General features: G+C 31.7%; 2 protein-coding genes across 8 annotated transcripts; both read left to right on the top strand.

The window, feature by feature from the left end:
• Positions 1 to 15,973: 15,973 nt before the first annotated feature.
• On the top strand, positions 15,974 to 121,226 carry LOC127701469 (hemicentin-1-like). 7 transcript variants are annotated; one of them, XM_052205336.1, is made up of 58 exons: positions 15,974 to 16,103; positions 38,178 to 38,333; positions 38,844 to 39,131; positions 40,590 to 40,901; positions 41,544 to 41,834; positions 43,016 to 43,336; positions 44,190 to 44,492; positions 45,492 to 45,800; positions 46,314 to 46,643; positions 47,129 to 47,437; positions 49,787 to 50,092; positions 51,729 to 52,034; positions 53,270 to 53,578; positions 53,728 to 54,033; positions 54,607 to 54,915; positions 55,515 to 55,820; positions 56,938 to 57,246; positions 57,963 to 58,268; positions 59,385 to 59,693; positions 60,410 to 60,715; positions 61,805 to 62,113; positions 62,540 to 62,830; positions 67,776 to 68,093; positions 68,571 to 68,888; positions 69,391 to 69,699; positions 70,655 to 70,966; positions 73,288 to 73,596; positions 87,002 to 87,310; positions 87,797 to 88,102; positions 88,784 to 89,095; positions 90,489 to 90,803; positions 91,258 to 91,560; positions 91,874 to 92,182; positions 92,987 to 93,292; positions 94,863 to 95,162; positions 96,152 to 96,451; positions 97,150 to 97,446; positions 97,825 to 98,124; positions 98,576 to 98,884; positions 99,420 to 99,719; positions 100,186 to 100,494; positions 101,607 to 101,912; positions 102,534 to 102,830; positions 104,143 to 104,445; positions 104,912 to 105,217; positions 106,702 to 107,001; positions 108,552 to 108,854; positions 109,388 to 109,693; positions 110,678 to 110,977; positions 111,838 to 112,092; positions 112,381 to 112,683; positions 113,181 to 113,432; positions 114,063 to 114,326; positions 114,900 to 115,028; positions 115,425 to 115,542; positions 116,442 to 116,510; positions 117,729 to 117,785; positions 120,230 to 121,226. In XM_052205336.1, the coding sequence occupies exons 2-58, from the start codon at positions 38,246 to 38,248 to the stop codon at positions 120,501 to 120,503; spliced, it is 16,206 nt and encodes a 5,401-aa protein (XP_052061296.1). In that variant the 5' UTR covers positions 15,974 to 16,103; positions 38,178 to 38,245; the 3' UTR covers positions 120,504 to 121,226. The 7 variants fall into 7 exon arrangements, with proteins under 7 accessions (XP_052061296.1, XP_052061295.1, XP_052061297.1 ...); XM_052205335.1 differs by lacking the exon at positions 15,974 to 16,103 and adding an exon at positions 32,016 to 32,093; XM_052205337.1 differs by lacking the exons at positions 15,974 to 16,103; positions 117,729 to 117,785 and adding an exon at positions 32,016 to 32,093.
• Positions 74,665 to 83,823, top strand: LOC127701470 (hemicentin-1-like). The gene is made up of 11 exons (XM_052205342.1): positions 74,665 to 74,981; positions 76,736 to 77,041; positions 77,286 to 77,591; positions 78,048 to 78,353; positions 78,773 to 79,078; positions 79,381 to 79,686; positions 80,113 to 80,424; positions 80,893 to 81,201; positions 81,444 to 81,749; positions 82,153 to 82,455; positions 83,258 to 83,823. Exons 5-11 carry the CDS (start codon positions 78,886 to 78,888, stop codon positions 83,569 to 83,571), a joined length of 2,043 nt encoding a protein of 680 aa, XP_052061302.1. The 5' UTR covers positions 74,665 to 74,981; positions 76,736 to 77,041; positions 77,286 to 77,591; positions 78,048 to 78,353; positions 78,773 to 78,885; the 3' UTR covers positions 83,572 to 83,823.
• Positions 121,227 to 133,058: the final 11,832 nt, after the last annotated feature.

A 133,058-nucleotide genomic window follows, 5' to 3' on the forward strand; every position in this document is an offset into this window, starting at 1 on the left:
TTATATCATACAATACCCACCTGGACCATCAACGATTCATACCTAGGGGTTTTAAATAACTAGTAAATAATTTAAAAAAAAAGATTATTTCAGGCATGAGTCTAACTTGGTTGATATCCGGTTAAGGAAGCATCTGTTTTGTGAAATGGAATATCAGTTGAACATTAAAAACTATAAAAATACATGGCCATAGATTAACTAGATGGACTTTTTCCTATTAAATCATCCCATGATATTTCCAACTTAAATTATGTGGAAAAAAAGATTTTGTCAGTACACTGGATAAGATTGTTTTACCATTTTATTGAAAAGCGGCTCAGTCTTTCATCAGCTATGTTAAATTGAATAGGAATACATGTGCAATGTGGAGACGATTTTCTTTCATCCAGGCAACATACTACACTACCTATGATCCATTTCTACACAATGTTGTATGTGTGTAGGGCACTACGTATCTAAGATTTGAACGTGGACTTGATTCTTAATAGAAGTCAATAAAACGTAAAAAAAATTTTTGGAGAAGGCGGCTGTTCTCGCTAAAATGGTTGATTAATTACTAACTAAGTTGCATACCTACCCTAAGTTATATGATTGTAGGCAACTAGGTTTCAATCTGACGTGAAATATGGGTCGCCGTCATATGGCAACTGGCCATATCCTTCAAGAAACACCTGTACATCCAATTAAAAGGCTGCATGTTAATCTGTTTTGTAGAAATTGCTGCTGGTGCGCTCATGCACCCAGATGCAGTGAACACAAAATAATCTTCGTGGTTTCATGACTTATGATTTTATTAAGTAATAAAATATCAAAATAAAGTTGTACTTGGTTATGTAACCTCTGATATAAAATCAAACGATGATTATCCTTGAGTAACATTCTTCATTACATAAAATCGGAATAAATGTAAATTCTCAAACTCATCATCCAGGTGACATACCGACGAAAGATAGTAAAAAAAAACATTATATGTGCGAATTTGCCTACCAAAGGTCATTCTAGATTGTATCGCAATAGAACATTTAATTATTTAGAAAAATGAATATATGCTTTCTCTGCACGAATAATTCTTGTTATTCATGTTTATTGTTGAACCTATAGTTATATGACCTACTTGCAGTGTTGATTTCCTAAAAGATTAATACATTTATAGCTTTACCATGTTTACCTAGTGCATATATAATGACTTTATTCCCCTTTATTCCGCCAGAAACAAACGCTGTGATATTTCTTCCAGCGAAGATATACTATTCCAGAATATTTCTTCCATTTGGAATCAATATTACAAAGGCACTTAAATTTGTTCTATTCCATAACAAGGTGTTCACAAAGTTTACGCGTTCGGCACTTTGAAACAAACCTAGTATTTAAATTTAGTAGAACGACAAGACATATATGTTTGGGAGTACACAGGCTTAAACAGCTCAGACCTAATGCCATTAGTTTTCATAGGACAACAACAATGACCAACAATGCTTTTGAAGGTCACTCATAGTAATGTCCTGCTTCTAATTTACCTCAACGAATATTTGGTCACTTTCATGGTTCAGTGAGTGGTCAAGGCTAACTTGTAAAAGAAACTTTTCATAAAAGTTAAATGCATTAATGGTTTTGACACCCACTTTAAAAATGTGTTCCTGATTTTGAACTTAATGCACTTAAATAAATGACCGTTTCTTTTTTTTTATCTATATTGGCCTGTTTCCCATATTTCCTGTACCCATTATACAACTCTAATGATACTATTTATAAGAAAAAAATAATATTACAAAAAAAGGCTATACAATGTATATCTAAATGATATCTATCAAGGTTAATCACTGTGCCATATTCCCTTTGAAATTCACAGACGAACCAATATCATCATATAGCCTACATTTGTACGATAAGCGTGAATTAGGTTAAGTTGATTTAGGTTCATATAATAAAGTTTCCTGCTTCAGTTGTCTTTATTAAATGAAGTATACAAGTGTTGAAGCCTTTGGTTTTTTTTTTTTTAGATAATACGATAAAGGGTTTTTGTTGTTACTTTAAAGTTTAATACTTTAAAAATTTACTGTATTTGGTTTCGATCACGACTGATTGATAAAAACTAAAAAGGCAAGGTTTCTAGTCAAGTTCCCATGTATTTGTTTCACTCACAGGGCAAAAATCTTAAAGTTATTAAATCCTACTGGGAATTTAAAATGTAAAGCGTTAAAGAGGCTTAAGCATACACTTAAAATAATGTTTCATAATTAGACACATTTCCATAAAATAAAAATGTTATTCATTGCAAATTTTACATGCTTTTTTCAAGGACGTCGCTTATCAAAATAAATCAATCTGTACCAGAAGAACAATACATTTTACTTCCAATCGAATTTTATAGTACACATGTTTGGGATAAATACTCAGAATTTGCGAAAAATCTCTTAATATTGTGCTTGAGCTATCTTCAGGCGTTTATTAGTTTGTTACTTGTTAGGAAATAAGCCATAATATTCTTGAAACCTTGTAATGCTCACATATGGCTGTGATACTATGAATTTAAGTAAAGACTGATAGATTTATCTGAAAATGAACAAATCGTGAAATAAATTCAGGTGAAATTGGCCCTACCTCTTTTCGAAATGCGCACGTCGTTCAACAAACTGTTTTCGGTATTTTAAAATTGTGTATACAGAGAATGTCACAAGCCCAGTGTTACAATTTCTATTACATTAACTCTTTGTTTGAGAACAAGACCAACTTGCTGACACTCTATCTAATTAATGCTCTAAAAACTATGTAAAATGACACATTTTTGTCCCAATACCTGCGATCTTTTTACCAAAACATATCGATAACAATCAACTATATGTCACGAACATAGTTACGACCATTCTTTGGTTAGTTTTTATAGTTTTAGTTAAACAGGTTAACTAAAATTATGAAATTATTTCCAATTTAAAAGTAAACTTTCGTTAATCTGTTTTCTAACTTTAAAAGAACATAACAGGGAACAGAAATAACCAAAATGTTGAACAGTTCAACAGACAACACCAACCATTGACTCTTCAGAGAGAATAAAAGACGTGCAAAAACAAATCAAATCAAATCAAATCAAATATTTTATTGGATAAAGCACATATAATACATATGACAATGCGTAATCCAAGTGTAAAACATACATAGCATGTACAACATGACAAATAATTTGAAAATAACACAATGCATAGCAAATGAAATTTAATGATATGCTATTACCACATGTCTATTTTTTTGTATAGTACTTCCATAACTCATGGTAGACCAACTGACAATAAGTGTTATTATGAACTTCAAAAGCTGCACTCAAATAATTACATATTTGTTTGGCAGTAACCAAATAATTTGGATTAAGTAAATATATTACTGATTTGATATCATCATCTTTTAAAATTAATCAAATTCTTGAAAATGCTAAGCCTCTCTTGAAGATTTTTATATAAGGGACACAATAAAAGGAAGTGCACTTCATCTTCTACTTTGTCTCCGCAAATTTGTCTCTGTTGCTAAAGTTATTGGTTTACTGTATCTCCCCGTTTCAATAGCAGCAAGTGAACATACACTAGTTTTATTCATTGTGAGATGTGATCTCGTATATTTTAAAACAAAAAAAAATTACGACGAACAACACATGGTCTAGAAAGTCTGACTTGGTACACATGCACAAAAGCACAAAATGCAATTGGATTAAAACAGTTTTACATGCACACAACCTCCCTCTTTGCTTATTCAGAACATATGTTGTAAAAGTGAAACAATAAAAACCAAAAACACTTGCATATTTCAGCTACATACAGGCTGACCTTTAACTCTGTAACTTGTAAGTTGATGATGCTATTTCTTGATAATTTCGCGAGCATTCACCTATCAAGTTTTTTTATAAGTTTTTGTGCAGATCATATAGCAGCAATGTTCTCAGTCAAGTTTCTAACAGTGTCAAATGCCCTTCTCACAACACAATCAATGTTCTGTAGATTTCTAAGACAAAATTGTGATCTCTACATATTTTTTTAACTTGCATTTCAATGGTCTTCACTGGGTATTTGTTATATATACTGACATAATCATCACACCCTGTTACTTTTTTTGTAATCGGAATAATTGTTTTTTGTTTTACTGAAGTACAGTTATTTAGTATTGTTTTACAATTTTCTTAAACACTATTGGTTGGTGGTATTTTATCTATAATACATACCACGCTGTAATTTGAATTTAAGAATAAGAAGCTATGGTATGATTGGAAATGAGACAACTCTCCACCAGAGACCAAATGACGAATTTCATAAAAATTTATAGAACCTAGGCTCATATGTATGATGTCAACGGATGTTTACAATCAAGGTTAAATCTATTCTTATTGTGTAATGATCACATCTTTAGTAAAAGGAGATTTATCTGTCACCAAAATATCAAATGCGTACATAAGCTACTATTGTTCTCCAAGATGGATAGATGTGTGTCGTTATTGGTTTGACAGCCATATGAGACATGTTAACGCGATGTAATGAAAGTATAATAGACTTTTAACGACAAAAATGTATATGCAACTTCAATATAATAAGATTTTTTGTGTTCTACTAACATGGATTAAATAGATTTTAAAAAGAATTTTAAAAGTGCTCTCATGCAGTTATTCGTGTCACATTGCATAGGATTTATGATTTATAACACTTGTAAGTCTGTCGTGTTTTCTTCTTTTATTTTTTTGTTCGGGTGCAGCTTTGTCTATACCTCTACAATATAAAATTTGCTATCGCCGTCTTATATCTTCTTTGCTTTAAAGTACTTGAAAACAGATGATGCATAATTCTGACGATAACAAAGATGTATTTTGTTTTCCATCAATTGAAAGAATAATAATTATCTGTATTTGTCAAATTACTGGCAATCATGGACCGAATAACCTGTTGGGTCAGTTTGTTTCTAGATTTAGAAAACTAATTTAAATATGAGTTCACTTCTCATCTTACTGTTGGTCCTTAATTCTTTTTATCAGCTCTTCAACGTGGTAATTACATTCCGGACTTTAAAATATTTTGACCCTGAGCATCACAAATGAGACATTAATTGTCGAAACATTCAACTTAATGTGTAAAAATGCATCACGATCTGTGAAAGCATATTGGAGTAACATGAAAACATGACAACTTGTTTTAATTTTATTACGATTGAACAATTGAACGGCTGATCTAATAAAAAAATAGCTAGTCTTCATGAAACCTTACATAACATGAACATTTTGGAGTCAAGATTCGGTTTTAGAGTGTACTTGAGTTATTGCTAGACATGCTCGAACAGACAGATAATGGTATACCAAAATACGTATAAAAATCAAATGATCTTGATTCCACATGGATTGTTATCAAAGTCGCATATAATAAAAAAAAAAACTGACTTTTCTGCGTTTTTCTGGGTTTACTAGGTTATTCGGTTCCAAAAACGACCAGAGCCAAGGACGAATTTTTTGGTGGAATATTATCGAAATTAGTTGGCTGTGGTCTTTTTGCGCCAGTTTCTAGTTTAAAGATGTATCATAGCGCCAAATATTATGTTTTCTAATTTAAAGATGTATCATAGCGCCAAATATTATGTTTTCTAATTTAAAGATGTATCATAGCGCCAAATATTATTTCCCAAAAAATTTAAAGGTATCATGCAATTGGGCCAGTGACAATAAAGAATTCACTTGGGCTAATTTACCTGTACACATATTTATTGTACAAACAAATACTTAATTAATGGTTGATCCTTAAAAATAATACTTTATGGAATAAGTGGGACTATTGTTGCTTAGCAATGAAAGAAAAGCAGGAGATATTCAACTGCATAGGAAATAAATTTATAAATTATTGCACTAACTAAAAGAGAGGCGAAGGATACCAAAGGGACATTCAAACTCACAAGTCGAAAAAATAAACTGACAAAACCATGGCTAAAAAGAAAAACAGACAAACAACAGTACACAAAACACAACATATAAAACTAAAGAATGAGCAACACAAACCCCACCAAAAACCGGGGGCGATTTCAGGTGCTCCGGTAGGGTAGTCAGATCCTGCTCCACATGTGGCACCTGTTGTGTTGCTCATGTTAGTACAAACCCGATGATGAGTCTAGTTTAAGTATAATGTGTACATGTGCACGGACTATACGCTGAACAAAAATGATGAACAAAATTCATTGGAAGAAAAACAAAAGTAGTTGAGAATAGTCAGTGCTGGAACAAACATAGATATAACTGTAAAGAAAGTAAAATAGAATAGAGGGAATTCGCGAAGCCAGGTGTTCTACTTCCAAGCAAGGAACCAAATTTTAATTAAATGTAAATGGTTCCACGCGAAAACGTTGTGCAGTATCGGGCAACACAATGCGTTCTCGTTTGGCTTTAACACGTATAGTTGTAACCATAGATGGTCATAAGTTGTGCCAGCCTTTCATATGGAAGAGTGGAGAAATAAGATGGCGTTGCACTACAATAGACTGCAGTGCTACCTTTCATGCAGATGATAAGGGCATCACAGTTTCAAGTGGGTTTCTATCACATATGCACGAGACAATCCAACAAAAATCAGAGCACAAAACATAATCTAAGCCGAATGAATTGTTCCGTACTTTTGAAATGCACCAGTGTAAACTGCTCGTTACAATCCCGGATAAAGGAGAAGAGAAGTCATTATTTTTTAAATAAAATGAATGGGCAGAATCGTAAACTTTAGTTTTGGCACAAATGACAGAGTATTTTGAAAACTAGTGGCTTTTGGCGCAAACAGATTTCTTCCATTTGGTAAGAGGTATGGTGCTGAAATGGTTCTCAACCTCGTAACATGTTTATGTGCCTATCCCATGTCCGGAACCTCGTCAGAGGTTGTCTAATGTCATATCTTGACCTTTTTTTTAGTTGTCATTTTTTATTTTGGAGAATTTGGTGTTGATGACGGATCTTTTGATAGTTTCTGTACAATTCATTTTCATTTTGTTTAGACTCTTGGCGATTCAGAGCTTAATGGAATAAAGTGTGGAAACCATTCTATACGTTATTATATGGTGGAAACCATTCCATACGTATTTATTTGTTAGCACTTTATAATGATCTTAATGGAATAAAGTGTGGAAACCATTCTATACGTATTTATTAGTTAAACACTTTATAATGATCTTAATGGAATAAAGTGTGGAAACCATTCTATACGTATTTATTTGGTGGAAACCATTCTATACGTATTTATTTGGTGGAAACATTTGGTGGAAACCATTCTATACGTATTTATTTGGTGGAAACCATTCTATACGTATTTATTTGTTAAAGACTTTATAATGATCTCTATATAGATGTCTTTTTATTATTTGTATCATTGATTATCAGCCGTCTCGTTGACATACAACACACATCTTCTTTTATTCATATTCAGTTATTTAGAAATTCATGTAAACAAAGAATAACATAAGAAAGAAAAACAAGAAGCTCCTATAGGCCTGAATCGCTAACCTGTCAAATTTGTTTTCTTGTATAACTGATATTTTTTTTGCTGTTTACAGTTTCTACTTTTCAATATTAGTTTCTGTAATATCTCATAACTCGAAAATTGATCAAAAATTTTCATTTATGAGTAACATTTCATACAAAGAGTCATTCAATGTTTTCCACCATATTGGCATTTTTGATCGATGAAGCGTTTGTATTTCTGATCATTTTTGCTGTTTACAGTTTCTACCTATACATGTATATAGTTTTCGAGATAATGGGCAAACACTTAAAATTGATCAAAAATCATAAGGACAACAATCCCTATAAGGAGTCATCGATGGTTTTGAGCATGTTTGTATTTTTGTAAATCTTTTATAGCTGATTTGTTTTTATTTAAACTATCTACATATCTATATTTTTCTAGATAATAGGTAAAACACGAAAATTAGTCAACAATTATTTTTGTCCCTCAGGCTGTCAGATTTTCTCTGTCTACTATGGTTTTCAAGATACATGTATAATACAATTAATACATTTTACCCTTATGTTCTATTGTTAGCCATGTCGGCCATGTTTGTTGACTAACTGGAATTGAAAAAAAACCAACTACATTTTTTTAGATAGCTAAGGATCCTTCTTCATAAGTTAGTTAAAATTGGTTCAGAATAACCATCATCGAATTGCAGTTCCTGCGAGAAATCATTCAGGTTTTCTGATATCATGTCTTTCTATATCAAGATTAGGCATGGCATTGCATTTTGTTTTGTTTTGTTTGTACTTCACTGTGCGTGCTTAATATGCATGTATATACATGTATTACTGTAGAAAGAAAGTTCAGATTGACTCAGCTGATAACTACACATGTATATGTACAAGAGTTTATAAAAGTGTGTAAGCATCAGGAATATCCTATAGAAATAAACCGTGGTGGTTTCACCTCTCTGCTAAGGTTTAAAGATTTATTGTTTCACAAGGTCGAGGTTACCGTCATTATATGCGACCTTTACGGAAGGAATATCAGTAAGTAAGCTATTTCCGTCCATAAATAACAGTCTCATTTATAAAATTTGAAATGTGATATTTTCCTTTCGTCCAGGAGAGATCAAAATGACTGAAGTCAGTTGAACAAACAAACCCAGGTGGTTTTTTTTAGTATAGGTTAATTTAAAATGGAGGCATTCCATAAAGTAATATATTGCAAGTTAAAGACAAAATTTTAAAATTCCGCAAAATAGCTATTTTTTCCGATGAACTGCACAGTATTAAAGACGCACATATGACCGTTTTTCATAACCTGAAAAGCTGAAGTAATTTGAGATTTATTTCTTTCCGATTTAAAGTCATTTCCGCTTCAGTGCTATTTCAAATATATAATCCTCAGAAGCCGAAATCGCAACCAGGTGTGACGGTCTTTATTTAGATCCTATTTTGACCCTGAGAAAGGATCAGTTATCTGATACCTTATTGTACTGAAATTCAATGCCATTGTAAAGTTGTAAAACTAATGACATTTAAAAGTTCATATTGCTACTTAACCACTGTCATATTTTAAATTCAATTATTTTTATCCTTATCTGCAGACATAAAATAATTTCACTAAAGATCATGCTTTTAAATGTCGAGAAAATGAATTACAATCTGTATGTATTAATTTATTAAGTAAGAATCAACAGTATTGTACAGATGGTAAAAACTCTTAAATCTATTTTTGATATACAAAACAAGATATATTAAATATTGGTGGAATCGTGTACTCCAGACGGTTCGACACCAGATGTGTTGCTATAGGGTGTGTCGCTTTCTATGCATGCAGCCCTAAATAAGTTGTTGGGTAAACCAGTGGCGGATCCAGAAATTTTCATAAGTGGGAGCCCACTGACTGCCTAAGAGGGGGCCCGCTCCAGTCATGCTTCAGTGATTCCCTATATAATCAACCAAATTTTTGCCACAAAAGGGGGGGCCCGGGCCCCCTGAAAAACCCTCAAAATCCGCCTCTGTAAACGTTAATCGGACATAAGCACATTTGTCAATATATTAACGGTACCAATGTTACTGCATGCACCAAATTGTAAAGATAACAAAAACAGACATATAAAGTTTACTACACGAAGAACAACAATAAGGTCTAAACCATGTGTAATACTACATGCATTTTAAAAATAAACTCGAATCTAAACAAGTTGGAAATGAATGTAATAGAATGGACCACATTTATGACTCCAATTTCTAAAAAGACGTAACGTATTTGCACCTAGGATTATCATCTCGATTCTAAAACCAAACAGGAGGCAGAAAACACAAAAAGGGATGATAAAAAATTATAAGTCGAAAAGACAAACTCAACCAAAAACCAACGGTGATTTCAGGTGCACAGGAATGGCTAGAAGATCCTGCTTACATGTGGCATCCTTCGTGTTCCAAATAGCAAGTGCACATTGGATGAAATTTATCATTCGTTTATCTCACAATCGAGGAAAAGAGGACGGGATTTTGATTTCCTTGATTGAGGGTTGCAGCTAACAAGGACGCTAAGTAGCGAATTTTACGAACTCCATCATAACCACGTGTTTGTTCCAATTGTCGTAACCACAATCAGTCCTCTTTTCCTGGAATTTGACATCACTGAATTAGACTTATCACCGAGTTTGTACTTACATGAGCAACACGACGGGTGCCACATGGGGAGAAGAACCTGCTTACACTTCCGTAGCATCTGAGATCACCTCCAATTTTGGTGGGGTTCACGTTGCTCAGTCTTTAGTTTTCTTTGTTATGTTTTGTACACTGTTGTTTGTCTGTTGTTGTTTTTTCTCTGATTTAACAATAGTGTTTTCAGATTGTCATCGACTTATGAGTTTAAACATACTTTCGGTGTCTTCCGCCTCTCTTTTACGTTTGTGTATCAAAGTCAAACATGCAGAATGCGCTATGGGTTTCTGATTAACCTTCATCAGTAACACTATTATTTCAAAAGATAAAAGCCAAAGATTTATATTTAAATATAAGGGGAGCAGAATGACCAGTAAGTTGTTTAAAATTTGATAAGTTGTTTCAATTGTTGTGACCACAATCCCGTCCTCTTTTCCCCGAATATGACCTACCGAATTAGACTTATGAGCAACACGACGGGTGCCACATGAGGAGGAGGATCTGCTTGCCCTTCCGGAGCACCTGTGATCACCTTGGTTTTTGTTAGGATTCGTGTTGCTCAGTCTTTAGTTTTCTATGTTGTGTTTTGAATACTGTTGTTTGTCTTTTCGTCTTTTTCGGTTTTTATACACCCGTTTACGGGACGTATTATGGTATAACGTTGTCCGTCCGTCCGTCCGTCCGTTCGTCCGTCCGTCCGTTCGTCCGTCCGTCCGTTCGTCCGTCCGTCCGTTTGTCCGTTCGTCGTCAACATGTCGGACAATAACTCAAAAACACTTTAATCAATTTGCATGAAACTTTGGTGAATTGTTGATATCTATTGACATGAGCCTCCTTTCAATTTTTATAAATTTTAGATTTTACATTTCCGAGTAATGGGGTTTTATTCATTAAAAAAGGGGTATTTTCCAGTTTTCGGACAATAACTCAAAAATGCTTTCAGCAGTTTTCATGAAACATTGGTGAATTGTTTATATCTATTGACGTAAGCTTTGTTTCGATGTTTATAAATTTTAGATTTTACGTTTCCAAGTTATGGGATTTTATTCATAAAAAATGGGTAATTTTCCAGTTTTCGGACAACATCTTTAAGGTACTTTGAGCAGTGTTTATGAAACTTTGGTGACTGGGTTGTATCTATTAAGATAAACTCCCTTCTGTTTCCATAAATTTCTGATATGACATTGAGAAGTTATTGAACTTTATTTTTTGAAAACGCGACGGGCGTATCATGCGCTCATGGCGCAGCTGTTTATTTTTTTTCATGGTGTTGTCAGTTTATTTTCGACTTATGAATTTAAATGTCCCTTTTGGTATCTTTCGCATCTCTTGTTTGGAGTATCAACATGTATATTAGCTCATGCTATAGTTCTAGCCGCAAGTCAAGTGTTCGTTTTACAATTGCGAATTATCAGTAGTGAATGTTATTTTATTACATGCTTGGATATATATTCTATTTCAAGAAGAGTAAAATCACATATAACGTACACAATTAATGGCAAATCAATTTTTACTTTAATATGAAATTAGCATCCATTTAACTGTCCCCTTTTTATATTTCAACAGAATTGTTAATATTTTAGGAATAACTCTTCCTTTACTACCAACAATTAATTTTGTATAACGTTTTGATCTGAAAAAGTGTTTTTTTTTTGTCCATTTTCATCCATTATCTTCCAGCCATCTTTCATCTTAATTACAGAAATTGAAAAATTAGTGCATATTTTTTAAGTTATCTTTGAAATATTTCTGTTCTAGCTATATCCGGCGCCACTTTTAATAGATAGTAAAATTTTAAATGACTAAATATGCCGGAAATGAACTCATTCACTTGTAAAATTGATCCAACTCCAGACCGAGCAGATATTATTTCGATAATGCAGAATCATATCAGTTATGTAAATTGTCTAACTCAGCAAGTCGTTAATCTATATTCGATGATACATGTAACATACAGTTGAAATCCCAAAAGATGGCTTGGTATTAGAAAGGTTCAACTAAATCTCTCCTGTTCAACAGCAAGATCCGTGATAAAGAGGATTATTCAGTGTAAGAGGGATTTATAAATACACTGCCTCAGTCGAACAGAATATGAGGTTAAATATGATGTCCCGTGTTGGAAGCGTGCTATTTTTGCAGAAAACCCTTCTCTTCCCTTTCAACAACTCTTTCTTTGGTATGTAATTGTTTTTTTACATCAAAGATTTCCTCCAATAACAATAACAAAACATTACACAGAAAACTAAAAATTGAACACAAAGAAACCCACAAAATACAAAACTGTAGTTAAAAAAACCTAGGTGCTCCGGAAGGGTATGCATTTTCTGACAATGCAAACAAGGGAAGACAACGTCATGGTCAGGTTTTGAGAGGAAAGATAATCAAGAGAAAAGAAAACTGAAGATTGAGCAACACGAACAAAACCTAAAACCGAGATTAAAATCAGATGTTCTGGAGAGGTAAAGAGTGCCTGTAGCTCATTACACGTGAAAATCCGGTATCGAGTTGCATTCGGTCAATTATAAGGAAAGGACGGGATAGTGGTAACGACAAATTAAACCATATCCATGTTCACGAACCAATTCATGATTTTGTCATCACCTCCGAAGAGAAGAATTCAGTTTCATCATTAAAATGACATTTGGTTCTATTAGAAATCTAAATTTTGCTCCACCCATACTGGTCGATTCATTTTACCGGACCGTCTTATTAGCCTAGTAATCTAATTCATTCTAGTCCTGATATGCTTGAAATGTTTTCAATTGAACATTAAAGAAGCCGAAATGAATTAATCAGTTTCATTGCTATAGCTGAAAAAATGACCATTTGACATTTTTTAAGCATGACCTGTTAAGTATCGGTTTTATTTCTTTTCCTTCGCGCTATTTATTTTAAATTGACTGCGGTAGGTTGAACAAACAAGTTTTTTCTTGTCTTCTGTAATTTTTTTCTTCTTAAATGCTGACACGTCAACAAAAACACTGCATTTTATGATAATCAAAGCTTTTATGACAACTGGTATTTAACAAATATGTTTAAAGAACTGGTGAAGTAAATGCAATTTGAACATATCTGTATGTCATTTTTGCTTATATTTCCACTTCAGTTGTTATAATAGAGGGACTTGGCGTCGCTGAAATCTCATCTAGGTGTGTCACGCTCATTTGCTACCATTTCAAGCCTGAGAAATTCAAAATGTGTATGACATCGTTGAATTAAATGTCATTAGTTCCACCACACTATTCTACTCCTATGATCTTTACTTGTTATTTCCAGTTCGATTCATATATTCTAGTGTTTTGGCAATTAAGTTCTAAAATTACTTTCTTTAACTAAAATATAAGGGAATATATCAATTTTGTATACCAGTAGATCTATAAGTTAAAGGAAAAAAGAAAAGGCTTGAATAATATATAAACTTCTGCAATTTTGGCTTGAGTCAAGATTTCTAGTTGTAAATTAATTATCAGACTGCCCTTGTTGGTTGGATTCAAGATAAAGAACCACAAGAAAAACAGCCTCCTGTGTTGTTCTTTCATAACTAGTACATGTATTGATATTTGTTCCTTTTCAATGGCATTGTTGGTTCTTCATTATCTGATGTTTGATCGTGACGATAACATACATTATTGAATTGTTGCACTGTAGTTTTTTTTGTGTCTTTACTCATTGTTGATAGACAGTAAGACGGTGCTCTGACCATACCAGTAGATGTTTATTGTGTCTTCATTTTTTACGGATAGTTAGTCCTCCGGCAATCCTACTACATCGGATTTTTATATTCATATAGTACCCTTTATTTGACTTCTGGTAAACACTGTATCTATAAGTGAAAGGGTATGCCGGTTACATCACTTTTCTGGTGGGGAGGGGATGAAAATGAATTACAGCTGATTACGAAAAAGAAAACATTTACCGGTGTGTGTTTGTGATTTTATTCAAATTAATAATGTTGGATAATGTCGCTCTATTTCATTAACAGTGATTGTAGAAGCAGCATCATGTACACTATCGGACAAATTTCAAATAAAACATCTTGTAGCAACGATTTTGCCAATCTGGTGGTGTTCGATATCTGTATTTTGGCATTGCACAAGGTCGTGCTTTTCTCCGACTGTTAATGACGTCTCTACACTAAATCCATTGGATGTTGAGTGTGTACTGATTGATTTTTTAGTCTTAGATCCATGATCTTTTCATTAGTTGTTATTGGATTTGAACTAGCTGTAAGTAACTGCGAGTACTCTCAGATCTGTATCTAGTGTCTTTTTTGTTGTAGGGATGTATAAATACCCTGCCACGCCCGGTCTGTGTTTTTGTTAGGTGTTTTTCTGCTTTGTATCGATTTGACGAATAAAGCTTTTTCAACTGATTTTTATAAATTGTTCTTATGGTGTACTGTTACACCACTGTCCCAGGTTATGGGAGGGTTCGGCGCCAACAAACTAGTCTAACCCCGACTGAATATCATATTTGTTTTTCGTTCATAGTTTTGTACATAAATCAGGCCATTAGTTTTCTCGTTTGAATTGTTTTACATTTGTCATTTCTGGGCTTTTTATAGCTGACTGTGCTATATGGGTTTTGCTCATTGTTGAAGGCCGTATAGTTGTAAACTTCTATGTCATTTGGTCTTTGGTAGAGAGTTGTCTCATTGGAAATCCTACCACATCTTCTTATATTCATAAGACAAATATTGGCAATATCATTCAACGTGAAGATTTATTAAAATCGTTTTTTTTAACGGTCAAACTAATTCATCAACTTTTAACACCAGTTTTTGATATCGCGATTTCTGTCTGCAGACTAGTGACCATACGTGTATTATTGAATTAAATATGTAAAATATTTTTTTCTTAAAATGTATCCTTTTTGAAATGTACAATATTTTGTCTAATTTATTTATTTTAAAATTTGAAACGGCCTGCATCAAGATAATTGAAAGGCGGCACGCTACTTTAAGCAATATATACCAATCTTACATAACAACAATGAATGTAATTCTTAGAAATTTGCTGTTTGTCCAGATGTTGTGCGGGTAAAAGAAATTTCAGTAAATATTTAGATATAAGGTAAAATGCATAACAATTCATGACTTGCATTGCTGTAAAAAGTGGTTTAAATTTATAATTCGAATATCTCGTACCATAGATTTAAACAAAACCGACAGTGAACATGTTGTACTTCATAGCTTTCATAAAAAAGGAAATGGACTCGCATATATGCATATCAAAGTTTGCAGAAAGTTTAGTCTGAAAGTTTGAAAAAGGGGCGCAGGTTTATCCCTGCCATTGTATTTGGCTCTTATATTTGATTTATCATTTATGGGCAAGATATATAACTGAATAGTTATTGTTAGGACGTTTGTATTGTCTTAAGAATACGCAGGGAAAAAGTCTACACTTATAAATAACAATTTCGGTCCATAATAACAGTCAGGCCTTATAAATAATATATAATTCTCTTAAGGATAAGAATTACCTTAAACTTTTACTGAACTTTAATGTATGTAATAGGATTAAAGCTATTGGTGTATCAAATTTCATGCTATTGTTTTGATATTGCTTAATAGTTAGTATACAATTTAACCATATTTAAAGCCTCTCTGGAGCTTAGTCACTGAAGCACCTGTTTATAACGAACAGATTATCAGATCAATCCATACCAATAGGTTAAATGTCTCTATTATATTATGTGTGTGTGCATTTATGATTTATAAAAGAATGTAATCAAATAAACCTGTTTTATTAGTGCAAATATTTCTGTTAGGATTCCATGCGATTAAGCGACGGCTCAATCGTCCCATGTTTTGGATCGTTTCCACGCCTAAACAATTAGTTCTTTATTTGTACTCTATTGAACACACCTATATCGATTCATGTTTTTGTTCATACAGCAATTTTCAAAAAGCAATCAAGTGTGCATTTTTTTCGTGGTAGTAGGAGTTAATAAATGCTCTCAGGGAAAACGTATATTAAAGGTAGGTTTGTAGTAGATACTAAATTATTCCTCCTAGCAACTATTCATAAAAGATTCGTTTTTTTAAACATAAAACATAAATTTAATTGTAATTATGCAACTGAAAGATTTTGCCTACGATATATCAATCATTCAGTTTGAACGGTTGCCTAGGCTATTTGAAGAATATCCATCGGAAAGATGAGATATTTCAATATAGGCACTTCATATAATAAGTTACTCGTCTCTTCTATATCAAACAAGAAAGTTGAAAACTTGCCTCACTTAATAAAACATCCTTCGGAAGTTGCAATATTAAAATATTGGAACGTATATAAGAGGTAATTCGTCTATTCAATATAAAGCAAGAAGGTTGAAGAAACATGCCTCATTTACTGTTAAAAAATAATGTGTGAAAAAAAAAACATTTTTACCTCATCATCCAAGACTTCTTATATAATTCAGTGTTGTAAACAAAACAAAAAGTTTTAAGTTAAAAATTCTATTGTCGACTGAAGAGTCATGCTATCAGTATCAAAGATCAATACATCATCAATTTCGCGGTTCAGTGAAGCTTTGATAAAAAAATCATATACAGTATAGGTTAAGAAACGTACCGTATTCCGGTAAAAAAACAAAAATTATGTAGAATTGTTCAGTCTAATGTATTGATCTGTATTAATATAACTTACTTTATAGATATACTTTATTGAATATCTTTCCCTAGATATTCAATAACTAATTTAAAGGGATACTTAATTGAAGCTGTAGATTGAGTAAATTGTTAACAGCAAAGGTGCAATAAAATTGATTAATTAAAAAAAAAAAAAAAAAAAAAAGAAACATGCCTCAACTTAATGAAATATCCTTCGGAAGATGGAATATTAAAATATTAGTGCTTATATAGGAGGTAATTATCATTTGGAAGTTGGAATATTAAAATATGGGTACTTATAAAGGGGTAACTTGTCTGTACTATATAAAGCAATCGGGTTGAATACTTGCCTTGATATATTTTTAAGAATATCTTTAGGATAGCATGAATATCCAAATACAGGCTCCCATAAGAGGCAACTTTTCTATACCAAATAAATTATTCAGTTTGAACAATTACCTTGACGTGTTATCGAGTGTCCTATAGATAGTTTCTACACAATGTCATGTAGACACTTATAAGAGAAAACGATAAGATTTTCCTGTAAACTTAAAATTGCGTTGGTATATTTAACTGTAACATGAGAGTTAAAAAGAGAATATGAACAGGTTAGAGCCATCATTGTAGTGAATATTTATTACAGTTAAAGTTACGTCTCTAGGTCATTTGTACCAATACCGCATGTCAAAGTTGACCTTAAAAAGTTTAATGGATTTGACTATTCTATTTATGTCCTATTTTGGTAATACAACTTCTAACGTTGTGCGCAGCGTAGTTACATATCAACTTCTAACATTGCAGCGTAGTTATACATCAACTTCTAACGTTGCAGCGTAGTTACACATCAACTTCTAACGTTGCAGCGTAGTTACACATCAACTTCTAACGTTGCAGCAAAGTTACACGGTTAGAGTGTTCCTGAAAATCAAGGAAAGCGCCTCGGACGAACGAAATTTATAAAGTGTCTATTTCATGTAATGGGTAACTAGGAATTACTTAGTTACTAACATGATTGTTGTTCACAATGTTTTCATTGAAGCTTCGAAATATACCATCGTAGATCATATAAATGTTGGTCAAAATGGTAATTGCATGTAAAAGCTAATTAGGCTATATATAATTGTTAAGGGTTTCTGTGAGGGTCTTCATTTCAGTATTTTAATTTTTTGGACATTTTTGTCTTTTTATTGTTCATTATATTTAATCACCCCATTCTTCTCTGTTCCTTATTTTTTGTCCATTTTTCTCCTACTTTATTCCCCACCTCCGTCCTCATTATCTATTACATCCAGATCCCCAATAAGCCCAATATATTGATTAAATCAATAGTACATGTAGAAATAAATTATTCCAAGTAAGGAATAATTGATTGTTTGTTTGTTGATTGTTTTACCCAATGGATGATATTGTATGGATCACCAATAAAATGACACCAATTGATATGCATGTAATTTTGGTTGGTTACAACAATATCCGAGACTCTTTGATTAATTGATTGTTGTTTGTTTCAAATCCGATACCCTTATAAGAAGACAAATTTAAAAGAGCAGTTTGGTTCAGACATGAAATATTTGACACGATGGGTACTCGATTTTTTAAATTATTTTTTGTGTAGTTTTGTGAACTGGTGTTAGCTTGATTAGCTTTTTACCATGGTATTTTCTGTTTGTCTTTAGTTTACTTTTTGGATTACCTATTTAGTATATTCTCCCCTTTTTACACTCAATACAACAATGTCCGAATGTTTTAAATGGTCCAATGCAAAAATGGCAGCAGTCCTTTTGTGCCAATTGCTATTTTCAAGATGTATCCTTTGCGCAAAATATCATTTTTCAAGGGTATCGATCGCGCCAATTTACCTGTACATACATTTATGTATTTACCGTTCATAATTATCCCTTATAAATTGTGGCTACTAAAAAAAAAGAAGATTTATGGAATAAATAGGACGGAATGCCAAAGATGTATAAAGCCTGCATCATTGAAGAGCTATATGATCAAAAGGGATCTAAAAATAGACAAATTAATCTAAGGTCAACTTTTCCTGATGGAGTTGGAACCAATTACCTTCTTAATAATTTCTAAATTTATCAACGGAAAATTTTATAAAAAGGTTTTAATAAATCATGTAAGTAGCACCAAATCAATCACCTTAACATCGCCGAGGTAAACTGATGGTCCCATACCCGGTTAAAAAGGAGAAGTGAAGTTATTAATTGTTTTTTATTCAAATAAATTGGCGTAATCGTATACTTTCTTTTTGTCGCAAACGATACTAATTTTTAGAATCAGTGGCGCAAACGTGCATTGGCGTATCTGATTTGAGGCGCAAAAGGACTCATTTTTGGCGCAAACGGATTTCTCCCGTTTAAACATAATCGCCACCCAACAAGTCCCAATATAGGATATGCATGCAACAACATTTCATTATTATATCTAATCAATAACGTACTCAAAGTGAACTTTTATGTACTTTTACTGTGTGATATATATCTTTGTGTCTATTGTTAAATTGTCCATGAAGACACAAAACTCTTTGATATATTATTGCTTGTAGACGTTTACTTAATCAATATCTATACGTATCCAATATTACCATTGTTTCAAGTGGTTACGATATACATGTATTTATAATTATAGCACTCATTCAAGTCTTGTGTTGATGGAAACCGTAAACATGATAAAAATCGAAATTAATCAAATAAGTTGATGCATATTTCATTAAATCGATTCTCATAGGCAATACCCGTGATCGAAAGGTAAAATATATACAAAATATACCTGAAAAATTATGATATGAAAATAAAACCACTATTTACTATAAAATGTGGAGAAAATACCAAGGGGGCAATCAAAAACCATAAGTTGAAGAAAAACAAACAACACTCCATGCGTTTAATTATACATGTATAAAAAGGAAACTGACGTTCAGTTGCCAGGTTATCTTGCTGCATACTCTTTTTTTAGTTTTGACGTTTAAAAATTTCACTACGTAGTTTCGAACTCGACGTTTGGGACCCTCGGCGCCTTACTTATGGTGGCTCATATATAAGAGATATACATAACGATACGATGGGATAGCTCATTGTTGAGGCTAAAAAGTAAGCTTCTGTTGTTTTTTCTCTTTACAATTTGATCTAGGACTATGATTCACACAGTTGTAGTAGGTTAAAAGGTGGTTTTTCTTCGGTGCAATTTCACAGAATTCTAAGAGTGTGAATATTGCAAATATAACCGCTTCCAACTTTGTCTTATGTAGTCGCGTCATACTTAAAAGAAAATTAAACTCATTTAAACTTTCGACTATCTCAATGTATAATAAAACACTGACAATATCCATCCATTGACTGGGGTAAAGAAATATGGTCACCTTGACTTCTATCCGGCTGTTTTAAAAAACCACGCTTATTTGGGTTCTGTGTAACTGTGCGGGATGTATAAATACGTAGCCACAATGTCAGTCGGAATGAGAAAGTTAAATCCGATATTTCTATTCTTATCCCGAATATGCATCTAATATTTACACTGACCCTTAAACAAACAATAATCAATCAGCTGTTCTCTTCCTGGATACGCACGTTAAACAGACAACAATAAATCAATAGTATAATTTTTTGGACCTCAATTGTACGTATTAAGAGTACAAAATTACATACTGTCGTGTTGTGCTATGTGATACCAATTTTGTTTAAAGTGTTCATACATTTCTATGTCAAGTATCCTCTGTATTATATTGCTTATTAATGCCTCATATTTTTTTTTTTAAATCATTTCTCATCCATTGTCCTTTCTTTTCTATTGGCAATACATATGTTTGAGGTTAAGGTACATGGTATTAGTATTTTCAGTTGGACGCAGAAAAATCCAACAACCATATGATAAGTGGAAGAAGGTAAACAACAAAAAATGTGAATAAAAGACAAACTGCAGTCAACTAAAAATTACAAAAAGATAAAAAAAAAAACTCGAACTCCGCTAAAAGCTAAAACTTGTACATAAAAGTTGAACACAAATGGGACACAATTAGTCAATGAAACTGTACATAAAGATAGGCATCACTTGCAATGTTGTTCTCTTTGAAATATTTAGGCATACAGATTGAAAGCATGAAATTCAGAAGCCAGCCATGTCTTTTTTGGTACATTTTCCTTACTAAAATAAATTATATAACAACTATTCACTCATACTTCAAAAAGTCAATAAATCTAAATTTATCGATCATTCATTAAAGTTAAAAAAAAATAACCAACAACCCCGCCCTGTCTTATATGACTAATGGACACTCACGTTGATAATGAACTGCTTCATTGTGTGTATGTATTTGTAGGCGTACTTTCATCTATATTTGCTACTGTACGGAGTCTTTATATTTTCCTTCAGGTGAAAATACCTACACTTATAATCCCATTTGTTAGGCTATTAAAATGTTAACATTGATGGCAGTTTACGATTACATTTCGTACTAACTGGAGGTTAACACATAAACGTCGTTTATAGAGTTTTACATGCATTGGTGTGTGCTGAGATGATATCATATGAGAGAAAGTTAAAGTGACTTCATTATTTTATTGATGAATGTCATTTAAGGAATCTTATGGTCATATTTCATATTTATCTTATACAACATGTCCGATTATCCCATGTAAATTAATTTCTACCATCTAAAAGACCCATTAGTTTTAGGTCTCTGGTCGTGTGTATATATTATAAATATATTTTAAAAAAATGGCCGAATTGATAGCAAATTGTAAATAAATCTTGTAAAAATTAAGGGGTATGAATTATATAGTTCATGCATCATTTCATAGTGTCAACGTTAATACCATGAATAAATTATAGCTGTGTTAATATTTACCAGCAATTTTGAGGGTAGTAACAGAACTTTAAAAAAAGTGTGATAAAGTTTTGAACTCAAAGATGAAATTTGGTGCCGTGAAAAGGCTTAAGATCTAATATCTTGAAACAAAATGTAATAAATAAAGTATAATTGTAATTAATGATGAAGTCGATGTAACACAAAAGCTCTTTGGAGCTAACCAGGGGCTACCCGGAAAACTGCCGCCCGGAATATGACCCATTCTGAGAAGCTCGTTTTGTGGAAAGAATGCATAAATACGAAACTACGTCCAATCTTAAATTCAATGCCCCATGTTTGTAGAGCACCACACTTCCTGCATGATAAAAAATTCTGACAATCTCATTTGCATTTCATGTTTCCCTTAAGCTTTTCTGACTCAAGTGTATCACTTTCTGTTTAATATGACTTTAAATCTCGCTGTCCAGGTCTCAATTCATCAGGATTTAAGTACTTAAGGTCGACCTTCTATCCTATTATTATAAAAATAAATATAAATAAAGATTAACAAATATACAGAGGGTTTATACAGTCAATCACTTGTCTCCATTGGATTTATATTATGCTTGTGTAATTTAAAAAGTAAACACCTATATTAAATGTTTCGGTCAAGCGTTTTAAACTTGACACGGTTGGACAAACAAATACGGTATAAAATCGTATATGATAGAGATACAAGCTTTGCATGTAATTGTAATTAAAAGTAGATTTAAGATATATGTCAATGAGACAGCAACCTAACGACAGATAAAAACAAAAAGATATCTACAAGTCATCATACTGTCTTCAAAGTCTAGACAAGAAGTGATAAAGACAAAGACTAATAAATAAAAACAAGGAGATGTGGTATGATTGCCAATGAGACAGCTATCCACCCTATTTCAAATGAGTGGTGACACCATTTTTTATTTTGGTTTGATCCATGTTCCATGGTTAATATGTATATTTATCTTACCACCTATACATTTCTAGGAATATGATTGGTTAAAAGCAACCGCGTGGAGACCGTGTATATTTCATATTGGGTTAGTAGGCGTGGTTTATTTCAATTCACGGTGAGTAGTGGTGTTACGTCCCTTTGCGAAAACAACACGGTGTTGAGGAAAAATCTGAAAGGTTACAACAGACGAAGAAATTGATGATCAACGATTGAAATCAATTCATAAAACATAAAAAGCTAACAAGTTGTTATTGTTGGCATTTGTTTTTGTATTCATTGTATGCACTCTATATATGTATTCATTGTATGCACTCTACATATGTATTCATTGTTTGCACCCTACATATGTATTCATTGTATGCACTCTACATATGTATTTATTGTATGCACTCTACATACGTATTCATTTCGGGTCTTGGTGGCTAAATGATCGTAAGTAATGTATTTTTTTTTATAGACATGTTTTAAATAAAGGAGGGAATCTGTTCAAATAAGAATTTATACTTTAATTTGGCGAAGCTTGACAAAAATAAGTTATATTTAAACGAAAACCAGCCCTTTTCTTTTATTCATAATCAATGTTCACAATGTTCTGAAATTGCAGAGTTAGGGACCAATAACTCTTAATTCAGTGTCATTATGATTGTGTTATACCCAACTGAACGATGCCATTTTACTTTTCTGTCTAGTGACTAGGAAATAGGTGTGTGTATTACATTGCTAAAAGTAAATTCATCATTCGGTTCAACGATGTTTGATCATACATATATATTTTTAAAACACTTGTCAAACCGGTTTTTTTACGTATTTAATATTCAAATCGTAGTAGAGTCACGTTAAAGTCAACGTCTATGATATAAGATTACTATATAATCTCAGCTATGATACATCATTGTAATTGACTAATAGACTTTTTCTAAAGGAGTTATGAAACTGCAAATATTTATTAGAATGTTAAAAAAAAAAATCCAAATAATAAAAGCATGCAAAATTGAAGGCGAGATATTTATGTCACGTGGTAATTATTTTTTTAAATGTGAATGAGACTAACTAATTACTACAATTTTACGATTGTAAGTTAATAATCTTCTTGTTTATTATGTATCGCAGTCTGTTGTGTTATACTCATGGTCAGGCTATAGGATTGTTGTTTATTATGTATCGCAGTCTGTTGTGTTATACTCATGGTCAGGCTATGGGATTGTTGTTTGTTATGTATCGCAGTCTGTTGTGTTATACTCATGGTCCGGCTATGGGATTGTTGTTTACTATGTATCGCAGTCTGTTGTGTTATACTCATGGTCCGGCTATGGGATTGTTGTTTACTATGTATCGCAGTCTGTTGTGTTATACTCATGGTCAGGCTATGGGATTGTTGTTTATTATGTATCGCTGTCTGTTGTGTTATACTCATGGTCAGGCTATGGGATTGTTGTTTATTATGTATCGCTGTCTGTTGTGTTATACTCATGGTCAGGCTATGGGATTGTTGTTTATTATGTATCGCAGTCTGTTATGTTATACTCATGGTCAGGCTATGGGATTGTTGTTTATTATGTATCGCAGTCTGTTGTGTTATACTCATGGTCAGGCTATGGGATTGTTGTTTATTATGTATAGCAGTCTGTTGTGTTATACTCATGGTCAGACTATGGAATTATTGACAAACTTACCCTCGTGATTTAATTGGGGAATTTAGTAATGGAGGTGGACAGCCAATATAGAAGATAGCCTGTTACAGTCAGAATGATAATTAGAATATAGACGACTGGTGAATGATTCGAATAAAAACAGTTTAAACCAGGGTTATTAAAATAGAACAAAAACAAGAACATATTTTATTACCAATTAAGGGCCCACAAGGGGCATATAGAGAATACATGTATAAGGGATAAGAACATTGATTAGCATATATGTATAACGTGCAGTAACCATCATGGCATCGAATTCAGCTTCCTCTTTCCAACTAGATATCATTCACCCAGTACCGTACATTGTATCCCTGTTTATTTTAAATTTGGAGGAACACACATTATATAATTTGAAAGTAGTTTAAGTCAAACTTTTATATGCACAAAAAACACTGGCCGTGACATTTTCCCTAGATATTAATTTCACTTGCAAAATCGTGCAATTTTATTATTCGACAATATGTATGTTCTAATCCTATTTTGTCTTTAGTAATTTGAGATTCCTGTTGATATAGTTTATATAATTTGCAATACTTTGGTTGTAACAATGCCTATTTACTATAAATTGTCTATTCGATATTTCCACGTTTACGAAGGTCTCGGGTCAAAAATCTTATTTCATTACAAAACCTTGTTGGTAGCCACATTTTCAAGTTCAATGACCAAAGTTTCAATGTTGAAGATACGCGCAGTCTATTATTATTCTTCCCTTTAAATACTCGAAGCTTTAATCTATTCATTAATTTGTCGTGTTTCCGTCTATTAAATCATTTTTGAAAACCCTTACACACAAAAGTGGCGCTTCTGAGTAAATAAATGTCCAACAACACTGACAAATATAATATCATTACACACATGGAAATAGCATTTAGTAAATGTTTAACTACACATGTTTTGGTTATTCCGACTTATGCCGAATGGACTATTCTAAAATGTGAAAACTCTTCGGAATTTTTTGATAGTCTACAATCCATTTATTGTCAGTTTGCTTCTGTTGACAGTTATGCTATCTAGAAAGATGATCTTTTCACTTTTGATGAATCTAGGTGTAACTATTTCAGTTGCAGTCTTTTCAATTCCCTATTTGGTAAAACAACTAAAATACGCAAATTTGACATGCAAAGTAATAAGCAATTGTCATCGATTGTTTGCTTAATAATATTTTTAAAAATATGTTCGTAAACAATCCAGATTTTTCTAAATATCAAAGAAATTTATCCACCTGAACTCATTCTTACCAAAACAAAAACTAATTGCTGGGGATGTCCTTTTTTAGACTTTGATATTAGAATTTCACATGGTAATATCCATACTAAATTTATGATAAGCAGATGACAACTTTTCCTTTCCTATTGTTAATTTTCCTTTCATTACTGTTGGTGTCACTTTGGGTGTATATTTCTCAGCTGGTTCATATTGCACCTGCTTGCAGCGAAATCTCGGATTTTAATGTACCGAATATGTTCATCTCTTAAAATCTTTTACAACAAGGATATAATATTATAAATCAATGGTCAAGACTTTTACTTAATTTTAACACAAATATAGAAATTTATCGCGCAAGTATGATTTCACTTGCAGGAATTTAAGAAAAAGTGGTATTTAGAATTAAAAGTTTTACGGTATTATTGTTTATACACCTAACAAAGGAATTGTCTTTCAAATCTGTCTCTCTTGCTAAATAGACTTAATTACAACGATTATTACTATATATAGTATACAGTTGTTCAATCAATGTCTCTCGTACTTTAGGGGATAACTATTTGTTCACCAATTTGTAGTTTGAAGCAATAATACATGTTTCTTTTGTGTTTTTATTTTGTTTTGGGCATTGTAAGATAGCATGGCTTTCTGTATTTTTTATGACGTTGTTGGAACTACAGCAACTGATATTAAGTGTGGAATGGTATTATTTTCATTAGCAGGCTGAGTACTATGAGCTTAATTTCAGTAACTGAGAGCATTATTTAACACGGTAAATTTGTTGTTTATTTCGTTTTTTTCTTGCTATCATACTGTTATCTAGAGTTAATTGTTTTTCCTGCATTCTTTATATTGACTTGTTCATGGACGTTTGTTTAATCTCCAATCGAGAATAAAAAAGAGGGTTGAATTATCAAAAAACTTGTTTAACCTCGCCTGTTCCATGCCTGGAACTTCGTCAGTCGTTTGTCACAATACTTTGTTTTAATTGAAGAATCGAGTTTTAATGGTAGATCTTTGATTGCTTCTGTTTAATTTATTTGCAATTTTTATAGACTCGGGACGATTTAGAGCATGGAAACCTATTGTTGAAGACTGCATGTATGTTGGTCTGTTGATACATTTTGGTTACTTTTGTGGTTGGGTTGCTGTTTAATTGACGTATTCCCCACATCTCCTTATATTCATATTTATATGTTTATTTTGCAATAACGAGAATTTTAAAGTAACATTTAAAATATTCAGCAACATTTTAAATTTATTAAAATCTTTAAATTTATGGCGTAATATGACTATCAATGTAAATTTCATTGCCCCGAAATTTGCTTTTAATATATTTTATTTGTGATCCCAGTAACTTTCAAAGTATAGGTTTCTCCTTGGTGTCACTAAATCTAATATACTATATACAAAGTAAAATGCCGTAGTCAATTTTAAGGTGTTTAGCAAAATATAAAAATATCAAAATGGAGTGCACCGTAAAAATTGATAAAAAGGATTGGGCATACAATTTCAAGGCAGTTATAAAACACTATTTCATTATTCCTTTCTATGTAACGAAATATATCGATTGGTATATATATATATCTTTCCTGTTGACTATGTTAACGTATAACATGCTACGAGCAGTACAAATGTCATTGATAACGAGTTGTAAATATCACTGATAAAAATTAAGAAGATATCCTGAAGGCAATTAAAAACCATTGCATGCCTGATCTCACTGCCTGCGAAAAGTGAAATCCAAAGTATTCAAACAAAAACAAACTGAATGAATTATAAACACAAAAACAGAAGAAATGTATAAGACTCCCTTCTAAACAAGCGTCTTGCAGGATGAAAATTGAATTTATTTGTATATGAAAGGCAATATATAGATATAGGTCGATATAATTTGGCTTGTGAATGTCTTTGCTATTCATTTTTGATTTAGAAAAAAAAAAACAGTGAAACTTGCAGTTTGAGTCAGCTAAAAACATGTTAAATTTGTTTTGTTATTGAAAAGGCCCAATAAAACGGGCGATTATCTGAAAATGTTGGCGAACTCTCATTGTATATTCATAATACTCTTACTTTTAAAAAAGATTTAAAGACTATAGCCCTTGCTGAAGAAATAAAAAACATAAGGAAATGAGATTTACTTCTTATCTTGAACCCCCTAAGTTTGACCGGGTTATATAGAAATAAAGTCATCACTGGACTTCGGACAGTCCGACAGTTAAACTTATACTTAAGAGGGGTGTTCGTTTAGCTGACCAGGATGTATAAATATTCAGCTATACGTCCGGTCGGAATGGAGGCTAAATCCAATAAACATGCCTCTCGCAGGTACAATGCATGAATGTCACGCTTTCTGTATGTTAAACAACTCTTTGTTAGGTTCTAAGGTGGCATGTTGCATGGCAAAATTTCTGTCTCTATCAAACATACTCTCATTTTTCAGTGGAAGTCCACATTTCCCACCCTTCATCCCGGTCTTGTCACTTTGTAGAATCTACCTATTGGATTAATTGTTTTAATTTGTTTTCATCCTGAAAATGCATGAAATATTTGCCCATAGAAGTTAAACAATATTTGTTTATAGATGTTCTAATTCGGCATCATGTTCTAAAACAAAAATGGTTATGCTTTTGTGTAAACAAGAAATACCAACACGACATCATGCATGACATTCATACACAAAAGATGCATTGTTACGTAAATTATTTGATTTAACGATTATATAACGATTATATGAATGACATGATACATGAACCTACAATTGAAATTTCAAAAAATTTACGGCAAATTTATAATGCAATATTAACATTTATTAGTGAAATTGTATGCATTTAACATGCAACTCGTTTAACCTTCTCTGTTTCTTTATCATTCATGAAATATTTTAACACAAACTTCCAAAGAAATACCCTAGGTTTAAATAGTAATATACATTTTTGATATACTTAACAATGCATGCAAAACTAGGTAACCATATCATTGTAGCGTGTTTTTCTTTTTTTTTTTTATTTGTCTCTCTGCAATTCTCAGAATCTTAATTACAGCTTGCACGAATCAATGTTGTAATTGAAAAGCAATCATAAAAGAGGGGCAAAAGATACCAAAGGGACATTCAAACTCATATTAAAGTCGAAAATAAACTGACAACGCCATGGCCAAAAAAGAAAAAAGACAAACAACATTACACAAAACAACAACACAGAAAACTAAAGACTGAGAAACACGAACCCCAACGAAAACCGGAGGTGATCTCAGGTGTTCCGGAAGGGTAAGCGTGTATTGCGTCTGATATTGAACAGTAGATTTTCAACTGAAGGATTTTTCAGAATCATGATTTCCTTAGCAGAGCACGATTCCGGTCACAGAAACTCTGTCAGTCAATCCTAGATAGATTAAATCATTTCGCGAAGGTTTTTATAAACTATATGCAGTTCATGTAGAAATTGAAAGTAGAATTATCCGTAAACATGTATGCATATTGTCTTGGGAAAAAGTCGGACGCCTAAAATGAAAGTATACCACTCCAAGTTATAGTGTGCATGTCTATAGCCAGGAACCTCTTTTGTGCTTTCTTTGTCTATATCGTAGTGTGTGGGATTTTGTTGGTTTTTTAGGGAGTTCTATGTAAACTTTGGTGTTATTCATTAGCCAATGTCATTATTCATTAACAGCTTGTTTAAACTCAAAACGATTGAAAACTTGATTTAAAAATAAGATGTGGTATGATTGCCAATGAGACAAATATCCACCTAAGTTCAAATGAAGTGGTATATAAGCAGTCATAGGCAACCGTACGGCCTTCAACAATGAAAAAATCCATACCGTATAGTCGGCTATAAAATTATGATATAAACACCATATGGTAAAGTATGGTATAAACACTTGTCTAGTGTTTTGTGCGTATTTCTACGTCAAAAGCATCTAAATTCCTTCTTACTTTCCAAGAAAGATGATATTCAGATTCGACAAGGTTAATGTTGTATAAGTTTGTCATATTGCTTTCATAGTATGCACATTGTAAAAGAGGGACGAAAGATACCAGAGGGACAGTCAAACTCATAGAAATCATACCACATCTTCTTTTTTATATTCTTCTAGTTGTATTGGACAATAAAAATGAAATGATGAAGATGATCGTGTGATATCAACTGTCTGATTTGATGTTGCATACGTTTTGAAATGGAGTATAATACATTTATAGACTGGCTTAGAATTTTCTCAGGCGAAATTAAGCATTGTGTTCATGTTATTAAGTGTATGACATTTGCATACCAACAGGCAGAATGAAGGTCGTTCGTAAAATATTGTTACAAATAATAAAATGCAGAACTCCAGTCACTCCTGTCACTCTTAACACTTCGAAAGAACTTTCTTATGTTGTACCGTAACACCACTGTCCCAGGTTAGGGGGAGGGATTGGATCCCGTTAACATGTTTAACCCCACCACATTCTATATGTATGTGCCTGTCTCAAGTCAGGAGCCTGTAATTCAGTGGTTGCCGTTTGTTGATGTGTTACATATTTGTTTTTCGTTCTTTATTTTGTACATAAATTAGGCCGTTAGTTTTCTCGTTTGAATTGTTTTACATTTGTCATTTCGTGGCCTTTTATAGCTGACTATGCGGTATGGGCTTTGCTAATTGTTGAAAGCCGTACGGTGACCTATAGTTGTTAATTTCTGTGTCATGTGGTCTCTTGTGAAGAGTTGTCTCATTTGCAATCATACCACATCTTCTTTTTTATATTCTCGTAGTTGTATTGGACAATAAAAATGAAATGATGAAGATGAAATGGTCTTAGATTCGTTAATACTCCGCACCTTATGAATTAACTCGTTGTTTTCATTGGGAATATGTATTATTGTTTCTATTGAGCAAAATATTAAAAAAAAACAAAAAACAACTACCACGCAAACTCTAAGTGTATTGAAAATAAACTGGTTTGCATGTTTATAGATTCGTTACGGTTGAAGAAATCCCAAACTACATTAAATTATTCAGATTTTTGTAGTATATTGACTTTCTTTAGTGGTAACACTGTCTAGTTTTCCTTCTATACGCGAATTGTTTAGATTCAATATACTTTTACTGTTACCTGTATTTACCTGACATCCTTACTTTTATAAGATATTCATGTTGATCCATCTTTATAACTAAACCATACATTTATAGTCCATGGTTATATCACTTTCCATTACGACTATCCACATGCAACTAATTCAAACCTTTTACTTACATGCACCTGAAAAGGGGGTCCGTTTTACTGTGAATGGTGTATAAATACTCATGCACTCTGCATGTTAAAAACCTTTTTTTTCAATTTTCCGCCCAACCCCTTATCCACGTAATTACCGCCAGCAGATTCTTATTCTAGTTGTTGATCTATTGGTAATTGCTTCACTCGAAAATGAGCGTGGAATATCCTCAATAGGATGATAAAGTCAGCAACAATCTGTGACATAACACAAATATTTGCTTTATATATACATGAATATTAAAATAAGGATATAATTGAAAATAAACACACTGTCATAAACCTTTCCCTCTTTTTAAATTAAATTTTAACATTTTTAAGAGTGCCTTCAGGACACACATCACTGATAAATCAATTTATTTTATCGTGTTCATCTATCCTGTTACAACAGTTAAAGATGTTTCCATGTTAGCCCAGGGAAAGATAACTTGTTATGGTTAACAATTAAAAATGATAAAAGAACTACTTGTAACTGTGGAATTTGTCAGATAACTTATATAGTTCGTTTTATTAAACACAGCTGTGTATGGCGTAACAAAGAAAATATTTCCTTATATTTTGAAATTCAATGGAAAACAAACATTAACAAACATCGTCGATTTCTTATACATAATACTGAAAACATAATATTATATACAATAAAAAAGAATTTTCTTCACCCAAATCTTTATTGAAAATAATTTTTACTTCGGTGATGTCTTTTTATATGTATTAATTCAACTTCATTGAATAAAACAAATAAAAAAATAAATAAACTTTAACAAGTAAAAAGTAAACTGCAATTTAACCAGAAGTTTTAGAAGATAAATATTTAAATAACTAATGATATCATCAAGAACTTTAATTTACAAACGTCTTGATGTCTTACAAAAATATTTTCTCTAAATAAACAAATAATTATAGTATTTCATTCCCCTTCAGTAGATAAGTACAGCTGATTTATGAAAAAAGCCAATTCATAATTATAATTGTTCATAACCACAAACTTCAAAAGCAGACAAATTAGATAATAACTTCAACTCAAATTGTGTATTTTTGTAGATGTTTTTCTTCACTACACACTGTAGAATCTAGCCTTACACATTATCAATTTGATCAAATACTTCTTTATAATTCAAAAGTCAATTGAACCGGTTTTGCAAATAAATCTATTCATAGAAGTAATTTTCAGTCGGGTATAGCGGCGGATGGTTCGATCCACTTTGAAAAAACGGGTAGAATCTAGATCAAAATCGATTTTTATGTTTAACTTATAGAAATCTTGTTCGTCAACTTCCACCCTTTCAGTTAATGTGGGAGGACCTTGTTAGGGTGGATAATTATATAATTTGCTTAAAAATAGTTCGAGTTCTATGAGGTGTGTCATTCAAAAACTGACAGTAGTAAGAGCAAGGATTAACTCATAAAGATCACGGTAAGACAAACGCACAAGGATAGCTGCTTTATCTCAAATTATAACTCATTTTCTTTTAATTTATATAATAAATTTCTTCGACAATCTTAAAATGTATATTCCCCAAATATATATATATATATATATAAAAAACGCCGGTATGAAAAATGATTATGTGGATGAATTTTTTCAGTAGCAACTTATGTATAGGGCAAAATTAAAGACAAATAAAGCTTTATTGATCTTATTGATTGGCACCACCAAGGTGTAAACTTGTAATAAATAAAATAGAAAGCCAGCAATTTTTTAATTAAAACTATATCTCATTTAAAATATTTTGGAAAACAAAAATATTCATACTAAAACAAAAACAAAGCAACTACCCGGAGGAAAGAACAGTGATCCAAGCTTTTGGTGATTATTAAATATATATATATATATATATAAATATGAAGGAAAAGAAACGTGTGGTTATTTAGTTTGATCCCTTGTCTCTGTGGAATATTGTTTTACCATCAATGTGTGCGAATCTTGTTGAATACTATCCGATTATGTATACCTTTTTTGTTTTAAGGGATTCAGCTGTTGTTTAATATTTGAAATTTCATGTAACTTTTGTCCAACATCTCTTCTGATTCTTATAAATTCCATTTTTCACAATTTTCGACTTTTTCCGGTAGAAGATGAATTGGGTGTTGGTGATATGCTTGGTTAATCACTCAGTGCGATCATCCTCTACTATCATGTGAGGTCATGGATTATGTATGTGCTTGTTAAATCTAATTTACATATTAACCATATAACTGTTATGGAAATATTGATCATGCTTAAAATGCTCAATGCAAACAAACCAAAACAGAAACGGTGCCACTTACTGTAAATGTTCATTATGGTAACACCTACATGGGAATGTTTATCTTACGTGGTTTGCTAATGAGAGGCACTTTGTTTGATTTGTTCATCAATTAAAAAATAGTTTCGTGGAGTTAAATAAAGTACAGATAACTAACAAACAATGCTTCTTAAAACACGTTTAAAGGAAAATAGAACTAGAAAAAAATTCAAATTAGATGCCTGTTCATTTTCTGGTGTATCTACTCACCGAAGCAAGAGAGTTAAACACTACATCATGATTCACTGCGTTTGTTTCTATTTATAAGTTGTGTGTTAAAAAAGAGGCAGAAAATTACAAGGGGACATTCAAAACTGATAAGTCGGAGAAAAAATGACAACGCCCATGGGAAAAAAACAAAAACGACAAAAAGACGAACTATAGTCCACAAAACACTAAATAAAGGAGCTCAACACTTTATTATTTTTTCTTCTCACAAATATACATAAAGAAGTCACAATACTCCAGCGGCCCTCAGTGATAGTCAAGTGGTATTATTAAGCACCACGAATCTTTACAAGTTGTGGGTGATTAATTAGGCCCTACTTCAAAGTCCAGTCAAGGGCAATAATTTCATACATTTTCAAGACAAAGTTGTAAATGAATCAACACATTGATTGAAAGGGTCCGCAACCCTCACACGTTATCTGTTTGAACAAAAAGTTCTTTTGAATTCCGTGAACTTGAGGTAATAAGATGGACTAAGAGCTGCCTCCTTGCTTTCGACCTAAATTATGCATGAAATATTTGCAACTGGAAGTTAAGGAAACAACAATCAATTAATCTAATTAATACTATGAAAGTCACAACATCAGGCGATAATATTATCCCAGAGAAATATGTAACATTAGCACTAGCACTAGGAAGTCACACTGATTATCATTTTTGTTCAATTTGACCAGATTTTACTGTAATCAAAAGGCCGATTTAACAATCATTCGGTGACCAGTTCAGTGACTGGCATCTGTCCTTGTATTTTGCCTAGTCGGAATTTGTGTATTATTTACTCGGGGTGGGGGCACTTTAAAGGGGCACTAGCTGTCAAATTCATGTTCACCGATTTGACTCAAATTCTCAAATTTGATTTATAACATACTAAAACGTATATTCAAATTACAATAAGTCTGAAATAAACAGTTAACACTGCATTTATTCGATAATATATATCAGAATTTCGTGTGTATTTTAGTCTAGACGCCATCTAATTTACTTTCGAGATGACCATCGGAGACTGCCGATTGTCATGTAACCCGATATAAACATGAACATAAATATAAATAACTAGCGACCTCGTGCAATTGGAATTTTCAAGGTATGTTTGATTCATGTTATAGGTTAAATAAAAAGTTAATTATCGTTTTTTCCTGTATAAGAATGATTTTTTTGTTGATCGAATCAGTCAACGAAATGGTTCACCTTTGTTTCACTTTCAATGTTGACATTCTTTTCCTTTTACATGCGTAACCAATCTTTAGCTATTGGGTTTAATTGAAGGTCACATGAATACGGATTCAATGAGGTCGAATTATTCACTTGCAAGTGAATAATTCATCAGCAATGTTTCTTTGCTTATTTTGACAAAATTGAACCAAATTGGTTGCTAAAAACGAATTATTATTTCATCATTTCACTTATATTAATGATTGAACCAAACAAAATCATATTCTATTTTTTTTCATATCTCGTAGTTAGTGCCCCTTTAATACTGAATTGATAGGGGTGCCGCTGGGGTTCTTTTACCCCACCCTTTTCATACAATTTAGAAGTTTAAAATGTATACCTTTTTGTATATTGCGTACATAAAAATGTAACCTTTTCCCATATTGGTTGGGTTTCGTGTGGTGTGTCGGAAAAGTGGAATACCAAAGTGTCAAAAGAGGGGATTATGTTAAGTTGTTATAACTTGTATCCAATCCTATTGTTTATTTAGACAATAAAATATGTTTAAACTAAAAGAGGGGAAATTTGTGGATAAAAACACAGCCGGGAACATCAAGAAAGACGAAGAAGAATTAACAAATAATACACTAAAAAGTTTATTGACCTTATCATATATTTCTGATATTTTTTCCCACCTATTCACATATTTTCAAGATGGAAAATGAGACCTTTCCAGCGACACACCCTATCACCTTGTATATAAAAAGTACCCCCCCCCCTTTTCCCCTCTCGACCCCCGAGATTATATATTTTTGTTTATTTAAAAAAAAAATCCACACGAATTTAAGCCAGTGGAGTAACAACTAGCCCTAGAAATTTAACTCTATTGAAATTTTCACATTAATTCAACTTTGCTGAAAATATTCATATATTGGCACATTTCCTGGGAATACGATTCATGTTGACTTGAAAATCCGCATTTATCTATTTTACAAATCTCGGAGTCTGAAAACAAAATAGCACGAGGAAAATCGCGGACCGAAATCGACTGACCAATGACAAATTTTACGGTCACCATCACGAATTGGTTGACCGATACGATGTGTCTGTGGTTCAATTCACAAAGTCGTCTGATCTGACTGTAAATTTATCGCATGTATTCTAATTTAATAATAATATCTTTATTTAAAGAGAGTAACTCATTTGGATTAAACCAATTTTTAATAAGGCTCTCTACATATATTTATTAACTACATGAATAAAACATAATCAATCTACCAATACACAAATATTAACCGGCAACACACACACATATATATAAATAGTCGTAAAAAAATAATTTTCACATGTGCAGATATATATATTCATAAAATAAATAGTAAAATAAGTAAACAAGTTAACAGTTCCAGTTTAATCGAGCATGACTAACAGGTGACGCTTACCATGTCGACGAACCCGGTCTCGATCCGTTTACAGTTTATTCAATTTATTCAATTCCTTCATTTTTTTATCTAGCCTTTGTTCATAATTTTAAGGATCATTAAGATAGACGATAGAATGGGGTGCCTAGGCGAGTTTTGAACATCAGTATACAAAATTCCGCGGTATCTGTCACTCACGTAGGGACTCAGTGAATAACAATTCTTTCTAAGAAATATAGTTTCTTGGTAACAGCTGGGACTATTACTAATATATTTTATTATACTTTATGTCAAAATGCCAGATTTTGATTGGTTAATACGAGGGAGACAATTTACTCTATCCTATGGTAAATACTCTATTACCCTTCACGGCCTGAGACGCTTGATCAAGTGTGCGCTTTATTAAATACGGATGATTGTTATGTACAAGACGTCTTAGTTTATTACTTTTCTGAATTTGAAATTTAATAGACAGTAATAACAGAACATTCAGTATAATAAATTAAATAACACCGTCATATCTGAGAGTGTGATAGAGCAAATTGTTACCCCTCGAAAAGACATTGTCAACCTTGTCTTCGCCTCAGTTGAAAATGTTTTCTCGGGGTAACAATCTGCTCTTTTACCCTCTCAGCTATGTGTTATTTATATAATATCCCAGGTAACAGATGCAAGTTCCGGCGATATTCGTGTGTGTAATTTCGCGCCATTTTTATCGATATAAACATCTTCATATCTTTCCCCTGATCCTATAGTCGCCTAATAGTACTTCCAAAATCTGTGCTTTTCCCCGGTTTATTCAATTATTAGTTTATCAATACCAGAATGTGTAATAAGCGCACAAGAAAAATATGGTGAATTGAATATGGAAACAATATCTTCATGTATTAGTTCGGCCCATATTGAATGCCCACAAAGTTTTTGCCGTGTTTATCAAAAATTATGGTCAGATCATATGTTTTTGTAGTCATATGAATTCGTACTAGCCTATGCATGCTTTTTCAATGGAAAATGTGACGTCACAATGCATTCTTAATAGCACGAAAACACATGAGACGAGGATAATCCAAATCATTATGACATCTTGAAAGGCTATTTTAATAAAATTAAAATAGTCTGTCAAGACGTTGTAATTATTTGGACTAAGCTAACCCAAAATATACTCTTGAGCAATCAAACATGTGTAAGTTGAACTTTTTTGTATAGATAAATTAAAAACTTTCTAGGGTTTGAATGTGATATGTTCTTCATTGTTCTTTGCTACAAAAGGTGCTGACACATTCTTTCTGTTGGGGAATTACGTACACCAATCTTGAGTTGTTTTTTATGAATGAGTTACATAGGTTGACCTTCTGTGTAAACAATATCATCGAAAATTTGGTTCTTACTGTGACGTAATAACAAAAGCATTGAGACAATGGAAATTTACGGGAAAGTGCATGAATTGAAAAGTCCCCTTCAGTTAAGGCATAGACCATTCATATTTTGTAAGGGCATATTGGTTTTTTCCCTGGGACATATTTTATCTTTAATTTCTATCTAACTTTATTGATTTAATTTTATAGCAGATTTTACATAGTGGATAATACAAACTTTGCTTCTTCATAAGGACAGCCTTGGCCCCCTCTTAATTAATATCTGCTATACAATTAGATTGAGACTCGAAATTTCATGAACAAATGATAATTAAACCACTTAATTTGGGTAATAATCCTTTAACACCTTGCCTCCGTAGTTAAATACTTATGTACATGTACATGATGTAGATAAGGAATAATATTCAAGAGTTAAATTTATTTTCAGGAATACAGGCAAAATGTATTATGTTCCATTTTGAGGAAAATTTTCAGCCAAATTTAAACAGCACCCCATAATTTTGGGAGTAGTATACATGTAAATAGTCACCAAGTGATTGCATAATGGTATTTCTTTTCAAACTGATTGGTTTATACTCATCCAGTTGTAACAGTAGAGTGCTTTAAAAAAAAAATATAAAATGTATGATCCAGACAAAATCGAAACAAAATCTTGAACAGAAATATGAAAATCATAACAAAACTAAAGTATCTAGTTGACTAAAAAGATACAAAATGTAATTTTACCAACTCATAGATGTAGAAGTTAGGAACTATAGGTCACTGTACGGCCTTTAACAATGAGCAACATCTATAACAAATACCAAGCTATAAAAGGTCCCGAAATGACAAATTCAAACAAGAAAACTAATGACCTGATCTATATTTGTACATATCTTTCACGTACACTTTTAATATACATGTATGCTGAAATGGATCAGAGTGGAGTCAAATAAAAAAGTGTTTTTATGAAGTGTGTATAATATTATTATTATGTCATGTTCATAGCTATGATAATGTATTAATTAATTTTGCAATATATATTTTTTTCTTTTAGGAAAGACACCAAACATCAAGGTCCTTGTAAAAATAATATCTGCCTGAAGTGCCACCTTGACCTCAAGGATGGGTGGGTCAAAATCCACAGAACTACCATCAGGGATCTCCTACTTTTTCGTTCTAGTTTTTGTCATTGTACCTGTATTATCCCAGAGTAAGTAATTTGATACATATTATCCATGTCTTGTCCAAAATACTGTAATAAATGTGAAAAATTATAGTTTGTTCTCAAGAATTGCCATCATCATCATCTTTATTTATTTTTTTCCCCTTTAAAATAGTTGATAAAATAATAAACCCCAAAGCTATCTTTTTCATTACAGTAATAGAAATAATGGTTTACAACATTTGTAGAATATTATATTAATAGTGAAAGTCACTGCCTTATATGTCAAAAATCTATTTCAAGAAATTTGTAAAAATGAGAAACAAAAATGTTCCTGCCAGATGTTAAAAATTATTTAAAAGGTGTTTTTTTTTTTTATTAAAATGTCTGGAATAGAGCTTGTCAATTTTGGAAATATGAAATGTCAAGATGGAGACAATGGATACAAGCTCATTGGAGCTTCTAGTTGTTAAAAGAAGTTAAATAGAATACACATTTGTCAACTAATTTGTAATATATATATATATTCACTTTCACATTTTTTTCTTCTTTTATTAGTTCCTCCTGGATCACCAGTCATCGACGGACCTCAAAACATAGTTCTAAATAACCAGATTACATTAACATGTACTTCTCCTAGAGGAAGTCCAGCACCAACAGTGAAATGGTTCAAAGATGACACCGAAATAACAACTGGTATTTCTACAACAACTTCTGGTACAGCAGTGACAACATCTTTAACGTTTACAGCTACTTTAGCTGATCATTTAGAGGTGTACGAGTGCCAGGCAGAAAATGGTGTACTGCAAAACCCTCTTACTACAACTAAATATATTGAAGTTCACTGTAAGTAGAAAACACTATTAGATAAATATTATAACACTGTGTACAATTGAAACTATTCAACTTTGCTTTAAAAAGTTGTTTTAAAGATAATAAGGTTGACATATAAATGAAATTTGGATGGCTTTGTAAACTTATGTGTCACCGTTGATACAGGCAATTTTCTCAGAAATCTGGTTATTTATCATGTGAAAAAAAAATAATCTGCCTGAAACAGAAGCTCAGCCTCCTGATGCCCTTATAGTTGATATTAAAGTTTTTGGGTCAAAGATTGGTATTTGGGACTATTTTTCTTCAGACTATGAGGAATATATGTGTAGTATTTTAGGACAAAAAATTTTGAAATCAAAGGAAAACTGGTTATCTTTTCCTCTAGAGATATCAAACTCTTTGATATTGGCTGGTTTGTAGTTTAACAGTTTAAAGTAATTTAGGTTCATTGATTTGCATCATTTTAAGTTATATTTATTTTAACATATTCACATAAAAAAACAACACATACACAAGCATAATGACCACACAAAATTATTTATTTCAAATCTACCTCATAGCTGGCTGGAAAGATGTTAACCCAAATTTTATATTGGTGAAGAAGCATTAAATTAGATTAAACTACATCTATATAAAAAGAAGATGTGGTATGATTGTCAATGAGACAACTCTCTACCAGAGACCAAATGATGTAGAAGTTTGCTGTTTTGGAATTTTTCCTTACATATTCCATACAATATTCGTTTTGTAATTGAATAAAATAAAATATTGATGGGCAGTACAAAGGTAGGTTTCATATGGGGTTCAACCTTTACATTCAAACCAGATCCTTTCCATTTTAACCTTTTTATGATGAGAAATCATTAATTTTATGAATGATAGATAACTCATTTCAATACCATTTTTATTCAGAGATTTTGTAGAAGTTTTTGTTATGGGGAAAAATGCTACAGTATAAGTACTGTTCAGCAATAAGTCAATTAGAACCCACATTTTACATTCTGCTAAATTGTGACCTTCACATTTGTATGCATGATTTGAGCTGCGTCGGATAGAAATCGACCTTATGAAAGTGCACGTATACATATACATGTATAAGAATTTTATCTATTTTGGAACATTCAAATACGAAATAAAAGATTGTTTTGTAGGGTTTTTATATGAACTCAATTTTCAAACAGTTACAGACTTTGCATAGAGATTTTTTCAACTTGTAATAAGTTAACAGATGTATTGATATTCATTTGCATAAGGTCGATTTCTATCTGACGCAGCTCATTTGTTGAAATTGTGTTAATCAAACTTGTATGTATTCCATTGCCCAACAACCACAATAATAAATGCATACAATTTCATAATTTACAGAATTTATAAAAGGACAAGATAGGTTTTGAACAGCAATTTCATAAGGTAAATGCAGTGTTGCGGTTGTATGATAGTAATTCTTTATTTAATACTTTTGTTTAATAGTTTCACCAGATGCACCAACTTTGACTGGACCAACTACTTTGACACCAGGACAACAAGGCACATGGACATGTATTTCCGCCAATGGTTATCCAGCTGGTATAATGACCATGAGAAATCAAAATAAAAATACTCAGTTTACATCCGAGTTTACATCTACCAGCGTATTAGATCAAAAATCCTATGATGTTACTGGTACCCTTACCTGGAGCCCAGTGATAGTTAACAATGGCGATACCATTTGCTGTGATGTTGCACATACAACCACACTTGGCAATACTCCACAGACAGTCTGCAGACAAATTACAGTTGCTCGTGAGTATTTTGAAATTTTACAGCTCATTTATTTGAGATCATACGTGAGGGTCTGGATGGGGATTCCTTCATTTCAGTATTCTTTAAATTTTTAGATTATTTTTCTCTATTCTTTATATTTTAGCACCTCATTATTCTCTATTCTTTATTATTTTGGTCCATTATTCTCTATTCTTTATATTTTTTGTCCATTATTTTCTATTTTGTAAACCCCGATCCACACCCTCATACATGTACATAAAGCAATTAAAATGATTGTTTGTTAGGTAGTCCATAGATTTGATATTATCTTTCTTTTCTGCCTGTTAGTGTTTCCAGACTGAAAATTATAAGACCAATTAAATACTGTGGATTCATTATTATTCATTGGATACCAATTTTCTTTGGATTCCATGGGTATCTGCAAACCATGAATTTATAAGTTCAACAAAGTGCAAATTTTCTACTAATGAACTAATAAAAAATCATTGAACAAGTACTAATACTGTGACTGGAGTCTAGTTTGAACAGTTCTTTACGATATTTTTATCTCCTTTAATCATTTAATTCATATTTTAATTTGATTTAAATTTGTGAATAAGACAGGAAATAATTTGGTATGAAAGAGAAACATCATTACTGATTTATTGCTAATTATTGCAGAGCCTATTGCAATTAATGCTCCTGTGACCCAGTATAATCCAATTCTACAGTCAACGGTTACTCTGCAGTGTGATGTTACTCAAGGAACTGCATCTCAAATCATATGGATTAAAGATAATGTTCAACTCAATATAAACAGTAATTCACGACTTTCTGGTGGCACTGTTGCTACTGAATCTCTGACAATTTCCAATGTACAACAGTCTGATGGTGGAAACTATGTCTGTCGGGGTATTGATGCAGTTACAGGAGATCCTGTCAATACAAATACTATTAATGTTAGCCCTGTTGGTAAGTAAAAGTGTAGCATTTTGTTTGTTTAGTGCAGACTTTATGTAAGCTTATCAGGTGCGGATCCAGGATTTTCAAAAAGGGAGGCCCTTGGTAAGCCAATGTTTGGGGTTGCTCCCTAAATGCGCCTATAGAGGGAATTTAGAAAACACTGTAATCAGTAATAGCATTATCGTAATTTGCAAGATGTATATTTTAATAACTTAAACAAGTTCCGTACAATTACAGAATAAAAAAATTGTCATTAGATTTAACATGTGAACACCATGTTACAAAGTAAGTGATCAACTAATTGTAAGTAGCATACAGAATCTATGACCTTCTCAAACACCTTTTAGTAGTGAATAGTTATCTAATTAGATGGTGTACATGTGTTTGGATTCAAGTGAAGAAAAACTTTCTGATTCTATTCTATTCAGCAGATTGGATTGAAAATTTACATACCAGCAGACAAGCACTTGTTTTTTTTTGTTTATGTCACATGACAGTATTTTTTTCAGTTCAATCTATAGTGCAGTTTGAGTTTTTTACAATGGAGTTGTCACCTTAGGATTTTTCTAATTTGGTTTTAAATCATTGATACATTTATAAACACTGAAGCATCTTTGAAGTAAGTAAACAGCTTGAAAAACCAGAGAAAGACTGCATTGATGATGCTTTTGTGTTCTTTCATTAGTTTTGTGATTTTGGAGTCCATTGCATGAATGGAAAAATGGATGACAGCACACAGTTAACCTTGGCTTGTGCAAAATGTTTTTTTTTAAGCAACACCTTTTTAAAGACTCGACAGATTGGATTGATGTTATTCAATTAATCATTTTGGTTCCAATGAGAAATCCAAGATGGTCACCACAGTTGAACATATTGTTAAGGGTAACATCATGAACATAGAATGATCAATCTTTTCTTTAATTAAGGCACAGATGAGCAATACTGGTTCTATGATGTCCCGGTTATTTCCATCTGCAATATAAAATGATAACATATACAGAAAAAAGTTTTACACCTAAATAAAAAATTTTAAAAAGTGTCTTTAAGAAATCTGCCGTCTAAGATTACCATTGTGAAACACTATGAAATCACGTTTGACTGGTAAAATCTCATTTAAGCAAAATAAAAAACCAATGAATACATGTATAGTATCAACAATTTTTAACAATGTAAACTTAAAACTTTTTAAGGAACCCCACCTGCAACAAGTATTCCACAATCATCATACACTCAAATAACTGGACAACAAATTATTCTGGGGTGTGCAGTCAGCTCACCAAACAGTCCTCTACAGGAAGTTCAGTGGACATTTACCAATAATGGAGGTCAAGTGACAGACCCTATCCTTGTTTCAACCTCAAATGGAAAGTATTCAGGCTCAACAACAAATAGTCCATCTTTGACCATTAACAATGTGGCATCAACAGACCAAGGAACATACAGCTGCAAGGCCAGAAATCTAGTTGGGACCAGCACAAATAATCCAACAACAACTCTAACCGTTACAGGAAGTAGGTTTATTCTATATTATATAAGTGTTATTATTATAATAAAATGGGGATGTGGTATGATTATTTAAAATAACTACTGGTAACTGTACTGTCTTTGACAATAAATTAAATCCATGCTGTAAAATATAAGGTAAGCTTTAAAAAAAACCAGGATGACCCAAGAAAAAACTGTGAAAACCAATTGGAAAGCGCTTGATTCATCATGTTATTACTAAGCACAAAACAAAAGGTGTAAAGTACTGATGTAAGAGTATTCACAGTTACAGAAAGTTAGTTCAAAGCCCAGTTTCAATTGGTAAACAACAACAACAAAATCAGAGAAAAAAATCAATTAGTACACTCAAAGTGGATTTAGTGTAACAATGTCATGAAGAGACTGAGAAAAGCATGACCATGATTGGTTTGCAATAAGGATACAAAATGTCATTCTTAAAAAAATACTATAAATGAGCTTGCAGTACATAATATATTACAATTAGATGTGCACATGTAAGATAATTGTGTGGACAAGTTCTGATGCGATGGAATTGACTTTTGTTTTCTTATATTAGAAAAAACACAAAAGATTGAGATACAGATTTGACTGCTATTTTATGCATATTGATTGAATTATTTTCATCAGCTTATTTATAATTATATGTGTAATAAGTAATGATTTAATAAGTAATGATTAATAGATATTGTAGTTTTACACAAAGACTTTTTTCTCACAAACAAGTCTTTCTTGATGACCAATTAAAGTATAGGTAAATGGACTATGCAATTCTGTAGTTTAAAGTTTGGATCCATTTGGTGAAATCTGTGTAAATTGGATCAAGAAAGTTTTTTTATCTTTCACATTTTTTTATTCAAGGTCTGCCTGTAGTCCAGATTAATCCTTCTACCTACACAGCAACGTATGGAAGTCAACTGGTAATTAATTGTAATATCGTATCTGCTAGTCCTGCAGCTAATCAAGTCTACTGGCAGAGAAATTCCAATAATCAGATTCTACGAATTGACAATGGAGACCAGGGGTATCAAGGCAGTACAACATCCACACCTTCATTAACGATTAATTTTGCTACAACATCCGATGCAGGAGTATACACATGTTTTGCTACAAATGCCGTAGGAACTGGCAGCAGTAACCTTGGAACTGTAACAATTACTGGAGGTAAGTACTTGTATCTTAAAAGAATGTCTTAATAAGGATTTTCAGTTCCGATTCAAATTTAAAATTTTCCTCATCTAAGTTGAGTGGGACAGTTGTAGAACTCTTTGTGTCCTCATCTAAGTGGGACAGTTGTAGAACTCTTTGTGTCCTCATCTAAGTGGGACAGTTGTAGAACTCTTTGTGTTCACATCACAGTACTCATGCAAAAGCAGATAGGAGAGTCTGATGATGTGCTTTAATAAAAACATTACATGACTCATTGTTCATTAAAATCATGTTCAGGAGTGGGCTATATTGTAATCACCTTGTCAGTATGTTCGTTTGATATCCCATCAGTTTGTTCACATTTAGGAGTGGGCTATATTGTAATCACCTTGTCAGTATGGAATTTTTCAATATGTTGAATGAATTAAAATTTTTTATAATACTTTTCTCTTCCACTGGATGCTAAGCAACAAACAATCAATCAATTAATCACAATTTTCTCCAACTTCTGAACAGATTAACTCACAAGCTATTAAAAAGTAACATTATAAAACCCCTTAAGAATTGAAATTTAGAAAAGGAAGAAGATTCCCTGATTTCACACCCTGAATGACAATGTGACATTTTACATATTCAAATATGTATTAACTATTAAGAGTAAAATTCCAGCAAATTCAGCAAATAGATTCAGAAGTGACGGTACACTGTCCATGCAATTCATGATTTCATTTCATAATTGGCACATTTGTGATCTTCTTTTTACTGATGAATTTAGACAAAGAAGATTGTGACTAAACAAACTCGTGGTAAACCCTTTAACATGTAAAAAGAGTATTTCCAAACAGTGTTTTTATTCAATAATATTCAAGAAAAACTGTGAATGTCTGAACGTCACTTGTACTCAACCTGTATATATTTTTGATATGCATATTCTAATTATGGATAACTTTGAGCATTCTAAATTAATCTTAAGAATTGTAGTGTAAGCATTTATATTACTACTGATTTTTTTAGGACTTCTTTCTGTTTTTGTCACTCCACAAAATCAAAATGTTATCCAAGGAGGTCAACAAAAAATAACCTGCACTGTTAGTGGAACTCCCGCTGCACAGAACATTGCCTGGATGTTTACACCAGCTGGTAGCTCTCAGCAAACTCAACTAAGTACAACAAACAGTAATAAATACACAGTTGGTTCAACACAGGATCCTTTTTTGAATGTTCTTAACTTCCAACCAAGTGATGCTGGTACTTATGTATGTAAAGCATCAAATGCTGCAGGATCCTCATCTAGTAACCCTGGTTCAACTTTGACCTATATCAGTAAGTCTCTAATATCATTTATGTGTTCATACAAATTATCAATAAAGATTTGTTGTTTATGTTGAGCCTATGTTTATCCATTGAAATCTAAATAGCTGATGCAAATTATAAAATCCTCACTTCAAGGGAGGGGATTATAATGGTTTACCTCTGTCCCTCCCTCTGTGTGTCCATCCATCTGTCCTATACATTTTTGTCACATTTTTCACAGTATCTAAAGTCAGATCTTCATGAAGTTTGATAGCAATCTTCATGTAAGTATGTATTACTGTTTGATGTGTTTTCACATTTATTGATCATCAACTTCCTGATGTCCGGGTAAAGTGACATGTCTTCCTGCAGACTGATATCTTGTGAACTAGCACATTAAAAACCTGGCTCTGTGTGTTGGTCTAGTACAAAGCAGGGTTTATATTCATATCACATAACATGATCTCCTCCTGAATATGCATTTAATTTACCACTGGACGTTAAACAGCCATGCATCCATCTTATATCTTTGTTATATTTCAGCTGTACCTACAACAAATGTTGAACCAAGTCAGTTTACAGCAACAGTAGGCGATAATAGTTTCCAGGTTCAGTGTACGGTTACTGCAACACCTGGAGCAACATCTTGGTACTGGACATTCCAACCTGTAGGTGGCAGTCAACAAACCATAGCCCAAGGAACAAATGATCAACAGTATACTGTTGATAATTCTGGCACAAACCCTCACTTAACCATAAAGAATATTGCTTTGAATGAGGCTGGAATCTACACTTGCTATGCAACTAATGCTGCTGGTACAAGTGACAGTGCCAATAATCCTAATTCTAGACACACTCTATCAGTCACAGGAGGTTTGTTCTTAAGTACTGCTCATTAAGTTTGATATTATCAGGATATTCTAATGAAGCAGAAGTTTGCTTATATAAATTTTTATTGGAAGTTCATGTTTAAATGTGTCTTAGTTTAGACATTTTATAATATTGCTTAATTCATAAAGGATAGCAGTGCCCAATCACGAAACAGCTTATTTCATAATGATACACAATGTATATCTGGGTAAGATTAAAATTATCATTTCTTCATGATTTTTGTATGGCTTCCTTACTTCATCTAAATAATTTTTTATTTGAATGACAAATGTTTGATATAGGATAGTGGAATATAGTCAAAAAGTGTTTGAAACAATTTGTCTATCTTTTTTTTTTTATATACAATGTTACTTCTTTATTTATCTTTGCATTTATAGATTGAATAACATGTACAAGCAGCATGCAAACAACACTCTCTTTCTTTTTTCAATTGGGGGTTATTTTTAAATATATGATTATTTTGACAGCAATTTTGAATGTGGCTATTTCTCCTGCAACTGCTAATGTTATCAGAGGAAACACCCAAGTTATTGACTGCAATCCCCAAGGAAACCCATCTGCTACACTGATAACCTGGTATTTTACACCATCGGGAAGTAGCAGTCAACAGTTGCTAAATATAGCTAACAGTGGTGGGAAATACTCCGGTGGAACTCCAGGAAACCCAGATCTTACCATAACAGATTTCCAGACAAACAATGCTGGTTCTTATCGCTGTGCAGCAACAAATGCTGCTGGTACTGGAACTAGTAGTAATTCCGTATTGACATATGTTGGTAAGTATTTACATATGTTACATGCCGTCCCAGAAATAAAGGTTCATTCTTCATGTACATATTTTAATAATGCACATTTTCAGGAGTGAAGGTATGTAAATAAACTTTAATTGTTACGATTTTTCTTTCATCCAACATCAGGTTGATTATAATGTCTACCTAATTCGTTCAGGATGTTGATGAAAAACGCCATTGGTTCTTTATTGATGGGTATCCTAGAGAAGTTCATTTATTAAGAGCTTCATCTTGCAGGATGTAATTTGAAGACATATTGAATTCATGTGTTTTGGTTCAATACAAACTGAAGTAAAGGTTCATTGTAGTTGTAATATAAAATAGTGTGTGTGTGCATTTTCCACCTTGTTTCCAATGGAACAAATATTTTTGTTGATGATTCCAATGGAAAAAAGTTTATTTCAATGAACGACATTGTTCATTTTTTTAAAACGATATTTTTAACAATGTTGATATATTATTATATGTCAAAGATCTTTTTTATACCTAAGCCTGTAACTTTTATTGAGCTTATAGTTTTATAAGCATCATTTGCACTAAACTTTCAGATATGCGTTAACATTTTGAATTTCTATGCTTTCGTCAATTTGTCATTGTTCGCTAATGCATACATTTCTTGTTTTGAACTGTAATGTATGATAAATAATGAGGAATTGTAGATCAGACGTAAGTAAATACATTTCTCTTACAATTCTGTAAATGTTACTAATTGCATGTAATATCGTAGGAATATTCATTGTGGTAATAATTCTGTAAACAGAGAGAAAAATGCATGTGAAATAGATTAGCAGTTTTGTAGCTTGCTCAAAATATATCATTGGGTTAAAAAATGTGGACTATTTTATAAAATATATTAAAGAATTTATTGCCATATTTCGAAAAGTTTAAAGGTAATAGAGAGGGTGTAAGGTAATTTTTGTATGTTTTTAAATAGAGGGATTAGAAAAAGAAATTGAAAAAAAAAATATTTAAAAATTCTTTCGAGGTTCTCATATTTGTTAAAAAGTATATTAAATCAAGCAGAGGTTGAATCCATATGAATTGCTGGAAACAGAGAGGAAATAACATACCAATCAAACAAACTTGTTTAGATAATTAGTTGTTAGGAGACTGCTATTTCACAATTGTTGCACATTTTTGTTTTCTCCACAAAATGGTTTCTGTGTTCACATTTTGAAGTTTAAATAAACAAAATATTGTAATTTTCTTTAAAGATTTTCCAATTAAAGAGTTGAATAAAATGTAATATCGTATCAGATCTAATAAAATAATAGTAAAAAAGAAAATTGCCATCAGCATCTGTTTGTTTGTTAAACAACTGTTGTGACTTGAAAAAGGTTTGAAATAAAAGATTTTAAGTTTAGTGTGAGAATGGCGTAAAAGGATCATGCTCTTAATAATGGAAGAAATTTGAACATCATGTAAGTATAGTTAATATTTGTATATATATATTTATAATGATGCTTCTATAATTTTACATATTTTTTCGGCAAATAACACTCTGGACCAAACAGTATGCATATTCACATGAGCACATTTCTATGAATATCACTGAATCATCAAATTATGGATATTCATAATATAAATTTTGGTGAATAATGCTGCTGCATTTAAATAGTTTTTTGCATAAAATCTCTGGATTTTTTCCGTTAAGGAAATGAACGGCTAATACAAAAAGCTTTATAGACAATTGCGCTGGCTTTTCATGAAATTTCATAGACCAACCCTTTATGATATCATTGAACTATTGATCTACTATGGAATTCCCACACTACAGTTCATCAAATTTACTGGTTTAAGTTTACTGTTAAAATGGCTCATCTAGACATTTTCTATACTTATAGTTTTGAATATATACTATTTTATTTTGCTGTTCATAGTTCTTTGTCCGGATTGGAGTGTATTGAATCATGCCGTTTATCATATTGTTTCAGTTGATTAGTGCACATAAGTCTTATTTTCAATCAACTCCTACAAATAGAATTAAAGTAAATTACCTAAACTTTGACAAGTTCAGTCAATCATTTTATTTATTATCAAACATGTGTTGACTTATAATGTATATCACAAAATATTAAGTTTTGAGCATTAAAGTGTAAAAAGAATAAGCAAACATTGTCTTAGATACATCTATTTGTACTGAACATTAAACAATAGAAATACTGTGCAAGTCTTGTATTTCTTCTACTTGTTTCTAAAGCTTGTTCAAATAAACCTTTTAATTCCAAGACCATGCATGGTTATTCCTTATCTATCATAAGATTTAAAGACATCTAAAAGGAATCTTAATTATCACAAACTTGAAAGATATTAAATGTAAGACTTGGTTTTCAGAACCACTATCAATTTCGGTGACTCCTGCTGACGGCACTGCTATATATGGAGATGCCTCGTACACCATTCAGTGTACCATAATTGGAACTACACCTACATCATGGTCTTGGTCAAAAAGACCAACTGGTGGTGGTATAATATCCACAATATCTGCTGGAAGCAAATACACCATTGCTAATTCTGCCACTGCTCCACATTTAACTATCAACAGTATTGTGGAGGATGATGAACAAGATTATTACTGTCAAGCAGAAAATGCTGCTGGAACAGTAACAAGTACACGTGCAAGGCTGATTGTCAATGGAGGTCAGTTAAATTGTCAATGCATTTTGATTCATACTATAACATCTTTTCTCAGTTTTAAACCACAAAGGAGTAGGTTCAATAAGGCCCTAAAATGGCCCCTTTTTTTAGCTTAAATTTCAAATTAGGATTTATTGACCAATATCACAATGAATCATAGTTAATACAGTGACTAAATAGGAAATAAGCCTTTTGTTGAAAACTTACGTACCTATGCTTTATTCATGACGTCACAATTAGTACTCATTTTGATTTTGCTTGAAAAAATCAATGAAAATGGGTAAATTTCCATTGATTATTGGACAGGAAACATAGAGCGCATACGTCGATAAAAAAGATGTTTGTAAAGACATTTTACATGTCTAACTTGAATATTTAGTTTTGTCGAAGCTTGCACTCAATGTTTCCTGGTCCTAAATTTGTTTGAAATCAGGCCGATTTTGTCAAATTTCGCCAAAATCTCTTATCTTAACCTATTTGGGATGTAAAAATTAACGCTTTAGAATAAAACTTTTGACACAAATAGTTCTAATTAACTTTCTCACATGTCTTTAAGTCAACTTAAAACATTTTTTATCTTGTAACATTGAACTTTATAATCGGGGCCATATTTGGCCCTTACAGAACTTACTCCTTTATATATTAAATGAAAACATGATATGTGGAATCAATTTTTAATTCCTAAGTTTGAAATAACATATGTCTTTTGCTGAGGATTATTACATTGTTATAGTTTGATATGTAAAATTGTATTAAAATGATGTAAATTAAACATGAAAAGTACACCGTATAAAAAGGATTATTTACTTATTCTGTTGTATGACAGATTATAATCAAATTTTATCATACAATTGTATGGATGCTATTTCTGCAGAACTCATCTTAAATAAATTCACCATTCAAAACTTAAATTTTAACATAATTTTATTTGTATTTCTTTTAAGCTTGGTCTACTTAAATTGTATGCTTAATTCTCACAAAAGGAGTTTACCTAGCTACTTTTAATGATACACTTATCTCCATTTTAAGGCAAAATAAACAAAAAATTTCAATTTACATATTTATTCTGTATAAACATCTCATACAAAAAAAATTCAGAGAAATAATGTTCTCATCTGTAGCACCTAAACAGTTTGACCTCATAGGTACCCTTTTAACGGGAATAAAATATATATACTTTGTGTATACTTCACAATGGTATAAATTTGACCAAAATATTCGCATTTGAAAAATTGGTCCGTTTTGTTCGAAAATAAAGGAAACATGTCTCAATAAATCTGGGATTCAAACTAACAGCTTCGCTAAGGCTACTGACTGGCAAACAGTGACTTTTACACCTGAAAATGTATGACATCCAATAAAAAATCGCAGTGACAAACAATTTGCATAAGAATTTTCTGTCTGTGAGACATTCACCTTATTGCAGTGCATTAACTTGTGATAAAACTTCCAAATTATATACTTCCAATCATATGTGAGAGTAAGTGGTATAAACCCAGTTGTTTCTATGAAGGAAACCAGACTCTATGAAGGAATTCATAATGTGCAACACAAGCTCTTTATTAGTGTTAATACTTTTTATAGTTTAACAATAATTTCCAGATAAGTATTTTTATGGACATTTTCATTATTTTTTCAGGTCTTTTAACTGTTGCTATTTCACCAGCTAATGCTGATGTCCTTCAAGGACAGTCTCAGTCAATCACATGTACTGTAACTGGAACACCAGCTGCCAACTCCATTACATGGTTTTTCACACCAAGTGGATCTAGTCAGCAACAAGCATTAAGCTTAGGCAATACTGCCAAATATTCTGGTGGTAATACCCAGAATCCTTCATTAACAGTACAGAACTTCCAATCATCTGATGGTGGTACCTATGTATGTTCAGCTACAAATGCTGTTGGAGCAAGTACCAGTACAAATTCTGTTCTTAGATTCATCCGTAAGTAAATAAAACACAAATATTTTGTTGAATCTTTTCACCCTAGGATTGAACCATCTTCCAAATTCTATTTCACGATTAAAGAATGAAAGCTATACATTTCCGCTATACCTTGAACAAGTAACCATCTTTAAATGGGGATTGTCTCCTGGCCTACTTTACAATGATGCATGTGTTGCATAAATATTGAACAATTGCTTTTACTTCAGAAAAAAGCATATCTGAATTATGAAAAATGTTTTGTCATTCTAAATAGACACTTAAAAATAGATTACTTGATTTTATTTTATTTGAGTGCAAACAGCACAGTTTTGGAAAGAAAATTGCTTTCATGAAATCAAAACTGTTGTTGGACTGACTTTATAGTTATATTATCAAGACCTCATCACTACTTTGAAGTAGAGTACAAAAAATATAGTGCATGGAGTTGAACATTCTTATTCTATCTATGTACTTAAGGTGGTACCTAACACTACAGGGAGATAACTCTGTAAAAATAAGCTAAACGTTTTAATTACGTTGTATTGTTAAGGAAATATTAAGCTTCTCAATGATCAAAATTAGTGTTTGTCAAACTGCTAAATAACCACTGAAATTTTTCTGATAAAGTGGTTGGTTCAAATTTTTTGAAATTTTTATATTTTTGTCAAAGGGTCAAAGTAAACATTTTGTCAAAAATTTATGAAAATTAAACGAGCCAAATTAATATTAGTCAAGGTGTTGGGTACCACCTTAAGATATAAGATATATGATTAAATATACAAAATACAAAATGATATGCATGATTATAATAATATTTGTCATGACAATTACATAAGTTGTGCATTGTGTATGAATCATCTTTTCTAAAATTAACAATAATATCACTATGAAAAGCAATACTTAAAATTGGATTTAACTTCCTTTGTCCATAACTGTAGTTGAACCAACAGCAATTATGGACACAGGAAGAAATTCATTTCAAAATATTGAGTTGTGACAATAGCTTTCTCACAATATTGTAATTTTATTTCAAAATAGATTTTCAATGCTTAGATTTGCTTTTTATAAAATGTCTTAAAAACAGTTTTGTCAGGAAGGTCACATTGTTTTAAAATAAATGCAAAATTAGGACTTCATGGTTAACTGTACATGGAATTGTGTTTATTCGAACAGGATATTGGAAAATCTTATTGATTTGAAGCTGGAATAAGTTTGCATTTTCTGATATTTCATGTAAATGTTTTATCTTACAGAGCAACTAACAATATCCGTGACTCCCTCAGATGGAACTGCTATTTATGGAGATTCCTCTTACACCATACAGTGTACTATAACAGGAACTCCTCAGGCTACATCATGGACTTGGTCAATGAGACCAACAGGTGGTGGATCATTAACAACACTATCAGCTGGAAGCAAATACACCATTGTTAATTCTGCCACTGCTCCACATTTAACTATCAACAATATTGTAGAGGATGATGAACAAGATTATTTCTGTGGAGCCACAAATGTTGCAGGATCACAAACCAGTACACGTGCAAGACTTATTGTTAATGGGGGTGAGCTCTTTGTGTTTTAGTTAAAAAAAAGAAAAAAATTGTAAGAACTGTTTTGTAGTGACATCTAATACAATTTAACTGATCTCATAAAACATAAAATATTTGCCTCATCAACTATTTACATGATGAACATTTTCATTATCTTTCAGATCTACTAAGTGTTACTATTTCACCAGCTAATGCTGATGTTCTCCAGGGACAATCTCAGTTAATTACATGTATTGTAAGTGGAAATCCAGCCGCCACATCAATATCATGGCGTTTCACACCAAGTGGATCTAATCAACAACAAACTTTAAGCTTAGGCAATACTGCCAAATATTCTGGTGGTAATACCCAGAATCCTTCATTAACAGTACTCAACTTCCAATCATCTGATGGTGGTACCTATGTATGTTCTGCTACAAATGCTGTTGGAACACGGTCCAGTACAACTTCTGTTCTAAGATATATTCGTAAGTTATTAAAACACAATTTAAAAAAAAAAAATTCTGATGCTTTATCCTCAGTTTATGATAAAAGACAAATTCTATTTAATGATTAAAAAAGTAAAAGCTATACCTTGACCCAGTGAAAAAGATTTCAATATAGACTCTGTTTTCAAAATGTTAAAGAAATATTTTAATTAGAGCAACTGCCAGGCCAGAAGCATAGGAAAATAGAAAAACCTTTTTGGGTGTTTAATTTTTTAATAATAATTAGTAAGATTTCAATTAAATATTGACAACTGTCTTCCTGTTTGCTATAATCTATCCAATGCGTAATATAAATAAATGACAATATGTTATTACATCCATTTCATTTGAACTCCGGTGGATAGTTGTCTCATTGGCAATCATATTAATTAATATGCATGTTTGAGGTCATTTCATCTATATTTAGATTTGATTATAAATGTAGATTTTAGCAATGATGGAATTTTACAGAGATAAGTTGTATTGCTAAATTTTTGAGTTGCTGCTTAGTGTAATTTGACATTTTAATGTGACTTTAGATGGTGTATTTCATGTAAATATTTTATCTTTCAGAGCAACTAACTATATCCGTGACTCCCTCAGATGGAACTGCTATTTACGGAGATTCCTCTTACACCATACAGTGTTCTATAACTGGTACTCCACAGGCTACATCATGGTCTTGGTCAAGGAGACCAACAGGTGGTGGATCATTAACACCACTATCAGCTGGAAGCAAATACACCATTGTTAATTCTGCCACTGCTCCACATTTAACTATCAACAATATTGTAGAGGATGATGAACAAGATTATTTCTGTGGAGCCACAAATGTTGCAGGATCACAAACCAGTACACGTGCAAGACTTATTGTTAATGGGGGTGAGCTCTTTGTTTTAGCTAAAATAGCAAATATTAAGAATATTTTCATGGTAACATCTGATATAGGTTACCTGAATTCATTATACATAAAATGTTGTTCATTTTTGTAATAAAATTATAAATTTTGGGAATCATTTTACCCGCTATATATAGAATAATGACATTTTTGTTTTTTTTACTAAATTTATTAGCAAGAATATCAATCTAGCTGATCTTTGAGCTGAAGAAGTTAGTTATTAGTCTTTACAATTTTTAACCCTGCTGTTTTAGATACCTTGCCTAACAGCCATCTTGTGTTATGTTTGTCAGTCTATTGCTGTTTCATTGAAGTATACCCATTATCAGATTTTATTTCTATTTATTGGCTATCAAGCATCAGCCAATCAGCATTGGCTTCTTGTTTTAATTTTTGGCATAATGGTACTGTTTGCCACTGCTGAAATGATACTTTAAGATATTATACAGTAATCATGAGTTGTATATCCTTTTCAAAAAACAAGAAAACAGGTGAAAGGTAGTAATCCAAGCTTACTAAATTTTCATATGATTATTTTTTCCTCTGACATTTTACATAATGAACATTTTCATTATCTTTTCAGATTTACTAAGTGTAACTATTTCACCAGCTAATGCTGATGTTCTCCAGGGACAATCTCAATTAATTACATGTATTGTAAGTGGAAATCCATCCGCCACATCAATATCATGGCGTTTCACACCAAGTGGATCTAATCAACAACAAACATTAAGCTTAGGCAATACTGCCAAATATTCTGGTGGTAATACTCAGAATCCTTCATTAACAGTACTAAACTTCCAATCATCTGATGGTGGTACCTATGTATGTTCTGCTACAAATGCTGTTGGAACACAGTCCAGTACAAATTCTGTTCTAAGATTTATTCGTAAGTATATAGATATATTTTGTTTTAAATTATTATATTCATTCAATTCAGATTTAGATTATAGGAAAAGAGGGATCTTGAAAAATTCTGGGCAGATTAGTCTAAACCACATTCTTTATAACCTAGGATGTCATTTCACAGTTCAAATAAGCATTGCTTTTGTATCACAGTTAAAATAAACAGAAAATGCAATCAAACAATTGAAATAAAGAAAGGGGTGAAAATAGAGGGATGTTGTGTCAAAGAGGCAGATTGACCTCCTTCCCAGGTAACAGGCCCAAATAGGCATGTTCTGACCTCCATGGAAGATGACTGGTCCAAAGAGATGATTACAAATGTTCAAAGGAAAAAGAGGTAGTATCACTCTCCTCCAACTGGTGGATAGGCAGTTATGGTTAAAGGACAAAATGTGCTCGAAAACTTGCTTGTTTAATGACTTGCCTGTTTGATAACTTGCCTGTTTAATAAATTGTCTATTTAATAACATGCCTGTTTAATAACCTGTCTGTTTGATAAAATGCATCCTGATGCTAAAAATAATTAAGAAATGTATAATACCTTTATCAGTCTGCTCCAGACATGTTTCTGGAATAAAGTCCATCAGGTTCACTAGAAACCAAAAGTCAGTCAGACAATGTTACACCATCTTTTCATAAGGGATTTAAAGCCATAGGGATACAATTACCAAATTTCAATCAAACAATTTATAAAAATGGCAATGTATAATTATAATACAAGACAATCTTTAAAATAGACATAACATATAATCAACATGTAATTGTATATTTTTTATAATCAGACATGAATTGATAAACATGAAATGAAAAAAAATTGATAAACTGTATAACTGCATAATTAAAATGTAGATTTTTGTAAGTTGTTGATTATAATGTCATTTTGTAACAACAAATCTTTCCTAGCAGTGTACTCTGTCCTTTTTTATTTAATTCGCTATTTAAGAAATGTCAATACTTCTTTTTCAAAGGGTTTTATTCCCGATGGAACAAACACACTAATATGAGGCCTTTTTATATGGAGGAAATTATACACACCAGAATGAATGTAGAGTTGCAATTTAGATGAAAGTATTATATGTCCATTTTTTTCTCTCTTGCAGAGCAACTATCTATAGCAGTGAGTCCTTCAGATGGTACTGCAGTATATGGAACTGCATCATACACCATACAGTGTACTATAACAGGAACTCCTCAGGCTACATCATGGACTTGGTCAAGGAGACCAACAGGTGGTGGATCATTAACACCACTATCAGCTGGAAGCAAATACACCATTGTTAATTCTGCCACTGCTCCACATTTAACCATTAATAATATTGTGGAGGATGATGAACAAGATTATTTCTGTGGAGCCACAAATGTTGCAGGATCACAAACCAGTACACGTGCAAGACTTACTGTCACGGGTGGTAAGACCTTTAAGTTATTGTTTTAGCAAAAAAAAAAATTGTATTTACAAAAGATGAATAACTCATTATTTCAAAAAATTTGTTAACTATATTTTAAAATGCTTTTTTATGTGATATTTCAGTTGTTGTTAATCATTAGTAACAAATGTTTATTTCATCCTATCTCATCTTTAACCATTGCCTTTTTAGCTCTCCTGATTCTTAAGAGCCTTTTGTGCAATACATTTTTTAAAGGTCCAGCATTGATTGTTTGCCTGAATTTTCTGCATATCTATGCTGTAAGCCCTGACATTGCCTTACAGACACTGTTTTTGTTGGGCTGTTTCCCAAGATTTGAACATATTTGGGGTGATGGGTGGCACTGAAATTAATTAATTATTGGTGGTTGCATTTCCCATATAATTTTGTAAGAATTATAAAAAAGAGGAAAACTTAATATTATGGATGGTAATGGTCTAAAAATGCCTTCCATGCCCCCACACGACACTTTAGACTATCCTTAGGCAAAGATTGCCATGGCCGTATTTGCCACAACTTTTCCAAATTTTTGGTTTTGAGTGCTCTTTATATTTGATTTGAGTGCCACTGATAAGTTTTAAGTAGAAGAAACACTTATCTGGACTACCAAATTATAAGTCTGGGTACTGATGTGTTTTTGTATTTCATTTTCTATTGAGTAGAATTTAAACAATGACATATTTTCATTATCTTTTCAGATCTTCTAAGTGTTGCTATTTCCCCAGCTAATGCTGACGTCCTTCAGGGACAGTCTCAGTTAATCACATGTATTGTTACTGGAAATCCCACCGCCACATCAATATCATGGCGTTTCACACCAAGTGGATCTAATCAACAACAAACATTAAGCTTAGGCAATACTGCCAAATATTCTGGTGGTAATACCCAGAATCCTTCATTAACAGTACTAAACTTCCAATCATCTGATGGTGGTACCTATGTATGTTCTGCTACAAATGCTGTTGGAACACAGTCCAGTACAAATTCTGTTCTAAGATTTATTCGTAAGTATATAGATATATTTTGTTTTAAATTATTATATTCATTCAATTCAGATTTAGATTATAGGAAAAGAGGGATCTTGAGAAATTCTGGGCAGATTAGTCTAAACCACATTCTTTATAACCTAGGATGTCATTTCACTGTGCAAATAAGCATTGCTTTTGTATCACAGTGAAAATAAACAGAAAATGCTATCAAACAATTGAAATAACGAAAGGGGTGAAAATAGGGGGATGTTGTGTCAAAGAGGCAGATTGACCTCCTTCCCAGGTAACAGGCCCAAATAGGCATGTTTTGACCTTCCTGGAAGATGACTGGTCCAAAGGGACGATTACAAATGTTCAAAGGAAAAAGAGGTAGTATCACTCTCCTCCAACTGGTGGATAGGCAGTTATGGTTAAAGGACAAAATGTGCTCGAAAACTTGCTTGTTTAATGACTTGCTTGTTTGATAACTTGCCTGTTTAATAAATTGTCTATTTAGTAACATGTCTGTTTAATAACCTGTCTGTTTGATAAAATGCATCCTGATGCTAAAAATAATTAAGAAATGTATAATACCTTTACCAGTCTGCTCCAGACATGTGTCTGGAATGAAGTCCATCAGGTTCACTAGAGACCAAAAGTCAGTCAGACAATGTTACACCATCTTTTCGTAAGGGATTTACAGCCATAGGGATACAATTACCAAATTTTAATCAAACAATTTTAAAAATGGCAATGTATAATTATAATACAAGACAATCTTTTAAATAGACATAACATGAAATCAACATGTAATTGTATATTTTTTTATAATCAGACATGAATTGATAAACATGAAATGAAAAAAATTGATAAACTGTATAACTGCATAATTAAAATGCAGATTTTTGTAAGTTGTTGATTATAATGTCATTTTGTAACAACAATTCTTTCCTGGCAGTGTACTCTGTCCTTTTTTATTTAATTCGCTATTTAAGAAATGTCAATACTTCTTTTTCAAAGGGTTTTATTCCCGATGGAACAAACACACTAATATGAGGCCTTTTTATATGGAGGAAATTATACACACCAGAATGAATGTAGAGTTGCAATTTAGATGAAAGTATTATATGTCCATTTTTTTCTCTCTTGCAGAGCAACTATCTATAGCAGTGAGTCCTTCAGATGGTACTGCAGTATATGGAACTGCATCATACACCATACAGTGTACTATAACAGGAACTCCTCAGGCTACATCATGGACTTGGTCAAGGAGACCAACAGGTGGTGGATCATTAACACCACTATCAGCTGGAAGCAAATACACCATTGTTAATTCTGCCACTGCTCCACATTTAACCATTAATAATATTGTGGAGGATGATGAACAAGATTATTTCTGTGGAGCCACAAATGTTGCAGGATCACAAACCAGTACACGTGCAAGACTAACTGTCACGGGTGGTAAGACCTTTAAGTTATTGTTTTAGCAAAAAAGAAATTGTTTTTACAAAAGATGAATAACTCATTATTTCAAAAATTTTGTTAACTATATTTTAAAATGCTTTTTTATGTGATATTTCAGTTGTTGTAAATCATTAGTAACAAATGTTTTATTTCATCCTATCTAATCTTTAACCATTGCCTTTTTAGCTCTCCTGATTCTTAAGAGCCTTTTGTGCAATACATTTTTTAAAGGTCCAGCATTGACTGTTTGCCTGAATTTTCTGCATATCTATGCTGTAAGCCCTGACATTGCCTAACAGACACTGTTTTTGTTGGGCTGTTTCCCAAGATTTGAACATATTTGGGGTGATGGGTGGCACTGAAATTAATTAATTATTGGTGGTTGCATCTCCCATATAATTTTGTAAGAATTATAAAAAAGAGGAAAACTTAATATTATGGATGGTAATGGTCTATAAATGCCTTCCATGCCCCCACACGACACTTTAGACTATCCTTAGGCAAAGATTGCCATGGCCGTATTTGCCACAACTTTTCCAAATTTTTGGTTTTGAGTGCTCTTTATATTTGATTTGAGTGCCACTGATAAGTTTTAAGTAGAAGAAACGCTTATCTGGACTACCAAATTATAAGTCTGGGTACTGATGTGTTTTTGTATTTCATTTTCTATTGAGTAGAATTTAAACAATGACATATTTTCATTATCTTTTCAGATCTTCTAAGTGTTGCTATTTCCCCAGCTAATGCTGACGTCCTTCAGGGACAGTCTCAGTTAATCACATGTATTGTTACTGGAAATCCCACCGCCACATCAATATCATGGCGTTTCACACCAAGTGGATCTAATCAACAACAAACATTAAGCTTAGGCAATACTGCCAAATATTCTGGTGGTAATACCCAGAATCCTTCATTAACAGTACTAAACTTCCAATCATCTGATGGTGGTACCTATGTATGTTCTGCTACAAATGCTGTTGGAACACAGTCCAGTACAAATTCTGTTCTAAGATTCATTCGTGAGTATTTTGAACAATTATTTTTCTGAATGTTTATTCGTGTTCTCTGTTGCTAGACACTTCAGTTAGAAATAAATGCTGTTTAAATGTGTTTTTAAGAAAAAATTCTAAATATTTTCATTGTTTTGCTTTAAATTTTGAACTTTAAAAATCCTGGAAATATGTCACTGTATGATATGACCACACCTATTACGGATAATTTATTGCATGACTAGACATAAATTTCAAAAGTTAATTGTATAATTAGGTTAGAAAGTAGCTTAGTTTTTTTAAATCTTATAAATAAATTTCATTGTCAGAACAATAAAAAATATAGATGAGAGAAAAATGTGCACAAGGTTTTTAACCTACCCTGGTACATTGTTTAAATTCACAACAAACATAAAACAGGGTCATTTTTAAAGCATACTTTACAGTATGGATTTTGCTCATTGTTGAATGCTGTACAGCATGTACAGTGACCTATAGTTGCATTCAAAAGAATCATATATCAGGACCTTTTATAGCTTACTTTAGGTATGGGCTTTGCTCATTGTTGAAGCCATACTGTGCCCTATAGTTGCTTATAGCTAGGTCATTAGGTCTCTAGTGGAGAGTTGTCTAATTGGCAATCATACCACATCTTCTTATATATATGTACTGGATCGTCTAGAATAGACGATACTGTGCATATAAGGAAAAAATTATATAAGTCTAGAGATTTGCACAACGATAATAATATAAGATGGTATTATACGAAGATGTTGTTAAAATTATTGACACTGAAGAATGCTATAAGTTAAGCCGAAATATTTGTCAACACGATTTAATAACAACATCTTCGTATAATACCATCTTATATTAGTATCGTTGTGCAAATCTCTAGACTTATATGTATATATATATGATTATATGATTTTTAAGACACCCACCATAACATGAACATAGCAGATGATATCATATTTTTTGTCAGTGGTAATTTTATCACATTTAACTTTGCAGAGATTAACAAATCACTTTTAAACTCTTCTTTTTGACACTGAATTTTATAGTTTGAAATACTTTTGATACATTGCAGTTAGAAAGAAAAGATTTGTTTTTCTCTTGCAGAGCAATTAACAGTATCAGTGAGTCCTTCAGATGGTACTGCTGTTTATGGTGATTCTTCCTACACTGTACAGTGTACTATAACTGGCACTCCCCAGGCTACATCATGGACTTGGGTAAAGAAACCAATCTCTGGTAGTACAGAAACAACAGTCTCTTCTGGAAGCAAATACACCATTGTTAATTCTGCCACTGCTCCACATTTAACTATCAATAGTATTGTGGAAGATGATGAACAAGATTATTACTGTAGAGCCACAAATGTTGCAGGAACACAAACCAGTACACGTTCAAGGCTTACTGTCACTGGTGGTGAGTTCTTTAAATTTTTATCTTCAACTTTAATAGAATCAAGATTAGCAATTAGAATGTATATTATTGGATGAAATATTTACTCACTGCCATTCTTATTGTGTGTATATTTAGAGGGGTTTGACAAAGTCCTAAACCAGGTTATAGTATGTGATTACGGGCGGGGAAAATTGAGATTTAATATGTGTAATCAACTACTATAGTTTTCAAACCAGATTCCTGAAACTTCACAAGAAGAAGAAAATTGGAGTTGTGCACTTGCTATAATGGAATAGTGGGAAATTTTTTTTTCAATTTTTTTCAGATTTGGGGTTTTATTTATTTTCCAGCAAAATTAACAACCTTCATGTAATTGCAACTACACTGTAAATATTCTATATTGATGATTCACAAATATTTGAGACTTTGATCGTTTTTCTATTTTAGAATTGTTGACCGTTACCATATCTCCGGCAAATGCTGAGGTTATCAGAGGAAACAGTCAAATTATTACATGTAGTGTAAGTGGAAATCCATCTGTTACCAATGTAGCATGGACAAAAGATGGTCAATCTGTTAATGTGGCAGGAAATCCAACAAAATATTCTGGCGGTACTCCAGGGAACCCATCACTGACGGTTACTAATTTCGAGACAACTGATGCTGGTTCCTATGTCTGTATAGCAACTAATGCTGTGGGAAGCCAGTCTAGCTCTACATCTGTGTTGACCTATATCGGTATGTACTACCATGCCTGCTGTAGTGTCCATCCAGCCGATAGAATTATCTGACTTTAGTAACCTACCTTTATGGTCAACGATTATTTATTGTTATACCTTTATATACCACCTTATTCCCTACCAATATCTAAACATTTAAAATGAGGATTTTTTGGAATGTTTTTTTCATAAAATATCTCTACATTTTTTGTGAAGAAAAGAAAATTGCACGGAAAAACAATTTTTGTTTGACTGTTTTGCCTTCCTCCTTTATGTTTGGTTGGAATGTATGCTCACTTGCACAAATGCTGTTTTTCTTTAGTTAAAAGGTATAACAAAACAGTTATAGAATGTGTTCTTAACAACACTTTTTTGTTTGTTTAAAACGATTAACTTTTACTTACAGTCTTCTGGCTTAAGACAAAAGTATGGTCTTTCGGTTCAAATAAAACAGTTGTTGTTTTTTAACACATTCATTAATCTGTTTATTGGTGTCACCAAATAGTTACTGACCTGATTAAATTTGATAGAAGTTAGGTATATGTGTTATGTTCTTTTGGCGGGGAAGTTATCTTGAAATATAAAATGTTGTTATAACAAGGATAAGCTATGTTTTCATACATTATAATACAGTCAGTTTTGGATCAAACAGTTTCCTAATCATTCAAATAAAAATTCCGTCGAGGATTCTGAAGAGACGATTTTGACTGTATTTCTATTGAATTAAAATTCCTTTTAGTATTTATATATATTTAGTAACTGCTGGAACCAGCTTGTATACATTGTTTTATTAAAAGAATAAGCTTTCATGATAGCTGAAGATTTCAGCTTACTGCAGCTTGCATAGAACAATGTATTCAACCTTTGTATTAAAAAATTTATTATTTTTCTCTCTTCCAGTCGAATCAAAACACATGTGACTTACACCAACAAAATTTCATATATTTATTTTAAGCCAATGCTATTATGATTTACTAATTTTATAATATTTTGTCATAATTTTATTCATGTCCAAAGTGAACATAATATACAATTAAGGTTATAATAACTGACTTTGTGACACTAATACACAAGTGTTTGTACTGATACTGTAATATACATACCATTGTAGAAGGTAGTTGCACATATGTATGCATAAATCAAATGTAGTGAAAATTGTAAAATCAGCTTATCTGACATTCTGCACTTTTAAACATGTATTTCACATTCTAGGATATTGCTACAACTCACATAACCATTTTGTCACTTCCAAATAGATAAAATACTCTCTGAAAAAATGTTAAAATGTTTTTGGGGTAATTCCTTTCCATACAGTTATTTCGAAACAACAATGGCACATAAAACAACCCAATCTTTCTTTAAAAAAGTGACCGCTTGACAAGTTGGAGTTAATTAATTGGCAGATCCAGGATTTAAAAAAAGGAGGGCTTAGTAGTCATATATCAGATGTTCCAAAAACTCAGGTTTTCAGCCATCAAAGAAAAGAAGGGGCTGGGGCTATTGATCTGTTCTTTACTATCTTATATAACAATGCATTATTGGTTCATTTGGGAATGTCATAAGCTACAGTATTTTAAAAAAGACTAATGTTTATCATAGAGAATTCCCTTGTGTAATATCAAGGAGAGTTTTTAGTCAGACATGTTTGTCATGAGAGACAGAGCACAGAATGTCAGATACACTGTTTAATGTAGAAGATATCTTTTTAAACAAAATTAGTGCTCAAAGGGCAAAACTTCCAATTTTTTATGGTAGATGGTTTTCACTTTTTTAAATGCTTTATTTTGCTGTATTAAAGCATACATCTGTGTACAAGAAATAAAATCTCCTGCTCAAACAAAGAAAGAAAATAAAATCTTAGCGCATGAGTTAATTATCACTTTTGTTAGGCCAAGAGTTGAATATTTTCCATATTTACTTCTTGGATTAATTATGCTTGTATAAACATTTAAAATAACAGTTTGATTTAACAAAGAAACTGGAGTTGAGTATCTCTCAAGATAAATAATATATGAAGAAATAAAAAAAAAAAAAAATGTTTCCCAAGTTGTAATGCCTTGTTAAATAAATGATGTTAAAATATGACAAAAAGAAAAAAAAACTTTGCTTTTGAAACAGTTACTATAAATATAAATCAATATTTTTGAAAAAAATTTAATGCTTTTCGGTGTTTCTTAGAACAAGTAAATGGTTAAATCACCTTCTACTTCACAATTTTTCCTTCTACTTTTTTGTCAATTATAAAAGTGATTAATAAAAGCTTTGCTAATGATGCACACCTTGCTATATACTTTATTAAATCAGCCTGCCACCGTAAAAAAAAAAAGAAATGGAAATACTGCTTTGCAAATAATCATCTGATTTATAAATTAATAGTTTCAGCATAATACATTGAAATTCCAATGACTTTTTTTGCTCTAGGTTAAATTAGGCTCTTATTTAAAAATTCGAGAAAAAAATCCTTACAGATAAAAGTTAATGATTCACGCTGTATCATTCATAGTTGTGATTCAGATGATGGTCATTCTTAAAATTGAAATATTTAGTGTTGATATTTAATGAAAAAATGTACAAGTAATAAAATGCATAAAGATTTTGTCCTAACTCGCATCCCTTCTGTTGTTTACAAAGTTTGATGGTTTGTGCTTCATTTCAGTTACTGGCATATGTATAATTTTTAAACTTTAATAATGCAACTGCATGCCTAACATTTATTTTATTTAAAAAGATCCTTTGTAGGCAAAATTTAGACACCGTAAAATAAAATCAAAGATTTCTCCTACCACAAAAAATAAAATTATCCCACCTTATGTGTACAGAAATAAATTATATATGTAAATTACACACGAAAGGTAAGAAATACATGATTCTTGGAAACCTTGGTTGTATTTCCTCCAGTGTGTATTTGAAATAGGTCCATACCTAAATTCATGGTAAAATATATCAGCTTTAAATGCAATATTTTTTGTGTCAAATATTTTTGTTCTTTTGTAATTTTTGTTTCAGGGACTCCATTTTGTCATCAGATCGTGTGTATATGCATGATGGCATGATCAAGGTTTTACAATCCTAGTGTGTTGTAGCAAGCATGTTTTGTAAAGGTTTTTAATTATTGCTTTTCTGGTATTCAAATGGATAAAGAATTTTTGCAAAGAAAATTGTAGGAACATATGAAATTAGAGGAGTTTCTCACTATGTGTTAAGTTCAAACACTGAGTTCACCATGATTTTAAAGCTTTTTCCACAGGTCTTTTAAGTTTGCTTTGTCAGTAAACAGATTTTTATACAACAAAGACTTCCACAATTGTTAACACATTTTAAAGGAATGCTACCATAATATAGAAATTGAGAGAATTAAAAAAATAAGTTGCCAAATTGTTACTTTAGGTGGAAAAGAATTTTATGTTATCACAATACTTTTTTTCACACAGCTTTGCTTTTTTGTTTGTTACTTATTATGATGACAATAAGCGTATACACCCCTTGTAATAAAAAGAAAAGACATTTGAAAGTCCATTGCCAAAAGCTTATTCAGTACTAATATCAATTTTTCATAGACTTGACAGATTTATAGTTTAAGCAAAGTCTATGTTTGTTTTGAGTGATTTTTTAAGGATTCTAAGAGATATGGGGTATATATGTCAATGGAACAACAACCTAATAAGACAAAAAAAAATTAAAAAAAAAGGATGATGAAAAACATCACTTTGCATGCAGCATGATGAAGATTGTATTTTTATGTTGAATTATAGACGGAAATCAGGATTTTTCCTGCATTAATAATTGATATAGATTAATATAAATATCTCTGTTTGTATGGTACATGTATATGTAGTAATAAAATTTAATTTGTATATAATTATATAATTTCCTGAGTATATATGCTTTTGTGTGTCTCTGTATATATTTATACCTGTACATATATATTTATTAATTGTGAGCTGATTTAATGATATATATATATATTGTAATCACCTGGAATGCTTTTAACTGTCTCAGTTTTTAGAGATTGAATACAAGAATTGTTGAGAAATGTTGACATCGAAGAAATAAACCTACAGATAAGTTCTCCATTGTCACCCATTGGTAGAACTAGTTAGAGTAGTTTCAAACAAGGAGGAATAACTTGTTTGAGAAATTTTATATCTTCAAGTTAATATTTAGCAGAATAGGAGTTACTAGATTTAACTTTTTTTCTTCTTGTTTTACAAAATTAATTGAAAAGAAAATCTGGTTTTTTTTTTGAAGTTTTCCTACATTATATTATTTTTTCATTGAAATATGAAATCTCTTCAATCTAAGGTAGAGATTTTTTTCTTCTACTAATATCACACTACAATGGTCCTATACTTCAGTTTTATTAATTCAGAATGAATACTTTGTTTATATCTGTATAAATGATATGTTGTATTCTATATTACAACAAGATATATATTTTGTACACATGCGTCCAATAAGGATAACTTTATTTATAGAATGAGTTTTGGATGAACTGATTTTAACTGTTTAGTTCTAATTAATAAAGCAAAATTTATTAGGCCATATGAAATACAGATTTTGGTTCTGGTTACTTGCTAAAATTAAAAAAACTGAGGGTCTTTTTTCATTTAATTTTATTTTTTAGTCAATATTGGTGGTATTATTATTAAACCCATGCTTTTAAAAAATGGTGAAAAAAAAAAATGTTAAGGTAATGGTTAAGGAATAAGGAAAAGTTAGGTCACCAGAACCATATAGGATATTTTATTTGACTTGATAATTATGAGATAATTGTTAAAATTGCATGGTATGTCTTCAGATTTTTAAATATTGGAATTAATCAAATAAAGCCATTAATATTTCTTACAATATTAAAGGTAAGGATTTTTCAAAAAAAATTCTCTTATTGAATTGAAATTTTTATCTGAGATGATTGATATGTAGGTGAAGAAATATTAAGGGGTGTGTTTGATTTTTTTTTACAGAATACTTGTCACTTACCGTCAGTCCATCATCTGGCAATGCTGTTCTTGGAACTGGTACGTATGTGATAACATGCCAGATTACTGGTAATCCAACAGCTACTAATTGGTATTGGACTAAGACCCCAACAAGTGGTGGATCATCAGAGAACATCAACCGAGGCACCAACAATAATAAATATACAGTTCAGGAAAATGCTCAGAATCCATCTTTGACAATAAAGAATATTCAGCAATCTGATGATGCAAATTATGTGTGTAATGCACAAAATACCGCAGGGCTGCGAACAAGTTCAGCTGCAAGACTTATTGTTACTGGACGTATGTATTATTAATTAAGATGATATTGCTTTTATTTATTGTAACATTCAAAAACACTTTAGAAGCTTTTTGGTTATCATTTATTGACCCTAGATGCAATTAGTAATTGTAGGTAAAATAAATCCATGTGAGTAATTCTGGCCTTCCTTCGGAAGCCTTTTTTTTTACTGTTCTTTATCTTGACAGTTGCTGAAAGATCTTCAAAAATTAACTAAAAAGCTTGTTCCTTGCTGCAACATTTAGATAGCCTGTACCAATTACAAAAAACTAAATTTAACTTTTTCTGTTGTATGTACCTAATGAAGGTAACTTTCAAAAATGTGTTGTGCCAATTGAAATTTCATTTTGTGACTCTGACATTCATATTCAAAGGTATTAGAAAAATTGTCTTTAAACTGGTTAGTGCTGTGAAACATTTTCTTAAACACAGATAGTGTGTTGCTAATGAACTCTATATATTATTATTTTTGTTTTCAGAATTAGCAAGTATCACAGCAAGTCCATCAACACAGTTTGCAAACTATGGTGCTTCTTCAGTAACAGTCCAGTGTAGTGTGTCGGCATCCCCTTCAGCCACTTCTGTTGGATGGAGAAAAGTTTCCTTAGATGGTCAGACATCTACAGCAATAGATGCACAAAACAGCAATAATAAATATTCTATTGTCAATTCATTGACAGCACCACATTTGACCATCAACAATGTCGACTTCAATGATGATTCAAATTATGTATGTTTCGCTACCAATGCTGTTGGTACAGGAACCAGCAATAATGCTAGAGTTGATGTTATTGGCAGTAAGTTTTAATTACCTTTTGATCAGTAAGGACTAGGTGTAGCGAAAGAATTTTTAAAAGTACTTAATGGTATTGAGCTCTTATTATATATATTTATTGATCCAAAGTTTTAAGAGGTTTCATATAGCAAAATATAGTCGTTGCTATATCTGGAGAAAGGGATGGGCATCTTGCATCTATACCTACATCACTGACTGGATTTCAGAGAAACCTCATGGAATCTTTCTTACAGTATACCATGGTGCACTATTTTATTATTTGATCTACATGATTTTGGGGAACTCACATAGAAAAACATAGACATTGATAATGGGTTAGTTGGGGTATGAATTTGTGAGCCAATCTATTTTTCTACTTTTCATCTTGTGCAATTTTGTTATCACAATTGTATGATTTTGATCAGAATGAATTTTTTTAATTGTATTAAATGTTAAATTTATGACCATTATTATTATGTGAAAATATGTTCAACAATTCATGAAAATATCTTCCTCTATTTTAGGTGCACCACAAGTATCAATACCACAAAGTGCCTACAATGTTATATATGGAAATGATGCAACAATCCCTTGTACCATTGTTGGTGCTAACCCAGCTCATTTTAGAGTGACATGGTATTATACTGGCAGCAATAACCAGCCTACTACTATCAATATTGGAGATCCTTCCCAGTATAGTGGTGGTACTTTAAACAACCCAGCTCTCACCATTCTCAATGCCAACAACCTGGATGCTGGATTTTATAAATGTGAAGCTGAGAATCAAGTTGATAGTGCTCAGAGTAGTAATACTCAGTTGAACATAATCGGAGGTAAGTTGGTTTATACTTATTTGGCTTCCCATATATTTTTTTCCTACAAGCATACTTGAAGAAGTTATATGGAGAAAATAAGTTGTATGCAACAAAGTTGAAATACTTATATGTCAGTATTCTTTAATCAAACAGGAAGTATGAGATGAGAAAGAAATAAAAGATAGTTGTTCCTTAAGATTCCTTAAGATTTAAGCTGGAAAAAATTCTTTACATAGTAACACTAGGCTTTAAACCATTGTGTTCAGATTTTTGAGAAGACAATGTTTGGTGAATATTTGTTTAAATTTACCATTTGATGTACTTAAGAAAATGATTTGTCTTTTTTTCTTTTAATTTTGATGTTTATAAGTGTTTGTATTAACTACAGTTACACATTTTTTTCTATAAAATTCCAAAGAATAATCTTGTTTGGATATTTTTCATCAAATTAGGTGCAATGTTTGTTGATTGAGTTATAAATGGCTAGGAAAATGAGTGACATAAAAAATTTCATGAATTTAAGATAAGTTTTAGGTATTGAGCTTTAGACTCCTGAAGTATCCCCTTATTGCCTTTTTCTGTGAGATTTACCAGCTAACATTGACAATTATTTAGGGGTAAAGGGTTAACCAGTAAAAACAGGACAAATGTCTGAAAAGTAAACCTTAAAGTTATTTTTTAGGGTCAAACTTCAGGGAAAATCTTTGCTATTTTGAAATATAACGATCTGATTCTAACATTATTGCTATGTCCATAATACGTTTATTCCAAGACAATAATACGTCCAATCTTGATTTTGATGCAGGCTTTTCATTTATTGACATGCTTATTAAAGAGTTGCATGCTGGTCTCACTTTAGTTCTTTTTTTCTTTTCTTATTTTCCCATAATTTATAGATAAATGTTTGATTTGCCGATTTTAAATACTTGTGCAAAACACATATACATGAAGAGTATATTGTTCTTAAAAATAGATATACCAGTTGTACAACTTAGCAAGACTACAGAGACTGTTGTTTTTGATGCATCTGTTACGCTAGTCTGTTCTATTATGTCACAAAATCCTGTAGTGACTGAAATCGTTTGGCAGTTTACAAACAGCAATCAGATAACAACACAAATAGTTATTTCCACCAGTGCTGGGAAATACAGTGGTTCCACTGTAAATAACCCATCGTTGACAATAAACAATGCCATATTCCAAGATGCCGGAACTTATCAATGTTTTGCTCGAAATGCAGTTGGTACCGGCCAAAGTTCCACCGTTGCTTTGGGTATCGCTGGCGGTAGGTGATGAGGTGAAAGTGGCGTTGCTTTGTTAACACTAACATGGTCATTGAAATCAATAAGATATAAACATCTCTCTAAACGATACATAAGAACTATCTGGCTTTTATAACAGTTTGAGGAGTAACACAAATATATATATTTTAATTGCCTCTTAAAAATGAAAAAAATAACTTAATATTTAATATTTTAACATTAAACCTTTAAGTTTCTTTTTCTACTTTAAAAAAACTACCTTTCATAAATTGGCGAATCGAGATATTAAAAATAAAACATATTGAAAAAAAAGATTAAAATGTCATGAAAAATAGGAAAGCACTCTACAGAACAATAAATTGATGTCAAATTATTTAATAGATGTGCCAGTTGTTTGGCTTAGTAGAAGTGATGACTTTGTTCTGTATGGAACCAGAAATTTAAATATAGATTGCTGGATATCAACACCATACTATCCACTTTTATCTTCTGTTGTCTGGCAAAAAACTAGATATGGTGTCACGACACAATTAAATGTGGCAATCAGTAACAACAAATATAGCGGCTCAACATTAGCCCATCCTGGTCTGACTATAAACAACGCGGAATTTACAGATTCTGGCAGCTACGTATGCATCGCGTCTAATATCCTTGGTAACGGCTATAGTCCTGCGTATGAGTTAAACATATATGCTAGTAAGTCATTCAGTGTGGTATGACTTGCTTACAAAATAACCATGTTGCTACATGATCAGAAATAAATTAGTGAAAATCTCAGATTTTTTTTAAGATGAATCATGTAACCCCATCTTCATCGATATCAAATCACTTATTTAACTTGTGTTTAAAAACATGAATGTCAACGGGAATCAGTGTGTTTTGTGGAACACATGTATGTATATATATATATATATTTTATACATAATGTTTGATTTGAATGATGTTTTTTTGGGGTTGGATTTCATCATAAATTATGTGTTCAGTCATTTCATCATTTTCATTTCATAGTTTTAATAAATTGCAATAGATATCAACAGAACCTAGTGCATTTACAAATTTGTATTTGTTTGTCTATTATAACTGAAAGATTGTTCTTTTAAAAGATTGCTCTGACCAAGCAATGGGTTCTTAAAAGATTACTTTCTTTTAGATTTCGTATAACTTTAAATTTAGCTATCACACCGTTAAGTAAAGTTGGGTATGATGCCAAAAAATAATACACGCCATGTCTTTGTTTCTTGGGGACTGAAAGTATTTTCTTTTTGGTACCTCTATTGATTTAATTGTTTCGGCCAAAGTCTGATTCCAACAGATATAATCATTGACATAATTAATATGCTTCAGGATTAATACCAAGTGTGCCAAAACAATGGGTACAAAGTGAGCTCATACAGCAATGTGTGTGTAAAATTGTTGTTAAGATATTTGAAAAGTTAGTTAAAACTAGTGCTGTATATGTGATAATGCCTTTACAATGTTAACAATCTCATGGATTAACCGGGAATAAAATATTAGCATGTTGAAGTTTGATAATGTCATCCAAGCTTTTATTTACTTGATTTTTTTAATGTTTTTAATTGGACAATTTTGAAATTTGAATCAAGGTCTTGATATCTTTTCTAAAAGAACATTTTTGTTTTGAAAATTCATTTAATTAACTGCTGAGCTCACTTTTAAGGCAATGCTTAGTTTTGATATATAAACTTCAAATGTTTGAAGTGTCACTGGTTTGTGGACAGCTATATCATGTGTTCCTGTTGCAACTGTTTATAAGGCATTACTTGAAGATATAAAAACTTCAAAAGCAATAACCTGTAATAAGTCTGAAAATACATTTTACATGGTGAATTTACACTGTTTAATCATTACATATTATACTTGTGTAGCAATGGCTGAATAATAGAAATTTTACAATTAATGCAGTTCTCGTGCATGTGTCAATGACATTTTAACTCTACCACTAGGTATTACTATTCATTGACCAAGTGAATACCATTATGAATATTCTATATAATCAGAAGTAATCATTTGTCAAATAATAACAAAAATATTGATTGTATTCGTACATGTTATGGAAGGTAAGATCATCCAGTATCAAAATATTGTTTTAACTTTTTTAATTTGTGGAACATTTTATTGAATTCAATTTATAGTTTGGTTTGTATTGTGATATGTATGATACAATATTATTTTGTCATGGATTTATTATCTTTTATTTTATTTGATAAATTATGTAAAATACTTCCTAGAATTTAGATTTTCTGACAATTAAATAAGTGTTTGATGATGCTGTGATATTAATTAACAATATTTTTAAAAGACATTTTTTTATCTTTTTAAATAGGTGCATTGACTGTTACCATCCCATCATCCACATACTCCGTTTTACTTGGTAACCAGATCAGCATCACTTGTACCGTGTCAGGGTCACCTTCAGCTACGAATGTTTACTGGATGAAACAACAAACTGGTGGTGGATCATTTTCCAACTTAGACATAAGTGGTAACAACCGATACAGTGGAGGAACTTTGAACAGCCCAACATTAGTAATAACATCTGCTCAGTTCAGTGATGAAGGAAATTACAGATGTCATGGCGTCAATGCTGCAGGAGATTCCAACAGCATCGTGACAAATCTTGATGTCACCGGCAGTGAGTATTACATCAAAAAGCATGATTATGCTCCTTGTATATTTAAAAATAGTTTATTTGATATGATATGTTAGAAGGTATTATTTGTAGCAAGCTGGTAGATCTAGGTTCCAACCTTATTTTTTAAATACATTTATAGGAATATTTATTACGACAGGACCATGCAGAATACTGAGTTTTAATTGGATTTTACAATGTAAACTTTAGTGTTTGTATCATAATACCAGTTACATTAAGGACTCGTTTATGAATCATAATATCTTAATTTATTTTGTTATAAAAGGTCATCACTGCGAATGACAGAATAAAACATAAGATTCTATGATTGCTTCAGATCAGTAAATAACAATATTGAATTTGGATATTACAAGTTTTGTAAATGAGTCCAACATGAAGAAGGGTATTGTAATAAGCTCTTTATACAAGATAAATTACAATTTTAAGAACAGTTAAACTGTTTCTTAAAGTTGCAAATCACATATATTATTTAATTTAGATATTATATTTCAAATGCTACCCAATTATTTAGCTCTGTCATGAAATTAGCAATGGACAATTGATAGTTTAGAAAAAAGCAGCTTTGCAATGCACTATCAATTTGCACCTGTTCCCCAGAATTGACGAGGTAATATTGACACCAGCTGTATAAAGTGCTTAAATGAATGTGAAGTCTATTCTTAAGCTATATCCATATTTGGATGTTGTATTCTTTTATGAAATTTATATTCATATTACACACGATGCTTCAACAGAGAAAAAATATATATATAATTTCTTTTTTGAAGCATTGCATATTTTTTGACATTTTTTTGCTTTTTTATAGATAGATCGCTCAAATCTGCTTTCCACACGATTCAGAATCACATCAAATGAATCCTAAGTGCTTACGACAATGTTGCTTTCAGATGTTTTATTGTTAAACCTTTAGTTTGTTATGTATTTTAGAAATTTTCAGGTACAAATGAATGAAGTATTACAACACAAGCATGCTTTGTATATAGGCAGCTGCAAGGTTGCAATTCATTTTTTCATATTTCCTTATCCTCTTTTTTTTGCTTTGGGTTGAGACTTTGTTTGTTCCATTAACTTTAAACATTAACATTGTTTCGTTTTCCTTAATACATGTACTAGCATGATTTTAGAATATAATGTTAGTCATGCACACTTATTATTGCAAACAATCTGTAAACTTAGTTGATACATATGTACTTTCATTGAATTATATATGACATTGTTAGATGATACTCTACTTTTATATCATAATTGTACATTTATATATTATATAGCATGATATATGAATGATAATTTTAGTGAAGTTTTTAGTAGGCTTTTACCAGTATACAGTTGGTCCCTCAGAGTATTGTTATGGATTTAAATTACAATTGGTAAGAGTTTTATTCGTTGCTTTTTATGATGTGCATGTGTGTTTGCTCTTTATTTTCAACTGCATATACTTTAGCTGTTGAATATAATGCATGCATCTTTCATTTATTTTGCTTCAATTTTATCTTTTGAAATAACAACTTTATTTGGTCATTTCATGAATTTTCTCATAATTTTCATTTGCATGGCTTACTTTCTTTCCTTTTTTGTGTAGATTGACTTTTTTTTAAAGGAAGCATCTTCTGTAGCTGGTTTTATAATAATTCTTTAAAGCTAACCGCTTATTTCTTCTTGGTCTTTCTTTCTTTCTTTCTTTTTTAATTTTCTTTTTAATTTAAAGTTTTTAGAATTAATTTTTTATCTAATTAACTGCTTTAAGATTTTTTGCTAACATCTTCAATATAAAAAAAAATATCAAAAAATGGAGTTTTTTTTCCATAGAATAACAACAACTTGAGATCATTCTACAATATTAACATCTTCTTAAGGGATCGCAGATCGTGGGTTAGGCTATGATACTTTAATGGGCAGAGAATATGAATTATTTATTTTTATAACCATAAGAATTCAGAAACATTTCAAACTTTAGATGAAGAACAACCTTAAAGAGATTTTACTATTCTGTATTATTTAATGGTGTGATTTTAAAATCCAACACATATCCCTTCTTTATTATATCTCCATTCTAGGAGTGGGGCTATAATGCAATCACTTTGTCTGTCTGTCTGTTCGTTTAACAAATATTACCATCACACTTTTTGAAGAAACTGTGAACAGAATAATTTCATATTTGGTCAGCAGCTTGACATTGACAAATTGTAACATGTGAGCGCTTATCTCATCTGCCAGATACCTGCTTCCTGTTTTATCCGTAACTTTGAATATTGAGTGGGGGTGTGCTTAGTAGCATGAAAACGTGTGAATTCTTCTTGTCATTGCTATTCCTGAACAATGTATGAGATTCTACTAAGTAAATCTATCACCAATTAACTTATTTCTTTAGATTGAGAGGGATTGTTACATTAGCATTTTAGTGTTTTTCCCATAAAGGCATCCAGAATGGGATGCAAATAACTCTGTTTCAACAAATTGGATAAAAAAAGTTTAATATAAACAAAATAGAAATGTAACACCAGATAGTTTTATAAATCTTGACAAGGGTTTCCTCTAACGGGTTAATATCATGAGTATGCGTTGAAATTTTATCCTCTTCTGTATTTTCTCATTTTATATACCTCTTGCTTTGTTGTCTTTATTTGTTACTTCTTGCTTACCAATTAATGTATTTGGAAAGGTATAATAAATGCAATACAAGAAATAGTCTTGTTTAATACTGGATAGTTTATTGTCGCTCATGTTTCAGATTTTAGTGCATTCATAGAAATATCTTATATACTTTTAAATTCAAATATAAAAAATTGTATTCTATTTGTTTAAGAAGGATTTTTAAAGATTAATGACATAAAAGTTAAGCTATTATATATTTATTGACAAAATATTTAAAGAAATTAAAACTAATTTACTTTTAATAATGCTATGGTTAGATTTTGATATAATGTGTCAAGGAGATTTAATGTAAAAATTGTTAGTTATTGTTAAAGAAAACAAAAATGCATTTCTTTAGTAGCAAGAATCCAGTAAATGATATTTTACTAAAAATTAATTAAATCAGTGTGAATTTTGTGAGATGAGTTGCCAGTTTACTCCAAGATTATATCTAGACATGCATTTTGATTGGTTGATTTGAATTTTTCAGGTAAGCCAGTTGTTACGATAGGTGCACCGAGCTATAGTGTTGACTATGGCAGCTCTATCATATTGGTCTGTACAGTAGTGGCTAATCCTGTATACACCACTGTCAGTTGGACTAAAACACCACCAGGTGGCAGTACAGAAAACGTCGATCTGTCTAATACTGCAAAATATTCTGGATCCCAAATAGGTTTACCTTCACTAACGATAAAATCAGTTGTTCAGAATGATGAAGCTACATATGTTTGTAGTGCTGCCAACAGCATTGGACTGGGATCCAGTTCTGGGACTGTTTTAAATGTAGCTGGAGGTAAAGAAAAATATATAAATTCATTTTATTTCACTTAAGATCAACTTCAAATGGAAGGAAAAGTGTAATTTACAGGGAAAAAAGATAACTGAAATAGCTTTAGTTTTATTGCCATAGTTTGAAATAAAGGAATTTATAAGGTAGGAAACATAAAGATAACAATGTCAAATGAAAAACTTTATGGATGTCAACAATAACAAACAATGTACAGAGGTTAATGAGGGAAATAATTTGGTTTTTCTAGGTCTGTTAACTGTGACTGTTCTTCAGACGTCTTATTCTGTTCTCCTTGGTAACACAGCCACATTAGGTTGTTCATGGTCTGGTATCCCATCAGCCAGTTTCATCACATGGCAGAAAGTGACAAATAATGTACCAGTGGATATTAATGTTGGTGGAAGTAACGGAAAATATGTTGGTGCCTCTGTGTCCAGCCCTTCACTAACAATCACGAACGCTATCAATGATGACAAGGCTGAATATATCTGTACAGCGACTAATGCAGCAGGACGGGCATACAGTGATAGAACATCTCTAGATGTGACAGGAAGTAAGATTTTTTTATATGTATTATTGACAAAACCAATATTGTGAAAATGATACTGTTATTGATGGCAAAGGACAAGTGCATTAGGATTTATTTGACCTAAGAATTATAGCTAAATTTGCACAAAATCCAGCATGAAAAACATGACTTAGCTATTCTCAGAACACAGGAAAAAATTTCAAAAAGTAGCGAGAATTTTTACATTGCTAGAGGTTCATATGCAACAAAGCTTTAACAAATATTGTTACTTTTTTATCTAAATTCTGATGGAGTTTTGGGTACAAAATACACTCTCAATTTTTTTCTTAAATTTGACAAAACAACAAAAATTTATTAACCTGTTTGTTAAAAAAAAGTTCATAGAATCAATGTACCAAATATATAACTTTTTGTTAAAAAAGGTTCATGCATCAAATCCATGTACCAAATATATAATTGTGATACTGTTTTAATTTTTAGCTGTTCCTCAGGTACAGATATTACAAGATTCTTACTCTGCAAATTATGGTACCTCAATCACTTTAGATTGTATTGTAACAGCTGTACCACTTCATACAGTCGTGACATGGATAAAAACTAAAAGTGGAACAGCAACTAATATCAACATTGCAGCCTCTCAAGGGAAATATAGTGGTGCTACAGTGAGTTCTCCATCATTAGTTATTAACAGTGCTAATCTGGATGATGAGGCGAGTTACGTGTGTAGTGCTGCTAACAGTATTGGGATTGGGAACAGTTCATCATCAGTTCTGGATGTTGTCGGAGGTATAATTTTTGTAACTTATTACAATTGCATTTTTAGAGAGGTTGTGAAATGTTCAAATTTTCCAATATAAACATGATAATTTGATTGCCATGGTGAAAATAATGTTCATACTCTTAAAAAGCTTTTGTAGAATGGAAAGTCATAAAATATCAGTCTTAGATAAGAAGCTGAAATTTGCAATATTTGAAGCCTTTATTTATAACCTTTTTGATTTATCTGAAGTGGAATTCAAATAAAATGAAAATTGATTAAGAATGGTGACAAATTGATTAAGAATGGTGACAATTAAAGAGAGGTATTATAGGGAAACTCTGAGAATTTCAAGGGAGGGGGACTAATTCCTGATGTTTAAGTACATATAAGAATCATTTATCTTTTGTTTAATTGTAGATAACAGAATAATTTGTTGTAATTACAGGTTTGCTGACAGTGACCATTCCAACAGGCCCCTACAGTGTTCAGGTCGGCAGCTCTATAACCATCCCATGTATATTATCTGGTCTTCCTTCTGCAACACAAGTCCGCTGGAGAATGATTCAGAATACCATTACCACTGATATAGACATAGCTAGTGGTGGAGGAAAGTATTCAGGGTCGTCAACACTTACACCTGCTTTAACCATTAATAATGCACAGAAATCAGATTCAGCAAACTATCAGTGTACAGCTACAAACGTGGTGGGCACCTCATCCAGCCAAGAATCTTTTCTCAATGTATTTGGAAGTAAGTTAATCTGACATTTACTCATTCACTGTTTGACTGTTAATTAATTAGATTAATTTCAAAAAAATTGAAAAAAATGTGAAAAAACTTTTTTCGATCCAGTGCTCACTTTATTATTTAAAACATTTTTCAGTAAGATTATGTCTAAGCACATATAATGCATAAGTTTTGCAGTAGCAATTAGCGTTAAAGGCTGAGAAGTTGTATCCATATTTTTTTTTTAATCTTTTTTCCTATTTTTGTAATGTTCTTTTATAACAGACAAAATGCTTTCCATAACCAAATATTTTCTTTTACCTCAGATGTTCCTGTTGTGCAGATTCCAGCCAGTACATACTCAGTTGATTTTGGCGGGAATGTTATAATTCCATGTTCTATACAAGCTAATCCACTGCATACTTCTGTCCAATGGAAAAGATTTTACCAAGGAGTCCTACAAAATATAGATATAGCAAACTCTGGTGGGAAATATTCTGGATCTACTTTGAACTCACCCGATTTGGTCATAAACAATGCTGTTTCGGCTGATGAGACAAATTATATATGTACAGCTACCAATGCTATTGGGACAGGCCAAAGTTTTTCAAGTTTCTTGGATGTAATTGGTGGTATGTTGATAAATATTATTTAACTGATATAATCGAACGAGAAAAAATGTCAACCATATGTTATTAGCATTTAAAAAGCATGCTGTTTTTCATTTGTCTTTTTCATTTATTTGTATGGAAAACATTATGTATACATGTGTTGCTTTTGATGCTTAAAGATCTTAAATCTGAATTTTTTTTTACTAAAAATGTTTGTTCTTCTAGATTACTGTCTAAGACTAAATGAAGGTCAAAAGTGAAGAATTTAAAAATCCACTCAAAATCTGTCAAAAAGCAAAAACATTTTATAAGGGCACAATAAAGTATCTAATTCTTTAAAGTTTCTGTAATGGTCAAATACATATAAATGATTAGATCAGTTATCTAAACTTAGTCCCAAACATAAAAAACACATTATATATTAATTGTATGATTGTTCCATTGTAGGTTTACTTACCGTTTCAATTCCATCTAACCAATACTCTGTACCTGCCAGTCAGGACATACAACTTGTCTGTAAAGTAACTGGTACCCCAGCTGCCACTTCTGTTCTTTGGAAAAAGATAACAGTTGGAAGAAGTGTTACACAGGATATAAATGTTGCCAGCAGTAATGGTCATTATTCTGGAGCCACAGTGGCTACACCATCACTAACCATACATAATGCTGGGGAAACAGACAATGCTAATTACATTTGTACTGCTACGAATGCTGCAGGTGTGGCTCAGAGTCAAACAACGAATCTTAATGTTATTGGAGGTAGGTATTCATATTCTTATATACATCATATGGTTAACAAAACTATCAAATTTAATTCCAAAGAACACATAGTTACATGTTGTGATGGTAAAATATTCATTAAAGGACATCAGTAGGGAATGCATGGGACTTCGTTTTTCAATTATAGAACTGATTATTCTATTGAACTGGATTAATTGTATCCCTATAACACATGTAAACCAGAAATTAAACAAATATAAATATGAAATTGATATATGAGAATATTCTAAAAACAGTATTTAAGTCAACTATATATTATTTGATTTGATTTTTTGGAGATTTGAATCTACGAAAAAAGCTTTGCAAAAAGTTTTACTTTTGTTAAATTGTAGATGAAGATATCATTTCAAACCATTTCATTTATTAGTTTGGAAATAATTTAGAATTTGTCAATATATATACCCAATTAATTTAGTCTCATTATTTAATAAAATATTTATATTTCAGATATCCCCACAGTAGTGATATTAAACCCTCCCTATACTGTATCTTATGGAGAGACCATCACCATTCAGTGTCAGGTCACTGCTACTCCTTCAGCTAACAACATTATCTGGACTAAAACCATAAATGGTGTGGATACACTGATAAATGTTGCCAGTTCTAATGGCAAATACTCAGGTTCTACTGTAGATAGTCCATCTCTAACCATAACAAATGCCAATATAAAGAATGATGAAGGGAACTATGTCTGTTCAGCAACCAATAGTCTTGGAACGGGTCAAAGTGCTTCTGTTTTCCTTGACGTCATTGGAGGTAAGGAACATTTAAAGTCAGAATTTCTTTTACTGCAACCATGACATTTTCGCACTTAATGTATTTATGTATAAACAATTGTGATATACAGTTACTGACAAGATGAAGCTATGTTTTTAACATTATCAGGACGTTCTGTATAATGTTTTATTGATGATGTAATGAATGAATACAGATTCACAGAATTTTATATTGTCTGCTTTTATGTCCAAAATCAAAATTATTTTTCGCCCTGTGTTTAGGTTTGCTGACTGTCAGTGTACCACAAGCTAAATACACAGTCCAGCAGGGGAGCAGTATACAGATGATATGTTCCTGGAGCGGAACACCTAGTGCTACAGCTGTTGTATGGAAGAAGTACATCCAGGGTGTACCAACAGATATCAGTGTGTCTAATGGCAATGGGAAGTATGGAGGATCTACCGTTACATCACCTTCTCTCACGATTAATAACGCTGATCAAAGTGACAAAGCCACATATGTTTGTACTGCCACTAATGCTGAAGGAACTTCAAACAGTCAGCCAGTAAATCTGGAAGTCACTGGAGGTATGTAGATTTTATGTAAGGTTACTATTATTTTCATTTGTGCTATTATTTTGAAGTGGTTTGATTTACTAGTAAATTAAAAATAAATGTGAAAAACTTTGACCTAATAATGCATTACTGTTTTGCTGATTATATTCTACCTTATCATGTGCAGACTGTAGAAATGACATTAATTTATCTCATTATAATGGTTATCAAAGATTTGACATGATAAATGCTGGCATAAATCTTTAAAAGAGTCAAAAAATGTAATTGTAATGGTAAAAGTGACATTTTCTCTGGACTGTTTTCTCTGGACAGGAGAAAGGATGTAAAACAAAGGCCCCTAGTAGTCTCCTCTCTATTTTTGAAGATTCCAATTTGATTATTCAACAATGTTTCAACAAAACTAATTTTTTACCAGGTGTTCCTGTTGTAAGAGTTAAGCAGTCTGTCTATACAGTTAACCATGGAAGTTTTGTTATTTTGGAGTGTACAGTAACAGCCAATCCTACACATACAACGGTACAATGGTATAGAATCGTTAATGGTAACCCTGTTAGTGTGGATATATCCAAATCTGATAAGTATAGTGGATCCACCGTCAGCAATCCATCACTTACAGTTCTCAGTGCTACAAACGCTGATGAAGGAAATTATGTCTGCTCAGCAACAAATTCTGTAGGAACATCTCAGAGTTCACAAACATTTTTGGATGTCTTAGGAGGTATGTTTTCAAAAGAAAAAAGAGTTCTTTGACAAAAGCATGCTGCTTGATAATTTGAGATTTATCTTGACTTGCAAGTTTTTAATTATCTAACCATTCATTTCTTAAAATTGTCCTAGTTCAGGGAATGTCAATAGAAAAGTTCAGTACTAGTATATGATTGATCAGTATGCATGGCTGACTTTTTTATTAGTTAGATAACATAGGCATTGACTTCGATTTTGGGGTTATTGATTTAAAAAATATACATAGAAATGTTAAATATCTTCATTAATTTATATTTCAACCATTCTACAGTTAAAATTGTCCATTCCAGTTCTACACAGGTAATAATTGGATGATCACTTCATCCACAAATTACTCTGTAAAATATTAGATCAATAATTATGATTGATAAATATAGATATAAAATAAAAAGATATTATTGGCTTTATTGCATGTTTCTAACGAAATCAATGTATTAGTATCAAGAAATTGTGTATGGTATTGATTTTCTAGACCTTGAATGTTTGTAAACTAATGCATCTTTTTTTTTTTTTTTTTTTTTTGTTAAAGCTTCCTGTTTTTGTTGCCTTTGTTAATGTGACATAATTGAGATGATACAATTTCAGATTTCCGTAGCTACGCCAAAAATAGAAAAAATGTATCACAAATATGCAAAAATATGCCCAGCTAATCATACTCTTTTAAGAATACTCATCATGCTGAGAAGTAATTTTTGGCACAAATTGCAGCTAGGTCTTCACATATATCAAAATACTCTTAATTACTCCTAACAAAGTACTTATTTACTTACACACAGATATATTGACTGTCATTATTCCCCAAAGTCAGTACCAGAATGACTTTGGCACCAATGCCACCCTTACATGTCTTGTGACTGGAAGTCCTGCTGCCACTAATGTATACTGGACAAAAAGCCATGCTGGCGGGACCTCAACAAACATTGACATGACCAATACAAACAAATATAGCGGATCATCAGTTAATAATCCTTCCCTGGTTATATCTAATGTTGGTACAAATGATGAGGGGGATTATGTCTGCTGGGCTACGAATGCTGTAGGAACAGCACAAAGCAGCTCGACTAATTTAATAATCAGTGGTAGTAAGTAAATCCTCCAACGTAGATGATATCCCTGTTAGAACCCTTCATCTCCTAATATCACTTCAGTGTGTCGTTATTATCACAACAGTAGCCATGTCTAAACACACTGGAATTACGATATATGTCACACCCAAATCTAAATCTTAACAGACTTGTAGTCAATGTTACTCTCAAGTTACTATTGTCTGTAGAATACAATTTTCATGGATTATATATTATATATCATGTAAATTAAATACTCTCATAATTATTTTTTTTGCAGGTACATTTTGTTGTACATTTGTAGTTATAAATGAAAATTAAAAATCAATTCAAAACGATGATTTTATCATAATCCATGAAATGTATACAACTCTACAATATCTTTTCAAAATAAGGTCCTTCCATCAGACTCTTGAGTATATTGTTCTGATTTCTCTAAAAATCTGTTATAAATGTAAAATATATTAGTACTTTTACAAGAGGAAAGAGACTTTCTTCTTCTTGTCAAATATATTCCTTTTATGAATAATTATGTACAAGTACATTTATTTGATGATTTAGACCATCAGTAAGACATTGATATAATTCATTTTGCTGTTTTAGATGGTTTGGATTTAATGGACTCAGACATAAGATTGATTGAACTTAAAAAAAGATACCATCAATATATAAATCAAAAAATAATATATACTATACAACTGATTGCATTTAAAGACTTTCAATTGAATACTTAATACTGTAGATTCATTTATTTTCATGGGTACCATTCTTTGTGGATTGAGGAAAATATGTAATTTCGTTGATTCATAATTTCTTGCTTTTAACTAATTTTGTATACCAACCAATAAGAAATTTGTTTTTTGTTACAACAATTCATTTGTGGTTCACCATTACCCAATGAAATCCATAAAGATAGGTACAAAATGAATATTCATGAATCACCAGTAGATAATGGTGGTCAAAAATGAATACTGTGTACAATGATGTATCATCTAGGTTTCTGATAGTATATATGTATGATGTAATGCTTGTTCTTGTCAATGATTATTTGTATTCTTTCTATAGCGTAATGCTATTTGAAAGGTAATATATATTTCAATATGCTTTCTGCATCACTTAATTATAAGGGTGTAAGATACATGCTTTTAGCTGTGAACATTTGATCAAATAACAATGCCTTTTTGAATTTTACTCTATTTTTATCATCCAAAGAACATTTGGTTAATTTGTTCCCTAATTTTATGGAACAGTGGAGATGGCATGAATAGCATGTTTCTTGAAGCTGTCCACAACACATGAGGTTTTGTTATTAACTTGATATCTAATAAATTTAAAAAGCACCAAAGATGGTCTTGAAAACAAAAATTTAGTTCAGTTCAATACTTTTTGTATATGAGTAAAACATGCAGAAATAATATTATTTTTATTGCTGGTAATTCCAATTAATATTAAAACCTCATGTATGTACTTGAAGCACTTTGTTTATAATGGCCATTAATATTTACCATACTTGTAAAATTGTTGTTGGCTTTGGTGTAAGAATTATCCTTCTTGTTTACTTATTCACAGTATATTTTTAAATGGGATAATCTTATTTTTGTGTAGTTTTTGAAAGTGGTCTTTTTATGTAACTTGTAAAATGCGGTAAAGCCTACTAAAGGTAATCTTAACTATGTTAACCTGCACTTAAAAACTTTGAGTTTTTATGAAGGTCTGATTTGCTGATACTTTGGTTTGTATGAGTTAAAAGATGGCGGATTTGAAGCTTAACACTGACTATAAAATCAGAAGCAGAAAATGTTTTTTAGGTCTAGTTGATGGATTTTCTTGTTTTGATGATAGCTCAGTTTCATCTCATTCAATAATTGATTATTTTAATACATGAACGTTGTGTCTAAAATATAAGAAACTGGAAGGTCTGAACAGTTAATCCTTTGAATGGAGCAGTTTTTGTCCAGAAACTAAGTTAATAGGAAGACTCAGCTTGAGACATTGATCTTAACAATTATTATTTATTAAAAAAGTCAATTCTATATAGACTAAATACAGTAACAATAACTTTAGAATTTATAGAGATCCGTTTCTGCTTTTCATTTATTATTTTTAACATAAATCAGGCTATTGGTTTTTTCTCTTTTGATTTGTTTTACATCTGGTTATCTAGGGTCCTTTTATAGATTAATACATGGTATGGATTTTCTCGTTGTTGAAGCCAGTATGGTGAACTGTAGATGTTCATATCCTTGCCTTTGGCTTTTTGTGGATAGTTGTCTCATTAGCAATCCCCATACCTCATTTTTTAAATTACTAAAAGTACTTAAAATCTGAAATATATAATAAGTAAATAATACTTGCAAATGCCATTGACCAAAGTGCTTTAATTGCAAAATTGTGGCTGATTTACATTGCTTCAATGCATGCTTTATGTATAACTTAGTAGATTAGTAGAAAAATGATACATAATCGCTAAGGGGTAAATCTTTTCCCCTTGAAGAACTTATATTTATATTTATGATTTTCAGCACACTTTTATATGAAGTAGATTTTACAATGTGTTTGTTTTTTTATCATGTGATTGTATAACTGTTAATCTGTGATTTTGTGTATGAAAGCACAGTGGAAAATAACAGTCTTAATTTATCAAAAGAAAACCTGAAGGATTACTTAAAGGGCCAGAATAAAAATCATGAAATTTACAGATTTGCAATCAAAATTTTGGAAAATGAATTTTATCAGAGATATTTATCAGATTAAAAGTTTTTGAGGTAATATTCTGGAATGGTGCTGTTTTCCTTTAAAATTTTATTTCTGTGCAATATTTTTTAATTAAATTGATCCCCTTTTTCTTGCCTTCAAATTACTTATTAAAAATCCCTGCAAGATATTTTTTCAAAATTTGTGATAGCGATTGTGATTTTAGCCAAAGTTTGAGGGTTTATAACTTTTGAAGACATTCTTCATCAAGTTCTCCTTATAAACAAGAATACTGTGTTCTTCACAAAACAGCGTTCAATTTTTTTGTTAACATGCTACAATTGTACCATGTGACCCGACCTTCTATTAGGAATAAAGAAGCTGTCATATTGAATGGCTGTCATTGACTTTATTTTCCATTTGATATTATTGAGTGTGCCTACCAGCTTGCACAAGTTTTATTAAAATGATTTTTTGCTAAATAACTAACAGTATGTTTGTTTTATTTCAGCTTTCAGTTATTAATAAAAATCTAATTTAAATGTTTAAATTTTAAACTTTTCAATATTTTGTCTTAATAATTTGTTTTATTTGTTAATTCTGGTGTAAATGGATACACATTCATATTTTTTTTAAGAATATGTTTGCAATTAAGTATCAATGATAACTTTTAACAGTGAAACTTTTACATGAATATTGAAATGTCATCAAGTGGATGAAAAGAAGAGGCAAAATTCCAATGTATATATTTGTTTACTTTAGATGTACCAACTGTTACCCTGTCGACTACGCTCTTCCCAGTATTAGTAGGAAATGACATTACAATTGGTTGCAATGTCATATCCAATCCAGGTGCAACTAATGTATACTGGAGGTTTGAGAATAGTGGTAATCAAATTACCACTATAAGCGCAAACTCAAACACTGCTAAATATGGTGGATCAACAACTACCTCTCCATCCCTTGTGATCAAGAATGTTGATTTCAGCGACGCAGGAAAGTACACTTGTTTCGCTACTAACAGTATTGGAACAGGAAACAGTCAAGAAGGAACTCTTCAAGTATCTGGACGTAAGTTATCTGCATGTATTTATTGTATAATGTGTAATTGGGTTATTTATAAACATAGCTTAATTTGTACACACCATGTCCATAGTCAGAGGCAGATTTAGGGGTTCCCCCTTCTTTATGGAGCTACATATATGGTTAATGCATTGTCTTTTTCCAAATCCGCTCCTAACTTTGCTGTATTTGTGGGCCCCCATTTTTCAAAATCCTGAATCAGATCTGATTAATTACAATTTTTATGCAATTACTCTGTTTTGAAATGTTTTGAGAGTTGCCATATGAAGGGAATGGGGTTTGGGTTTTATGTCAAATTACATAATTTACTCTTTACTAAGATGCTACCTTGACAAGAAAAACAAGTTACAAAGGAGGTAAGTGTATAAAAATCTTTCTGTGTATGTAAAAAGAAATCCTTTCAAAGGTAAACATAAAAAGCAAAGTTACTGAATTTTAATTGAATTTATTTTTCATTCTCATATTTTTTTTCAGAGCCACCAAATGTTGTTGTTACTCTACCAAACTACAGTGTTGATTTTGGTCAGCAAGTGACTCTTGGATGTACAGTTACTGCAAATCCATCCCATACCAGTGTATATTGGACCAGAAATAAAAATGGTATCACCACAAATATAAATGTAGCAAACAGTGGTGGAAAATACAGTGGGTCTACAGTCGGCAGCCCATCACTTACTATAACCAATTCTAACCTGGACGATCAAGCAAGTTATATATGTAATGCACAGAACAGTGTCGGATTAGGATCCAGTTCTACTACAGTTTTAACAGTCTCTGGCAGTAAGTCATGAAATGTGTATTGATATTTCTCTAATTCTTCGTCAATTTATCCCTTTCTGCACCCATTGTATAAAAAAAAATTAATCAACGTGTGGTTCGTTTGATCTCAGTTCTTCATTGGTTAAAAAATCCGACTATGACGTAGAATTTTCTTGCTTTCCTCTGAATTTCCTATTGTGACGGCATGAAAAAAGACGACCATGCCTGATGACGTCACATAGAAAGAACACATCTGTTTGCAGATCATTCAAAAAGAAGGAAGAAGTTTGCCTGCATCCTGTTTGAAAATCATTAGAGAAACAGATTCCACCACCAAATCTCGTTTAATACGATATTTATCCACTCGAGACAGTTAAATTTTAAATATTTAAAACGCTCGGCAAGCCTTGCTTTTTAAATTTGAAAATTTAACTGTCTCGAGTGGATAAATATCGTATCACACTCGATGCAGTGGTAGAATCTATATAGACGTGAATTGAATTTTTAAGTATAAATAAATGTTTTTTTATTTAATATGTTTTTTCATATAATTCTGAATTTTTAGTGGTCATTTGGTTAAGAATGTATGTAAAAAATCTGTATAATTCAATACATATTTATTTCAAAGCATAAAATGGATTAGTTATCCATCCTATTGAAACTAGACTTTGCACTGTATTAAATACCTTTGTTTATTTACAGATATCCCAATTGTCACTGTGACACAGAACCAATACAATGTTGATTATGGCAATACTGTCACTTTAGGCTGTACTGTAACAGCCAATCCAACACACAGTGTTGTATACTGGCAAAAAATAAAAGGAGGAGTCACAACTACAATTGATGCCAGCGCCATTTCTAATAATGCTAGATTAAGCGGCTCTAGTGTCAACAGTCCAAGTTTAGTCATAACAAATGTTAATTTAGATGACATTGCATCATATATTTGTTTTGCTCAAAATAGTGTTGGCACCGGTCAGAGTCAGCAAACTAACCTGGCTGTTTCAGGAGGTAAGATATAACTGTAGGAGTTTTATTCATCTCTTTGATATTCTCTGTTGATGTAATGTCATTATATTAATAAAAAAAACATACATCTATTTCACATTCCATGTTGATCTAAAGTTGGGTTTTTTTAAAATTAAACAGATTTGTTTTAAGGGGTGTCTAATGAAAAAGTAGTGTTTTCTTTTTTTTTAGTAGTTACATAGTTCTGACCATTTGAGACCCTCTCATGGGTAGTCAAAGTTGTTAGCACCCTGTTAAAAGTAGTTACATAATTAAAGTACTTTATCATTATATGCATTGACTGATCTAATTGTGTTAATTAATTTTCTCACAAATTTGTCTTGTATTTTATCTGAAGGTATAATCATTTAAAAAGTGTGAAATATTACATTAATATAAGTGTTTGGTACTGTAAATTGTTGTGAAATTGTGACAGGATAGGCTTCACAAAAATAAAACTCACATTTTAAAGTTCTAATGCATTATTTCTATGCAAAATTTCCTGAAATTGTAATAATAAATCTGACATTTTGGTCAATTGTTCAACAATTGTAATAATTAATCTTACATTTTGGTCAGTTGTTCAACAATTGTAATAATTAATCTTACATTTTGGTCAGTTGTTCAACAATTGTAATAATTAATCTTACATTTTGGTCAATTGTTCAACAATTGTAATAATTAATCTTACATTTTGGTCAGTTGTTCAACAATTGTAATAGTTAATCTTACATTTTGGTCAATTGTTCAACAATTGCAATAATTAATTTTACATTTTTGTCAATTGTTCAACAATTGTAATAATTAATCTTACATTTTGGTCAGTTGTTCAACAATTGTAATAACTAATCTTACATTCATTTTGGTCAATTGTTCAACAATTTGAAAGGATCAATCTTACAATTTGCTCAATTGTTCAACAATTGTAATAATTAATCTTTCATTTTGGTCAATTGTTCAACAATTGTTACAATAACAAATGCACACAAGAAATTTTTTGAATATACAGTATTTAAAAGCAATTAGAAATTTATTAATATTAAGTCACCATTTGATTTTTTTATAGTCTATTTTTATGCCCCACCTAAGATAGTAGAGGGGCATTATGTTTTTCGGTCTGTCCGTCCTTCCATCTGTCCCTCTTCAGGTTAAACTTTTTGATCAAGGTAGTTTTTGATGAAGTTGAAGTTCAATCAACTTGAAACTTAGTACACATGTTCCCTATGATATGATCTTTCTAATTTTAATGCCAAATTAGAGTTTTGACCCCAATTTCAAGGTCCACTGAACATAAAAAATGATAGTGCAAGTGGGTCATCCATGTACTATGGACACATTCTTGTTTCTGTATTGTATTTAAATAGTAAATTTGAATACTTTACATTTTAAATTACAGCCTTGCCAACAGTTGTTGTACTATCCAATAGCTACCAAGTGACAGTAGGGGGGACAGCCACCCTGCAATGTGTGGTCAACGCTAACCCAGGCCATACTGTAGTCCAGTGGAAGAGAATTGTAAATGGTGTTTCTCAGGATGTCACAGGTGTTGGTGCTCCTGGTAGTGGAAGCAGATTGACAGGTTCAGAAGTCAATTCTCCAAGTCTTACTGTCAGCCAGGCTAGCTTCACAGATGAAGGATCATACATTTGTACAGCTACTAATGCCATTGGTCAGGGAGCAAGTAGTCAAACATTCTTAGATGTCGTTGGAAGTAAGTTGTTACAGTGGGTACTAGGAGATATATTTCAAGTTAGGATCACTAGGAGCTCTAAATTAAAAACAGGAAACTTTTATTAGTCCCAAAATGTAGTTAGTATTGTACTATTTATATTAAGTAGTGTAACATATGACGAAGCTTGTTTTTTCAAGTAGCTGATTTTGCCAAATGCCATTAATATGAAAAGAAAGAATGTAGCAATATGTTAATAATTTTAAATATAATTTTTAGAAAAAGATCTTGTCTTCTGTATTTTTAGTAATTAAAAAGATAAAAAAAAATTTTTTAGCTCTGAAATATTTATCAAATGTCTTAGCATTCATTTAAATGGAAATCAGAAAAAAAAATTGCATTATAAAATTTTATGGAAAACATAAGATATTCCTGTTGATAAAACCTAGTAAGTAAATTGTAACCCTTTTAATAAACTAATGCCATTTCATTACAGATGTCCCAACTGTACAAGTTACCCAGACAGAATTCCAGGGAGATTTCGGACAGTCGGTATCATTGGGGTGCACTGTAACAGCCAACCCATCAGAAACCAGAGTATACTGGAAAGTACTGGATAGTAATGGAGTCTTACAAAATATTGATACAGCTGCATCACGGTACAGTGGGTCTGTTGTCGGGTCCCCATCTCTGACCATATCTGGTCTCACTAAAGCTGATCAAGCCTTTTATCAATGTTTTGCTGATAATGATGTTGGAACTGGACAGAGCAGTCAGACTTTTCTCAGAGTCCTTGGAGGTATTACTTTTATGTCTTTATGTTATAGAATTCCTTTTCATGATAGTTCGGATTTACAACTCAAAATTTAAAATTTTTGTAACAAAATGGTACCGACAATGGAATACCTAGTTCTTTTCATAGATCCTTATTAAAAAAAAAACATTGTTGACTTTAGATGAAAAATACATACAAGAAACCGTTACCCGTCGTCAATCCATTTTTGTGATCATCCTTAATGTAGACTTTACTTTAATATTATGTATTCAATACATATATTTACTGGTAGATTTTTCCATTTGACTAATTTTCTTTGTTTAATACTATTTAACAGAGATCCCAGCTGTGACTACACCAGCAACACACCAGTTTACTCTTGGAACAACTGCTACACTTTCCTGTACAGTAAATGCTAACCCTGCGGCAACATCAGTTTTCTGGTCAAAATATAATACTCAAAATCAGTTAGTAGCAATCGATATGTCAACCAATAATAACCAGAAATATCAAGGATCAACTGTAGGAAACCCTTCCTTGACTATATTGAACACGGTATCAGGTGATGCAGGAAGATATGTATGCTCAGCTTCAAATGCTGTAGGCACTGGTAGTTCTGGCACTTCAACATTAGATATCACTGGAGGTTAGTTAAATATATAATTAATAAATTCATCAAAAATACCAACTTAAAATTTTCAACTCCAGACACACGTTTCGTATAAAAAAGACTCATCAGTGAGCCTTGAATCAATAAAGGCCAAATAAAGTACCAACAAAATTCTGAAATGTTTTGCCAAATACAGCTTAGGTTATCTATTCCTGGGGTAGAAAATCCTTAGTATTGTTTTAATATACACTATTTCCTATTTAACAGTTTAAAATGATAAAGTATTTGAAGTATTTTAATTAAAAGAAATTGCAATACTACCGGTAATTTTAACAGTACTAGAGAAGGGGAAATTATACCATTATTCATCATAGAATGTGTAACTTAAGATGAAAAACTGTTAAAAGACATACTTGAAAACACAATGTAATAACCATAACCATAAAAAAATATATGTACAGTATGACTTGTAATGCTTATAAGATTAGAAAGATAATATTTATAACATGGAAAATCCACAAATTACTATTACAAAGAGTGAATTAAAAAAATGCTAATCATTGTCAAAAGGTCACTTGAAGCTTTCATTTCAATACTTTACAAGTTTTGTGTTAATTCATCTGAATGATTCTGTGTCACAAATGAGTTAAAAATGTATCTTAATCTAATTTATAGATTGAATATGAAATTTCTTTCTAATCCAATCACTGATTTTTTACACATGTAACAATTTTAATGTTGTGTATAACCATTTTAGCATTTTCAGTTCTTTCACTTGGGGACGTACCACAGAGTTTTCATAGGGAATCATAACCCAAGTTATATTTTTTCCATTTTCAGCCATCCCGATTGTAAACATACCACAGAGTACATATGCTATTAGCATTGGTAACCAGATAACTTTGGGATGTACAGTTTCCGCTACACCAAAAGAAACCGCTGTCTTTTGGACCAGACAATATCCCAACGCTGGTGAAATAACCGTATCAAAGACCAATTCTGCCAAATATCAAGGACAGACAGTCAGTTCACCATCTTTGATTATCCTTAATACTGACTTTAATGATATAGCTACTTACCGGTGCTATGCTACAAATACAGTTGGTACTGGTTCTAGTAACCCGACCAGTCTCACAGTCTCAGGAAGTTAGTATAATTTTCATGTGAACTTCTTGTTATGGTATTTTTTAATTAAAAATGTATTATGATTGCTTGGGTCACATACATAGCAGCAATGAAGCCACATAATATTTTCCCAATGAGCCTTATTGGAAAAGTCAGAAACTTTCATCTTGCAAGTAAAAGCAGGACATGGCATTAACAGAATGGAGGGTCTTCTAAATTAAAAAAATTGCTTTCATTCCTAGAAGCAGAAGAACAGTGCTAGCTCACTAAAGTTAGAAGTAATTCTTTCTGATCAATTATTAAAGTACAAGGAACAATTCTGAAACAATCAATGAAAAGCCGGGCTAATTGATTCCAAACTTTAGAAAATTGAATAAGTTTGATAGGAATGGTCAGTGGTCATTGTTGACATTGGGTACAGATACAGATGAGCAATTTCAGCTCTTTGGAGCCTCATGTTGTCAAATCTGCTTGTATTTCTAGCCTTTATCTTGACTTTAACCTTTTACTAGATTTTATTAAATAATATTAATTTGTTTTCTAATCAAAATTGGTTTTAATCCGTAATACTCTGCTTGATGGTACATGTATATGGCTTCTTCAGGCAGATATTACAAAATAATGTAAGAGATTTGTTTTAAGGATGTATTCTTCTGACGTTTCAGTCTCGTTGAAATCTCGTTCTGGAATTATTTCCAAAACATGTGAAACAAGTGGAAAATATCAATGAATTTAAAAAATATTATAATCAAACTTAACTCTGTGAAAAAATTGTGTATTTACAATAAGTAGTTTTTGAGTAATAAAATTTTCAAATTTTATAACCAATCAAGTCAGTCTCATTTGCCAAAATGTTGTGAGGGGTACAAGAAATGATTTTACCAGATACTTGTACATCCCATATCAATTTTTTCTTTTCAAATTTCTTAGATATGTAATTTTTCAATCATTTATAACAAAGAAGTTGAAATAATATGCTTTTTGTTCTTAAAAAAGTAAAAATTCCCAAATTGACAAAATTGACAACATGGTAAATTTGTCATGAAAAAGCGACAAAATTTTATAAAACTTTCTTATATTAACACCTACCTATAGTTTTTTTAAGTAAAATATATTCAGATTGTCCACTTCATCTTAAGTGAAAGTATGAAAAAAAGTTTAATTGTGAAACTGTGATTTTTTTCATGATAATAGCCCAAAAATGGGTAAAAACTGTTGAAAAACGAGAAAATCATCAAAAATGGGTACTTTCAAATGGCTGTAGCAAAAAAAGAAGTGCATCACCATATGATATTTTCTTCACCAATTATTTTTTTACAGTCATATAAACCCAAAAATCAGGTTAAGAAAAAAAGTTTAATTCTAGAAATGTTTGGCTCCTCAGAGGTGTATATCCTTAACATTTAGATTTGAATTTGTAAATATTTGTACAAATAGTAGTAATATCCATTAAAAACCTCCTTGTTCATATGAAATGCTATAAAATACATTTGGCTGCTTTTGTTGTAAATGGTAGCGATGAACTGAAGAAGCTTGAAGATTGTTCTAAAGTTATTTAGTTTTAATCTTTTTTTTCTTCATTGTTTTTCAGATGTGCCGAGTGTTGTAATTCCACTTAATCAGTACTCCGTTAACTATGGTAGCTCAGCAACTGTACCATGTACTGTCACAGCAAATCCAACTCATACAAGCATTCAGTGGAAAATAATCGTAAACGGACAGGAACAAAATGTAGATATGCAAAATGCTAAATATTCTGGTGGAACAGTGAATTCACCATCTCTGGTTATTGCTAATGCTCAACAGGGAGATGAAACATTTTACATTTGTACTGCATCCAACAGTGTTGGAGCAGGGCGAAGTATACAGACCTTTTTGAATGTTGTTGGAGGTAAGTTTATCTATTTTTACTCAAGAAGGGGAAGCAGACAGGCAAAGGGAAAAGTTTCAATAGTTGGTTTTAAGTAAGTCAGGGGAAGAGATATAGAGAGTTTTATAGACCCCTTCAAATGTTTTTGAAATAACATGACATGTAAAGAGAGGGAATGATAGAATAGAAGAAAGTGTAGAGAAAGAAGAAAAGGATGAGGGAAAGGGGAAAGATAAAAAGGAAGAAAACTTAGGAGAGATGTACTACTGTCCTCATCTTCAATGTAACTTTTACATGTATTGTCTAACCTGCTTGAAGGATTACCATAATTTGGAAAATATTTTAATTGAGATGTTCAAGATTCCCAGATATAACATCAGACCACAACAACCATCACTCAATACTTTGATAATTTGGAAAATATTTTAATTGAGATGTTCAAGATTCCCAGATATAACATCAGACCATAACAACCATCACTCAATACTTTGATTATTTGGAAAATATTTTAATGGAGATGTTCATGATTCCCAGATATAACATCAGACCACAACAACCATCACTCAATACTTTGATAATTTGGAAAATATTTTAATTGAGATGTTCAAGATTCCCAGATATAACATCAGACCACAACAACCATCACTCAATACTTTGATAATTTGGAAAATATTTTAATTGAAATGTTCAAGATTCCCAGATATAACATCAGACCACAACAACCATCACTCAATACTTTGATTAAACCTTACTGCAATGCTGCATATTTTTTCTTGATAAAATGCTTTTCATCATTTGGTCTCAATGGGGAAATGTCTGATTGGCAATCCAACCACATTTTCTTATTTCTATATTTACGGGAAACATTTAACTTTTTTTAATTTCTATTTCTTGCAAATCCAATTTACGAAAGTTTTCAATATAAAAAACCTGCCAAAATGTCTTAAATATGTAATAAAAAATGAAATGTTTAAAAAAGTGTTTACAACAGTAATTTTCTTGTAATTTAGATATACCGCAAGTAGCAATTGGATCTAGCACTTACCAGGTGCAGAAGTATGGCACAATAGAATTAGTGTGCACCATTACTGCTAATCCTGCTGCCAACACCGTACAATGGTACAGATATGATGGTGGAGTTCAGTCAAGCTTACGTAACGTAGCCGGAAAATACAACACCCCCACGGTCAACAGTCCAAATCTGCAAATTATCAATGCTGACATAAGCGATAGAGGATATTACATTTGTACAGCATCAAATATTGTTGGTACTGGAACCTCATCTTCTACTTTTGTTGATGTTACAGGCAGTAAGTAACTATAAATATGTAAAGACCTATATTGTAGTAATTAAAGGGTGCACTTGAAAGTAAACTCATGTTTTTCTTATACTTTTTGTGTCAACTTACAATGTGATAAGTATTGTGAACAAAAATGTGGAAAACAGTACTCTAGCTAAGAAAATGGATTTGACACCTGTTTTGCCAGATGTAAACATTTCCATGGTAATATCATGTTTTATGACCATTACCTCCTTAGAAAATCTGCCAGGAATTTTAGCAATTATTTTAAAGAAAAAAAACAAAGATTTAAATGAGGACAAGCTCTGACGAAGTTCCTCACTTGGGGAAAAGGACATAAAAATCTAGATTTAATTCCTTCCTCTATTTCGATCTGAGGAATAACAAAAGGAACATGCAACATCAAATACTAAAGATTGGTTCAGGAAAATCACTTAAATGTATAATATCTACATTTGTTTATTCTATTAGAACCTCATTAAGGATACCGGTAATGTTCTAAATAATCTCAAAGTCTCAGTTAATTGCCACTTTTTGTTAAATATTGAACCCCTTCTAAAAAAAAACCCAAATCTTTAGAATATGAAAAATACATAAATAAAAACTTTTGGGTAAAAACAGAACAAACAAAAGATTTGAAAAAAATACTTAATTGAATACAAAGTGTGCAGAGCTTTCCATTTCTTTAACTTGATATTTATTTACAGATGAGCCAATTGTTACAATACCTCTGGGTACCTACAACGGTCAGTTTGGAGGTAACGTTGAGTTGACCTGCAATGTAGTAGCCAATCCTAGTGCAACACAGGTGTACTGGACAAAAACAGTAGGTGGTCAAGCAACAACAATTGGTCAGTCATCTGGCAAATACAGCTTCTCAGTGAACAGTCCATCTCTTATGATCTCCAATCTGGATGCCAGTGATGAAGCCAGCTATACATGTTATGCTGTTAATAGCATTGGCAGTGGTAACAGCCAGCCCACAACTCTAGATGTCATTGGCAGTAAGTTCATATAGTTTAATTCACAGATTTTTTTTTCAATTTTGAAAAAAAAATTAAATGATTTTTCACTTTTAATGTAATAACTTTTACAAACCATAAGAAATGTCATCAATAGATAAATCTTTCACAGTCAAACCTGTATTGTAAACTGTACTATTGTAATAAGAAATACAATGAATATTCTTTATCATTTTAACCATTCTAAACCAGTCACATGCTTAACCAAACATAATCTCCAGTCCTGAAGGAGTTCTGTTTCAACAGATTTCACTGTATTAAGATTTAGCATTGTCAAGTTATTAAATTTATCTTTTTGATTGAAAAAAAAAGCTTGTTCAAAAAGCCTGTTGAGTAAATGACTATTCGTTTGTATTACAGGTATTCCACAAGTTACTGTTCCATCCACGGTCAGTGTCAACATTGGAAGTACAGCAACATTAAGTTGTTCCGTCCAGGCAAATCCTACCCATACCTCTGTTAGCTGGCAGAGAATTGATGGCAATAACCAAGCTACAACCATCACGATTGACAACAATAAATACTCTGGTGCTACAGTTAATAACCCAACACTGACTATCACCAATGTCCAGATGAGCGATCGTTTGAACTATGTTTGCTTTGCCACCAACAGTGTTGGAACAGGACAGAGCGGTACACTTTTCTTGAATGTCCAAGGGAGTAAGTATAATTTCTTGCTACAATGTCTTGACTACTACAGCTATTTTTATTGAAATGGTGAAATTTCGATAGAGTGTTATTTTTGCTTATTTTGAGATCTTTAGAAAACATAAAGATATTCCATGACAAAACAATTCCTACAAATCAACAATATTGATGTGAAACATGAATTAGTTAAAATTTAACCCTCACACAAAATATAAAAAAAGGTAACCAACCAAATTGCCAAAAGTTACAGTACTCTACAATTTTTTGCATATCCAGACATAATTTGAAACTGTTTTGGCAAGCTAGTAAAGTAAACAAGCTTAATAGATTCATGTTTAATCCAGCAGCTGATATTTTATAATATATATATATATATGTCGAAAAAATAAAAATCTGTTTATAATATTGATTTGAGTGTCAAATAATAATAAAGTAAACGTTTGCTACTATTTTTAATTTACAGATCCACCAGTGGTCAGCATTGCTTCTAACACTTACCAAGTTCCATGGGGTAATTCTGTAACACTTGTCTGCACTGTTTCTGCCAATCCAACACATACTAGTGTCAGCTGGAAAAAGATACAAAATGGTGTTGAGACTAACATTGTTCCATCAAATAATCCATCAAAATATGAAGGTGGAACCGTATCTTCTGCATCACTGACAATCAAGAATGCAGATAGAAACTCCGATCAGGCTTTCTATGAATGTGCAGCTACAAATACAATTGGAACAGGGACCAGTTCAAGAACTTTTCTTACTGTAACAGGAGGTAGGTTTTAGTCTCTTCTATTTGGTCATCTAGAACCTGTTCATCGGCATTCCTTATCATAACAGGAGGGGTATTAGTCTCTTCTATTTGGTCACTTAGAACCAGGTCAAGGACATTCTTTATTGTGACCGGAAAGGGCATAAGGGTCTTCAATTAGGTCCCCTGGAACCAGCACTTACTTAGACTTTCATCATGATTTATCTTATGGAATGGAAGTGTTGTTACTTATTTTGATGCATAGATTGTACTTAATGTATGTACAAGAATTATTGTTGGTTGACTTTCCACTCTGTATTACAATGTTTTGTATTAATTATTTTGAAAATACTGACTGCTAAATTAATTTTCTTTTAAAATTTTAGACAATGAAAATTTGTGTACCCTGGCTCCTCACAAAGGAATGATTTTATTCTCGTATTCACTTTAGCATATGTTGCTATTACTTTTTCATGATATGGTTGAATGAATTACTTAATTACTAGAAAAATTATTTTCTTACAAGGTAAAGATATATATAATCCCTCTTTTGTTGCAGATTTACCAGTTGTTCAGATACCAGACAATTATCAAGTGGAAATTGGTCAGAGTGTTGTTGTCGTCTGTACAATCACTTCCAATCCTGCCCATACAACTGTCCAATGGAAAAGAGTAAACAATAACCAGGAAACTAACCTTGATATTAGTGACTCCACACAGTACCAGAACGGAAACTTACAGAATCCTTCTCTTACCATACTGAACGCTGCCACCAATGATGAGGGCTACTACAGATGTACAGCTACAAATTCTGTGGGCACTGGATCTAGTGCTCTTAGTTATGTTGATGTCACAGGAAGTAAGTATTGGAAGGCCAGTTAGATAAGTCTGTGATTTTTTAAGTGACCATAAAAAGCTAAAATTTATTGGGAGGGCAAAGTTACAAACTGAGAGGGGTATTAAAAGGGTGGTGGTGGTGGTGGGTTAAATTTGTAGTTATTTTTAAAAAGATTTAAATGCTTTACATTTTATACATAAAACATTTCCATTAATAGCTGCTATTTCAATTGCATCCTCTGGTCTTCTTTTTGTTATTTTTATTCAAATATGTTTTTGCTGGTCAAAATATTTGTTTAAGCTTGTAAACAAAAATTCTTGAAAGAATATAATTACAGGTGTAAATTTAAAGTAACCACTGATTTTCCTTCACAATCTTTTTTTTATATATATATATATAAGTATAAGCTCGAATAACCAAAATAAAAAAAAAAAAGACTTAAAGGTTGTCAGTGTGCAATGGTGTAATTTATATTAAATTGTTTCAGATATCCTACAAGTAACAGTTCCTCAAAACATCTACAATGTCAACTATGGACAAAGTGTACAACTTGTTTGTACAGTAACTGGTTCTCCAGCCGTTACAGATGTTTACTGGGTCAAGGTCAGAAATAGTGCGTCAACAACAATCAGAGCCACAACAATGGATAATTCTAAATACTCTGGTGTTTCCATCAGTAATCCATCATTGACCATTCTTAATGCTAATCAAAATGACATCGCTGTGTACAAGTGCTATGGGGTGAATGTAGTAGGAACTGGGGAAAGTCAACAGACACAACTCAATGTCATTGGAAGTAAGTGAAATAGATGACTTTTAAATTATTAGTACGCTTTCCGGTAAATTTCATATGTGAATACTTTAATCAGACTCATATACCATAGCTTTTCATTTTTGTAAGTCTACACATGAATGTGTCTTCTTGAGAAAGAATTAGCAAAAATATACATAAACTTATCAGACCTTTTGAAATGAAATTTTTTATTTAAATTTTTTGTCACTTTTATTAAAATCAAGATTTAGATTGTTTTAATAAAAGCAATGTTGTCTTTTGCAATTGCTTGGTTTATTTCAATTGTCTTTCGTAGTCAATCGTCATTAGTCATATTTACTTGGAATTCATTAAAAAATTGCCTAAAGGTTATGAAAAGACTTCCTTTTGAACTTCCCTCTGTTGACAGAATAAGCAGCGACGTACATGATGGAGTTTAATGGGAAGGATAGCCAATAAAATCTAAATTTATAGAAATATTCTCTAGCACAATTTTATGAAAGTTTGTTTCATTTGTCATATTGGATAGCAAGAACATGTCACCATAGCTAATTAAATAGATTTATTTTATTTTTTGCTTGTCTGAAACTTCATAAAGAAAACAGAAATTATATGTGAAATATACAGTAGAATCCTGTTTTTGAGAACAGTGAAAAGGTTAATTTTACAACTTTTTTACTGCAAATTTTTTTCCTATTTAACAGGTTTTTGGTTTGCAAAGGTTACAGACCTAGAGAATTTTCATTCTTTAAATAGTTATAATATAATGATTTATTCCAAATGCAATACAGCTTATAGGATACATACACATAAAAATAATAATTTTATATGCACCAATAATAAGAATTTTTACAAAATGTTCTTGAGTTACACAACATATAAATATAAAGGTGTACATGAAATAAAATATAATACAAAATACGAAATACGAGAGGAGAATGATATACTTTAATAAACACAATATGTGAGAACAATTATTCTATATAATGCAATTAAATTCTAAGTTTTTCTGCTGATTTTAAAAATATACCTAAGTTATTTAATTCTTCAATATTATAGTTCAAGGTTTAATTGTATACAATGAAATGCACCTAAAATCCACAGTATTTAAATAAGGTTTGTTTTCCATTTTTTAGGTAGACCAGCAGTTAATGTTGATACAACCGTTTCCGTGACGCTAGGAAATTCTGTCACACTGCAGTGCACAGTTATTGCAACACCTTCTGCTACCATGGTACGCTGGAACAAAGTAAGCTCTAGTGGCACATCAACGCCTGTGGATGTAACAAACAATCCAACAAAGTATGCCGGTGGTAGCCTTAGTGTACCATCATTGACCATTTATAATGCCCAGAATACTGATGAGTCTGCATATACTTGTCAAGCTACAAATGCTGTCGGCACTACAGTCAGTTCACAGGTCAACTTAGATGTTGTTGGAAGTGAGTAAACAATCTTATATATGTGTTTATTGAATACATTTTATCCATCAAGCCAAATCTATGCCTCTACTTCCCCATCCACAAAAAATAGATATGACCGTTTGGATTCAGATTTTGTAAGACATTGATTAAGTAGAGAAATAATTCATTTGATATTTTTTATACAAAAAGATTTGCTAACTAGAAGAAAAGGAAATTGGTACTTGTTTGGCATCTCTTTTACAAGAAAGAAAGAAAAAAAAAACATTCAATAAGATATCATAGCAAATTTGAAATTTGTTATGTTTTGACAAAATGAGTAAGAAAAGAGATTTGGTAAAAATGAATACAAGGGGATGTTGGGTAGACATCATTGGGCAACAGCCTAACTACACTTAACAAAAACAAATGATATAATAGAGGTAAACCGTCAGTTTTCAATCATAGATCAAAGACCAGTAAATATACTTGAGATAAATATTATACAAAGAACTAAACATAAAATTGTTTTTTGGGAACTTACAATTCAATAACTTTTTGATACATACAACTAATCAGAATAAAAAATTAATTGGAACTCACAATTAAATAACTTTTTGATAAATATATATTCCTAATTAACTCTTTCTTAATATTTTTCAGCAATACCTGTGGTGAACATTGGTCAGAGCCAGTACAGTGTTACTATCGGTCAAACAATCACCTTGATGTGTACCGTTACAGCCAATCCTGCCCACACAGTCGTGTACTGGAGAAGGAATGTGAATGGCGTATTTACAGACCTCCCGTCAAGCAATAGATACACCGGATCATCTGTATCTAACCCATCTCTAACAATCACTAACACAGTAGCCGGAGACATCGGAGACTATAAGTGTTATGCCTCAAATAGTGTCGGTACTGGGGAGAGTGCACAAACTTTATTAAATGTGGTCGGCAGTAAGTCAAATGCTAGCTACTAAGTCACGGTGTTTTAACTGTGTTTTGCTTTCACTTTTAATGTTAATAGCAGGGTGTGAATATTATGATCAGCTACAGATTTTAACACCTTTTCTTTGATGTGGTTTTGGTTATCTCATATTTCATAGATTGTTTCCTATTTTCCTATTTTTGCAGAAGAATTCAGAATACATGTTTTTAACTTTGTTTACGCTTGGTAAATTCACTAAAACATATGAAAAATTATTAATTCTTTATAGTAAGGTGAAAAACAAGATATACCATTGGTTTTTTTTCCCTTTGTGGAATAAAAGACATTTTCAAATAGGAGACAATCTATGTTAAAATGGGTGAGGTTATAACCATTGGTTTAAGTTGTGAACTAACTGAAATATGGACAAGAACGACATGTATTCAACCTTGCAGCCCTATAAACATTATGTATTGGTCTGAAAATTTACACTAATTGAATGTTTTGTTTCAGAAATTTTTCAAACTTTTTATTTGAATTCCGTTGTAGGTTTAGTTTGCAGAAAAAAAATATTCATAGCTTTATTTAATTTACAGAAAACTGAAAGTGTGATAGAAGAATATTTGATGAACCTAAAGGTTTTAAAAATGTGACTTTCTGTTTACAGGAATAGTTGCAATACTTTAAGTAGATATTACTGAGTTAATTTCACCTGCTCAGCTAAAACAGCTACTTAGTTTAGGGCATTTTATTTATTGTAAGGTACACAAAAATGTTATACACTCATGAGTTTAAGAGAACTTAAAAAAAGTTTTCTGTTGTGAAAGTCATATTGTACAAAGGTTTACCTTTTCTTAAATAGAACATCCTTCAATTACCTAACTGTTTTAACCATACCTGATCAGGTAAAATTTATATAGTAATAATTAGTTATTTCATTTTAGAATGAACACCTGGAAAGCTGAAAAGCAGTATGACCTGAACAGAAGACTATAATTTTGAACATATTTTTAGTGGAACCAAGGGGTTATGTTTAATGAGATTATAATGCAAAAATACAATTACTCTTGTACTCAATACGATTCTCTCAAATCATTATTACAAAAAGGCTGTGCATTTTCTTTATTTGATGAATTTTTGGTTTTTCTATATGTGCAGAATGTCATTAATTACAAAAACAGCAAAATATGTTCTGACTGTTAAATTATTTTGGCTTTGACTTAAAATTAGTACCAAATTTAAGAATAATGGTGCATTTGACTGCAAGTAGTAATCTTTGTGACACTGACATTTGGAACTTTGAACATGATATAAATATCTGATTAATATTGTTTTGTTTAGGTGCTCCTGTGGTCAATGTTGCATCAAATGCTTACTCAGTCAACATAGGCAATTCAATTACATTACAATGTAATGTGCAAGCAAACCCTTTCCATACATCTGTAAAATGGCAGAGAGTTGATAACAATGGTAATGCTGTCGATATCGATATGACAAACAGTCGATACACTGGTAGTGCTGTAAATTCACCATCTCTGGTCATCAGTCAGACCATGAAATCTGATGAAGGACGATATGTTTGTTTGGCCACAAATGCTGTAGGAACTGGACAAAGCCAGCAGACATTCTTGACAGTTGTAGGAAGTATGTCTAAAACTGTTGTAGCTTAATTAATACACTTGTTAAAGAAAAACAATCAAATTGCAGTTGAAAATTATAAATGGTTGTTTCATCATCAGATTTAGATTTTAATGTATTAATACATGATACATTAGATACATATTATTTGAAATTTGTACTGAAATTTGCGAAAGAATTTTTTACATTACAGCTATTAAGGAAATTGATATTTGTCAAACAATTCATACATTCATTGATGATTTTAACTTCTATCCTAGTACATATTAGATTATTCATTCTTAGAAAAACTTTGATGCATTTCACATGAATTTTCCTGGCTACAAATTTTCACCTAAAATTTACTTCTTGTTTTATCTTTTTTACCCAGAGTAGTCTGGTCTTGGTGGTTGGTGTGGTCTGACCAATATATTTTGATGATTGCTGTATAATAAAAAAAAACCTTAAAAAACTACTTCGATTTTTAACTTAGGTATACCAACTGTAACTGTAGACCAGTCATCATACTCGGCCAACAAAGGATCAGATATCACACTACAGTGTTCATACACTGCCAATCCTGCTGCAACCATGGTCAGATGGGAGAGAACTAATGGAAACTCTGTCGTAGACATTGGAGATACCACCAATAATAATAAATATGGTGGTTCTACAGTTAGTTCACCATCACTTATTATTTATAATGCTGAGGAGAGTGACGAAGGAAATTACAAATGTAAAGTTACAAACAGTGTCGGTACTGGAATTAGTACAACAACCAATCTTGATGTAGTTGGAAGTAAGTAACAAAGTTAATTCCTGTTCATTCATTTATTTTCCTGGATACCAATTTTCACAGATTGAGGGGAAAATGTGGTTTTTTTTGTTGTGTAAACTTGATTTCCTGGTTTTGCCAAACTCTACACACAAGCCTTCCGAAAATGTGTTCTTTGTTGAACATTTAACTTTATGGTTCACGTACTCCCATCAAATCCACAAAAATTGGTATCCCACGAATAAAAATGAATACATAATATGGTGTTATTGATAAAATCTCTGTCCTCTCAGTATCGACCTTACTAGAAAGTCTTCTCCAAGTTAATGTATTTGATTCTGTAATTATATTTCAACACAAGTTATAGTCTTTACTGGGAAGAGGACATAATTCACTTGATGACAAAAAATACTGAGAAGCATAATTCAATAAATTTTGGTTAAATTATTAGAGAGCATTATTATTATTATTATTTTTTTTTAATCCTGTAGAATCTACGTTATCTGAATATTTACTTAAAAGAAATTATTTCAGTTTTGATCATCTGTATCATTATATTTTAATAGTTTTATATACTATAAATCATGTTTAATAAATTATTTCAAATATTGTCATGGTTTGATGTCATGGCTTTTTTACATATGAAATGTCACAATTTTCCATATGAGATTACTTTATATTTCATTGTTCAAATGTCATGTGGAGGCAGTATGAGCTATCATTGCCTGTGATGTGAAAATCTGAATAGCCATTAGCATACCATCACTCAACTTATCCACCTAACAATAAGTCAATTTATCAAGTAGGAGATCTCATACATATAGAATAGGAGATCTCATACATATAGAATAGGAAATCTCCTACATATAGAATAGCGGCATTTTTGCTTTTGATACTGACTTTATCAGCCAGAATATCAAGCAAGCCCGCTAGGGTGAGATGATATTCGAGCTGATGAAGTTGGTATAAAAAAATAAAATGCCATTATTCTTTTTATCTGCAATTTATCTTAACTTTTTGTTTTTTTAGTTGAGAATATGGAGTAAAATGAAATAGTTAGTAAAACTACTTTAATGTGTACAAAACATTGGGATAGTTGATCGGTTGTATGAATGAAGTCGTGTGCATTTCATTTATAAATTGACGCGGATTGACTTGCGCACATGACGTCCTTGCCTAATATTTTCGAATAGCAAGACCTGTCCGTGATTTTAAAAATATTAGACTGTAAGATCAAAGGGAAAATGTGCAAATTGCCGATAAAACTTGTTGTTTTGATCGAGACAATTTATTTTTTTATTTTTTTATCAAATTATGAATCAATTTTGTTTCATTCATTAAGTTGGAGAAAAAGTATGAAATTTCATATTTGAATTCTTGTAGAGAGTTTCCTATTAGAATTTGTCAGTGACTTAGAGTATAGTTGTAGAAAAAGTATACACTTAATATTTAGATTCTTAAACTTGTATAGATTGCACTGTTATATTTGATGTTTATTAATGTTTCAGATATACCTATTGTCACTGTACCAACATCAGCATACACTGTCAATGTTGATGGCTCTATCACTCTAGCTTGCCAAGTTACTGCTGATCCAACCCATAATTCAGTATATTGGCAGAAGGTTACAGGAGGCAATACACAAACAATAACTATTAATGGAGGAAAATACAGTGGATCTTCAATTAGCACTCCTAGTCTCACCATTTCTAATGCTCAGTTTGCTGATGCAGGAACATACTACTGTTATGCAACAAACACTGTGGGGACGGGATCAAGTACTCAGGTTGTCTTAGCTGTCTCTGGTAGTGAGTATTTTTCAATTTTCAGGTTCCAGCATTCATCCAATTAACTTGTGTTTTATATGATAATAATAATTGCTGATTGTACATGTATCTCCATTATGTAGTTGATAGTTTAACAGCATTTCATATAGACCCGACCAGATCCTGATGGATTCACTTGCTTTTTTATGTAAGTTAGCGTGCTTTGTAGATGGAATGTACTGTAGTGTAGATATAGTATTTGATGTATTTAAGGTATTTAAGGTTGAAAATTTGCCCTTAAAAGTATAAAAATTCTAATTGCATTCAATTATTTTTATGTTTTACTTGAAAGCATAAAAAGATAAAAATTGAGGTGAAAGGCCATGTGATCTTTAGATGGTTTGGAAAAAGAAAAATGAAGTTTTCAGTACATCTTGAATTATAGTTAGAATTCTGGAATTATTAGGCAACTGTATGAAAATTAAAAATGTTCTATTACAGCAATTTCCTCAATTTTAAGAAAAGTTAATGTTAAATATTTAATTAAAAATCTTACTTCAAATATAATTTCAAATTTTATTATCATTATTTGAAATAAAAACATGACAAATTATTATGTCTGGATAACCACTTGGTATATGAATCAAATTAATTTTTATCAAGTCTTGATTAATAAATTAATAAATTAATAAATTTGAAAATACGTTGAAATGGAAAAGTAAGAAAATACATACTATTAAAATCATTAATATATATTGAACTATGATATTCATAAATGATAAAGAAATGATCATAATTGAATTGCAAGAATTTTGTTATAATACTGTTAGTAGAATTTATTATTAGCTATTTGTTTTTGATAATATTATGTTCGGAAAGCAAATATTTTCCATTTCTGGCTTTTATTCATAGTACATTGCTGTGCTTTGCATGCTTAGATCTGTTTTGAGTAGTTTGTTATGCATGTGCTTTGGATTGCTGTTATTAAACAAGAAAAGCTACTGTTTATTCCATATATTCTGCTTTTAGGTAAACAGAATTATTGACTGTAAAGAAAGGTGGAAAATGCACAACCGCTATTATTATTATGTATTGTAGATTTGTTCATAGCATGATATACAATTACAAAAGACATGCTCATAAAAAAAGATGGAACTTTGCAATGAGTTTTAAAACAAAATGACTATAAAATACTAGTTCTTGGAAGTATTCATGTTTAAATAAGACAAAAGGAGACATGAGACATGTTAATGCAACAGCAACAGAACAACACAATCAAGCCAAAAAAAGAAAAAAGAACAAAAAGGTTTTTATGTATCTTGGATATTTTTATTTGTTGCTTTTGAAGTATTAGATGAAAATAGAAAAAGGACGTGATGAATAAATACAAAAGAAATGTCGGGAACAAAAGTTATTCAAGTTGAAACAAAAGAAAACTTGGATAAGCATATACCTGTAAAACATAAAAAAAACGTGTACGTGAATGATGAATTACTGTAGAATTATTTAAAGCTTTTGAAGAGAGTTTTTAAAACAGTATTTTATGTACTAAACTAAAGTCCTATTTCTCATGTTTATCAATTAATTTTCAGACACTCCAAGTGTCAGTTTGACCCAGAATGCCATGACTGTCAACTATGGAAATAACGTTACCATTGGATGTGTTGTCTCGGCTAATCCATCTCACACGTCTGTATATTGGCAGAAGATTTCGGGAGGACAAACTGTTACTATTGACATGTCAAACACAAACAAATATGGTGGAGGAACAGTGGCATCACCATCACTTTATATAATCAGAGCTGATACAAGTGATGCTGCTAATTATGTTTGTTTTGCTGCCAACTCTGTTGGAACTGGTCAAAGTAGTCAAGGAACTCTTACTGTCGCAGGAAGTAAGTTACTCTAACTGTTGTAGGAAGTAAATTAATAGCTTTATAAGACTTTGTCAGAGACTGGGAGTAGTCAAGGAACTTATACTGTCGAAGCAAGTAAATAAATCTAACATTCCTCTGATTTTTGTTATAACAACATCATGAAAAAAAAGATGACAGTGCCTGATGATGTCATATAGTAAGAACACAATCTTTTAGAGAAACATTGAAAAAGAAATTAAGGTTTGCGTATTGTCTAAAATCATAACAGTAACAGATTCCACCAACTTATCTTTTATAATAAGACTCTCGACAGTTAAATTTTGAATATATATTAAATGCACAGCAAACCTTACGTTATAAATGTTAAAATTTTAAAACTGTTTCAAGCGGAGAAATATCGTTTCACACACAATACAGTGGTAGAATCTATATGTCTAACTACATATAATTGTAGCTATATATCTTTTATGCAGTTAAATAATATTTTGTGTACATATGTTAATATAGAGCCACTATCAATTTTCTAACAATTTTGACATATATTTTTACAGGTAAACCTGTCGTTACCATTCCTCAGGCTCAATACACTATAAATGTTGGCAATGATATTACTATTCCATGTAATATTCAATCAAATCCACAACACACACAAGTATACTGGACCAAAAAAGTCGGCAATAATGCTGCACAGCAAATACCACAGGGGACCAGTGATTATGGTGGCGGTAATGTAAACTCCCCATCGCTCATCATCTACAATGTGGAGGAGGCAGATGAAGCACAGTACAATTGTTTCGCTGTTAATATCGTTGGAACTGGATCAGCTTCTTCTCCTTCATTCTTAAATGTTATTGGAAGTATGTTGATACCTTTACAGATGCTTCACATCATATTACTTAGTCAATTCAGTGGTTTCAAATGCTTTTATTCTTTTTGTTATGCATTAGAATAGGAATTTGTAGGTTTTTTTTTTCAATCACAATTTTCACATAGCAAAATCAACATAGTGTTTACCATACATGTAAACTTCCATGGGGGTAAACTGTAGCAGCCATGAATATGCACATCTATGAGCCTGCACTAAATATAGATTTATTGAGAATTTTATCATGCTGTTGTTTACAAAGTGAAAGCAACATGTCATATTAAGGATGTTCGCTCCTCTTGTTTTTGAATTTTTGACAGATTTTCGGAATCCTCTGGTTTTATCCATGTGTGTTGCCATTAAAAATTTTGTCAACTAATCCCTACTTTTCTTTTCATAATTTGATTACATATTGTTTTAAAAGCCATATTTGGAAATCTTATAAAATCCTTGTTATTTTTTCATAGTTTTTAAAAGAGAAAAGCAGACAATGTTAAAAGTATGAAAAATCTAGAAACAATCATTTCCCGCCTAATTTTCAATGGCTTATATCTCGAAAACAAGCACACGGACCCTTTATTTTTTTCTGCTTTTTTAGTTTCTTTATTTATATACTATCAATTTATAACAGTCTTTTAAAAAGCTTGTTATATTAAAACTGAGTAGCAAACATCCTTAAAATAGAAAATATGATATGGATTTGATTATATTCTCCTGATTTTTATGATAAATTCTATTACCAACTGAAGAATAGGAGGATTGTATTTAACTTTTGTATAACAAATTATTTTTATTTAATCAATTGAAGAAATGTAATAATTTACCTAAAATTTTACCAAAAAAGTGCTTTGGACATACAAAATTTATAAAAATATAAATTTCAAATTCACATTCTATATTTTATTTGCTGAAAAATTGCAAAATTGATAAGCCACATGTTCAACAAACTGATGATTGTCTTCTCCTTTTACTTCAGATCCACCAATAGTGACTGCTAGTATTCCTAATTCAGTAAGATTAGGCGATCCTGTCACCATCACATGTGTTGTAACAGCCAATCCAGGCGCCACCATGATTAGATGGAAGTTTATCACCAATAATGCTGAGAGTGTTATTGATATAAATAACAATAACCGATACACTGGGGGCTCAGTTCAAACACCAAGTCTGACCATTAATCCTGTAGAAGAAGTAGACAGGGGTAGTTACAAATGTGAGGCTACAAATGCTGAAGGAACAGCTGAAAGCAGTCCAGTCTTTTTGAATACAGTTGGAGGTAAAAATAGATTATAACAGATACATAGCCTCACTTTTTTCTTGTGTTTTAAGCTATGACAAATATTTGTTGTATATTTTCAGATGTATTACTTGTATTGTATTAATTCTGCACATTACTCTTTAATTGTATTACATATAAATAAGAAGATGTGGTATGAGTGCCAATGAGACAACTCTCCATCCAAGTCACAATGTATAAAAAGTTAACAATTATAGGTCAAAGTACGGCCTTCGACACAGAGCCTTGGCACTCACCAAACAGCAAGCTATAAAGGGCCCCAAAATGACTAGTGTAAAACCATTCAAACAGGAAAACCAACAGTCTAATCTATAAAAAAAAACGAGAAACGAGAAACACCTATGAACCACACCAACAAAGGACAACCACTGAACAACAGGATCCTGACCTAGAACAGGTGAATAAAAATGCTTGTATGTTTCATTTGAATCCGTAATTTTGATTTTCTGACAACAATTGTGAGGCATTACAATATCATATTATATTTCTGTATATAATACAACAGCTATGACTGCACGTGCTATCTGAAACGGTTAACATAATACATAGAAAAACAAATAGAAAGCGTGATATATCTCATTTCATGATCATAGCATAAAAATGTAATTGTAATAATTGAATGTTTTTTTTATAATTTCATGGGGTTGTAAAAGCATTGATTGTGCGCACATTTCTAGTATGATGTGCTTCCCAACTTCAAATTTAATTTTAGAAATGATTGTTTGCCTAATACATTTTTCCTTCAGCACTATAAAATCTCATTGAAAACAGTCATGCATGCCTGTTAGCTAATTTGAAATAATGCCTTGTAATTTAACAATAATCTCTTTTGATTTCAGATCCACCAACCAATCTTGCAATCAACCCAAGTCCAATCACTGTGGAGGAAGGGGAGGTTATCAGTGCCACATGCACTGCTACAGGAAACCCAAATCCTACATTCGAATGGAGAAAACTTGGATCTGATAATGTCATTTCCAATTCTGCTGTACTGACAATAAACAATGCACAGGAGAGTCACAAAGGGACATATATTTGTAAAGCTATTAATACAATGGGTTCCGGAGAAGTTCAGACCACTGTTACTGTACATTGTAAGTTCTCTTTTACAACTGGTGAAGAACAAAAACACATTACTAGTCAATTTATTAATCAAGATTATTGAAATTTAAGGGAGATGAATATACCTTCCTTTTTAGTGCCTGAGTCTTATTTAAGAGAATTATACATATTTGAGTATATATATTTATATAAGTTCCTGATATATGATTATTAAGTAATGACAGAGTATTAACAGTAAATATTGTTTTGATATTTTCTACAAAACAGCCAATGATAAAATTTTGCTCAAATTATTTAAGTCATCTCTGTTTTTGTTTTAGTTAAACCAAAGGTGACAATTACAACTACACCCGTTCAAGGAAAGAAGGGCCAGTCTGTTGAAATTCCATGTGAATTCACATCTAATCCATTTGCAACAAGTGTTTATTGGACCAAATTAGTTGGTGGACAATCAAGTCAACTTAATCTGAATGGCAACAAATATCAAGGAGCCACTGTTACTCATCCTAGTCTGACCATTTTAGATTTAGAAGCATCAGATATTGCCGATTACAGATGCTCAGTCACGAACTCTGTTGGAGTTGGTCATTCTAATCTTGGAAAAGTGGATGTAGACTTGACCGGTAGGTTTGATGTATTATTTTACTGCTGTCTGTTACTTTTTGTGTTTAAAGTTGGATTCAGATTACATATACTGTAAGTTAAGAAACTTTTCCGTGCTTTTATTACATTACTGTGGATTCATTATTATTCGTTGGATACCAATTTTCGTGGATTTCGCGGTAACCCTAAAACAACGAATTCCAATGTCTAACGAATTACGAATTTTCTATAAGAATACATGCATACTTTGGCAAAACCACTAATTCAAATATCAAAGAATATGCAAGTTTTCCGCAATCCACGAAAATTGGTACCCACGAAAATAAATGAATCCACAGAACCAGTATTCCTTTTTTTTTTACATACTTGTCTGATAATGGAAATTTTTAAATCATTTTGGTTGAAAGTCTGGTAGTTTTTACTGATTTTTTAACTTTTGAATGTTCCTGATGGAGGTAAAGCAAGACATATACATGGATCACATTTTAATTTTGAATAAATACTTTGTATATTGCAGTTGCACCTTTCGGCATCATGATAACACCAAATGGTATTACTGTCCTAGAAGGAAACAGTTTCTCCATGTTCTGTAATGCTACAGCTAATCCTTCTCCTCAATATGAATGGTACCACGATGATACTAAAGTAGGAGATGGACAGACCTACACTGTACAAAACTCAGTATGGACCCCTCATGATGGACTGTATACCTGTAAGGCTTATAATAGTGCAGGGGAACAGCAGGCAACAATTGATGTAGATGTTAAATGTAAGTATTGATGGGTCAATATTTATAGATATGTCTGGTCCATTGATGATATTTAATATCTCCCAACTCATTCCATATCATTTGAAGACTGTCAGTACCTAATAAAAACATTGTACACCTCCTTACCTTATACTAACTGAATTATTTTTAGGGTTTCTCATAGCACAACATTGTTTTTTTTCATATGTTAGCAAAAGAAGAGTGGACTTTGAATTTTTTACCCTGTCAAGTTTGTTTAGTTTATAAATATAATGTGATCAGTGTGAAAGAACCAATAAGCTTATATTGCTGTGTTTATTCAATAAGCTTATATCGCTGTGTTAATTCTGCTAAATACTAGGTGTAAAATACCAACTTTTTGCTAAAGGTGTAATGTCTAAGGTAGTTTGAAATCATTATTGAATTTTAACATATAAAGAGCTGAAAACAAAGTTTTTTTTTAAATAATAGTTAATATCCAATGCAAAAATCACAACCTTAAACCCTACCCCTAAAAAAAAGCAGGGATATATAGCAGAATGTATTTGCCATCTTTCTCTGATTTTACAGGTAACATTTAAAGAAATTAAAACAATTTTTTTCCTTTGTAACTTTTTTGTACACATGTAAATTCTGAGATTTTATTTACAGATATACCCGTCAGTGCTGTTACCACAAATTCATTCAGCCAAGGTCTGAATTCTCCAATTACTTTGTCATGTGATACTGCTGCCAATCCCTCTGCTATCTCTTGGCAGTGGAAATACAATGGATTCATTTTGGAAGGACAGAATGAAAAATTATACACTGTTGACATGAATAGTGAACAAGATGCTGGACAGTACACTTGTATTGCATACAATGAAGTTGGACACTCCGCAGACATTCATTTCAGTGTTTCCGTAGGGTCAGGAGGTGAGTGCAGATATACCAATATTAAATTGGTGCAGTTTTTAAATGGAGGTTGTCTACAACAATAAAGTAAAGCTGTTCAAGTATGCACTACTAGACTGTGAGAAAATTTTTAAATGTCATCTGTGTTAGAATTGATCTAATAACTAAGTATTTTTTTTAATGGTTATTCAGTTATAAAGCCTTCATTTGATTATTCATAAGACAAGGTGTTTGATGGGCTACTTCTATGATAGAAAATACAGACTGATTTTTTTTTTAATAGGTATTGTTGAAAGTGATTTCAAATTTACCTAAAGAAATGATACTTAGTTTACTTCATACATATCTCTCTTCCTCTACTTTTCACACACAAAAAATGTCATTGTCAAAATGAAGCGTGCAAATAAGTAAAAAGAAAGAAAAAAAATCAATAATTCCGTTGAAGATGACCAATGATATCATGCACTTGCAACTTGTAGCATGTTGGGTTTTTTGTGTCAATATATATATAGATTGACAATCCCATTTTTCAGAAAAGTAGCATTGTTTAATTGAATTGTTATATTAATTATAAATTTTGTTTGTTTTTGATAGTAACTCCAGGAACTGGAGCATCAGTGGCCTCAGCAGGGTTGACTGGAGGAGAAATAGCAGCTATATGTTTGGGAATCCTCTTCTTCATCCTGTTGTTGATTGTTCTATGTGTATGTTGTATACTACAAGGTAAGATTATCTTGTGTTGTTTTTCAAATATAAGATTGCTTTAATAAAGGATTTCAGAAATAAGAGTTAATTTGGTCAGATGATTCAAAAATCTCAGTTGAATATTTAATCGACATTAGAATATTTCAATTTTAAAGAAAAAAATACTAGCAACAATTACGTGATATTTTTATTAACAAGAAAAATGGATTATTAATACACAGCATGTTGACATGTATCATCGCACATGCATTACCTGTCCTTTATTGCCGATTGGGTATTTTAGTTCAGCTTATATCTATTTAAACGACATTAGAATATTTCAATTTTAAAGAAAAAAATACTTACAACAATTACCCTGGTATTATATAGGTAAAATGATGAATGATAATGATATGCTGTATATTTATTTTTCAGGTTGTTGTGCAATGTGCTTTGGGGCTGGAGCTGGTAAAGACAAAGAAAGACGTATTACACCTGATCATGAAAAACTTGATATTCCAAGATTCTATGAAGTACCTACTGTTGTCACTAGGTAGGATTTTGGCTTCTCTAATGTAACTTAAAATAAGCTATGTTGTTTTTTTTGTTGTTGTTCTAATTGCTTTTGATTGAACTAAACCGACTTTTTTTTGCAAGCAATTTAGTTTTGCAACTTTTGCAAGTAGAAACAATATGCAAATATAAAATGTTGTGAATATGTCAGACTTGGATCTTCTCTATTGTGAATTAAAAAATTGCATAAATTAATTGTGGCAAAGTACGCTGGAAAGATCTTATCACTATATAAATAACACATAGCTGAGAGGGTGATAGAGCAGATTGTTACCCCAAGAAAACATTGTCAACTGAGGCGAAGCCAAGGTCAACAATGTATTTTCGAGGGGTAACAATCTGCTCTATCACCCTCTCAGATATGTGTTATTTAATTTATTATACTGAATGTTCTGTTATTACTGTCGATTAAATTTCAAATTCAAAGTAATAAACTATGTCGTCTTGTACATAACAACCATCTGTATTTAATAAAGCGCACACTTGATCAAGCTTCTCCGTGAAGGGTAATAGAGTATTTGCCATAGGATAGAGTCATATTTAATAAAACACACACTTGATCAAGCGTCACCGTGAAGGGTAATAGAGTATTTGCCATAGGATAGAGTCGTATTTAATAAAGCACACACTTGATCAAGGGTCTCCATGAAGGGTAATATAGTAAATAAACACCCTTGTATTAGCCAATCAAAATATGGCATTTTAACGTGAAGTATAATAAAGATGGATATTATATAGAGATTTAACTTTTGTTAGTGCAAATTCTTGGTTTTATATTGTATATGTCAAGAGTGCAGTCCATATTTGTTTTATCCTTGAATTCTATTAATTTACAAGTCACATTGATTAGATAATATATTTATTGATTTTTGTTTTCAGGGAGCCATCAATGATATCTAAGAGAGATGTCTATGTAGATACAGTTCCAATGGCCTATGGTGCTGCAAGGTAAGACATTAGAATATATTCAGTCCGTCAAAGTTTCTACGAAAAATTGTTCACTATTGAAACCCAGTAATTTTAAAGCCCATATATGATTATATATTTTATGGTCAAGAAATAAGATATATATATATATCCTTTTCGTTTGTCATACTTTTTATTTGTACATTTGCCCTGACCTTTATAATTGCAGGTTAGAATAAGATTACTGATTTGGAATTGAATGGCAGAGTACAAATTAACATTTTACCCATAAAAAAAGTTTGTAACTGGATTTATATGCCATTTCAACCTGTAAATCATTGATTTTTTTAATTAGTTCAAGTTAATTACATGCTTAAGGTAAAAAAAAAATGTTATGAGAGAAACATATATTGTTGAATTTGTAATGACAGTCCAAATACATTTTAATTTGTTCTTTAAAGACCCCTTTTCTAATCTGTCTCATTGACAAATAGACCATGTCTGCTCTTGTCTGTACTTTATAAGAAAGTTTTGTTAGTATTTACTTTTAATCCACAGCAGTAATCTTATGGCTGGTATTCATTCCAGAATGTTTATAACCTTATATATAATATAATATACAAAATGTAAACAATCCTAATAGCTTATTATTATTTATATAATGGGAATCATTGAATATCATACTTATCATTGCTTCAAATTTATTTTTTTGTTTTTTAACCTAAAAGGTTTTGTACACAGTTTTTGTACTTTTTCCATGGTTCCTGTAGACATTGGCCTTTTTTTTGTATGCATTTGAATATATCTTAATCTGAGATAGAGTTGTGTTTCCTTCAGGTTGATCTATTATTGACTGCTTCATAGTCTTTGGAAAAAAATTACAAAAAAATTGATCTGGCTGGAATTTTTAAGTCATTGATCGAATAATTGGTATGTTATTGATTTAAAAATTTAGGTTTATATTTTGTTATGATTTAGGAATATGGTCTTTGTTCACATCTTTTTTCAGTGTCTGGGGGATTCCTATCTTACAAAAAAAAATGTTCTTCAAAAAGCAAAATCATGCTTTGCAATTTGTTTGGCAATTTTTATGAATTTTGAAAAATGCAATTTTTCAGATAGTTTTCTGACCTTAAATGACTGAATGTTTAAAATGCTTATCATTTAGTTTATACTAAATCTGTACTAAAGCTTACAAGGTGTATTTCCAAAGTCTAGCTTTGCTTCTTAATATTCCTAACTAACATGTTTTTATTGCAGACCTCAGAATGAATACGAGATTACTAAGTACCGAGTCGTAAGACCTGAATATGATGTGTAAGTACAAGATATATCTGTCCTATTTCTGTATAGGAAGTCTCGGCGCTGCCATAGTAAACACAAAAATATGATTATCAAACAATAAGTAAGGATTTGCAATAGCTAAAAAATTTAAAGTAAAGACTCCGAGATTCTATGAAGTATTGTTCTTGCTGTTGTGAAAGAGGGTCATTAAAAGTGATTGAAAATGATTACACTGGTGTTTACAGAAATATGAAAAAATTATTCTTACAACCAAGAGAGATTTTTAATTGTCCATTCTGTACCCAGATTGTACTCAAGGATTAGAGAAAAGATTTCAAACAAACCAATATATTTTCTTGCACATGGTCTGATTTATTCTTAATCTAATTTCTAAAAAAAATAGTAATTTAAAAAGATAACAGTTATTGAAATCAGCGGTAATCACATGATCTGTTATGGTAGCAACAAAAAATATAAGATGTTTTTGTATACTTTACCAAAATATCGTATATATAATGCAATTCCCAACATATATATAATTATAGAGTAACTATACATTTTCTCAAAATATAGAATTTATATTTACAAGGCTTAGAAGGATGTCGAATGCAACATTGTGCCCAGCATTTCTATTCTGTTCAAGCAGATTCCAAATAAAAATTATATTTGGAGACAATGTATACACATTCTCTTTATACTGCAATTCTTACAACTGTTCCAAATGCAATATTTTGGGTAAAAACCATCAATTTTTAATTTAAAGCGAACAACTTAGAAACTCCATGAACCAGTATTCTTTATTAACATCATAAATAAACCTACAGAAATACATAATATCACAAACGAGGCGTTATACCGTCAGTGACTGTATATCAGAAATAAATATACGGTAAATTCAATTTGACTGCCCAAATAGCACAGTTGCAGTATAATAAAATATAAAATCACCATGCTGGTCAGCTTTGATGCTACATGTGCACAATTCTGATATTTTGTTATGATTGTACAAGTAAAATGCACTCTTAGATGATTAAACAGAAAATCAAATGATAGAATTTTGAAATAAAATATGAGAACCTACAAGCCAATTAAATGTTTTCATGAATTAAAAAAATAAAATATGTGCACTCTATATTCGAACTTTACATGACAATATAGATAAATTGATCTACTATAATACTGAGTAATCTCCCTGTAAAAAATCAGTTTTTATATTTATTTTATAGATTTTTTTCTATTTGTAAACAAGTTTTTGCTATAAAATAATTTTTTATAACCATGGATGGGTTGTGTTGGGTGTGAACAGGGCTTAGTAGCACCCCCTTTTGTCAGAAAACTATATAGGGTTCAGGACCACAATTGTTTGGGTGTCCAGGCTTGACTTATTAGAAATCCTTTATACTGTTGCTTTTTTTACAAAATGTTGGTACTACAATTAAGCTTATATTAAGAATAACAACATATCTTTTAAAAGTGCAGATGTTTTGAAAGGGTTAATAATAATTCTGCAAGGTATAATTTGCTTGACTGAATATTAACTTATTTACACATTATTATATAATTAGCCTATGTTTCATAAATTTAAACTCTTAAACATGTTGTATTTGAATAGACTTGCAATAAATGTCTTGTTTCTAAAGATTCCAATGATTACCAATGGGATGTAATAACTTTTGTGTAAAACCACTGTACATGTGTTAAACTTTGTTGTCATTATTTCTAGAGAAAGTTGTAATGGGTGATATAAATAGAGAATATCATATGGCTTTTTCAATATCACATCCGTATCAACACGAGACACCAATATAATCCCTCGAGCAGAGTTACGGTGTGTGATATTGAAAAAGCCATATCATATACACTTTATTATATACAAATACCTCACGTAGATGTGTTTTATGTGACATGACGTCATACAGATGAGGGGGGTTGAAATGACGTCATACAGATTAGAGGTTTGACATGACGTCATACAGATTATGGGTTTGATAAAACCTGCTTTGCAACAGTGACTGCAATCGATGATGTGACGTCATACAGATTAAAGGTGTGATAAAGCCTTTGCAACCATGCTGATATCGATATCATCACGGGTGGCTGATACAGCAAGCTTGCCAATGACTGTATTACACATACAATTTATCTGTATTTACTACTAAGTATATAATAAGGTTGTTTATAAATTGATCCATGACATTACAGAAATTTGTTGTGGTCTGAATTTTGTCAATATAAAAATAAGGAGATGTGGTATGATAGCCAATGGGACATCTATCCATCAGAGTTCAATTGACATGGATGTAAGCAACTATAGCAAATATAGCAGCTATAGATAAGATATTTAAAGGAATATAAATCCTGAACAAATATACTGTTAATGATATGGGGGAGGGGTGGCCTCAAAATTTAGCAAAGAGTCCAATATTTCAAAAATTCACTGAACATGATATCATTTAATTTAATTTTTATTTTTTTAGGGGAGAAAGATATGTAACAACTTCTGCTGCCTCTCGTCCTTATTATCTACCAGCTATTGAATATACTTATGATGAAGAAGAACGTAGACGTCGCCGCAGGAAGAAGAAGAAGAGCAGGCACCATCAGGATGAACTCCGTGGGGATGAGCAGATTGTGCTAGAAGAGAGAGTAGTATCAAACGGAGGTGGAGATATCTATCGTACTACCTCCTCTAGAACTGGTAATGATGTCGAGGTTATTGCTGGACCTGAATACTACTTTGAAGCTGAGTAATAAACTGTTGATCATAAAATTTAACAATTCAATTGCTTTCACGTTATATTTTTCTTGCTAAAAAAATAATCAAGTTAATCTTGCTCAATTTATGAATTAGAATCAACAATTTTAGTTAAAACAAAGTAGGAGTTTTCTTCCTTAATGCATACTTTTTTTTCGTTTTGTTAAAAATTATCAGGAAGTTGTACCATAGCAATATTCTACATTTGTATTTCAAATTTTATTGAAAATTTCATATTTGTTATTCTTAAGATCTGTTATTTCAATGTGATATTTGCTGAAAGAATCAAAACATTCCATTGTTAAGATTTATTGTTGTTTTCTGAAATGCAAGTTAGTGATGTAATTGTTTTTTTTATCATTTTGTTAATAAATTTTGTACAATTTTTAAGAATTCTCATAGTGAATGTTGCATAATATAGCTCCATGACAGTTTGTTGAGTATGTGTATCTAGGTTTTTAATTTCATTTTATACAGGGTATATGCACACAAAGAATTCCATAGGATGAAATCTGTTCTATGTTTTAATATTACAAGCTTTTGATATTTTATTTTACATCAAAATATTCCACGTTATACATATCCTCAATTTTTATATCAAAATTTTGTACATTGTTTTATATAGATATTTTTCTAGACCAATAGATTTTTATTATATATATGTATACATCATTTGTAACTATGTCACCTTATAAGATCAAATAAAAGATAAAATTCAACAGCATTTTGATTTTTGATTTGCAGACCAAAAAAAATATAATGAAAATACCGAATTCCAAGGTAAATTAAAAAAGGAGAGGTCAATAAAAACTGACAAAATTAAACATTATAAAGTTGGTCTATGAATTAAAGTCCTATGCTTTACTGCAATGTCAAAAACGTGGACCTGCCAGAATTTCCAATAGATTGTTTTTAGGAAATCAGAAAATGAATGTTGACATAGTAACACATTCTATAATTGATATTTCTGTAGAGCCAAATGATCAGTCACTCTAACCAGAGAATTACAGAACTTCCAATCAGTAGCAACTTTTCATACATCAAAGCCATTATAAATATATGTTGAGCGCAAAAATATATGTTGAGTGCATATAAATTTTTTTATTGAGATGTAGTTCTACCGTCTCTCTGAACAATAAGTTGGGTGCTGGTTAACAACAATATATGATATATGGAGATACAAATTAAGTAGATCAGTCTTGGAAAGTAAAATTTTTATGTGTTCACAAACACATGTCTGCACCATTGTTCTGGTATTTGCTTCATTGTGATACATAAGAAGATATAATAGCAATTGCCAAAATACAACACAGTATATCAGATGACTTAAGCAAACAAAACTTGACACTTTTAAATGAAAATCCAGGCATACCAATATAGACGAGCAAATTAGAATGATACATGGTCCAGATAGTCTGACTTAGCACAGTCACAAAAAAGTGGTGCGTTTAACCCAGTTAAAGGTGTTTAGAAAACTGCCCCTTTGCTTTACCAGACCATATGTAGTAAAACTAAAAGGCACTGTTCAACTACCAACAGGATGACTGCTGACTTGAACAAAGGAATAAAAAACAGCACATCATTTTGAAAGCTGGGTCAAAATGTGCTCCCTACAACAGGAAGCTAAGCTAGCTACAGGTGTATGTTGAATACTGTCACTGGAGAAAATAAACTCAGAAACAACTCTTTATAGGTATCATAAAGTTCAATTGAAATTGGCATTTATATTTGATGTACAGGTTTAATTAGAGAGTGAACTATTTATGTGTTCACAAACAAATGTATCATGGATTAGATCTACGATTCATTGCTAACAGCAATATTTAATGTACAAGGATACCTTGTGAGTAGGTCTTTAGTAGGTGAAATTGGTTAGGGTCTATGATTTATGGTAAGCTACTTTCTTGTTTTTATATTTCATGTCATAGTATACATATTCATTTGCTATTTGGTTTAAACAATATTTTATTCAATAATCTTAATCATGCAATGTAAGGTCATAAGTATAAACAAAGTAGGATTCAGAAACAAGAAGCATTGCTCGTTTGTTTTAATCTTTCTGCAGAGACTATTTGTAATTTGTAAATAGACATCTGGCATGCATCAAAATGTCCATATTTGATTTAAAGGATAATATCATTATTTGGTTATGAATGCATATTTGATTTAAAGGATAATATCATTACTTGGTTATGAATAAGCTGAATTGTATTATACAGGTTCTGAAATAATCAAGTACTAGTAATTAATAGAAATGTAACAAATAAAGGTGTCTAAATATTAAGAAATATGACAAAAGAAAAAGTATCCTATGGTACCTTGTACTTATGAAAAGTATTGACCACTACTTTGCAGACCAACAATCCAACCTAAACCTAATTTGCAACACATCCTCATGTTTTGGGCAACAATAAATTCCAGTATCATTATATCCTTCAAGGCATTCGAACCTTCTGGACCAGACATGGTTTGCAAAGATGGACATATAGAGTGATTCATAAATACCCCAACCCCTTCTCTCTCTTCGGAAACCTTCTGAGTGGGGGCATACAAAAATCTTTATAAAGAATAACATCATGGTAAAATTTTACAATCTTGTACAATAATTTGAAAAAAGAGATGTTGGGTGTACATTAATAAAACAACATAATCATGAATAGTTTTTACATTACAATGCCATATAAGATTAAGTAACATTACCCTATATAAAGGGCTGAGTCCCTTCTTACTGACAAAATCTTAGGGTTGCCTTTGTCAAAGGTACAAGAGAATCTAAGTTCAAGTCCTCTTTGAGGCAAAGTTAGTTTTCATGTTTATAATGGGTAGAGGAAAGTTCCTTCTTTTCTTTTTCATCTGTAAGTTAGAAGAGAAAGGTCTTCTTTAGAAAGTAAACAAAATCTTCTGCTCCTAAGTCCTCCAAACATTCTGGTAACTCTAAGGCTTCAAGAAACCTGGCGCGTTTCGTCTACAAAAGACTCAACAGTGACGCTGAAATCCAAAAAAGTTTGAAAGGCCAAATAAAGTACGAAGTTGAATAGCATTGAGGACCAAAAATTCCTAAAGGTTTTGCCAAATAAAGCTAAGGTAATCTATTCCTGGGGTATAAAATCTTTAGTATTTCGAAAATTCAAAGATTGGTTAACAGTTAATTCATAATTATGACCATATCATTGATAATTCATGTCAACACCGAAGAGTTTGAGAGGCTTTTCTGAGAGAGCAGCCATGGCTATCTCTAAATCAGTCAGAGGCTCGCTCCACCAACAATTGATGTCGAATGGAAAATCTTCTCTGTCTGGTGTAGTGCACGGGTAATGATCAGTTCGAAGTCACTGAGAAATAAGCAGAATTTTTAGGTTTTTTTAGTATAAGGGTATTGCTCCCTCAACTACAATAAGATTTCGATCGACAATTTTGGGAACTATCAGTATTTCTGATGGTCCAGATTTTAGAAAGGCACTGGCTACGGTTACCCGCAAAAAGTAACAATAAGAAATATTTATTGTTACTTCCGAGACTAATTACCTAAATGTACTTCCGGAGAGGAATCCAATTTCATACGGAAATTGCAGGTAACAATAAAATTATTTTTATTGTTAGGTAACAATAAAATTATTTTTATTGTTACCTGCAGTTATTGTTACCCGCAAAATGTTACATTTGCAAATTATGTCTTTTTTGTGTGTAGCATCGGGAAACTTTGTACAGTATTCTTGCCATTCGGATCAAATATTTGAAAAAATGTATATGAAAACAAAATTATTTAATGAACATGGCAAGAATAATTTAAACATTTAAAATTTCTGCCACCATGAATGCATGAATAGTCAATTAGTCAGAATAGTTGAAATCTTTATTTCTTATCTTTTTTTTACAAGAACTTCTTCTATATAATTGAATAAAATTTGCAGCTTGGAATCGTTGAAGTTTATACTTAAAATTTTGAAAAGATGTAAACTTTTCACTGACCACAAATTGCGCAGCTTGCCCATTCGAATCCATACTAAAGAATAGTGAGTTATTTAAATTGATCCCCTCGCTAGGATTGTTAGTCATCAAATGTTGTTGGCCATATATCTGGAAGTTTAATCATAATAATGTTTTAGAAATTTCTTTTTCTGAAATTAGTTCTATAAAAACTTTTGATTTTTCAACCTTGTATACCACCATTCCCCATGTGAAATTGAAAAACCGTCTAAGAGAAATAATCCACAATGTTTTTCATCATAAAAATGGTAGCATACGCTATAAATTTATTACTTTGGGATACCATAAGGCATATTTTGTTAATAGTGAACAAAAGGGTAAAACATGCTACACAGAGGAACAAGTGATCAGTATGCTGGAGTTTCTTATTGACAACATATTTGTTGAATTTGGATGTAGACTTTTTCAACAAATTGACGGCATTCCTATGGGAACGAACTGTGCGCCTCTCCTTGCCGACCTCTTCTTACTTTCTTATGAATCGCAGTTCCTTCAGACACTTGTCAAAAACAAGAAAATCAAAGAAGCCAGGTTATTTAATTTCACTTTCAGATATATTGATGATGCTCTTTCCATTAACAATCCGAACTTTTTTGATTGGGTTCCATTAATATATCCACCAAAACTAGAAATTAACGAAACAACAGACACGGCTTCCTCCGCCTCATTTTTAGACTTATACCTCGAATTTGACATACACAGTCATCTCAGTACCAGAATCTATGACAAAACAAGACGATTTTGATTTTGAATTTAACAATTTCCCCCACCTTAGTAGCAAAATACCAACTTCACCTGCATATGAGATATACATTTCCCAACTTATTCGTTATTCAAGAACTTGCAGCTCCTACTCAGACTTTGTAAAACGTCACCAGTGTCTGAGCAGAAAGTTGATGAACCAAGGGTATGCCAAAGAACGTCTCGTCCTTTTTTCTAAATAAGTTCATCGGAAGGTACCAAGAACTTGTTGATAAATATTCCGTATCAACTTCACAAATAATACACGATGGTCTTGAAGTATAGATTTTGCGTACTGACGTTGTTTATCATCTTAATAACGTGTTATAGTATTCTTTTATTTGTCTTTATTAATATTACGTTTACTGTTAAGTCTGTTTTTTGAGATATCCATTTGACGTGACTCTGTGCTTATGTATCCCATCATACTTTGAACGACAAAATTATTTAATTTATTAATATTACTTTTACTGTTAAGTCTGTTTTTTGTGATGTACATTTGACGTGACTCTGTACTTATGTATCCCGTCATACTTTTAACCACACATTTATTTTATTTATTAGTATTACTTTTACTGTTAAGTCTGTTTTTTGTGATATCCATTTTACGTGACTCTGAATTTATGTATCCCGTCATACTTTGAACGACAAAATTACTTTATGTCTACCTGTGCGAATTTCAAACGGGCGATTTTACGCCAGTACTTAAAACCTTCCATCCTTTATGGGTGGATTTTACGTAGATAAATAAAATCGTATAATATAAGCAAAATGAGGATGTTAAATTTGATGTATGCCTTTTTGTGCTTCTTCGTTACATTTGTTTGTTTTATAATGATTAAGGTGATAACACAATGTTGACTGCTGTACCCCTATTTTTGACATTTTTACCTATTGTGTCTGTTTGTTTTGTTCACGCATCGTTGTCAATATAATGGAATTTGATGCGACTGTCATACAAGTGAGAGGTTTAGCTAGCTATAAAACCATGTTCAATCCCCCATTTTCTACATAAGAAAATGCCTGTACCAAGTCAGGAATATGACAGTTGTTATCCATTCGTTTGATGTGTTTGAGCTTTTGATTTTACCATTTGATTAGGACTTATATCTAGAAATTGACTATGGAGTCGGTTGAAAACAAAACTTTACGACAAAAGAGATGATTTCAGCTTCCCAATTGTGAACTTTTCATTTTTAAACCAAGAGTTCCAAATGGTGCAGTTGAAATCATCACTTCGTAAATTTTACGGACGCCATCACGAGTTGGTTGACCATTATGGAATATCCGTTTCACAGATGATATCGGATATGTTCCTTATGTCGTAACTACAATCCCGTTCCCTTTTCACGAATGTGACCTACCGAATTAGACTATTTACTGGCTTTGTAATAACATGAGCAACACGACGGGTGCCACATGTGGAGTAGGATCTGCTTACCCTTCCGGAGCACCTGAGATCACCCCCAGTTTTCGTTGGGGTTCGTGTTGCTGTTGTACCCCTAATTGTGAAATTTTTACCTATTGTGTCTGTGTGTTTTGTTCACACATCGTTGTCAATATAATGCAATTTGATGCGACTGTCATACAAGTGAGAGGTTTAGCTAGCTTTAAAACCAGGTTTAATCCACCATTTTCTACATAAGAAAATGCCTGTACCAAGTCAGGAATATGACAGTTGTTATCCATTCGTTTGATGTGTTTGAACTTTTGATTTTGCCATTTGATTGGGGACTTTCCTTTTTGAATTTTCCTCGGAGTTCAGTATTTTTGTGATTTTACTTTTTACATCATAATTTAATTATTTTAATTTATTTCACAGATTGCTCGCAAATCAAACATTTTTGATATATTTCGCGGGCCGCGAACAATAAAAAAATATATTATTGATACCTGCAATTTCCGTATGAAATTGGGTCCCTCTCCGGAAATACATCTCGGCAATTTGTCTCGAAAGTAACAATAATTATTTCTTATTGTTACTTTTTGCGGGTAACCGTAGCCCGTGCCTTTTAGAAATGTAAAGTTTATTTCACTTCTGGTCAGTAATTTAGTCTGGAAAGGCCAAGACAGATGTTTGCTTCTAGAGATTTGTGTTAAGATTTGTCTGTCCGAAGTCTTATTCCTTTTGAACCAACAGATCAAGTACCGTATCTCATTTTGTCTTACAAAAGTTGCTTTCTGTTAGCAGTGGCTTATGGGAGAAGAATGAGTAAAATGCATGTTTTTTCAGTCGCCATTGCCGATTCCCGCCTTCGTTCAATAAGGATCGTTCATCAATTACTTTACTTCTTTGCTTCCTAAACTGAAATCCCTGATTAGGGAACAGAACCTGTGATTATCCCTGCACTTCTTTCAGACTCACTTTCAAAACTCGTATGTCCAGTTCGGATTTTGTGTTTTATCGTATTAGATCTAGTAGTCTACGTACTAGTTTTAGTTTTAATAAAAAAGGTCTGATTTGTCTGTTAAAACTGCCTCTTCAGGATCTGCAATGCTATTTCTCTATTTTTTGGCTTCGTTAACTTGAAGAACTTTTAAGCCGTTCAAACACCAAAGCTCATAATGCCAGGACTATTTCTTCTTCTTGTGTAGTATTAAACAATGCTTCTAATATAACATCCTGTATGAAAAAATCGGTAATAAGGCACATTCAAAATGCTTCTAACATCTATATCAGTATGCTTCTAACGTCCATAAAAGCATGCTCTTAACATCTATATAAGCATGCTCATAAAATCTATATCCGTATGCTTTTAACTTCTATATCAGCATGCTTATATGTGGAATGTTGTAGAACTCTTCAATGATTCGACTTGACGATAAAAAATGCTAACCATAGTAACATTCTGTTGTGTCTCACCACCGAGAGATGTAAGTGATACGGGTTTAATGCAATTTGACTAGCATAACGCAGACATAAGTACCTAGTTTTTAACTTAATTGCTTTATACATAAACGACAAAGTGTATGTACTAATGACCATAAAAGAGATCTTGTCAGTTGTAATTAATAGTAAGCAAACAATTATCTCGCATGGATCTTTTATTTATAATTTTGTGATGTTTAATCTTTGCATGTCTTTAGGACTTTAATAAACCGTTTAACATGTTAAGGTGTGATCAATTAACTGTTTTTCCATAAGTATTTAAACTTTGTGTTGTTAAGGTGCGATATGTACGGATATTTCCGGGTCGTTCGTTTTAAACTGTAGCCTTGTTATGTTGATGAAGATTTCACAAACCCGTCATCCAGTTCACTAAATTTTTTTATAAATGTCATATCTTATTGAATTTTAAATCAGGTGCTCTACATGGAATTATTTGATTAATTCTGTATTTAAACTAAAGCGCCTTACGAGTTACTTTTAATTATACATATGCAAGTTTTGATGACTGTCAAACCCATATCAAGGAATAGAATTTCATATACAATACCAGTCAATCCAAATGGGAGAACACCCGAGCTGCCGGGTTCAAATATAAAGCATTGCTACTTAGATTGTTGTATTTTTATTTTTATATTTGGGTACTAGTCTGGTGAAGATTATTCCAGAAAAAATCTTTTTCTTTTTCCTTCGTGTTATATCCTTTTGTGCTGTTCAGCGTAAAGCAAACACCAATCATTGTTCTTCATAATCAGTTTATATGCCTGAGTAAAAATATTTCATTTCAGAAAACTTAACACGGTTGAAAATTTCAAATTCTGAAGAAGAATGAAATGAAAGTATTTTTTCAATCCAATATTCACATTTAGTCATTCACCCTTGTCTCATGCACGCATTCGCAGGCGGGTTTTTATGACCTGAAAAAAAATTATCTAGGTTATGGCATCTGTTAAAAGTTTAGTAAGTTTATACTTATCACCTTAATTGAAATTAGCACTGTACTTAAAAACGAATAATTCGAAATAAACAATTAATTGCTTTTTGAAAAACGTCCTGTTGCAAACATTTCGTGAAAACTGAGGGCTAGAACAGGTTAAGTACACAATTAGCTTAATAAGATCCGTACCATAAATTTAAAAAGAGATGAAGTGCAGGATATTAATTTTTTTGGAATTGCCACATAGGAACGAGGGGATATTGGAAAGGGACAGAAATTTATACTGCAACAAGTTACCTAACCCCTTATTTCAAAATCGTTATTATATCATATATAGGATTATTATGTTATTAAACATTGTTTGCTAAAACAAAAGTTATTGCAAGCAACCAAATCTAACCCTAGATTTTTGTTTTATTTATACAAAGGATTTAAGTAAAATGCTTAAAATTCGGACGAGAATGCCGAGGGAGAATTTGAAAATTTTTCTCACTAGTGACCGTAGAGTCCATTTGAAATGGTGCATTTACAAAAACCGGAAGTTTTTAAATGCATATGTCTTGACTCATTACTTACTCTTTAGCAAGGCTCTTACTGTGATGAAAGAAGTTCAGGAAGCCATAACCATAATTCTATATTCAAGCTATCTTCGGGAAAGATAAGAATGAAGGTTTTTGATTGTATATACAGTTAAAAAAAATATAATTTTACATCTCCATATTAAGTGGTAGTCCATTAATCTAAGACCTTATCCTAAATTGAATAATTTTTTGAAACTGGTCTTTGACATGATATTTTCTCTTGAATCAGAGGCATGTCAGTTAGAGCCATCAGTCTGAATCAATTAGAAATGTACGAACATTTTGTTTGATTCATGGCGAATTTACGGAACTGTTAGCGAATCATAAATAGTTGATTAGTGTATGCAAACCATTAGCAATCCGATAAAACGATTGAACGGCGTTCTTTGAAGGAGCAAAAATCAACCATTTTTAATTATCGTTTCGCAAAGAACACTATATCAACCATTGTATCGGTTCTCATACAGCAAAAAAAAAAAAAAAACAATTTTTCTATTCTCGTTTCAACCTATATTAGCCACTGTGGTTTTTGTTTTATAAATGTATGATTACACAGGAAATTACATTATAGGAATTTATGAAGTATTCACATTCAGTGAACTAAAATCAGACAACTATCACACTAATATACACAATCTTGGTCTATGATTTTCATGTGATCGATTTTTTAAGAAAATTATAGACGTTAGCCATTTCATCAATTAACTCGTATTCAGGTAGTAAACGAAGTTCTTAAATATGTATTACTATAACATGTATAAATCAGTTTCATTTACACAAGGCTTCTTTGTGATTTTCAATTAGATATTTAAAAGTTGACAAAGCTGTATTGTTTTGATTTTCTAGTATAGAAATGTAAGGAATTCTCTATGTAATCAGTAAATGTACACGTACTTGTTGTACAACTACTTATGCTATCAATGTTAGCCATTACTACATGTGATAGTCAAACATTTTATCTCCATATTTAGACCCTCATGAGGTATCAATCTTTAATTCCTTATTTGATTTAAAGTTATACACGCTTTATGGATAACGAGAGACCGTACTATAAGTTCTCAAGTGTTTGTTTTTGATAACGCATTTGGATTTATACAGCTTTTCTGGTTGACGTTTCTTTTTCTGTGTCCATTTTTCATCAGGATCTCGTAAATTAAGAAAAAGTCAATATCGTATAAAGTGCTAACTCAAATTTGGTGTGGAGATATTTATAATATTAAACAAACATTCAACCTTTTTCGTGTTCATGTTTAAATCTCAAGCAATATATCCGTTTTAACAAGAGATTAAAGCAGGACTAACGTTTTTATGTGAATTAACTTAGTCTTCATTTTTCTTTTCATTTCTAAAGGACAAAAAGATTGTTTAAAATGTAAATCTGGAGTTTATTTCATATCCGTGAGTAGCTAACCGTTAAAACAAATAATTTGAAATTCATTTTTCAACGGAATTGAATCCAGAATTAGTGTATGTGTTTTCATTGGAGACAAATATTATTTTACTAACATATTCTAATTGTACTTAATACCAGTGAACGTACACTTGAAGAAAAGAGAATAAATAGACTGTCAACTTAAAATATCAGTTAAAATCAATCAGATTTAAATCCTTAGCAAAATAAAGTGAAATAAAAGTTCGTGCCATATTTGATCCCCAAGTTTACTGCATAACATACCCGGTTTAAGAACATTAAATAAAAGAGATATGTCAGGAAAGAAAAAATCCGCCAAACCAAAGCCTGATGCAACTCTTCACAGATATAATGTGGAATTGTTACGATGCATTGACGAAATGCGGTATAAACGAGACGAACTACACAAAGATATATTCGATCTAACTGAGGAACAAAAGAAGATAGAATCTGATTTAGGAACTTTGACTTTAAAACTCGCAGAAGTAAACGAGAGTTTATGCCGGAAGTGCAAGGATCAAGCGGAATGTGATACTTTAATTATTGAATACGACTCAGCATTTCAAAAACTTGTTCAAGGTTCAGAAAATCTTCTAGGTAGTATGAAAAGGGCTGTTGAAACTGTTGCCCCGGAACTTTTAACTGCCAGACACGAAACTCCTTCATCATTTCGGAAATCTAGATCACCATCTCGACAGACAACAAGTACACGAGGTTCACTGAGTAAATCTCAGACACAAATGTCATTGCGACTGTCTACTTCACGGATGTCAACTGGTGAACTGTAATTTAATCTTATGCTTTCTTATGATATTCTAAAGATTATTTAATCGTATTTTTTTATATTAGATACTGTGCTAGTATGTATGTATATATTCTGTTTGTGTACAATAAATACAATACAATACAATAAAAGGTCAATTTCAAAATGTAACTTAGTATTCTGAAAGAGATCGTATGAGAATTTATATTTTGTTTTTAAATGGACACTGCATCTTAGCAGAATTGTTATTAAGTCATAAGTTCCAAATTTTCATGTCGAAACATTAGCTAATAAATAAGCGTGTTTCTGGTTGTACTTTTTTTTTTACTGCTAACGGTTTTAAAACCTCATGGGTTTTTCCCTAATTAATATGTTAGATTTCGCTCAACAGTTTTATATAGAAATAAGGAGATTTAGTATGATTAATTACCAATGACAAATCTATTCATAAAGACTAAGGGCAAAAATACGGGGAAACATGATTACAGGTTACCATACGGCAATTTTCAACAATGAGCAAAATCAATACCGTATTGTAAGCTATATAAAAAGGTCACGATATGACAAAATGTTAAATAATTTCAACGAAAACAATGACGACCTGGTTTATACTACAACAATGAACGAAAAACAAATTGACAGAAAGAAACCAACGACAGTCACAGGACTAGATGTTCCTGGTCTTGGGACGCACAAAAGTAACGGGGTTAAACATGTTTAAACGGAGACTGATTTATATAAGTTTTTCTTGTTTCCAAATCTATATTATAGATATTTATTTTTCATTTGTACACGTTTGAAAAATAAAATATTGTTCAAACTACCCCCTCCCCCTTTTCCCCCTATTTCTCTGGGACAGGGGTGTAATAACACAACACAAGAACACACTGAAAATTAGTTGGAAAGGTCTTGACCCATCAGATTTAAGTTTCAAGTTGATATGACCACAACTTCATGCAATTAGCTTGATCAAAAACGTTTACCTCATACACGAGACGGTAGGATGAATGGAAGAACGGACGGACAGATGGACGCAAAGACCGAAAAAAACATTAACATTGCTCAGAAAAGGCATTGACCATTTGTATGCAGCCAGGATGCCGTACACCAAGTAAATGTTCTCTCTCGCATCGATTGCAAGTAGACTATTATTTGTTAAAAAAATGGGAACAAATACAACTTTTTGTATATTCTTATTTCATAAACTTCAGATTCTATATAATAAATGTAGAAATTGAAACTTA

The sequence above is a fragment of the Mytilus californianus genome, unplaced genomic scaffold (assembly GCF_021869535.1).
Source record: "Mytilus californianus isolate M0D057914Y unplaced genomic scaffold, xbMytCali1.0.p SCAF_5, whole genome shotgun sequence".
Classification (NCBI taxonomy): domain Eukaryota; kingdom Metazoa; phylum Mollusca; class Bivalvia; order Mytilida; family Mytilidae; genus Mytilus; species Mytilus californianus.

Excerpts from the sequence above, each read along its gene's own strand:
- LOC127701469 (XM_052205336.1), top strand. The coding sequence starts at position 38,246 with ATGGGTGGGTCAAAATCCACAGAACTACCATCAGGGATCTCCTACTTT. Across the intron at positions 40,902-41,543 it reads CAGACAAATTACAGTTGCTC|AGCCTATTGCAATTAATGCT; the intron begins GTGAGTATTTTG and ends TAATTATTGCAG. Across the intron at positions 53,579-53,727 it reads AAGACTTATTGTTAATGGGG|ATCTACTAAGTGTTACTATT; the intron begins GTGAGCTCTTTG and ends ATTATCTTTCAG.
- LOC127701470 (XM_052205342.1), top strand. The coding sequence starts at position 78,886 with ATGATTCAGAATACCATTACCACTGATATAGACATAGCTAGTGGTGGA. Across the intron at positions 79,687-80,112 it reads TTTCTTGGATGTAATTGGTG|GTTTACTTACCGTTTCAATT; the intron begins GTATGTTGATAA and ends GTTCCATTGTAG. Across the intron at positions 81,202-81,443 it reads TTTCCTTGACGTCATTGGAG|GTTTGCTGACTGTCAGTGTA; the intron begins GTAAGGAACATT and ends CCCTGTGTTTAG.